The sequence below is a fragment of the Rissa tridactyla genome, chromosome 2, assembly GCF_028500815.1.
Source record: "Rissa tridactyla isolate bRisTri1 chromosome 2, bRisTri1.patW.cur.20221130, whole genome shotgun sequence".
In the NCBI taxonomy this organism is placed as follows: domain Eukaryota; kingdom Metazoa; phylum Chordata; class Aves; order Charadriiformes; family Laridae; genus Rissa; species Rissa tridactyla.
In genome coordinates this window covers 110,237,238-110,380,051 of record NC_071467.1, presented here as the reverse complement: position 1 = coordinate 110,380,051, position 142,814 = coordinate 110,237,238, and the positions used below count along the sequence as shown (strand labels likewise).

Genomic DNA, 142,814 nt, shown 5'->3' with positions numbered 1-142,814 from the left:
TTGGTCAATCTGGCGGTAACCTCTCTGCGTGTGTCAGGGAACACCAGAGGGCTGTCAGTTGCACTGTGTGGAAAATTCAATTCTGGCAGAAATTACACGGGTATAGCCAGCAACACTAGTGAGACTGGACACTGACCAAACTCTTAGAAAAACAAGGGACCACAAAGACAGAGAATTCTCAGGCCCACGGCACACCAAAAAGTGCTCCAAAGCAGAACTGATTAAAGCCGTACACTCTTGGATAGGAAAGTGCCCAACTCTTTTGAAGGCCCTTGAGTACATCTAGCGTTTGCCAGAGCATCAGGCCAAGCAAGCCCACATTGGGCTTGCCCAAACGCATCCTGATGGTGTAGCCTCTTCTCTCCCTGCGATATCACTGAGTGGTTTGGCAAATGCACCAAATGAAGGGAGCAGAGAGGCTCCACAGAAGTCAGTAAGGTCTGGAGCAGCAGGAGAGGCGATAAGTGGGAAAGGATGCTCTGGTGCTACCCTGATTTTTCCTTCCTTGTTAAGAGCCTGATTCTGCGATTGGCTACGTGTTTTCTCTGGTGCTATGGGGGCATCTTCTCCTGCCTGCACTACCTTCCTGTGCCATCATCTGCTCCCAAAGCACCAGCTCCCCTCTACGTTTCCTGTGCCTTCATGTGCCCCATTTCAAGTCTGTCCCTTCAAATTGGAGGGAGGGAGAAGAGCTGTAACTCTTTTGTAAGAAACTTTCAGTTCATGAGATCTCCCTCAAGTGCCTTCCTGCTTAAAGGTATCATCACCTCATGTTACTGCCTTGTTTGTCTTCCCCTGCTTTACAAGGGAGTGAAGGATTGTAAGGTTTATGTTTCTGAATGATGTTTCTGAAAGATGCTGGTTTGCCTAACTTCAGAGAGCTGAAGCAAGCAGGGTCCTTGGAGAGGCCATAGCAATGAAAGCCCGGCCTGCTGTAAGAAGAGGAGCTTCCGAGTGCAAATTTCTATCACCGAGAGCACAGTAGATTTGGCACATTGGTTCAAGCCTAATCTTTTCCACGTCTCCCTGCTTCTGTTTTCTGGGGATGTGGCTTGGGTTTAGCCGAGCACTCTTTTGTGCATCTTTTCAGCCCTTCAGAATGGGGTCCAGCAGTGGGAAGCCTTTGGTGCCGAAATAGTCTAGCCGCTGCAGTGATTGAGTGCCTGGAGATCAGGAACGGTTTTTAGAACTGCCTGCTTGACATTGAATGCCCACATCTGTGGGCATTTGAAGAACCCAGCCCAAATAACTGAAGCCAATGTTTTCATAAAGCAGCTACAACCCCTCGGAGCGAGAGCATCTAACAGCACTGAGCTCAGCATTCCTACAGGAACGGGTTGTTGATTGGGGGTTCTAGAGGAGCTGTGCACAGGTGGGCAGATTTGTACCGAGGCTGAAGCTGTTCCAGCCACATGCAAGCTGAAGGGATATGAACGTTTTGGCAGCGATAACGTGGGTCTCCTTTATCATTTGCTGTGTCTGGGTGTAAAGTTCTGTTGAGTAAAGCAGTCACAAGTAGAGGGAGAGATCTGTTGTTGGGTTTTTTAAATGAACTGGTGAAGCAGAGAACAGAAGTGTGAGGACTGGGAAAGACTGTTTTTAGGAGCTGTGTGAAGGAAAAGCTTGTCGGACCTCACGAGCTCCCGTGGTCCCCACAGCTGAGCACCACTCACTACCCAGCGTGTTCAGCCGGGCTTGAAATGCTGCTGGCCAAGCCTGCCGTGCAGCTGGCCGTCGTGTTGCCTTGTCTGCGTGGCATTGAGGGGAAGCTTGGTGTATTGGGTTTACGTGGGAAGGTTTTGGTTACCAGGGGGGAGTGCAGGGGTGGCTTCTGTGAGAAGATGCCAGAAGGTGCCAGAGGTGGCTTCTATAAGAAGTTCCAGCCAGCTCCAAGACGGAGCTGCTGCTTTCAGAACTCATCTGTGACTCTAACCATGCTGAGAGTCATTTGCCTACCTCACTTTGTGGGAAGATGTTCAAATCTTATCTTAAACCCTAGAAAATGTCTTTTGCCTTTAGGATTGGGTATTTTGAGTATGGAAAGAGTAAGGAAGGTACTATTCTTGCCCCCATTTTATACGTTAGTGCCAAAATTCACCTGTACTTTCAGCCTCTGTAAATAAGGGCATTTTTACCATATACGTTTCTTTTGTTGTGCTGATGCCAGAGGTGAAAGAAAGGGGCTTGGTTTCTTCTGCACAAACTTTGCAGAGGTGTCGAGGGCGTGCAGGATTTCCTCACCATTCCTTAGCAATGCACCAAGCGACATTTGCTGCTCGACTCTTTATGGTGAGGTCGTCTCCTTGGAAAGAAGACCTGAATGGTTTTGTGTTCGTGACCACATTTTCCCTTGCACTTCAATAGCTCTTTTCCTCCTCTCGCCTTCATCCTCCATACCTTTCTTGAAAGTGATGGCAGCCCTCTCAGCCTTAGTCTTGCTCCTTCCAGGCATTGTCTCCTTCTGTACGCCCTCCATGTGTTTCCAAACGGGAGCAGAAACTCATGACACTCCACCTGACGCTGTGCTACCTATTCTTACCTGCAATTCTTCATATACGGTTTCTTGATGTAGGGGTTGTCTCTTGTGTCAGAGCTTCAGCTGGTAGGGATTATGGGGGCCGTAAACTATACCATGAGATAGAGCTTTTTTTCTGTCTCATGAATGCCATGAAATGCAGAATATGATGTGGAGTAGGAAGCCTAGATGTCTTGAAGGATGCTTTTCTGCAATCGGGATTCAAAAGACCTGACCGTGAACTTCACTCTTTCATGGATTTGATGGCAGCAAAGCGTGAGGGGTGGAGCCTGATAGATGTGCTCAGGGGGCTTTCACCCCCCAGTAGCATGTCCCATGCTTGGCATTGGCTCTCTCACCCTGTGGGGTGGAGGCACGTACCTTCTCATGTGGGTGAGAGCTGTGCATCACCTTGAGATAATTGGGTCATGTGAACAAATTTGAAAGGAGCGTGTGTGAAGTGTGGTTTTCAGGTCTTCTGTGTTTATCCAGTCTAGTTGGGTTTGCACAGGGTGGCAAAACCCCCACACCTCTGACCCTAGCGAGGCTCAAAGCCCTCACTCTGAAGCAGGACGTGCTCCTCAACTGAGTGGTTGCCAGTCTTTTGGAGGTGAGCAATACCTGTTCATCTCCCCGTGGATTTTGCTTTTCTCCTTGTACTCATTTTCAGAAATGCCCGAGCTGTTTCCTTTGGAAAAAGATACTGAAACACAAGAGCCTGAGACCATCGGTGCTCCCTCAGAACGAAGGTCCACGTGGCCCAATACTCTTGTCTCCCAAGTGGTCAGCCATCAAAGCCCCCAGGAGGGCGTATGAGCAGCGCAAGCCTCCTTCTGCCAGGGTGCTGGGGGTGCTCAGAGGCCTCCCCTGGGACCCCCACCCCCAGCGTCTGCTGCCAAGGGCCCAGGGGCCGTGTCTCAGCTCCGCCCGGGGCCGTCAGTCCCTGCCCGGGGGATGCTGTAGGTGTGCCCGTCTCTGCCCCTGTCTCCTGGGTGGGCCTGGGACCTGCCCTGCGGAGAGCTGCTCTCCTGGATGGAGCCCTCAGGCCTAGGTCAGGGCTCCTCGTGCACAACTCCAGGCGTAATAGAGCGTAATTGCTCTGTTCCGTTCCGTTCCTTTCCATTCCATTCCCTGCGCTCACCAGGAGTCGAATAACGACGAGACTGTTCTTTGCCCGAAATGCCAGGGGTTTTTCAACTCCAAAAACATTTTGAAGGACACACAACACAAAGGTTACAAGTGGAAACAGGTCTTTATTTTGTTCTGTTTTGTTTTAATTTGTTTTATTTCTTTTACTTTGCTTTATTTTTTCTTTTCTTTTCTTTTTTATTTTGCTTGTCAATTTTTGGGTTGTTTTGGGGAGCATTATTTGTTTGGTTTCGTTTCTTTTTTTATTTTGGATCTGATGTATTTTTGCAGGTCTTCTTGGTACTTTTCTTTTACTTTTTGTTTTATTTTGAGGGTACTGTTTTATTTTTTTGTTTTATTATTGGTTTTATTTGTGTTTTTTTGTTTTACTTTCTTTAATTGATTTTATTTTTTAATTTTTTTTGTTTTAATAGGTTTTTTTAGCTTTTGTATGTTTATTTTATTTTATTTTGTATTTTAATTTTATTTGGGGGGTTTATTGGGGGTTTTATTTTTTCTAAGTTTGCTTTCTTTTATCTTGGGGGGTTGGTTTTTTTTTTATTTTTAGGATTTTTTTTGATTGTGTTTTGTTTTATTTTTTCTTTTATTTTTTTGGGGGGGATTATTTTATGTTTTATTTCAAGTTTTGTTTTATTTTTTGTTTTATAGTTTCTCTCTTTGGAGTTTTTGGCTTTGTTTTTTATTTTATTCTATTTTATTTTTTATTTTATTCTGTTTTATTTTATTACGTTTCATTTTGTTTTGTTTTACTTTTTTGAGATTTAGTTTTTGTCTTCTTTTGGGAGTTTTCTGTTGTTTTTTTGTTTGTTTTAATTTTAGCATTTTTTGGTTTGGTTTGTTTTTAATTCTTTCTTTTTTTGTTTAGCTTTTTGTTTAGTTTTTTTGTTTATTTTTAAGGTTTTGCATGTATTGTTCTTTTTGTTTGTTTTAGTTCTTCATTTCTCTGTCTCCGTGTCAGAGCCAATGCTTGCAAGCATGAAGACAATGCGCAGGTGTAGCCAGGAGCAGGCTGAGGTACTCTTGAGTTGAGCTTGAAGAAACATCCCTTGCAGCCTGGCAAAGGGCAGCCCCAGGGGCACGGAAAGAAGCAGCAGGAATACAGGCCCAGCACTCCCTGTTTCCTGGAGAGTAAGAGCTTGGAAGAATGAGCATCGGTACCAGCCACACACAAAAAAAAGGAGAAGAAGAAGAAGATATGGAGGAGGTGTGTGGTACCGTGGGGTATTTTCCAAAGTTCAACCGTGTCAATGACAAGTCTAATTTTGCCTTCCAAAACTCGCTGCGTCGCTGTGCTTCTTGTCCAGTGATGCCCGAAAAGCGCTCCCGTGCCTGCCTTGCGCTTGTATTGCCCGCGGGGAGAGCTGAGAAGTGGCAGCTCCGGATGGTGCATCAAGCCGTGAGCCCTTCCAAGCAGCGTCTGTTTTGCCCAAGCAAGAACCCCATGGAGCCAAGGGAAGAGCGGAGCTCGCTCCCGCTCCAAGCTTGCCGTGGGCAAGAGAGCCCGAGAGAGCCAGGGCACGAGTGGTGCCTTGGAGGTGCAAGAGCAGCAGGCAAGAACCGAGCCGAAAGGGCCGCAAGGAGCCCTGACAAGGGGCTGTGCTCAATGCCACAGAGGACAAGAAGCAGCTCCCGGGGGCACCCTGGGGGCCCCCTGGGAGTGTAGGAAGCTTCCTCCCCCCGGATGCGGGGCACGAGGGCCACCTTCGTGGAGCAGGAGCAGCAGGCTCCTGGCCAAAAGGGCCCAAAGGAGCCCTGGCAAGGGGCCCTGCTCAATGCTGCAGAGGAAGGCAAAAAAAACCCCCGGGGAGCAGTGCCAATGTGCCCCGGGGGAAAATTCCTTCCTGACCCCAGCGCTGGCGATCGGCTATTCCCTGAGCATGTGAGCAAGACCTGCCTCCTCGTCCCGCAGGCTGGTCACGCCTCCCAGGAGATGCCCAAGCCCTGTTCTCCCTCCACCTGGAGCCATCTCAGGGGCTTCCGAGAGTGGCCACATTCCCCCAGCCTGATCGACCTTGTGGGCAAGAATCCTTCCTGTGCCTGGCAGGACACCAGTGGGTGCTCCAAAGCCCTGGGAGCCCTGGCAACAGCTCTGCATCCCATTTCTTACGGCTACTGCCTGTGGCTCCATGGGGGATGAGGACAGCGAGCTCTGCAGTGCTCCTCCAGAAGGCGGTCCCTTGTACTCGCCACTGCTATCCAGCTGAACAGGATTTCTGTCCCTCAGATGAGCTTGGAAGGTGGCTACTCCAGGAGTTGGTCTTGCAGCCCAGCCTCTGGTCTTGCTCCCTCAGTTCCTCCAAGTAATTCCACCAGCTTCTGAAGGACGTCCTCTCAGATGTCTTCAGGCTGCCCCCAGGCCGTCTATGGCAGCGGGACACAGGAGGATGCTCCCTTTTATCCTGCCCCGGGGCACTGTGACTGCTGCGTTGCCGGGGGCACTGTGACTGCTGCGTTGCCGGGTGGTGTCACTGTGACATGGGGGTAACGGGGCCACACCTTAGGAAACATGGACTGTCAAAAAGGAGGACGTGATAACATTTGGTTCCTGTTGGAAGGACTGAGCTAATGTTATTCTGCCCCTGACTTGAAAGCACGAAGACGCACAAGTTGGTCAATCTGGCGGTAACCTCTCTGCGTGTGTCAGGGAACACCAGAGGGCTGTCAGTTGCACTGTGTGGAAAATTCAATTCTGGCAGAAATTACACGGGTATAGCCAGCAACACTAGTGAGACTGGACACTGACCAAACTCTTAGAAAAACAAGGGACCACAAAGACAGAGAATTCTCAGGCCCACGGCACACCAAAAAGTGCTCCAAAGCAGAACTGATTAAAGCCGTACACTCTTGGATAGGAAAGTGCCCAACTCTTTTGAAGGCCCTTGAGTACATCTAGCGTTTGCCAGAGCATCAGGCCAAGCAAGCCCACATTGGGCTTGCCCAAACGCATCCTGATGGTGTAGCCTCTTCTCTCCCTGCGATATCACTGAGTGCTTTGGCAAATGCACCAAATGAAGGGAGCAGAGAGGCTCCACAGAAGTCAGTAAGGTCTGGAGCAGCAGGAGAGGCGATAAGTGGGAAAGGATGCTCTGGTGCTACCCTGATTTTTCCTTCCTTGTTAAGAGCCTGATTCTGCGATTGGCTACGTGTTTTCTCTGGTGCTATGGGGGCATCTTCTCCTGCCTGCACTACCTTCCTGTGCCATCATCTGCTCCCAAAGCACCAGCTCCCCTCTACGTTTCCTGTGCCTTCATGTGCCCCATTTCAAGTCTGTCCCTTCAAATTGGAGGGAGGGAGAAGAGCTGTAACTCTTTTGTAAGAAACTTTCAGTTCATGAGATCTCCCTCAAGTGCCTTCCTGCTTAAAGGTATCATCACCTCATGTTACTGCCTTGTTTGTCTTCCCCTGCTTTACAAGGGAGTGAAGGATTGTAAGGTTTATGTTTCTGAATGATGTTTCTGAAAGATGCTGGTTTGCCTAACTTCAGAGAGCTGAAGCAAGCAGGGTCCTTGGAGAGGCCATAGCAATGAAAGCCCGGCCTGCTGTAAGAAGAGGAGCTTCCGAGTGCAAATTTCTATCACCGAGAGCACAGTAGATTTGGCACATTGGTTCAAGCCTAATCTTTTCCACGTCTCCCTGCTTCTGTTTTCTGGGGATGTGGCTTGGGTTTAGCCGAGCACTCTTTTGTGCATTTTTTCAGCCCTTCAGAATGGGGTCCAGCAGTGGGAAGCCTTTGGTGCCGAAATAGTCTAGCCGCTGCAGTGATTGAGTGCCTGGAGATCAGGAACGGTTTTTAGAACTGCCTGCTTGACATTGAATGCCCACATCTGTGGGCATTTGAAGAACCCAGCCCAAATAACTGAAGCCAATGTTTTCATAAAGCAGCTACAACCCCTCGGAGCGAGAGCATCTAACAGCACTGAGCTCAGCATTCCTACAGGAACGGGTTGTTGATTGGGGGTTCTAGAGGAGCTGTGCACAGGTGGGCAGATTTGTACCGAGGCTGAAGTTGTTCCAGCCACATGCAAGCTGAAGGGATATGAACGTTTTGGCAGCGATAACGTGGGTCTCCTTTATCATTTGCTGTGTCTGGGTGTAAAGTTCTGTTGAGTAAAGCAGTCACAAGTAGAGGGAGAGATCTGTTGTTGGGTTTTTTAAATGAACTGGTGAAGCAGAGAACACAAGTGTGAGGACTGGGAAAGACTGTTTTTAGGAGTTGTGTGAAGGAAAAGCTTGTCGGACCTCACGAGCTCCCGTGGTCCCCACAGCTGAGCACCACTCACTACCCAGCGTGTTCAGCCGGGCTTGAAATGCTGCTGGCCAAGCCTGCCGTGCAGCTGGCCGTCGTGTTGCCTTGTCTGCGTGGCATTGAGGGGAAGCTTGGTGTATTGGGTTTACGTGGGAAGGTTTTGGTTACCAGGGGGGAGTGCAGGGGTGGCTTCTGTGAGAAGATGCCAGAAGGTGCCAGAGGTGGCTTCTATAAGAAGTTCCAGCCAGCTCCAAGACGGAGCTGCTGCTTTCACAACTCATCTGTGACTCTAACCATGCTGAGAGTCATTTGCCTACCTCACTTTGTGGGAAGATGTTCAAATCTTATCTTAAACCCTAGAAAATGTCTTTTGCCTTTAGGATTGGGTATTTTGAGTATGGAAAGAGTAAGGAAGGTACTATTCTTGCCCCCATTTTATACGTTAGTGCCAAAATTCACCTGTACTTTCAGCCTCTGTAAATAAGGGCATTTTTACCATATACGTTTCTTTTGTTGTGCTGATGCCAGAGGTGAAAGAAAGGGGCTTGGTTTCCTCTGCACAAACTTTGCAGAGGTGTCGAGGGCGTGCAGGATTTCCTCACCATTCCTTAGCAATGCACCAAGCGACATTTGCTGCTCGACTCTTTATGGTGAGGTCGTCTCCTTGGAAAGAAGACCTGAATGGTTTTGTGTTCGTGACCACATTTTCCCTTGCACTTCAATAGCTCTTTTCCTCCTCTCGCCTTCATCCTCCATACCTTTCTTGAAAGTGATGGCAGCCCTCTCAGCCTTAGTCTTGCTCCTTCCAGGCATTGTCTCCTTCTGTACGCCCTCCATGTGTTTCCAAACGGGAGCAGAAACTCATGACACTCCACCTGACGCTGTGCTACCTATTCTTACCTGCAATTCTTCATATACGGTTTCTTGATGTAGGGGTTGTCTCTTGTGTCAGAGCTTCAGCTGGTAGGGATTATGGGGGCCGTAAACTATACCATGAGATAGAGCTTTTTTTCTGTCTCATGAATGCCATGAAATGCAGAATATGATGTGGAGTAGGAAGCCTAGATGTCTTGAAGGATGCTTTTCTGCAATCGGGATTCAAAAGACCTGACCGTGAACTTCACTCTTTCATGGATTTGATGGCAGCAAAGCGTGAGGGGTGGAGCCTGATAGATGTGCTCAGGGGGCTTTCACCCCCCAGTAGCATGTCCCATGCTTGGCATTGGCTCTCTCACCCTGTGGGGTGGAGGCACGTACCTTCTCATGTGGGTGAGAGCTGTGCATCACCTTGAGATAATTGGGTCATGTGAACAAATTTGAAAGGAGCGTGTGTGAAGTGTGGTTTTCAGGTCTTCTGTGTTTATCCAGTCTAGTTGGGTTTGCACAGGGTGGCAAAACCCCCACACCTCTGACCCTAGCGAGGCTCAAAGCCCTCACTCTGAAGCAGGACGTGCTCCTCAACTGAGTGGTTGCCAGTCTTTTGGAGGTGAGCAATACCTGTTCATCTCCCCGTGGATTTTGCTTTTCTCCTTGTACTCATTTTCAGAAATGCCCGAGCTGTTTCCTTTGGAAAAAGATACTGAAACACAAGAGCCTGAGACCCTCGGTGCTCCCTCAGAACGAAGGTCCACGTGGCCCAATACTCTTGTCTCCCAAGTGGTCACCCATCAAAGCCCCCAGGAGGGCGTATGAGCAGCGCAAGCCTCCTTCTGCCAGGGTGCTGGGGGTGCTCAGAGGCCTCCCCTGGGACCCCCACCCCCAGCGTCTGCTGCCAAGGGCCCAGGGGCCGTGTCTCAGCTCCGCCCGGGGCCGTCAGTCCCTGCCTGGGGGATGCTGTAGGTGTGCCCGTCTCTGCCCCTGTCTCCTGGGTGGGCCTGGGACCTGCCCTGCGGAGAGCTGCTCTCCTGGATGGAGCCCTCAGGCCTAGGTCAGGGCTCCTCGTGCACAACTCCAGGCGTAATAGAGCGTAATTGCTCTGTTCCGTTCCGTTCCTTTCCATTCCATTCCCTGCGCTCACCAGGAGTCGAATAACGACGAGACTGTTCTTTGCCCGAAATGCCAGGGGTTTTTCAACTCCAAAAACATTTTGAAGGACACACAACACAAAGGTTACAAGTGGAAACAGGTCTTTATTTTGTTCTGTTTTGTTTTAATTTGTTTTATTTCTTTTACTTTGCTTTATTTTTTCTTTTCTTTTCTTTTTTATTTTGCTTGTCAATTTTTGGGTTGTTTTGGGGAGCATTATTTGTTTGGTTTCGTTTCTTTTTTTATTTTGGATCTGATGTATTTTTGCAGGTCTTCTTGGTACTTTTCTTTTACTTTTTGTTTTATTTTGAGGGTACTGTTTTATTTTTTTGTTTTATTATTGGTTTTATTTGTGTTTTTTTGTTTGACTTTCTTTAATTGATTTTATTTTTTAATTTTTTTTGTTTTAATAGGTTTTTTTAGCTTTTGTAGGTTTATTTTATTTTATTTTGTATTTTAATTTTATTTGGGGGGTTTATTGGGGGTTTTATTTTTTCTAATTTTGCTTTCTTTTATCTTGGGGGGTTGGTTTTTTTTTTATTTTTAGGATTTTTTTTGATTGTGTTTTGTTTTATTTTTTCTTTTATTTTTTTGGGGGGGATTATTTTATGTTTTATTTCAAGTTTTGTTTTATTTTTTGTTTTATAGTTTCTCTCTTTGGAGTTTTTGGCTTTGTTTTTTATTTTATTCTATTTTATTTTTTATTTTATTCTGTTTTATTTTATTACGTTTCATTTTGTTTTGTTTTACTTTTTTGAGATTTAGTTTTTGTCTTCTTTTGGGAGTTTTCTGTTGTTTTTTTGTTTGTTTTAATTTTAGCATTTTTTGGTTTGGTTTGTTTTTAATTCTTTCTTTTTTTGTTTAGCTTTTTGTTTAGTTTTTTTGTTTATTTTTAAGGTTTTGCATGTATTGTTCTTTTTGTTTGTTTTAGTTCTTCATTTCTCTGTCTCCGTGTCAGAGCCAATGCTTGCAAGCATGAAGACAATGCGCAGGTGTAGCCAGGAGCAGGCTGAGGTACTCTTGAGTTGAGCTTGAAGAAACATCCCTTGCAGCCTGGCAAAGGGCAGCCCCAGGGGCACGGAAAGAAGCAGCAGGAATACAGGCCCAGCACTCCCTGTTTCCTGGAGAGTAAGAGCTTGGAAGAATGAGCATCGGTACCAGCCACACACAAAAAAAAGGAGAAGAAGAAGAAGATATGGAGGAGGTGTGTGGTACCGTGGGGTATTTTCCAAAGTTCAACCGTGTCAATGACAAGTCTAATTTTGCCTTCCAAAACTCGCTGCGTCGCTGTGCTTCTTGTCCAGTGATGCCCGAAAAGCGCTCCCGTGCCTGCCTTGCGCTTGTATTGCCCGTGGGGAGAGCTGAGAAGTGGCAGCTCCGGATGGTGCATCAAGCCGTGAGCCCTTCCAAGCAGCGTCTGTTTTGCCCAAGCAAGAACCCCATGGAGCCAAGGGAAGAGCGGAGCTCGCTCCTGCTCCAAGCTTGCCGTGGGCAAGAGAGCCCGAGAGAGCCAGGGCACGAGTGGTGCCTTGGAGGTGCAAGAGCAGCAGGCAAGAACCGAGCCGAAAGGGCCGCGAGGAGCCCTGACAAGGGGCTGTGCTCAATGCCACAGAGGACAAGAAGCAGCTCCCGGGGGCACCCTGGGGGCCCCCTGGGAGTGTAGGAAGCTTCCTCCCCCCGGATGCGGGGCACGAGGGCCACCTTCGTGGAGCAGGAGCAGCAGGCTCCTGGCCAAAAGGGCCCAAAGGAGCCCTGGCAAGGGGCCCTGCTCAATGCTGCAGAGGAAGGCAAAAAAACCCCCGGGGACATTTGCTAGCCCACCCTGGGGGAAAAAGAAAATCCTTCCTCCCCCCAGGTGCAGGGCACGAGAGGCCATCTTCGTGGTGCATGAGCAGCAGGCAGTGACCTGGCCACTATGGAGCAGAGGGGCCTGACAAGTGGCCATGCTCAATGCTGCAGAGGAAGGCAAAAAACCCCCGGGGAGCAGTGCCAATGTGCCCCGGGGGAAAATTCCTTCCTGACCCCAGCACTGGCGATCGGCTGTTCCCTGAGCATGTGAGCAAGACCTGCCTCCTCGTCCCGCAGGCTGGTCATGCCTCCCAGGAGATGCCCAAGCCCTATTCTCCCTCCACCTGGAGCGATCTCAGGGGCTTTCGAGAGTGGCCATGTTCCCCTGGCCTGATCGACCTTGTGGGCAAGAATCCTTCCTGTGCCTGGCAGGACACCAGTGGGTGCTCCAAAGCCCTGGGAGCCCTGGCAACAGCTCTGCATCCCATTTCTTACGGCTACTGCCTGTGGCTCCATGGGGGATGAGGACAGCGAGCTCTGCAGTGCTCCTCCAGAAGGCGGTCCCTTGTACTCGCCACTGCTATCCAGCTGAACAGGATTTCTGTCCCTCAGGTGAGCTTGGAAGGTGGCTCCTCCAGGAGCTGGTCTTGCAGCCCAACCTCTGGCCTTCTCCCTCAGTTCCTCCAAGTAATTCCACCAGCTTCTGAAGGACGTCCTCTCAGATGTCTTCAGGCTGCCCCCAGGCCGTCTATGGCAGCGGGACACAGGAGGATGCTCCCTTTTATCCTGCCCCGGGGCACTGTGACTGCTGCGTTGCCGGGGGCACTGTGACTGCTGCGTTGCTGGGTGGTGTCACTGTGACATGGGGGTAACGGGGCCACACCTTAGGAAACATGGACTGTCAAAAAGGAGGACGTGATAACATTTGGTTCCTGTTGGGAAGACTAAAGCACTCTAAAGCACTTTTACAGGACTTGGAAGGGACTGAGCTAATGTTATTCTGCCCCTGACTTGAAAGCACGAAGACGCACAAGTTGGTCAATCTGGCGGTAACCTCTCTGCGTGTGTCAGGGAACACCAGAGGGCTGTCAGTTGCACTGTGTGGAAAATTCAGTTTTAGCAGAAATTACACGGGTGTAGCCAGCAACACTAGTGAGACTGGACACTGACCAAACTATTAGAAAAACAAGGGAGCACAAAGCACAGAGAATTCTCAGGCCCACGGCACACCAAAAAGTGCTCCAAAGCAGAACTGATTAAAGCTGTACACTCTTGGATAGGAAAGTGCCCAACTCTTTTGAAGGCCCTTGAGTACATCTAGCGTTTGCCAGAGCATCAGGCCAAGCAAGCCCACATTGGGCTTGCCCAAACGCATCCTGATGGTGTAGCCTCTTCTCTCCCTGCGATATCACTGAGTGCTTTGGCAAATGCACCAAATGAAGGGAGCAGAGAGGCTCCGCACAAGTCAGTAAGGTCTGGAGCAGCAGGAGAGGCGATAAGTGGGAAAGGATGCTCTGGTGCTACCCTGATTTTTCCTTCCTTGTTAAGAGCCTGATTCTGCGATTGGCTACGTGTTTTCTCTGGTGCTATGGGGGCATCTTCTCCTGCCTGCACTACCTTCCTGTGCCATCATCTGCTCCCAAAGCACCAGCTCCCCTCTACGTTTCCTGTGCCTTCATGTGCCCCATTTCAAGTCTGTCCCTTCAAATTGGAGGGAGGGAGAAGAGCTGTAACTCTTTTGTAAGAAACTTTCAGTTCATGAGATCTCCCTCAAGTGCCTTCCTCCTTAAAGGTATCATCACCTCATGTTACTGCCTTGTTTGTCTTCCCCTGCTTTACAAGGGAGTGAAGGATTGTAAAGTTTATGTTTCTGAATGATGTTTCTGAAAGATGCTGGTTTGCCTAACTTCAGAGAGCTGAAGCAAGCAGGGTCCTTGGAGAGGCCATAGCAATGAAAGCCCGGCCTGCTGTAAGAAGAGGAGCTTCCGAGTGCAAATTTCTATCACCGAGAGCACAGTAGATTTGGCACATTGGTTCAAGCCTAATCTTTTCCACGTCTCCCTGCTTCTGTTTTCTGGGGATGTGGCTTGGGTTTAGCCGAGCACTCTTTTGTGCATCTTTTCAGCCCTTCAGAATGGGGTCCAGCAGTGGGAAGCCTTTGGTGCCGAAATAGTCTAGCCGCTGCAGTGATTGAGTGCCTGGAGATCAGAACGGTTTTTAGAACTGCCTGCTTGACATTGAATGCCCACATCTGTGGGCATTTAAAAAACCCAGCCCAGATAACTGAAGCCAATGTTTTCATAAAGCAGCTACAACCCCTCGGAGCGAGAGCATCTAACAGCACTGAGCTCAGCATTCCTACAGGAACGGGTTGTTGATTGGGGGTTCTAGAGGAGCTGTGCACAGGTGGGCAGATTTGTACCGAGGCTGAAGCTGTTCCAGCCACATGCAAGCTGAAGGGATATGAACGTTTTGGCAGCGATAACGTGGGTCTCCTTTATCATTTGCTGTGTCTGGGTGTAAAGTTCTGTTGAGTAAAGCAGTCACAAGTAGAGGGAGAGATCTGTTGTTGGGTTTTTTAAATGAACCGGTGAAGCAGAGAACACAAGTGTGAGGATTAGGAAAGACTGTTTTTAGGAGTTGTGAAGGAAGAGCTTCTCAGACCTCACGAGCTCCCGTGGTCCCCACAGCTGAGCACCACTCACTACCCAGCGTGTTCAGCCGGGCTTGAAATGCTGCTGGCCAAGCCTGCCGTGCAGCTGGCCGTCGTGTTGCCTCGTCTGCGTGGCATTGAGGGGAAGCTCGGTGTATTGGTTTTACGTGGGAAGGTTTTGGTTACCAGGGGGGAGTGCAGGGGTGGCTTCTGTGAGAAGATGCCAGAAGGTGCCAGAGGTGGCTTCTATAAGAAGTTCCAGCCAGCTCCAAGACGGAGCTGCTGCTTTCAGAACTCATCTGTGACTTTAACCATGCTGAGAGTCATTTGCCTACCTCACCTTGTGGGAAGATGTTCAAATCTTATCTTAAACCCTAGAAAATGTCTTTTGCCTTTAGGATTGGGTATTTTGAGTATGGAAAGAGTAAGGAAGTACTATTCTTGCCCCCATTTTATACGTTAGTGCCAAAATTCACCTGTACGTTCAGCCTCTGTAAATAAGGGCATTTTTACCATATACGTTTCTTTTGTTGTGCTGATGCCAGAGGTGAAAGAAAGGGGCTTGGTTTCCTCTGCACAAACTTTGCAGAGGTGTCGAGGGCGTGCAGGATTTCCTCACCATTCCTTAGCAATGCACCAAGCGACATTTGCTGCTCGACTCTTTATGGTGAGGTCGTCTCCTTGGAAAGAAGACCTGAATGGTTTTGTGTTCGTGACCACATTTTCCCTTGCACTTCAATAGCTCTTTTCCTCCTCTCGCCTTCATCCTCCATACCTTTCTTGAAAGTGATGGCAGCCCTCTCAGCCTTAGTCTTGCTCCTTCCAGGCATTGTCTCCTTCTGTACGCCCTCCATGTGTTTCCAAACGGGAGCAGAAACTCATGACACTCCACCTGACGCTGTGTTACCTATTCTTACCTGCAATTCTTCATATACGGTTTATTGATGTAGGGGTTGTCTCTTGCGTCGGAGCTTCAGCTGGTAGGGATTATGGGGGCCGTAAACTATACCATGAGATAGAGCTTTTTTTCTGGCTCATGAATGCCATGAAATGCAAAATATGATGTGGAGAAGGAAGCCTAGATGTCTTGAAGGATGCTTTTCTGCAATCGGGATTCAAAAGACCTGACCGTGAACTTCACTCTTTCATGGATTTGATGGCAGCAAAGCGTGAGGGGTGGAGCCTGAGAGATGTGCTCAGGGGGCTTTCACCCCCCAGTAGCCTGCTGGCGTCCAGCTCCACGCAGTCACGGCCAACAGACCCCGCCCTCCACCAGCCAGCTGAGCAATGGACAGGCTGGTGGAAGGCTCTGAAGAGGAAGCTGGTGCTGTCAGTCCAGCCACTTCCAAAATAAATATCTGTCTCCGAGGGAAGAAAATATTCACCCCTGGCACTAACTGAACTTCCCTTTTGGAAGTTTTGTTGGAGAAAGTGCCAAATCAGCCCAGGCGCTGAAGAAGCTCCAAGAGAGGAGACAGCGTTGGGTCAGTGCGATGCAGCGTGTGGCACTGCAGTCTGTGGGGATATGCTTCACTCTCCCGCAGTGGGACTGAAGGTTGCTGATGGTTTTTTAACTGACTTCTGCAGGCATTTAGTGAAGAGGCAGGTTGTTGCTGGTGATGCTGGCATGGATAAGGAGGTGGCCGGCCAGGTGGCCATCCAACCCTGAGAGGCAAGCGCCTCTCTTGAAGAGGCCTTATGCGCCTGTGAGATAGCTGCAAAAAAGGACGGAAGATCTTGCTTGTTCTATGCCCACCTGAAACCATCCGAGAATGTTGGTGTGACGAAATTTCTGATGACGTCATTCAGATACAAAGGAACTTTTTTATTTTTAATTAATATAAGAAATTATGAAAATCATTTTTCTAATGCACATGGTGATTAGTTTTCAAAACTGGTGCAACGAGCGCAGAAAGCTGCCACGCTATGTCTGTTCAGTTAAAGAATCTGAAACTTGTGATGTGAGCTCAGTGTGATGGGACAGGCCCTTGCGTGAGTCCAAACGTGGATCTGACGGATCAGCAGGCAGAGAGAGGCTTGCCATCTCCCTCGCCAGGAGCGTCCCCTGTCCAGAGGGCTTTGAGGAAAAAGCCAGTCTTGAAGTAGGAAGGATTTCAAATGACAGGGGATTTATGAGCTAAGACCTGTGCTTCGAGGTACGCTTGAATATGACCTGGTATTGAACATGAAGTGCATTTCCAGACCAGGCTTTCCTCTTCGCAAAGGGCCACGCAAGGCAAATGAAGGCTGAAATAGCACCTCCTGAAATCATCAGTTAGAGCTGTACTAATTGCATTCCCGTACTGCGGGGGATCAAGCTCCGCAATTTAAAAAGGATGTCAAGGTCCTTGAGCGCGTCCCAAGGAAGGCAGCAAAGCTGGTGAAGGGGCTGGAAAGCATGTCCTCTGCGGAGCGTCTGAGGTCTCTGGGTTTGTGTAGTTTGGAGAGGAGGAGGCTGAGGAGCGACCTCACTGCTCTCTGCAGCTTCCTGAGGAGGGGAAGGGGAGATGCTGAGGCTGATCTCTTCTGCCTGGTACCCAGTGCCAGGACGCCTGGGAACGGCTCAGGGCTGCATGCGTCAGGGGAGGCTGGGACGAGGAAACATTTGTTTACGGAGAGGGTGGTCGAAGCCTGGAACTGGAGAGGTTTCCTGGAGAGGTGGTCGGTGCCCGATGCCTGTCAGTGTTTAAGAGGCGTTTGGGCAATGCCCTTAATTCCATGCTGTAACTTTTGCTCAGCCCTGAAGTGGTCAGGCAGGTGGACTAGATGATCTCATCTTGAGATAAACGCGTCATGTGAACAAATTTGAAAGGAGCGTGTGTGAAGTGTGGTTTTCACGTCTTCTGTGTTTATCCAGTCTAGTTGGGTTTCCACAGGGTGGCAAAAACCCCACACCTCTGACCCTAGCGAGGCTCAAAGCCCTCACTCTGAAGCAGGACGTGCTGCTCAACTGAGTGGTTGCCAATCTTTTGGAGGTGAGCAATACCTGTTCATCTCCCCGTGGATATTGTTTTTCTCCTTGTACTCATTTTTAGAAATGCCCGAGCTGTTTCCTTTGGAAAAAGATACTGAAACACAAGAGCCTGAGACCCTCGGTGCTCCCTGAGAACAAAGGTCCACGTGGCCCAATACTCTTGTCTCCCAAGTGGTCAGCCATCAAAGCCCCCAGGAGGGCGTATGAGCAGCGCAAGCCTCCTTCTGCCAGGGTGCTGGGGGTGCTCAGAGGCCTCCCCTGGGACCCCCACCCCCAGCGTCTGCTGCCAAGGGCCCAGGGGCCGTGTCTCAGCTCCGCCCGGGGCCGTCAGTCCCTGCCTGGGGGATGCTGTAGGTGTGCCCGTCTCTGCCCCTGTCTCCTGGGTGGGCCTGGGACCTGCCCTGCAGAGAGCTGCTCTCCTGGATGGAGCCCTCAGGCCTAGGTCAGGGCTCCTCATGCACAACTCCAGGCGTAATAGAGTGTAATTGCTCTGTTCTGTTCCGTTCCTTTCTATTCCATTCTATTCCATTCTATTCCGTTCCATTCCGTTCCATTCCATTCCATTCCATTCCATTCCATTCCATTCCCTGCGCTCACCAGGAGTCGTATAACGACGAGACTGTTCTTTGCCAGAAACACCAGGGGTTTTTCAGCCCCAAAAGCACTTTGAAGGACACACAACACAAAGGTTAGAAGTGGAAAGAGGTTTTTATTTTGTTCTGTTTTGTTTTAATTTGTTTTATTTCTTTTACTTTGCTTTATTTTTTCTTTTCTTTTCTTTTTTATTTTGTGTGTAAGTTTTTGGGTTGTTTTGGGGAGCATTATTTGTTTGGTTTGGTTTCTTTTTTCATTTTAGATCTGATGTATTTTTGCAGGTCTTCTTGGTATTTATGTTTTACTTTTTCTTTTATTTTGAGGGTACTGTTTTATTTATTTGTTTTATTTTTGGTTTTTTTGTGTTCTCTTTTTTGTTTTTCTTTATTTTATTCATTTTATTTTTTAATTTTTTTTTTTTGTTTTATTTGGGTTTCTTTAGCTCTTGTGAGTTTATTTTATTTTTTTTTATTTTACTTTTATTTGTTTGGTGGGTTTATTTTGGGGGCCTTTTTTTTTCTAATTTTGCTTTCTTTTATTTATGGGAGGTGTTTTTTGTTTCTTTTATTTTTAACATTTTTTTGTTTTGTTTTATTTTTTCTTTATTGTTTGTTTTGTTTTGGGGGGTTATTTTATATTTTATTTCAGGTTTTGTTTTATTTTTTGTTTTATAGTTTCTCTCTTTGGAGTTTTTGGCTTTGTTTTTTATTTTATTCTATTTTATTCTTTGTTTTATTCTATTTTATTTAATTATGTTTCATTTTGTTTTGTTTTACTTTTTTGAAATTTACTTTTTGTCTTATTTTGGAGGTTTTCTGTTGGTTTTTTTTTGTGTTTTAATTTTAGCATTTTTTGCGTTGCTTTGGTTTTTGTTCTTTCTTTGTTTTCTTTGTTTAGCTTTTTTGTTTAGTTTTTTTGTTTAGTTTTTGAGTTTTGCATGTATTGGTTTTTTTGTTTGTTTTAGTTCTTCATTTCTCTGACTCCGTGTCAGAGCCAATGCTTGCAAGCATGAAGACAATGCGCAGGTGTAGCCAGGAGCAGGCTGAGGTACTCTTGAGTTGAGCTTGAAGAAACATCCCTTGCAGCCTGGCAAAGGGCAGCCCCAGGGGCACGGAAAGAAGCAGCAGGAATACAGGCCCAGCACTCCCTGTTTCCTGGAGAGTAAGAGCTTGGAAGAATGAGCATCGGTACCAGCCACACACAAAAAAAAGGAGAAGAAGAAGAAGATATGGAGGAGGTGTGTGGTACTGTGGGGTATTTTCCAAAGTTCAACCGTGTCAATGACAAGTCTAATTTTGCCTTCCAAAACCTGCTCCCCCGCTGTGCTTCTTGTCCAGTGATGCCCGAAAAGCGCTCCCGTGCCTGCCCTGCGCTTGTATTGCCCGCGGGGAGAGCTGAGAAGTGGCAGCTCCGGATGGTGCATCAAGCCTGGAGCCCTTCCAAGCAGCGTCTGTTTTGCCCAAGCAAGAACCCCATGGAGCCAAGGGAAGAGCGGAGCTCGCTCCCGCTCCAAGCTTGCCGTGGGCAAGAGAGCCCGAGAGAGCCAGGGCACGAGTGGTGCCTTGGAGGTGCAAGAGCAGCAGGCAAGAACCGAGCCGAAAGGGCCGCGAGGAGCCCTGACAAGGGGCTGTGCTCAATGCCACAGAGGACAAGAAGCAGCTCCCGGGGGCACCCTGGGGGCCCCCTGGGAGTGTAGGAAGCTTCCTCCCCCCGGATGCGGGGCACGAGGGCCACCTTCGTGGAGCAGGAGCAGCAGGCTCCTGGCCAAAAGGGCCCAAGGGAGCCCTGGCAAGGGGCGCTGCTCAATGCTGCAGAGGAAGGCAAAAAACCCCCCGGGGACATTTGCTAGCCCACCCTGGGGGAAAAAAAAAATCCTTCCTCCCCCCAGGTGCAGGGCACGAGAGGCCATCTTCGTGGTGCATGAGCAGCAGGCAGTGACCTGGCCACTATGGAGCAGAGGGGCCTGACAAGTGGCCATGCTCAATGCTGCAGAGGAAGGCAAAAAACCCCCGGGGAGCAGTGCCAATGTGCCCCGGGGGAAAATTCCTTCCTGACCCCAGCGCTGGCGATCGGCTGTTCCCTGAGCATGTGAGCAAGACCTGCCTCCTCGTCCCGCAGGCTGGTCACGCCTCCCAGGAGATGCCCAAGCCCTATTCTCCCTCCACCTGGAGCCATCTCAGGGGCTTCCGAGAGTGGCCACGTTCCCCCGGCCTGATCGACCTTGGGGACAAGAATCCTTCCTGTGCCTGGCAGGACACCAGTGGGTGCTCCAAAGCCCTGGCAACAGCTCTGCATCCCATTTCTTACGGCTACTGCCTGTGGCTCCATGGGGGATGAGGACAGCGAGCTCTGCAGTGCTCCTCAAGAAGGCGGTCCCTTGTACTCGCCACTGCTATCCAGCTGAACAGGATTTCTGTCCCTCAGGTGAGCTTGGAAGGTGGCTCCTCCAGGAGCTGGTCTTGCAGCCCAACCTCTGGCCTTCTCCCTCAGTTCCTCCAAGAAATTCCAACAGCTTCTGAAGGACATCCTCCCAGATGTCTTCAGGCTGCCCCCAGGCCGTCTATGGCAGTGGGACACAGGAGGATGCTCCCTTTTATCCTGCCCCGGGGCACTGTGACTGCTGCGTTGCCGGGGGCACTGTGACTGCTGCGTTGCCGGGTGGTGTCACTGTGACATGGGGGTAACGGGGCCACACCTTAGGAAACATGGACTGTCAAAAAGGAGGACGTGATAACATTTTGTTCCTGTTGGGAAGACTAAAGCACTCTAAAGCACTTTTACAGGACTTGGAAGGGACTGAGCTAATGTTATTCTGCCCCTGACTTGAAAGCACGAAGACGCACGAGTTGGTCAATCTGGCGGTAACCTCTCTGCGTGTGTCAGGGAACACCAGAGGGCTGTCAGTTGCACTGTGTGGAAAATTCAGTTTTAGCAGAAATTACACGGGTGTAGCCAGCAACACTAGTGAGACTGGACACTGACCAAAATGTTAGAAAAACAAGGGAGCACAAAGCACAGAGAATTCTCAGGCCCACGGCACACCAAAAAGTGCCCCAAAGCAGAACTGATTAAAGCCGTACACTCTTGGATAGGAAAGTGCCCAACTCTTTTGAAGGCCCTTGAGTACATCTCGCGTTTGCCAGAGCATCAGGCCAAGCAAGCCCACATTGGGCTTGCCCAAACGCATCCTGATGATGTAGACTCTTCTCTCCCTGCGATATCACTGAGTGCTTTGGCAAATGCACCAAATGAAGGGAGCAGAGAGGCTCCACACAAGTCAGTCAGGTCTGGAGCAGCAGGAGAGGCGATAAGTGGGAAAGGATGCTCTGGTGCTACCCTGATTTTTCCTTCCTTGTTAAGAGCCTGATTCTGCGATTAGCTACGTGTTTTCTCTGGTGCTATGGGGGCATCTTCTCCTGCCTGCACTACCTTCCTGTGCCATCATCTGCTCCCAAAGCACCAGCTCCCCTCTACGTTTCCTGTGCCTTCATGTGCCCCATTTCAAGTCTGTCCCTTGAAATTGGAGGGAGGGAGAAGGGCTGTAACTCTTTTGTAAGAAACTTTCAGTTCATGAGATCTCCCTCAAGTGCCTTCCTCCTTAAAGGTATCATCACCTCATGTTACTGCCTTGTTTGTCTTCCCCTGCTTTACAAGGGAGTGAAGGATTGTAAGGTTTATGTTTCTGAATGATGTTTCTGAAAGATGCTGGTTTGCCTAACTTCAGAGAGCTGAAGCAAGCAGGGTCCTTGGAGAGGCCATAGCAATGAAAGCCCGGCCTGCTGTAAGAAGAGGAGCTTCCGAGTGCAAATTTCTATCACCGAGAGCACAGTAGATTTGGCACATTGGTTCAAGCCTAATCTTTTCCACGTCTCCCTGCTTCTGTTTTCTGGGGATGTGGCTTGGGTTTAACTGAGCATTTTTTTGTGCATCTTTTCAGCCCTTCAGAATGGGGTCCAGCACTGGGAAGCCTTTGGTGCCGAAATAGTCTAGCCGCTGCAGTGATTGAGTGCCTGGAGATCAGGAACGGTTTTTAGAACTGCCTGCTTGACATTGAATGCCCACATCTGTGGGCATTTAAAAAACCCAGCCCAAATAACTGAAGCCAATGTTTTCATAAAGCAGCTACAACCCCTCGGAGCGAGAGCATCTAACAGCACTGAGCTCAGCATTCCTACAGGAACGGTTTGTTGATTGGGGGTTCTAGAGGAGCTGTGCACAGGTGGGCAGATTTGTACCGAGGCTGAAGCTGTTCCAGCCACATGCAAGCTGAAGGGGTATGAACGTTTTGGCAGCGATAACGTGGGTCTCCTTTATCATTTGCTGTGTCTGGGTGTAAAGTTCTGTTGAGTAAAGCAGTCACAAGGAGAGGGAGAGATCTGTTGTTGGGTTTTTTAAATGAACTGGTGAAGCAGAGAACACAAGTGTGAGGATTAGGAAAGACTGTTTTTAGGAGTTGTGAAGGAAGAGCTTCTTGGACCTCATGAGCTCCCACGGTCCCCACAGCTGAGCACCACTCACTACCCAGCGTGTTCAGCCGGGCTTGAAATGCTGCTGGCCAAGCCTGCCGTGCAGCTGGCCGTCGTGTTGCCTCGTCTGCGTGGCATTGAGGGGAAGCTCGGTGTATTGGGTTTACGTGGGAAGGTTTTGGTTACCAGGGGGGAGTGCAGGGGTGGCTTCTGTGAGAAGATGCCAGAAGGTGCCAGAGGTGGCTTCTATAAGAAGTTCCATCCAGCTCCAAGACGGAGCTGCTGCTTTCAGAACTCATCTGTGACTTTAACCATGCTGAGAGTCATTTGCCTACCTCACCTTGTGGGAAGATGTTCAAATCTTATCTTAAACCCTAGAAAATGTCTTTTGCCTTTAGGATTGGGTATTTTGAGTATGGAAAGAGTAAGGAAGGTACTATTCTTGCCCCCATTTTATACGTTAGTGCCAAAATTCACCTGTACTTTCAGCCTCTGTAAATAAGGGCATTTTTACCATATACGTTTCTTTTGTTGTGCTGATGCCAGAGGTGAAAGAAAGGGGCTTGGTTTCCTCTGCACAAACTTTGCAGAGGTGTCGAGGGCGTGCGGGATTTCCTCACCATTCCTTAGCAATGCACCAAGCGACATTTGCTGCTCGACTCTTTATGGTGAGGTCGTCTCCTTGGAAAGAAGACCTGAATGGTTTTGTGTTCGTGATCTCATTTTCTCTTGCACTTCAATAGCTCTTTTCCTCCTCTCGCCTTCATCCTCCATACCTTTCTTGAAAGTGATGGCAGCCCTCTCAGCCTTAGTCTTGCTCCTTCCAGTCATTGTCTCCTTCTGTACGCCCTCCATGTGTTTCCAAACGGGAGCAGAAACTCATGACACTCCACCTGACGCTGTGTTACCTATTCTTACCTGCAATTCTTCATATACGGTTTCTTGATGTAGGGGTTGTCTCTTGTGTCAGAGCTTCAGCTGGTAGGGATTATGGGGGCCGTAAACTATACCATGAGATAGAGCTTTTTTTCTGTCTCATGAATGCCATGAAATGCAGAATATGATGTGGAGAAGGAAGCCTAGATGTCTTGAAGGATGCTTTTCTGCAATCGGGATTCAAAAGACCTGACCGTGAACTTCACTCTTTCATGGATTTGATGGCAGCAAAGCGTGAGGGGTGGAGCCTGAGAGATGTGCTCAGGGGGCTTTCACCCCCCAGTAGCCTGCTGGCGTCCAGCTCCACGCAGTCACGGCCAACAGATCCCGCCCTCCACCAGCCAGCTGAGCAATGGACAGGCTGGTGGAAGGCTCCGAAGAGGAAGCTGGTGCTGTTAGTCCAGCCACTTCCAAAATAAATATCTGTCTCCGAGGGAAGAAAATATTCACCCCTGGCACTAACTGAACTTCCCTTTTGGAAGTTTTGTTGGAGAAAGTGCCAAATCAGCCCAGGCGCTGAAGAAGCTCCAAGAGAGGAGACAGCGTTGGGTCAGTGCGATGCAGCGTGTGGCACTGCAGTCTGTGGGGATATGCTTCACTCTCCCGCAGTGGGACTGAAGGTTGCTGATGGTTTTTTAACTGACTTCTGCAGGCATTTAGTGAAGAGGCAGGTTGTTGCTGGTGATGCTGGCATGGATAAGGAGGTGGCCGGCCAGGTGGCCATCCAACCCTGAGAGGCAACCGCCTCTCTTGAAGAGGCCTTATGCGCCTGTGAGATAGCTGCAAAAAAGGACGGAAGATTTTGCTTGTTCTATGCCCACCTGAAACCATCCGAGAATGTTGGTGTGACAAAATTTCTGATGACGTCATTCAGATACAAAGGAACTTTTTTATTTTTAATTAATATAAGAAATTATGAAAATCATTTTTCTAATGCACATGGTGATTAGTTTTCAAAACTGGTGCAACGAGCGCAGAAAGCTGCCACGCTATGTCTGTTCAGTTAAAGAATCTGAAACTTGTGATGTGAGCTCAGTGTGATGGGACAGGCCCTTGCGTGAGTCCAAACGTGGATCTGATGGATCAGCAGGCAGAGAGAGGCTTGCCATCTCCCTCGCCAGGAGCGTCCCCTGTCCAGAGGGCTTTGAGGAAAAAGCCAGTCTTGAAGTAGGAAGGATTTCAAATGACAGGGGATTTATGAGCTAAGACCTGTGCTTCGAGGTACGCTTGAATATGACCTGGTATTGAACATGAAGTGCATTTCCAGACCAGGCTTTCCTCTTCGCAAAGGGCCACGCAAGGCAAATGAAGGCTGAAATAGCACCTCCTGAAATCATCAGTTAGAGCTGTACTAATTGCATTCCCGTACTGCGGGGGATTGATCTCCACAATTTAAAAAGGACTTTAAGGTCCTTGAGCACGTCCCAAGGAAGGCAGCAAAGCTGGTGAAGGGGCTGGAAAGCATGTCCTCTGCGGAGCGTCTGAGGTCTCTGGGTTTGTGTAGTTTGGAGAGGAGGAGGCTGAGGAGCGACCTCACTGCTCTCTGCAGCTTCCTGAGGAGGGGAAGGGGAGATGCTGAGGCTGATCTCTTCTGCCTGGTACCCAGTGCCAGGACGCCTGGGAACGGCTCAGGGCTGCATGCGTCAGGGGAGGCTGGGACGAGGAAACATTTGTTTACGGAGAGGGTGGTCGAAGCCTGGAACTGGAGAGGTTTCCTGGAGAGGTGGTCGGTGCCCCATGCCTGTCAGTGTTTAAGAGGCGTTTGGGCAATGCCCTTAATTCCATGCTGTAACTTTTGCTCAGCCCTGAAGTGGTCAGGCAGTTGGACTAGATGGTCGTTGTAGATCCCATCCAACTGAACCGCTCTCGTCTAGTGTATTCTTCCTACCTCCTCCTTTCCCTACCAGTACCGGCTGAGGCAATCTCTGGTGACATTTCTGCCCAGTCCTGCACTGGCAGGAGGGATGGAATGGGCAGCCATGTCCCATGCTTGGCATTGGCTCTCTCACCCTGTGGGGTGGAGGCACGTACCTTCTCATGTGGGTGAGAGCTGTGCATCACCTTGAGATAATTGGGTCATGTGAACAAATTTGAAAGGAGCGTGTGTGAAGTGTGGTTTTCACGTCTTCTGTGTTTATCCAGTCTAGTTGGGTTTCCACAGGGTGGCAAAAACCCCACACCTCTGACCCTAGCGAGGCTCAAAGCCCTCACTCTGAAGCAGGACGTGCTCCTCAACTGAGTGGTTGCCAATCTTTTGGAGGTGAGCAATACCTGTTCATCTCCCCGTGGATTTTGTTTTTCTCCTTGTACTCATTTTTAGAAATGCCCGAGCTGTTTCCTTTGGAAAAAGATACTGAAACACAAGAGCCTGAGACCCTCGGTGCTCCCTCAGAACGAAGGTCCACGTGGCCCAATACTCTTGTCTCCCAAGTGGTCAGCCATCAAAGCCCCCAGGAGGGCGTATGAGCAGCGCAAGCCTCCTTCTGCCAGGGTGCTGGGGGTGCTCAGAGGCCTCCCCTGGGACCCCCACCCCCAGCGTCTGCTGCCAAGGGCCCAGGGGCCGTGTCTCAGCTCCGCCCGGGGCCGTCAGTCCCTGCCTGGGGGATGCTGTAGGTGTGCCCGTCTCTGCCCCTGTCTCCTGGGTGGGCCTGGGACCTGCCCTGCAGAGAGCTGCTCTCCTGGATGGAGCCCTCAGGCCTAGGTCAGGGCTCCTCATGCACAACTCCAGGCGTAATAGAGCGTAATTGCTCTGTTCCGTTCCGTTCCTTTCCATTCTATTCTATTCCATTCTATTCCATTCTATTCTATTCTATTCCGTTCCATTCCATTCCATTCCATTCCATTCCCTGCGCTCACCAGGAGTCGAATAACGACGAGACTGTTCTTTGCCAGAAACGCCAGGGGTTTTTCAGCTCCAAAACCACTTTGAAGGACACACAACACAAAGGTTACAAGTGGAAAGAGGTCTTTATTTTGTTCTGTTTTGTTTTAATTTGCTTTATTTCTTTTACTTTGCTTTATTTTTTCTTTTATTTTCTGTTTTATTTTGTGTGTAAGTATTTGGGTTGTTTTGGGGAGGATTATTTGTTTGGTTTGGTTTCTTTTTTTATTTTAGATCTGGTGTATTTTTGCAGGTCTTCTTGGTATTTTTTTTTTGTTTTATTTTGAAGGTACTGTTTTATTTTTTTTATTTTTTTTTATTTTGTGTTCTCTTTTTTCTTTTTCTTTCTTTTAATCATTTTATTTTTTTATTAGTTTTTTTTTTGTTTTATTTGGTTTTTTTAGCTCTTGTAGGTTTATTTTATTTTATTTTTTTTTATTTTGGGATTTTTTTGGGGGGGCTTTATTTTTTGTTATATTGCTTTCTTATTTTGGGGGGTTGTTTTGTGGTTTTTTTATTTTTAACTTTTTTTTTTGTTGTTTTATTTTTTTTATTTTTTACTTTGTTTTGGGGGGTTATTTTATGTTTTATTTCAGCTTTTGTTTTATTTTTTTTATAGTTTCTCTCTTTGGAGTTTTTGGCTTTGTTTTTTATTTTATTCTATTTTAATTTTTATTTTATTCTGTTTTATTTTATTACGTTTCATTTGGTTTTGTTTTACTTTTTTGAGATTTATTTTTTGTCTTATTTTGGGGGGGTTTCTGTTAGTTTTTTGTTTGTTTTAATTTTAGCATTTTTTAGTTTGGTTTGATTTTAGTTCTTTGGTTTTTTGTTTATTTTTTTGTTTAATTTTTGGGTTTTGCAAGTATTGCTTTTTTTGTTTGTTTTAGTTCTTCATTTCTCTGACTCCGTGTCAGAGCCAATGCTTGCAAGCATGAAGACAATGCGCAGGTGTAGCCAGGAGCAGGCTGAGGTACTCTTGAGTTGAGCTTGAAGAAACATCCCTTGCAGCCTGGCAAAGGGCAGCCCCAGGGGCACGGAAAGAAGCAGCAGGAATACAGGCCCAGCACTCCCTGTTTCCTGGAGAGTAAGAGCTTGGAAGAATGAGCATCGGTACCAGCCACACACAAAAAAAAAGGAGGAGAAGAAGAAGATATGGAGGAGGTGTGTGGTACCGTGGGGTATTTTCCAAAGTTCAACCGTATCAATGACAAGTCTAATTTTGCCTTCCAAAACTCGCTGCGTCGCTGTGCTTCTTGTCCAGTGATGCCCGAAAAGCGCTCCCGTGCCTGCCCTGCGCTTGTATTGCCCGCGGGGAGAGCTGAGAAGTGGCAGCTCCGGATGGTGCATCAAGCCTGGAGCCCTTCCAAGCAGCGTCTGTTTTGCCCAAGCAAGAACCCCATGGAGCCAAGGGAAGAGCGGAGCTCGCTCCCGCTCCAAGCTTGCCGTGGGCAAGAGAGCCCGAGAGAGCCAGGGCACGAGTGGTGCCTTGGAGGTGCAAGAGCAGCAGGCAAGAACCGAGCCGAAAGGGCCGCGAGGAGCCCTGACAAGGGGCTGTGCTCAATGCCACAGAGGACAAGAAGCAGCTCCCGGGGGCACCCTGGGGGCCCCCTGGGAGTGTAGAAAGCTTCCTCCCCCCGGATGCGGGGCACGAGGGCCACCTTCGTGGAGCAGGAGCAGCAGGCTCCTGGCCAAAAGGGCCCAAAGGAGCCCTGGCAAGGGGCGCTGCTCAATGCTGCAGAGGAAGGCAAAAAAACCCCCGGGGACACTTGCTAGCCCACCCTGGGGGAAAAAAAATCCTTCCTCCCCCCAGGTGCAGGGCACGAGAGGCCATCTTCGTGGTGCATGAGCAGCAGGCAGTGACCTGGCCACTATGGAGCAGAGGGGCCTGACAAGTGGCCATGCTCAATGCTGCAGAGGAAGGCAAAAAACCCCCGGGGAGCAGTGCCAATGTGCCCTGGGGGAAAATTCCTTCCTGACCCCAGCACTGGCGATCGGCTATTCCCTGAGCATGTGAGCAAGACCTGCCTCCTCGTCCCGCAGGCTGGTCACGCCTCCCAGGAGATGCCCAAGCCCTATTCTCCCTCCACCTGGAGCCATCTCAGGGGCTTCCGAGAGTGGCCACGTTCCCCTGGCCTGATCGACCTTGTGGGCAAGAATCCTTCCTGTGCCTGGCAGGACACCAGTGGGTGCTCCAAAGCCCTGGGAGCCCTGGCAACAGCTCTGCATCCCATTTCTTACGGCTACTGCCTGTGGCTCCATGGGGGATGAGGACAGCGAGCTCTGCAGTGCTCCTCAAGAAGGCGGTCCCTTGTAGTCGCCACTGCTATCCAGCTGAACAGGATTTCTGACCCTCAGGTGAGCTTTGAAGGTGGCTCCTCCAGGAGCTGGTCTTGCAGCCCAGCCTCTGTTCTTCTCCCTCAGTTCCTCCAAGTAATTCCACCAGCTTCTGAAGGACGTCCTCTCAGATGTCTTCAGGCTGCCCCCAAGCCCTCTACGGCGGCAGGACACAGGAGGATGCTTATCCTGCCCTTCTTATCCTGCCCTGGGACATTGTGACTGCTGCGTTGCTGGGTGGTGGCACTGTGACATCGAGGTGATGGGCCCCTCCAGGCACAGCCCCTTCCACCGCCTGTCTGCATAGTAGAGATCACCAGTATTTGGAAAAATAAGATTATAGATATTATCCTCTTAGTAGCATGGGTTGTGTGCAAGAGATGGAAAGTATTGCAGAGGAAGTACCGCCAGTAGGGTGTGTTTCACTGCTGATTGGAAAGACAGTGGCTGAGTTAGGCAGTACTAGTACCTGATTTCCCATGAGCTAGAATGGGCTTACAGTCCGCCCTGTTGTGTGCAACAAGAAGCCTATCCAAGCCACCAGCAGCAGAGTTTTAAAAAATTATCAAGTTTTTATAGAAATTGTACACTGACTTCTGCTCTGATTTATTGGGGTTTTTTGGTGTATGTGTTCCCCCTGTTCCCGCAAATGTCCTCAAATTCTTCTTGTCAGGACCATCAAGAGTTTGCCTTCAATATTTGTGGCTCCTGGGGCCACTGCTTGCTTGACATGGTTTTGTCTCATAGTTTAAAAGTCCAAATTCTATTTTTAATACTTATGCTTCACTGAGCTCTGTTTTCTCTCATGTTTTTAATAAATATCCCCCAGTATTTTCAAACCACCCTATTTGGAAATGTGATTTGTAGTGATAAATTTAGTCAGAGAACTGTTTTCTGGTACTTAAGCACTTGCTCTGTCACAGTTTTAGGAAGCTGTAACAAACTTGTAAACAGCAAAATAGTATTTTTATAACATGTTTTGGACAGTACCAATGGTGCAGGGAATAAAGTGGTGAGGAACTGATTTGTTACTGTAGCGAGTGATGTGTCTGGTCTGTATTTGAAATGTGTTGGTTTCCAGCTATGCAAAAAGACGGAAAACTCTTCAGAAGAGTCTGTTTGGGCATAGCTTGAACTCTGAATTTTGACCCCGCCATGTTGTTCCCTGTGTCCCTGAACCCCATAGCAAGGTATTGGGGTTTGATAAATTTGGATATTTCCACTGCCTCCAGAGGAAAAGCTGTAAAGCTTGCTGTAGAGCACGCTGACAGCCAACGCATGGAAATACTTGTTTGGAAAAACTGAGCGCTTCCCTGCAGCGTGGCACACAAGAAGGGCACCATCACAGCTGAAACATAACTTTCTTCTATCCCCTTCTAACCACCATTGACACTTAATCCAAGATCCCTTCAGTATCATAAGGACGTCTTCTTGATGCAAAGCAGAATTAGGACCATTAATTTGGTCCTGGTGAGGTTAATATAGCTGGCTTTAACTACAGTCGTGGTCCAGGTTTACGCAGCGGGAAAGCTTAGAGATTAAGTGAAGGGTTTAATTTTGTAGAGTTTAGACAGGGAAACCCAGCCTGCTTTTTTGGTAAGATTTGCTGTCCTTAAAGTATGACGACCTCTTTGTTGTTCACCTGAGGGTGGAGAGGAGGAGTCAGGCAGTGAGTGTGGGCAGGATGCAGGGAAGGCACAGGCTCTTAGAAGACATCACCTCTTTCTGACTCTGGTGGTAAGCAAGAGAAATGGAAGCTAGAATTTGGCAGAGGGAAGGGACATAAAAATGGTTCCTGCCTGTGTCACCCAGGCCAAGCAAAAGCAGAAAGCAGCGGGACCGTTTGTCTTGTTTTGGAAATTGGGATTACATGATTTTAAATATATACATGCCCTATGTATTTATTCATGACTAAAGATATATTTCCTCTTAACAATACGTTTCCACTCTGTAAAGTGACTGTGGCATCAAGGATTTCTAAGTTTCTGGCCTTTCTGTGTCTCCGAGATCAAATGTGCTCCTTTTATTCAGGCTTCTGCCTCTTTTCATACCACCCACCAGGTGCTTCCCTCCAGCCTGTCACTGACAGACATCACCCTGGGGCTTGTGTTCGGCTGTGCCCCCTGCCCGTGGCTAACAAGGGCCAGCTGTGCCAGAGACCCCTTTTCCTCCAAAGGCCCAGCAGCCAGGAGAAGGCTTGAGAGATGAAGGAAAGCTTTGTCACCTCTTCAGTCAATCAAGCCCAGCCCACGCAATGCTCGGTTGCTTTTCTCTGAGCCCTTGTTGGGTGAAGGAGTGTTTCTTGTGCTGAAGCTGCACTGAAGGGAAAAGCAGTGGGTCACTGAGCCGCCTCAGTGTCCTTGTTTACCAACAACCCTTCCTCCAAACCCTGAGAAAGCCAATCTATGAGGTGAGGACATGAGGCAGAGGCGTAACGAGGCATGGGTGATCTTTTTTTTTTTGTTGGTTTTGGTTTTTTCTCTCTCTTATTTTTTTTTTTTTAGCAACGCCAGCTTGATTTGTAGACGAGGATTGTAACTGATGCAGACTTAGCACAGAAAGCAAGTCCTCTGGGGCCCGTGAGAAAAAAAAGTCCTGTGTAGACTTGGGCTGGCTGGAGCTATGCAATACCTTCCAGATGTTTTGTAAGGAGATGTGTTGGATGGAGGAGTGGTGCTGGCTTACCTGTATTTCCTCATACTTGTGGTTTTGCGTTGGGTTAAAAAAAGAAGCCTCAGCTGTAATTAGTTTGTGTGGGAGGAGTCCCCAGTTTTGAAGCAAGACTCAGCACAGAGACTCACAATTAGGATCTTCGGGATGTTCATTTATGAGCACAGTTTTCCTGAGAAGGGGTTGTGGAGGAACAAGGAAAGCTGGAGGATCACCTAAGTGGAAGAAAGAAAAAAAAAAAAAAAAAAAAAAAGAAAAAAAAAAGGGGGGGGGGAAGAATGACAGCTATAAACTCCCTTTGCAACAGCAACTTGGATATAATTTTTCTCCAAAGAGATATTGTTGACTTTAAACACTTCTAATTGTTAGCTCTGCCACTGAGGTAGGTTTCTGTGGAAAAGCTGGTTCTGAAAATAGAAGTCCAAAAAGATGTTATATTTCTTCCTAAATCTCAGGGTTGTTTTATTTCTTCTTACACCCCGCCCCTCCCAACACACAAAAAAATCCCATAGGAGAATTAACGTTTACAGTATTGCTTGAAACACAAGTCTGCCATTGATTTCACTCATTGAGAGGCAGCAGTCTGCTATGTTTTGCAAGAAGATTCAGCTAGGACAAGGATTAATTGGTTGTCTTTATTTATTAATGCTTATTTTCTGACATGCCCCTTCCTCACGTGGGAAAAAGAAGGACATCTGAAATTTAGCTCTGTTTCCAAACTGGGAGCTGGCTCTTTTCCCCAGGGAGATATTCCTCCATCTGCATTAGTACTTTGAATCAGCAGAGTTTCAGAGAAACTCAAAGAGCTCCTGGCTGTGGAGAGATAAGAGCAAGGAGCACCATGATGGGGACTCAGGGAATCAAGTACTCACAGAATGGTAGGGGTTGGAAGGGACCTTTGGAGATCATCTAGTCCCACCCCCCTGCCAGAGCAGGGTCACCTAGAGCAGGTTGCACAGGAACACATCCAGGTGGGTTTTGAATATCTCTACAGGAGGAGACTCCACAGCCTCTCTGAGACAGTGCTCTGTGACACTCAAAGTAAAGAACTTTTTCCTCATGTTGAGATGGAATTTCCAGTTTGTGCTTGCTGACCTTTGTCCTGTGGCTGGGCACCACTGAAAAGAGTCCGACCCCATCCTCTTGACACCCACCCTTGAGATATTTATAAGCATTGATGAGATCCCCTCTCAGTATTCTCTTGTCCAGGCTAAACAGACCCAGGTCCCTCAGCCTTTCCTCATAAGAGGGATGCTACAGTCCCTTGATCACCTTTGTAGCCCTCCGCTGGGCTCTCTCCAGTAGGATGATTCAGCCTCCAGCAGCAGAGACCAGAAGAGAATTAATTTCCACTTGAAACAAGGTTCTTGTGACTGATATCACCAGCCTGTGAACAGAAATCATCAGCAACAGGAGCACTGTCCAAAGCTAGGTAAACTGAGATGGTGCTAAGTTATTTTTCTTAGGAAAAGACATATATCCAGTGTTACTGGTTCCTCCTCGCCTCCTTAGCTGCATTATTGTGGCCTTAGGCAATGTCAGAATTGAGGTCTGGTAGCCCTGTTTCCTGCCCACTGCCTTAATTTAAGTTTACTGTATTGACCTTATTGGAAATGCAGCCCCACAGACTGATTTTCCATCCTCAGAGACACAGCCATGGTTCATCTTGACCCTGGCTGGCTGTAAAAACGGCATCTCAAAGCTCCCTGCAAAATGAGGACGTCGTGGATTGGCAAATTCAATTTGTCGTACTTGTTGCATGAAAAGAAAATTTTTCTTGCAGTCCAGCAAGCTTCCCTTGCAGTATGTAAGTCTGAAATTATTGATCCTATTTCAGCTTGTAGGCAAATCCAGTAATCATCCTGGGTTTTGACTCGTAATTGCTGGTGTTAAGTGCTGCGGGCACCAGATTCGGCTCCATCACTTCGAAGAGTGAATACCTGTACTTGTACACACACAGAGCACAACTGGATTAAACCTCTTGGTTGAATAGAAGAAACATGAATTCTATTAGATCAGTATAAAGAGGTAGTCTGTTTTAATTCGCTGGATTAGGACTCTTTTTACCAGATTTTTTTTTTTTTTTTTGAGTTGTGAATCCATTTTCTTTTGAACGTAGACAGCGAGTCCTCCAAACATCCTTCATAGCTTATATTGGCATACTGCCTCCTCTTGCTGGTGTGTTTTGCTTGTTGACTTTGTCTTACCATAAAATTCAGTGTCTGTTCACTCAATTTGTGCAAGAGCTTTTGTAAGTGCTGTGGCAATATCTAAGTTTAAGCAGAATAGGCTTTTAGTAACCCACTTAATGTGGTTTGTTGGAACACAGTCTACAGTTTGGCTGGAGGTGAATCAAGGCAAACAAAACACAGGAAACATCCAAAGCTATCAGAATACGTGGGGTTTCTAAACCAAAGGAAAAAGGGCCGAAAAATTCTGTATTGAGCTGATATTACCATCATAATACCTTCTTTGTCTGCTGGTTGTGCCTTGCTGCTCACTGCTGGTGTCACTGGAGCAAATCCCCTGGTATGGTTGCTTGTTTGTTAAATGAGCTGTCCTAGAGTAGGTAGGGATAAAATAGTGGCAGAGAAACAGTGACTCACTTATCCTGTGAGAAGCCTTTGTCAACATCCTTTTGATATTGATGAAGTGGATGCTTCTTAATGTGAGCTACTAAATGTCCTGGCTGGCCTTGCACCAGCAAAAGGCTTGAAAAGAACTGCGCATGAGTGAGGAAGGGCTCAGTGAGCAGAAGCAAGATGAGATTTGCATGTGGAATAAGGGTTTTGGCATTGAGAAAAATGGCTGGGAGAAAAGGTGGTGAGAGGCTTTGGAGGAGATCTCAGAGGAGAGGAGAAAGGGACCTGTAGGGAGGAGAATCAGGGGCTAGGTTGGGAAAAGGAGAGGGGAAACTGAGGGAGGGGAAATATGGGTGAGATGGTTGGGTAGGAGAGTGAAGTATTCAGGAAATTGAAGAAGACAGCCAGTAATTTTAAAACAGGAGAATTGAAGCTGGAGTGGTTTGCATAAAAGTAGCAGTCATGTAAAAATGGGAAAGAGTATGTCTCTTGGTAAACAGAAAGGGTTGGGGAGAAGCATATTTGCGGTCATCAAAAGAAGACCTTATTGTAGAGAGAGACTTGTGTAAAGAATGGGAAATGTAATGGGCTTGAAAGTGCTGATGAGAGAAGGAATTTTAGGGAATGAAAATAATACAGGGAAAGGAGGAAGGATCTTACAGCTCAGAAGCTAGACGGGTTTGCAGAATAGCAGGACAGAATAGGAGGGTTGCAGCACAGACAGGATCATCCAGGGAGCAGAATGGGAGAAACAAAGACTGAGGGGTAATAAACCAGCCATAAAAGGAAGAGCAAGGTAGCAGAGTTCAGAGGAAGATGAGTTTTTAAGGGGGAGGACAGGATGCACTCCTCCTCACTAGCACTTTGTTCTCTTCCACCTTCCTATACATACCTGTTTTTCCTGTTATCTTCCATGTCTGTTTCTTCTTTGGCATTTTCTCCATCCATCCATCCATCCTCACTCATCTGGAAGAAGTTCAGAAGGCAACCTTCCCTGACCTCAGGTTGAATTCAGCAGGTATTTTAGGCAGAGGGTTAGTTGCAGGATTGACTTCTGGTAAACTGTAGATGAAGTGTTCTGCTTTCCTATTGCCCATACTGTATTGCCTATGGTTTATTTCTTGGAAAAAGTCTAATGAGTCTAACTTGAGACAGGTGTTTCTCTTCCAAACAATGCCGGATTTTGGAATTCTTTTTGTTAGTGGCTCTTTACAACATTTGCAAACACCTGGAAATCATCCTCTGTTGGGAGAGACTTCATAGGTCACTGGAAAATGCAATAGAGACTATTTGTGTACAAGGATCAATAAATCTGAATGCAATCGTAGCAAGCGAGAGGAAATCATGTATCCTGAAAAAAGGGGAAAAGATTAAATGGGACCACTGAGTGAGAATGCTGCTTTAACTGGAGAACTCTACTAATATCTTTTGCTAGAAAAGCCTGTGCAAAGTAATCATAACTGAACAAAACCAATGAGACCTACAGTGACAATGCAAAAGTTAAAAGGAAAATTAGAAGTTAGTACTGTAGATGTAGGAAGGGATTTTGGGAAAGTTTATAAAGACCAAGATTCAAGGAGGTCAAGAAGCTGATGATCCCAGAGGGACAAATACAGTGCTATTTGCAGCCTCTTTGCAGACTGGGCTTTTACTGGTCTTGAAAACTTAAATTAGAGTTACTGGGAGCAATAGGTAAGAGATATCGCATACTAAGTGTTCTGGGAAGATGCATAGGTAAGTATTTGGCAGCATCTGGCCTCCAGTCCCTCAAAAATGTTGTTCTACAAATGAGTCAATACAAAGGTATTTGAAACAGGTGCTGGAAATCCCTAAATCTTGTGTGTGTGTGTTTCGTGTTTGGTTTTTTGGTTGTTTTGTTGTGTTTTTTTTAACAACAGAATATTGACAAGAATAGAGCACAGCTGCAGTTGTTCAGTGTTTGACAGATACCAACTACATCTATAGCAAAGCTAAATGAGGCCTTGAAAGAGGATGTGAAATGTTCAACGTACAGATAAAGAGAGAGGTGAAAGTGAAAATCAGAAACTCGAGCAGAAGATCACAGAACTGAAAGCTGACGCATGCTACAGCTTCTGATACCCTGGTAGAAAAAGCTGAGAAATGCTGTGATGTATCAAAGCAGCAGGTGGGTAATTTGGTAGTTACTGGAGACTATGTGGAGGAAGGAGAGTTCATAGAGGCTGCTACAAGATAGAAGTGCTAGAAGGTAAAGTGCCAGAAGGCGTTCACCTGGCAAATGGATGTTTGTCAAGAGATACCTCCTTAGGTAGTGAGCCAGAACTCACACCATTATTCTCCTGCTCACTTGGTAAAATCAGAGAGGGAGAAAAGGGACTATATAGAGGAGGAATGGGTACTGTCACTGGGACAAGGCCATGGAGCATGTCCTGGAGTGTAGTGCAAAGTGCAAAGCACAAACTGTATTTCTAACTTCATTAAAGGGGTAGGTTTCAAGTTGGACAATCCTGACTTGAAAATAATTTATCCATAGCCACTCTTGCGTTCAGAATCCAGTAACACATGAATGAGTTTGTAACACACCCCTATGGACATCCTGCAGACACTCCGAAATAGTGGCAGCTCCTGAGAAATGATGGAGAAAACTGTAAGAGGGCTCCCCTCAGTAATGCCAAAGAAACATGGGATGCTGCTGAACTTGGTGGAGAATGAAAATCTGTGGGAAGACAATGTACATGATTCTGCCTGACGTCACTCCAGAAACAGAGACGAATACACTGGTTTTAAACCTTCTCATGAACTTTCATACCAGGATGTCCCAGTGGGATCAAATATGAAATATAGTGGCTAAAACTGTTCAGAGAATGCAGAGCAAATGTAATTTTTCATCCAAGAAAGCAATAAACCAGAAGTTACTCTGCAAATAGAGGGGGAAAAGCAAGTCGATGTTTTACTTAATTAAATTATTTATTAAGCAATTTGTTATTTTAATTCTTGACAACCGATTCATTAATTATTAATTTATTAATCTAGGTTTTGTACAGTAAAAAAAAGTTTCTTGGGAGTAAGGAAAATGGTAATTTAAAAATGAAAAATCAGTCAATGGATTATACCTGATTAAACCTACCGGATTTCCACAGGGAAAAGCCTTGGAAGTCTTTGTATTCTTTCTTAGAGCAAGATTTTTTTGTAAGATGAAGTAGTTCCAGTAATGTCTGAAGCCTATGAAGAAGAAAATCAGGTAACAGATGGAAAAATACTTGCACGTACTTACACTTAAAGTTAAGATCAGAAAGGAAATAAAATGTTCTCCCCACACCTAAGCTTCATTGCCTAATAAAAAAGAAGGAGAATCCGTCTGCCATGAACCAGAGGCTGAGCCAGACTCAGAATAGGTGTTTGTAAGTCAAACTAAATGGGAAATGAAATTAGTGAATGAAATGCCTTTACAGCAGCACAGATGTATATGAAATGTCTGGCTCTGCTGGGCTCACATAGCACTTCTATGGGCTCCAAGCAGCAGTGTGCAAGGTTGTTAGTACCTACCAGAATTTCAGCACAATGTTATGGATTATCTAAGTCTCGATTTATCAGCGTACATGTATTTGATGCTAGTAGACCAAAATGTGAGTGTTAATATGGAATGTGCTCAAAAAGGGATGACAACAACTGTTGCATCAGGTTTTCAGGGCTCAGTAGATGCACGCAGAAGTAAACATGTTCCCTAGCAGCCCATCCTACTGCAGCTCTTAAGTCCATCCACAAACTGAGCCAGAAAAGTATTAGGGACTTTGATCTGCTCTAGTTCTGCTCCAGGCATGACAGAGCAGCACCCTCCCTCCTCAATGCCCTGAAGCGACGGCAACTTAATCTGGAAGTTTTCTTCAGGGCGACAAACGTTGACTGAATATAGTAGTGGAATCTGGCAATGGAATAATTTGTAAGTAATTGGGAGAATCAGAACATGTTTAATAATATGCAGTTTTGCAGATTATGCATAATGCGAAAACCTGACAAACTTCAAGTTGCCATGACAGCTTTGTCACAAAAACGCTGTACACTTTTATATGGAAATGGTGACAGAAGCGATGCACGATTTTTAAGCAATCAGTAGATGAGATGGTATTGGGGGCAGGGAGGGAATTTGGCATCCCAAAAGGGAAAATGTTACAAAGGGGAGGGAAAGAGAGATTTGAGATGCTGGGGAGGATGTCAGCCCGGGGCCTCTGTGAGCTGGAGGGACTGGTGGGAGGAGAAGCGGCCTGTGAGGGTCCAGGGGCAGAGGTTGTTGGTAGACATTAATAGTTCTCAGCAGGAGGACATAGAAAAAGACTTAAAAGCAGTTCAGAATGCAAGTGGCAAGGCATCCAGTTAAGGAGGATAAAAATAGCTGTTAGAGCATTGTGTGCCAGGCCATTACATGAAAAACAAGTTCCTGCATATTATACAGCCCCTTAATTAGTACCAAGGTTACAAGCAGGATGTAGGGAAGCCTGGGATGGGGATGGGGAGGGAGGAAAGTATTCGGGTTCATAAACAGCAAGATGCTGGAACAAGGTGAAATAGTACGTGTGAACTGATGGAGGAAAAAGGAGTCCTCAGGGCTCTGCTCTGCTCAGGAGGAGGGTGGGCTCAAGAGGACAGGACTCCTCTCTGTGCCCATGGCAGTGCTGGAGAGGCTGCCCATTTGCAGTCACTGTGGAGATGTTTTCCAGGCTGTGTCATACAGGTCTATGCCCTCCACAGATGCGGGCAGGAATGCACGACGGAGTTTGGGAAGCCCTGGGTGCCTTGTGTTTGTAGAGAGGTGGGGCCTGGAGGTGCTGCTTTAAGGCGCTGGAGGGTGCATTTCTGGCAAGGGAGTTTCCCTGGGGGAAGAGTCCCTGGACTGCGCATTGCAGCCAAGGCAACTGGTGGAGGCAGGGTGATGCCTGGGCTGCGAAGGTTGAAGAAAGCAAGAACGAGGTAAACTGTGGTATAGAGCATGGCCAGTGTGTGGCACAAGCCAGCTGACGTGACTGTTGGGGGCTTTATTTAGCAATCGAACAAGTAAGACAAGCAGGAGACGCTGAGTCCTTGGTCACAAGTGCCACAACATTCAGCTGTTGACCTTTTGCTATTGCTACTCTGGAAGCTGCGGGTCAGCAGAACTGAGTCCTCCTTCCTCTCCGGTCAGAAGTGACAAGTTAATGAGAAGACAGCTAGAGGAGTTGATAGCCTAAGGAGTCCATGTCTCCACAGGGACATGGATTTGCGAGGAAATTCTACTTGGTTAGAGCTACCCCATACACGATCAGAGTATCTACTGTGCACAGGAATTTAGTTAGCTTTTTCTAATAAAATGACATACATAAATAAATGACATAAAAATAAAATACTGCTGGTCATTCTCATGCATAAAGCTGAAGGGCTCAGAAAGAAACTTGAAAAAATGTATGGAAAGCACAGATCTTGAATCCCTGGAAGGGATTTGGAAGCTCCAAAATACTGAGAATTTTTATGAGAGCTTGTTGGACAGTTAAGAAGAAACACGAATGAATGTTAGCAAATTTTCGGGAGGCTGATGTATAGAGAAAGTGGACCATGGAGGTGAGGATGCAGAAAAGTTAGAAAACTCAGGAGGAAAAGGGACACTCTGAAAATCAGCTGAAACTGCTATGAACTAGCAAGGATTTTTATTAACAAAAAAAGAGTGGAAAAAATACAGAAATTAAGGATTTAAAGAAAGTAGGTATTGTTAATATAACAAAAGGCTGGGATGTCGAGGAGGTATGGATCCCCGAGGGATTCGCTGGGACTGATCCCAGAGGACTGTGCTCCTGCTGTCAGCTTGTACTTTTGGGTTACTTTACATAATCAATAAAACGTTACCCATAACTCGTTTATGCGGTGAACTTTATTCCACAAACTGTCCCTTCCTGCTCTTGAAATAGCAACCTACAGCCTTGCCAAAGCATAGTTTACTCTCTAAGGCCAAGTTCACCCAAGCTTATCCTTCAGTTGCAGCTGGCCATTTCACTTCCAAAGAAGTCCAGTGCGCTGGTATCTGCTTATTATCCCTCATCACCCTCCCATCCTGTAACTGCAATGTCTACACCTAACCGTGCAAAACCCTAGAGCATCAGGACAGTGCTAGAGAACACATAGCTGGGAGAGTGTTTGGAGAGAAATTTCCCTAGAGAGGCTTTATCAGCCTTGGGTCTCATCCATGCTGTCTGTCTCGCAAGTTCTTAACCACGTTCCAGGGGGAGAGCGTGCCTCAAGATAACCTCTTTGCTCCTCTGGGATGAATGGAAACTGCCTGGTGGTTCCTCGGTGGTTCATCCATTAATGGAAAAAACATGACCCGGTCAGTAAAAAAATCTGACCGATGCTCAGAAAGGTCTGTTTGTACACTAGCAGCTACCAACGAAGGAACCTAGGCAAATGTAGCTGTTCAGGGTACATTTTTCACCCTGGCAGCACAGACTTAGCTGTTCTTCCTGGTTTTGTGGTTCTGAGCAAGCAATGAAGAGCAGCCTGAAATTTTTTATTTAGTGTTATTTGTGTGAAGACTCTCTCTGGAGTCTTGTAGTGGCTTAACAGATGGAGCCAGGGCAGAGATTCATATTGTGATGCTTATTTATTAATGCAGCTTTTCCTGAGACAGGGGAAAAAATATGTTTTTGTAGGAAACCTTTTCCCCTTCCCCGGAATGGAAAAAGAATGACATCTGGACATCTCCTATTCAGCTGTGCTTGGGATGGATATTTTCCCCATACATGCATTTCTGAATGTCATGATGATCTGATTGTTTAGAAGTAGCTCCGGTAGCCAGTTTCTTTTTCCCACAGAAAGAAGTTGTAATGAAACAGCAGTTATATTGTATGCCAGTGCCCTGTTTCTTGATCTCAAGAAACTTCTGCTCTCATTTATCTACCCCCAAAAATATAGAAAAACACAGAAGAGTAAAAATTTACCGGGGCAGCTCATGTTCAATGGGTGCAATAATAGGCTGTTGTTGACTCTGTTGTTTGTAAGACTGGGTTATGACGTATTGGGAAGATTTAGATAGGCAAGGGATCCAAATTATGATGTTTATTTCTTCATGCCTATTTTACTAAGAGGCAGAAAAAAGGACCATTGCTGGAGGAGCCCCTCTGAACTCTCTCTTCCACGCATCAGTCTCTGTGAAAAAGATGGAAATGTCTTCTTTGGCTCTTTTTCCCAGGCAAATATCCCTCCTTCGGACTGATACTCTGCATCAGTGAGATTTAAAATAAGCCAGAGGGGCAAAGGCCCGGAGTCAGGGGAGACTGGAAGAGTAGGGAATAGGAATGAAGGACTTGACAGAGAGGCTGGATTTATGGGAAAGATCAGATGAAAGGCAAACCTGGAGAATGTTGATATTTCACTCCCCTTGGGGCCTAATTTACCAGCTTGGTACCCCTGTAGAAAGAAAATGATTAATCGGGAGCATGGTATCTAGCAGTTCCCACAGAGCACAAATCCTGGACTAATGGCAGGACCAGTGGCTTGACTTCTCTTTGCAAAGATAAGCAACAATCAGTTTACCAGCCCCCACAATTTCTGGCCTGTGGAATGGTATCATTTTGGTATCCAATGCCAAGAGAACTGGCAGGGCTTAGGGAACGTAGAAATGCTCATTAGTCATGATTTCTTCCTACTGTTTTGTGCTGTGCATCCTCAGTTGAGACTATGGGCCAGCATGGCCCTGAAAAGAGAAGTTTACCACACCCCAAAAGTGTGGTAAACTGCCTTGAAACCAGCAATGGTCCAGGAAAGCGGGGGAGGCTAATACTGCGCTGATGAGAGAACTGTCTCTGTGTTAGCCCCAGCCACAGAATTATCCTCAGATTTCCCCTTCCTTCAGTCCCTGTAGCCAGGGTGACACGAAGCCGTTGTGTTTCCCACTGCGTGCAGAGAGGCAGTTGTGGCCGATTCTGCCGGATCAAGATTGAGCTATGCTGATCGTTGCTTCTTCGACACCCAGGCTGAATTTCTCCACTTTTTTTTTCTCTCTCTCTCTTTTTTTTTTTTTTTTTTTTTTTTTTTGTTTGTGGCCAGGAATCCTCACAGTTAGTTCAGGGAAGGATGACTGCTGAACTAGGGTCTCACCCTAGTCTCACCACCTTGTCCTCTGGCGTCTCCGTTTCCTCTACTGTTCCTGCAACCGACGTCTCTTCCATTGTCCCTCTTGTACCCCTTTTCTCTCCGCTGCGTATTGCCACTTCCTGGTGCGGTCAGGCTAGAGAGAAGCAGCATGTTTGGGAGAAGAGAAGGTGCCTTTGCTTTCCCAGCCCGGCTTGCCATGCCTGCAGGTCAGTCGTAGTCTCTGGAAGGAGGGATGAGAGGAAGGATAGCACTACTGAGACATCCTAGCAAAGAACAAAATCAGTCTTCAATCTCATCGGCACGTGGCAATGCAGGAAATGACTAATTAGAGAAAAACAAGTCTTTCAACTTGTTTTACATATGTAGTCTATGGCAAACTCTTGATGGCAGAATCAAAAAATTGCGTTTTCATATTACAGTTTATTTGTTTTCTGGGGCTTGGTTTTGCGGATTGCTGAATAGGGTTTGCATTTGTGCATTTGCGTTTAAATGACTGAAATGAGCATGTCTCCTAATTCTCATCAATTATAGTTTCTTGGCTCTGAGGGTAACCTGTAGCCTTCAGAGATACCCACAGTAACGTGGCTTGATTCTGGCATATGGATTACCTTGCGTGCTCCTCCAAAGCAGTGAAAGGGTGATCAGAAGTGACAGGAACAGCAGAGACAGTTTTGCAGGGTCTGAAAAATGGATTTAACTGAAGATAGTAAAATCACTCAAACAAATCAAGTCCCTATTTGTCCTAATTTTGCACACACATGCAGGCCTGTCCCCCTGTGTCCCACTGATCCAGAACACCAGCCCGAATGCTCAGAAACCACATAAATGGTCCATAGCCCTCTGCGCACTTCCAAAGGGGCCAGGCAGGGTAGGGCTGATCTCAGTGGCCTTCTCTGTGTTCCTCTGTGAGAAAGCCGAAGCCCAAGACTTCAAGTCTCAGCTGAGCGTTAAAGGAGAAGCTGCTGCCTGAGCATCTGCACACCATTCATGGTGTCGACAAACGCGTGCGCACACACACACACACTTACTCCCAGGCGTGCTTCCTCCTTCTTCAGGCTCGACCCTAGGTTTCCTGCAGCAGCGTCTCAGGCATCAGATGGCATAAAGCAATTAATTTAATTGGAAGGTACAGCAGCAAGAACAGCCTGGGCTGGGCACCTCCAAAGACAAGGTCCCTGAACAAAGAAATCCCTGGGCAATTATACCCTCGTGATCTCTACACCCTCCCCTCACCCACTCTTCATGTGCTGTCCACGTGTCTTTTAGTCCAATGGTGATTTTTGGTCTGGGGTCTTCTAATATCTGATTGGATTCTTTTTCTGTGTCCAGGCAGGCAGGCTCTTATCTTGTTGATTTGCAGTTTCAGCTGAGGGTTGGAGCCTCCTTATCTTCTGGTTTACACTCCTTGTGCACCTGCGCTCGCTGGCAGAACATGGAGAACCAAAGACTCCCAGACTTGGGAGAAACACTACCGAAACATCAGTGTGATATCAAAACACTTTTCCATACTAAAAGACTAAACACAACACTGTGCCAGCTGCTGGGAAAATTACTAAGAAGAATAACTCTCTCACGGCTTAAAGGCTTCAGCAAATCTAGCTACTCATGCTAAGTAAAGCTAAGCAAACAGCACAAATCACACCATATTATAATCCTGAGTAATTTATGCTAATTAAAACTCACTTATTTACGCTAAACAATTACTATCCCTCAACACCAAGTAAGGTGTTATTTGGACAATTTCGTATCAGGATGTAAAGCCTTCACTTTCCTGTGCAGCTGGGGATTTGCTTCTGTCTGTCTCAGCTTCTACCCATCCCTGGTATAAATGAAGGAGGTCCTGGACATTTTACAGTGGTGAGGTGTGTATTTTTGCAGGTTTTAAATGAAATAGACTTGACCCTATCAGCAGGATAGCACTAACTCAGTTATTCAGGGATCTGCAGGCACACAGCATAACTCAGAGGAGGGAAAGACATGCATAATGCAAATCATAAAAGATTTAGGCCAAAAGAACAGATCTGGTGTGTTAATCTTTGAAGAACACATAAGGAGATCTCTGTTGAGACCAAGGGAAGGCTGAGAGAGCACTGGATTTGCTGAGGCCCGACCCAGCTCTGCATCAGGCGTCTCAGGGACACTGTGCCACAGGTGCAGGCAGTCAGGGAGAACTGGTGATGCACCAGCCAGAAAAACCACCCGATGGTCCAGAACAGACCGTGAGGACAAAGGCCATTGCTAAGGCATATAATGAGAAAAGGCCAATAGTGTACTGATCGTTCTTCTCCTCCCATGCCCTGCAGCATCTCACTGTAAATCTCACTGTAATTGCTTATCCTACAGGTAAATATTATACGATTGGGTCTGCAGCATCCTGAAACCTAAGGGTATTGATGACAAACAGCATCCATGTAGAAATAAGTGGCTTTGCAAAGAGGAACAATACCTGTCTTGTGCCTATGCTCAGCAATGCAGATTTTGTCTGAAAGCCTGGCGTTCTTCCATGCTCAGCAGCCTGTAATTCTTTTGGAATAATTTTCTCCTCCTTTCTAGGATATGAATATAAACGACATTTCTTGCTTTGGGGCATTTGGACAGGCTCCATATAGATTCAACACACAAATTCATTGTAAACAATACGTTTGCCAAAGCTCATTCATGGATGTTCCTCTTGATTGTACCTGGCCTTTCTCTGTTTCATGTTAGGAGCGTTCACAGAGGAGCGTGTGCCCCGTAGCAAGCTGAGGACCAAGCTGCAGAACAGCCTGGCAATTCCTGTGGTAGCACTCTTACAAAGTTCCAGCAAACTCTAACAAGCACCACAAAAGAAACTCAGAACTTTCCCTAGTTTTTTTTATCATATTCTTTGAAATAACCAATGCCTTTCTTAGCTTTATCAGTTTTTCTTACTATCAATCAGCACAAGCCTAAGGATGAAACCAGCCAAAAGCAACAGAAGTCTTTTAAGGGCCTCCTTAATTATTTCCATCAAATTTAAAAACAAGCAAACAAAATAGTGTTGAGGCCTAAAAATAGGAAAGCTGTGAGAATTAGAACATGCTTTAGGGCATATTCTGTGAGCATTCTTGACAGGGAAAATAAAGGAGAAAATAAAATACTAACTCATCTAGTCAATACAAGCTGTTTAAACTACAGTACTTTTCTCTTTCAGCTGCTTTGGAAGACAATTATTTTCCTCACTTTCACAGTTGATCTTTTTACCTAAGCTATCTCTTGGATACTTTTGTGTAACAGCAAAAAAAAAAAATATCCCAATACACTAAATTGTTGTTAGAGCATGATTATACGTGTAGGACAGCATGTAACTGAACAGCCTCTATGCCTCCCCTGTCTTCATCTAAGACTTTATTCTGAGTCGACGATGTCATTATTGGCCAGATAATTGCCCAGAATCAAATACAAGTTGTTCTGTGAGCAGCAGAGCTAATGAAGCCTGGTTTGCCACATTCTTTGTGCCTTATGTCCCTTAATTCCCTTTTCCGCATGGAAAGCTGGTTGTAAAATGCCTTCCACGGGAGATACCAAGTGTGCTGTGATCTGTAGCGTCTCTCTCTCTAGCTACCTGTTTTCCACAGAACCTGCAGGACTCCAGATAGGTCTGAGATTATTTCCTCTCCTTTTCAATGGGATTGAAATGTGTCAATCCCCTCCAAAAGTGTTAGGGTTACCAGGAACCACTAAGTAGCAGCTCATCCCCAGATGAGCACATTCCTCGTCAAATTAGGGCTACTGGTGGTGAAAAGTGCTAGCCTGGCACCATCTCAGAAGAAATGTGGTTAGGCAGAGAGCTGGGTGTGCCCTGACGGAGGAGCAGTGAGAAAAGAAGCTTCCTCAGCTTTCATTGTGGTGGAAAGCTAGGAAAACATGTGGGCTCCTCGAAGGAAGTTGCCAACTGGAGAAGAATAGCAACTAAATGGGAGAAACATTTGTGCTTGTGTGAGAACAACATGATAAGAGATGGATTGGGACTCTAGCTGGCAGATGGTAATGGACTGTGCTTATTATTACCGCAGCAGGCATCCAACCCAAAGGTCTTCTGCCCAACGGGGCTGAGCTGAAGAAGCAACAAATGATTGCCTGTGTCTCAGCGTAGCTACCAGCATGGCGGTGCCTGTGCTACTTCACGTGAAAAACTACCCCTACGCTTAGATGGTTTGTTGGGTCCAAATCTTGGAAGCCAGTTAAAGGAGCCACCAGAAGGGAATAAGGCCCTGGGGTGCAAAAGCCCCAGCATCGTGGTCCTTGGATTGTTGTCACTAGCTTGTTGTCACTTTGCTGCTGTGTTGCAAAGAACAAGACTGGTTATTTATGTCCCAAATAACTGTGTGGGTTTTCATTCATAACAGCAAGGATGGCATACTCCGTGGCTCAGATTTATTTTTTTTTTAACACTGAATTAAAACTATGTGCAGGGTGAAAGCTCTCATAATTTCTAGCAGATGTGAAATTTCAGTAGTAAGAAGATTAAGAGATTCAAATTAATCTAAAAACATGAGCAATAAATTAATCTGGGAAAAAAATACCAACTGGCTGGAAATAACAAAAATCAGAGGGAAAATAAACCTACTGGTTAATTTAGGGTTTGGGTTTTTTTTTTTAAGCGAGAGAGAATTAACTTGTTGTGAATTTATTTTTCTGGGTTGTAATGCTTTTAGGAAGACACACCAGCAGAGCTTAGTGTGGGGAAGCGTAAACAGTTGCCCGCTCATTTCTTCTTTTTGTGAGTATTAAAGGGTTACTTGGAGACACGGTGCAGCTGTCAACACCACAGCCAGCGATAGGGCTGCTGGCTCCTTTCTGAGGCCTCAGGCATGAGTAACACCTGCAGATTTTGGAGCAGGAGAAAGTGGCTGTGGGGACACATCGGTAGTATAATGTTCTACTTCCAGCGCAAGCGTTAGTGAGAAAATGAAGGACGCAGAAGAGAGGAAGATAAAGAGGCTGTCCTAGGGTTTCACCAATCTGTAAGGAAATAAATGCATCTGGCTTATTTAATATAAAAAAGCACAAAACAATACAAGACAAGAGAAGGGAATTATGATCAGGGCAGGACATGGGGGTAACAAGGGGGTGCTTTCATGGGGATGGGGAAGTCCTTGTCTCTCTCAGGGTTACTGCAGTGATGCTTGGCTTCTTCAGGTTGGGTTTTAGGATCTAGCTGTGAAGTAGGTGGCTGAGGTTTAAAATAGCAGTCTGGCTTCTCCAGAAGTCTGGCACCTGGCTACAGCAAAGGGGAAGGGAATCTGGCCACATCAGCTATATGTCACTGATATCAAGTGAGCTCATTTAAAGCCAGAAGAGTAATTCAGCTTAAGGGGCTGAGACAGAAGGTTGCAGCCTTCATATGACTTGACTGAAGCAGAAAACACTTTTTAAAAATGACAGCACTTTTTATAAGCAAGAATGCTTTAAAATCCCCATGGACTTTGAGAATCAATCTCTGCAATCCTCTCTATTAGAAGCCACCTGAGAAGTCTGAGGTGCGTTGACCAGGTGGTAAACACAGGGCAGGCAGAGATCCAATGGAGGTAGAAATGATCAATTTACAGGATTCAGAAATCCATAAATTTCTTTTAAAGTTAGAATAAAAGGAAATAATTAATTTTCCAGTCACTACACGGGTTTTCCTGTCTGGGAATAAATCCCAGGTCTTCCCGGCAGCCAGGAGCCGGCTATGCAGCTGTGCCGCTGCCAGGGGCAAAGAGGATGCGGGGGAGGAGATGAAAGCACGGACACTGAGCTTTGCTAGTGGTGGAAGGGGTGGGCAATGTAAAATGTTCATAAAAGGAAAAACAGCGGGTTGGGTCTGATTTTGTCAGGCATCAAAGCCCAGTGGTAGGAGAGATCTTTGCTAAACCTCTCCCTCGGGGAAGTTAATGCTGAGTCACATATGTAACAGATAAACCATGGGATTATATACCATGTAAGCATGCCAGGTAAATCCTTAACGCCACCCTGGAACAAAGAACTCCGAAGACAGCAATAAAGAAAGGAGCAATAGGTGCAGTAATTGGTATCCTGAAGACCTAAGCCCGTATGAAAGATTTGCAGAAATCAGTACAGTATTTTGGGTGTATTGTGTCGGTGAGGCGCGGTCATGTTTACAAACAAATCGAAGCTTTTTTGTTGTTGAAATTACTTCCCACTGAGATTTTTTCACATGTGGGCTATCCAAAGCTTCTATTAGCTTGAATAACAGGAGACTCAGTAAAAAAGCTAAATATCTCATTTATTATCTCTTCACACACCAGACAGTTCCTTAAAATCCTTAAAGGTAAGTTTAGGATCTTGTGGCTAAACTCTGAGAATCCAGGTCACAAGGGCAAGTGGCATTTCAGCATTTCGAAATACGTACGCTGAAATCCACTTGGCCTTCTGGTGTCCTTAAAGATAGCTGGGGAAGTACTTCTAGACCTCAAGTTGCCTTTTTTTATCTTTTATCAAAAAGTGTGACATTTTTAATGCATTTATGAACAAGAAATCCTGAGCACTCTTCTCCTGGAAGTGTAAAGTAATCATTTAGATTAAGTTTCCTCCTCACACAGGAAAAATAATCCTGGGGAAAATGTATCTTATTTATTTAGTTGAAAGGCAGTGCAAAAACTCTTTGGCACCTGCAGAGCCTTTGGTAAAGTACTGAAATCTCCAAATCAAGGACCTTTAGTTATTTTCTCTTGGTGTTTATTTACACGGTTCTTATAAATCACCACAGTAAGAAAAGCCGCAATGCCACGAAATGATGTGTTCTCACCCCGTGGGCCAGTTGCCGTATATTGCTTACCTCGACTTCAATATAAAGGACACATTTAGGATGCTTATTGTTGTGGAGCCTTATTTTTGATCTCCCATGTATGCTACCTAGCTATTACATCAATCAGAGTTTTCTCCTGAAAAATAATCCTCTTTAAAGATTTTATTCAAACCTTGAAAATAACAGGCTAGACTTAAGTTACATCCGTGCTGGAGAGGTGGGCTCTACCGATGCTTTGGCGTCGGCAACCTGTTTGACCACGAGCCTGTGTGCAACCACGCTCAAGCCGGTGAGAGCGTGCATCAGTAATGGCAGAGGGAACCTCACGAGTGGGAATAAGACGTGGGAAATGATACAGGATGCACAAATCCTGTATCAGCTTACATGTGCTAAGCTGGCACTTATAAACAAATCAGGCTCCTTGCTTGTGGTATTAAGACCCTAACAGAAACGATCATGTTCCTGTTTTACAATGGAACTACAACTGAATCGCGGTTGTGAGTTGAACGTATTTATATACTAAAAACATATGAATGCTTTTTTTTTTTTTTAAAGGGTATTGACCCTCCACTCCGCTTCCTTCTCTGTCTTATCCATTTTCTTTGACTCTTGCTCTATTTTTGCCTCTCCATAGTTTGCAGGTGCTTTCTTTCTAGTGTGTTATCTATCACAAACTCCAGAACAGATTTCATCAGTGTCCTTCCTCCCATTCTCTATTTCAGATGATAAAAAAAATTAATCCTATTTCCCTTAGTGTTCCCATTTGAGACCTGCAGTGGAAAGCAGAAATGACAAGCTACTCAAGCCACAGGGAAAGCACTGTTCAGAGCACATCGCCGTCCTGTGTTACTGTGCTGGAGAGGCATGCCATGTTTTCTGAAGAGGTTTTATTTTGTATATCATTCTTACTTGCTTGCAGCATGCTATTTTGCAGTCATCTGGGGCTCTTCCTTGCTGATATGAACAATGTATAACAGCAGCAAAAATATTTTTCAAGCACTTAGATACTACCAAAGATTATAAATGACAGGGGATCTCTGCCCCAAAATGTAAATCCAGATGTTGACCCTTCTAATGCTTTGGTTCAGCTCATTAAAAATAGATACTCATCATAGTAGCCTGGAATTTATCAAAGAAAGATTTTCCTTTTCCTGCATATGTTTTAATTCAAGTTGTGGATTTAAATATACTTTTTCATTAATTACCAAAGTTCTGTAAGATTTTTTTCCCCTGCCTTATGCTCTACTTAGTATACCATAGCTAATTAACAGCCAATTGCAGGAAGAAAGTAAGCTCCCTCATGCTCAAGTTCATCTGGAAGCAGAGTCTGATCTGCTAAATTTTTGTTCTGTTGACATGAGAATTACCAAAAGCCAGCTTTGCTCCTGTATCACAGACTGCGTTTGTTATGCTGGCAGCCAAAGGAAACATTTTAGGTGTAAATGGAGTTGTTTAACTGAGAAGCTGCTAACATAATAAATATGGAACTTTGTGTCACCATTTATGCAATTATTTATCAAAGTTGTTTGCTCCTTATGGCTCCTAAAAGACAGTACAACATTTTGTATTAAACAGTTTAGCTAGAAATCCTATAGAAAGATCTTCCAAGTGTTAAGATTGATTGGTATCAGTCCTTTCGAAGTTAAAGCTGGCAGGCTGGGGAAGCGGAGTTAGGCTGCCGCTGAGACCTTTTTGAAAAGTTCATCCTATATCACATGTTGTCTTCAACAACACGGCCAGTTCCTGTTAAGAAACTTTTTGCATCAGGTAATGCCTAAACCTGGATCCTCCAGCTTTTTCTCCTTGATAATGAGCTGATAAAAGCAGAGCCTGCTCTCTCATGGGCAGCTGTAGGGCTTCTTTGGCCAAAGGAGCCTCAGTGTTTGCACCTGAGTTTTGCCGGGAATTAATATGGCCTTGAACAACACAGCAAGAGCAACCTGCAGAGCAGCTAGAAAAGCAAGTATATACTATTTGCAATTGCAAAAAAAAGAAAAATACTGTGGTGGATATAGTTTTGAATTCTTCAGGTGTGATCTGTGTTGTTTTGTTTAGTTTCATTGAGGAGGTCGTGCCTGTTTCTGCTGGAACAAGAGCATTGTGCCTGGTGGTGGGGTCCGCAGAGCTTCCTGCTTGGCACAGGACTTTGTCTTGCCATCAGGGTGGTAATGGTTTCAGAATCCTGCTTTGTCCTGTTTGCCATCAAATCTATGGATGAGTGGGTAGGAACTGGGCCTACAGCAAACTTCTTAAAGGTGGTTGTGTATTTGCATGGAAAAGATGGAAGAAAAGAGTGGATACCTCACTACGGGACCTGGACTTCAGTCTCTTCTGATCAGGGCTTGGGGGACACACTCACTGCCATAATCTGCAAATAAAATGTAGCCTAGGTGAGGGAAAGCTCAGGCAAACTTTTCCTTCCATGTGCAGTGCTGTCAGTCTGGAAACTGAGGGCTTTACTCCACCTGTTTTTATCGAGTAAAACAAGATAATTTTTAAAAAAAGGAAAGGATTGCTTAAAAGGTTGAAACACTTCTATGATTATCCCACTAGGCATAATGTAATAATAATATTGCTTACCAGAAATACTTTCGCTTTTAATGCAAGCAAAACACCTGTCAAATTCTGCGTAGCACCTTATACAAACACTTATGAAATTGTCAATAAGACAAGGAGTGTGAGGAGAATAAGAAAATGCACGTGTAAGGTAGGTAGGGCTTGTATTGCAGCAGGAGAAGCTGGAAGGATGGGAGGGGAGGTGGGAACGCTAGAAATCTAGGGTTACAGAGAGGCAGACAGCGATTGATTGAATATGGTGTGATTGTGGCTGATTGATTAAATGCTGTGAGAGCGGAGCTGGCATGCAAATGGGAGAAACCCCTGCTATGGAAGGTACAGCCAAAGAAAGAGCTGCCAGCTGTACGTGGACTGGAAAAAGAAGGTTTCTCAAGCTAAAGACATGCCTTTCTCAACAACAGTGAGTTTGGAGGGGAATGAAATAAAGATGTACTACTAAAGCTACGGCTTTTAACAGAGGAACTTAAGATTAGTGTCACAAACAACTTGAAATGGGAATTAGTTCTGACAAGCTTACCAAACCGCCTGCTAGTAGCCTGGTGATTTTTTGATTTATTTTTTTTTTAAGGAAGATAACATTTGGGTTTCAGGCTAAAATGCTTGGAATTAAGAGAGAATTAAGTGTCCTATGTGGAAAAAAGGAGCTGTCACTAGCGGGACGTGAGGAGATAGCTCTGGCTGAAGCTACCCATGGAAGGCCCAACACTGGAATATCCCTGTCTTCACAAAGGCCTTGGCAAAAGGCTTCAAAAAGAAAAAGGCGGGGGGGGGCAATCTGGCTCGGGATATTCTATGGACTCCAGAAAAAAATGTGTGAAGTCACATTATTTATCAGTTAGATCTTAGCGCTTAGGAGTTTTGGCAGCACTTCTAGGAAAAGCTGCAGTGTAGAGCAGCTGGCCCAGGGTTGGGGTGGCCCTGTTTGACACCCAGCCGAGATGCAAAAATAGAGATGCTTGACAGAAAAGCGTTTCTCAGATAAAAAGGTGTGTCAGTGCTCCCTGGGACCATATGTGTATAAAGAGGTACGGTATCCCTATATGTCACTAACGTGAGGATTCACAGTATGCTACTGAAAATGGAAGGAGATGTAGCAGCAGCAAAGCTCTTGACTTCCAAGGGTCCAGGAGGCAGCGGACAATGAAAATGCCCTACGTCAAGCTTAATGTAAATGAGCATGATTTTATAACATGGCGGCAAAAAGCAAAGCTGAAGCAGCCTTCTTTTTAGGGTAACTTGTCCAAAGGTATTTAGAGGTAATGGTAATTAGGTGGAAATTGGATCCAAACATGCTGGATGCAAGGAATATTTAAAAGAAAAATGCTGAGCTGTATTTAGTACAGTCACACACTGACGAACTCATTTTTGAATTCCTCAAATCTGTGTGTGTGGTATATGCGCTGCGAAAGCCTGGCAAAAAAGCACTTGGATAAATTGTAAAAACAGAGCATAATTTCATCTGTGAAATTTATGAAAAGGGCTGCACCGATTGCAGGTACTCCAAAGAGTGATGGCAGCTTAAGGAGCTGTGGGTGCAATAAAGCCACCATAAATCCCAGCTGAAATGAATCAATGTCTTGTTCCTAAATATATTCATTTGCAAAACTTGGAGGTTGGGTAGAGCTTACTAAACTATGCTCACTTTGTCTGTCTTGGGAGTGGGTACTGGAACTAGAGCTGAATACATTTCTAACAATGAATGTAAGCGAAAGACTATTTCGGTGTGAGCAATTACCCTACAGCATAGTCGGTGCATTTGCTGTATGTCTAAGAATAATGGATTAATGACTTCCAGGATAAATGTTGCTGCCTGGTGTTTTATGGCATAGGAGTAAAGAGTAAGAAGAAAAAAAAAAAAAAAAAGGTGGAGCGCTTATAGAACTGAGATAGAAGGCCTGCATTCTGCCTCATCTCGGGAAAATATAAAGTAGGTGTGGAAAGAAAAAGAAAATAGGATTTTTGAAGTAGCAGTGCTGTTGTAGGGAAGAATAAGCAGTTGTACCAGGTGGCGGTTGTTGGATATTCTTTCTGGCCAGAAATGGTACGTACTACAAAGCAACTTCTCCTGTAAAATTAGCTGAAGCAGTATGAGTTTTGGATTGCCAGCACACCTGCTTTTGGATGAAGTTCTACAACATACCTTTGAAGTGTGACAGATACTTGTATGGCAGGAGATATTTAAATTGGCCTCACGTCAGATGACAGAGTACACTGCATGGGCTCTGAGAAGGGCATTATGCAAAAGTGATAGGGAATCCATCAGTCCCAGAGGCTATTCCAGCAAAGAGATGCTTATACAGTGGGAAAGAGTTTGACTTAGTGAAGGACTCGAGGTGAAAATGGCAAATAGCACACAAAAAACCCACAAAAAACCAACCAAACAAAAAAAACAAAACAAAACAAAAAAAAAGCTCCATAGTCTGGATCTCCCCTAGTTTTGCTGCACAGAGCAGATAGTGCTGATACATGACTGAAAGGAAGGAGAGAGGCAGTAAGCCAGTATGGTAGAGCAGATATTGGGATGGGTGACATATTTAGCAGTGGAGGAAAGGGGAGATAAGAAAGAGGCGGTTTAATAATTGCCTGCAGATAAAACCAAAGGATAGAATAAGCGCCCTGACATTAATGAAAAACGATTGCAAGCTTTCATAAGCTGTGAGAGGGAACCAGGAGGTGGTACTGGGAAGTAATAAGCATGAAGAGATGAGGAGCCACGCTTGTAATGATCGCAGGAGCCAGAAAGCAGGCTCATGCTTATCGCATCCCCCAGCTCAGCTCCACAGATTTCTACACTCGGCACAGGCACACTGGGCGGGCAGGGCTCTGGTTGCCAATAAGTCCCCTCTGCCTTCCTAGGGAAGGCATGTGGAAGCGCAGGTGGGATGCAGATGAGTAGCTTGGACAGGGAAATATGGCCAGCCCACCTGCCGGGTAGTGCTATGCAGGAAGATATAGGCTTGGGTCCTTCCTAAAGGTGGCTGTGGGACCTGGCATTCCCCAAAAGCTGCAGCTGTGTTCATGTAATGGGGATGCAAGGAGGGTTTGAACACATGCACGGAGCCTACCTTTCACTTCAGATGCAGAACTAGATGAAGACAAAGATACTTGTGAGTAATGGGCTTGATAAAGAAGCAACAATAACCGGTGGAGAGCAGTTTCTCTTCTGACCAGGTGCCCCACAGTCCTTCCATAAGGCTAACCTGTGGGTTTTTGCGTGCAGGAATGGTTTCTTGAGAGAGGATCAGCAGCAAATGCCGTGTTAAACCCAGGACTGCTTGTTCTGCCCTTGTGCTTGGGCAGCAGCCCTTCTGCTAGATGAATGATTTGCAGAGCTACTTTGTGGATGGGATTTGTAAGGATGATCTGCTTTTAAGAAAAAAAAAAATAGCTGAGGGGGAAAAAGAAAGTTATTTTTAACCCAGGTCGGTTCATTATTCATGCTTAGCAGGAGAGCCTTACAGTCAGAAAGGCACAAGTGGGAGGGAAGCACGCTGCAGGGCAGGGTACGGTCTCAGCTGCCTCAAGCCAGGCTGCGGGGCCTCGGTTTTAGCCTCTGCTGTGAGCCCAGCTTCTGGAAACATGGCAGGTCTCACTCTGCTCTGGGGTTTTTATTTTTACAAGTTGCTGTTCTGGATTTGAACTGAAAAAGATAACCGGTAAGGGCTGCTGCTTATCCAGGAAGAGTATCCCTACTTTTATTTTTAAGTCTCCCAGGTTGGGTAAAGGTAGAAAATTATTTTATTTTTTTTCTTCCCCTCCCCACCCCAAAGCTGTGTTTTAACTCACAGATTCTCTGAGCTCAGCTTAGAAGTTACAGGGAGAGCACCCTGCCATGGGGGTAGTGGAGGAGGCCAGCTTAGAAGGAGAAGATGATGGTCACTTCTGGCCTTCTGCACTCTGACCCTCTGGCCAGTCATCTGGGAAAGGCTGGGCTTGAGGCTTATAGGCTGGACAACAGAAAGAAAACAGAGGCAAAAGTAAAAGCCTGGCTTTTAAATCAATAACAGTCCTGTCTCTTTCCAATTGTTGGTGCCACAGCTGTGCTAAACCCATCCCTTTGTAGCAGAGGGGTGGCCAAGCACAACTAAGAGACAGTGCCCAGGTGGGAATGGAAGAGAGAAAACTAAGGGTGTGCTATCACAGAGGCACTAACCAAGGCAGGCTGAGGTGCATCTTGACGAAGGCTAGCCATCCTCCTCCCCATGGAAGCCTTTTGTGGTAGCTGTGAAAGCAGCCCACGTTTCTCGAGCCTCGGCGCATAAATGACTTTCTGCTCTTCTTTCCTTGTTTTCTTTTATCTGGGGAGATTACTGAACTGAGAGCCTGCCTTCTCGTAATGAGGCCAGAGTACATTGGAATTATCTGCGGGCATCAGTTAATAAATAGCAGAACAAAAGGCGAAGAGCTGGCTGAGGGTTACGCGTGTCAGATCTTCGCAGAGCGGCGGCCCCTTTCTGCATGGGGTGGGAGCTGGGGAAGAGGGGACCCGGGGCAGGAGGGTCCAGCACGGCTGCGCGCCTCATGCAATTAAACTAAATTGCCTGGCTCTCTTACCTTCCCCCACGCCTCAGACAGCAAGGGTCTAAATTGCCCGTCAGGCTACAGCTGCTAATGAGTCTTGAGCTATGCGGTGGCATGTTTAGTGTACCCTCTGCTGCGGAGGAGAGCGAAGGAAGAGACGGTGGGCTGCATCAGTGGGGACCAACAACATCCCACAACCTACTCCGAGAGAAAGCCATCGATTCGGATTTATTTCTTGAGTGGCTATAGTAAGTCATTAAGTGGTTACGACTCATCATCTCAGCAGGAAACGGGACCATTTTAAACGAAAGCGTTATGTACTTGGTATTCTTTTTTTACTATTATTTCACGCAGAACTTGTTGCACCGCCTATCAGTAAGGTTGCCCAACACTTTCTTTCAGGAAAAGCTGTTTTCAATTGCTTCTAACAATTCTTAACCGTTTGGACTGTAATTTTCCACACTAGATACTTGACACAGACCAAGTAGTTTTGGAAAATTTCCAAGCCATTGTGGTTTGAGGGGCTTTTTTGAAGCGTTACCTGGGGAATATACGTTATTTTGTCCGTGCAAAAATTTAACATTTTTTTAAAATACTTTAAAGTGGGAAGGTGGTATTTTCTGGCCCTGTGGTGATCGTCCAAGATTTGGCAATATTATAAACCTATGGCGGGGGGGGATGGGGGAGGGAGAATCGGAACTGAGCATCGCCCTTCCCTTGCCAGCTCAAGGGTAACGGGATGTTGTGCTCTGAGAGTAACTGAGCAAATACTTATGTGCTGTTTGTTTGCTGAGTCTGCGTTTCTGTTTTCAGTAGGAAGCTGGCAGATTTCTGTGTTCCTACGTGTGTTTGTGTGGCGAAAGTGAGGCCAGCTTATTAGTCTCAGCTCCTAAAGCAGTACGGAGATGTTTTTCTTTGAACAAAGACTGCGGGATTTGGCCCTCCGTGTGTAACTCAGACCTCTGTCCTTAATACAGGATTGTATTTATTTTTGACAGACCTGGGGGATGAAATAAAAAATGGGAAGTGCCTTTCTCTCCTCCAGGAAAACACAGCAATTAGTCAAATATAATGATTTCTATAGAACATCACGTGTCCAGGTATTCTTCTAGTTGCGATCTTTTGACATTAGCAATGCAGATAAAATCTCATGTTTTCATCTGTTTGGATCAAGGAACCTAGGAACAGTGACAGTCTGTTTATTTTTATGGTTGCTGAACCTCTATTAAGAGGTATTATGCATGGTGTTTGATTTTTCTGCCTGTACATCTTTGCATCCCCATGGTTACTGTTTGATTAAACTTTGATCAAAGAAAAGACAAATTACGTTGTTAGTTATTTAACCCTGTGTGGAAAGAGCTGTGTGGGTAAGAAAGGCAGTTCTAATTCATACAAGCACAAAATCTGAAATCCTTTTTCAAGTAGAATTCCCACTTATAGGGGGGAAAAAAATTTGAGTTTTTAGCAGCATATGCGTGATATGGTCTTTTATTTTGTTCCTGATATAAGCTTGTCATTCCTGGTTTTTTTCATCTGTGGACTGCCTGCTCCAAAAAGAAGGAACGCTTTGAGTTTGAAAAAATGTTAGTGACATTAGGCAATCGATGCTTGATTAGAAAATCAAACCCACTTCCTTTTCATTCTTTGAAAATGTTTGCTTATTCATGTCTGTTCAGGCTGAACGTCAAAGGTAGGATAGATCGGTTACACCCTTGCGATGCTGAACAGCTTCAGAGTATTGCTAGAAGAGAGAGAAGTGACCCACCCAGAACAAAAGAGGATGTGAGGAGCCCTGCGCTCTTTATATATCCATATATGTAGACCATATGGGGACCAAGTAATAAATGCTCAGCTGGATTTGAGCATCAGCAGCATATTCTTTCCTGATCCATGAGGAGCCAGCTCAGGTTTAAGGAATGCTTCTTGCAATGCTTCATTGAGCAGCAGCGCGTATGCCCAGCAGTGCCAAGCACATGGTCAAGGAGAAACAGCTGGGGAGCTTGTCCTCTGATGGGACTTTTTGGATGTTTGACCGTGATTTTAGCATTACGTGTTCCAGTGCTACGTGGCCCGCTCCCCTCTGCGCAGGGATGAATGGGTCAGGATCAGGCCAGTCTCCCTGGTCTATTGGACCAGGGAGTGACAGAGGGATTGCAGCATAGTTTACCAGGCAAACGTAGCTGGAGGCAGGCTGTACGGGCTCAGCGTGGGAGTCTTGACAAGTCTGGTTTTAGGAGCCTGGGATATTCATCACAGTGCTTGCACTGGCAAGAGAAGAGGAAACTCCCACGAAAGCAAGGAGTATGGGACCCCCTCCCAGTCAATGCTGTAAGCACGGGACTGTGCCAAGCTGGGTGGAAGAGAAGGATTTTCTTCTGTTTCATGGCACTTCAAGCTGTTGGAAAGAAGTGTTAAATTTGGTCTAAACCAGGAAGCTGGCAGTCAGAAAAAGAAAAGAGAAGCAATTGAAGAAATACTACTACAGTGACAAAATTAGTCACAGTCAGGAGTGTTGTTTGAAATATAAAATAATCCTGGGACAAGCATCACAAGCACTTAGGGAAAAGTCCTTCAAAAATAATGTGGAAAACGGGACAGAGAGGCAGAAAGTAGGGTTTTGCTTCAGCTGAGGCAGCTAACAAACTTGAAAGCAACCTGACCAGCCCTTGAAACTGTGGAAAGTGCATGAGTTTTCGACCATTACTAATATGCATAGATTAATGTGATAATACTAAGAGACATAGAAATGAACTACCTATTCGTCTGCAAGGGAAAAGAGTGACTGGGGATTTTGCGTTTGCTTAAAAAGGAGGAAATTGCATTAGAACTGCAGACCTGTGGCAAGTGAGCAAGAACATTTGATAGACAAACAGTTGATCTGGACTTTATTAAAAGTGAAAAATGTGCAAGATAGGAATGCGCTTGAGAACCACACAGTTTGTGTCAGGTTACAATAGCTCCCTTCCTCCTTACACAAATCAGGAAACAAATGCCTTATTCACTTTTACATAACAAGCAGAGGTTCATTAATCATCTGCTCTGACAACAATAGCAGACAAAAACATCTTGGAGGTGTCTCAGATGAATTATAGTTGAAATCTGCCATGAATTTAAACACAAGTGCTTAAGAAAGTTGTTAAGATATGATTTCTATGCGGATAGATGACCCTCGGTCTTTCTCCTTTGCTCTGCTCAGCTATGGATTACCACCCAGGGATGACGGACAATGACATTAACTGCTTAAGGACTAACTTGTGGCGTGACTCAAAAAAAACCAAATCAGGCAGGGGTCAGGCCCTCTAGCACTTTCAAACCACTAGTTTTTACACCATCTGGGAAATGACATCCATTTGTCCTCATAACGATTTCCTGTCTTCATGCAACCAGATGTAGGGCACTAGGAGGAAGAATAATATTGCAGCCTTTAAAAGGCGGAAAGCCCCCATCGAGAGGCAGTTTTAGGCTAACTCCAAAATACAAACTGAAGTGAATGAAACTTCATAATGGTCCAGTAAAGGACAGAAATGCGTCATACCAGCTCCCTCACTGAGGCATCAACAGAAATATGCAGAACTCAGAACTGAGAACTGTTCAGAAATGGCCACAGTAGCTCTTTTTATGCACCCCAGCACAGAGCATACCAGTATATACCATTACAGTCAATATTGAAGACTCTGGAGTTGCTGAACCCTTAAAATTCTCTTTCTCCTCTCCCTAAAGCTGAGGGTACAAACATGATGAATCAACAAAAATGCTGCTCAGTCAGAAGTGTGGCAGACAGATGCCTAGATGATCTATGTAGCTACTCACCGCTTCTTCTGTTCATCAGGAACTGAAAGAGAAAGAATAGGATTTAATTTTAGAGACTTCTTTACTGATGTTAGTACTTCTTGAAATATATCTAACCGCAAAGCACTTTATTAAGCCTCTACACTTTCCACCCAGGTGTCATGCATTTCAGTTTTGGACTGTTACCAGATGCTGTTGCATACATATGCATATTTCTTGTTGGTTAGCCAAAGGAAAATGACTGAAAAAGTCAGTTTTTAAAATGCCTTAGGCTAGTTGTGCCCTTCCTTTCACAGCATTGCTGGACGAATGTGGGAGAGAGAATAAATGCCTGACAACTGAGAAGCAGACAGTAAATGATTGTCAAATAAGAAGTTGAAATAAAGGCAATGAGAATTCTTGGCACTTATTATTCTCTACTACAATGGTTTGATGGTTATACACATCAGGGACAGTACAATACGCACATTCAAAATGCACTTACAAGGGCTACTCTTGGCTTTCTGGAACATGGCCGCCTCCTGCTTGACTGCTCATGCACCTTTCTGCATTTTCCAAGGAAACTTCTGCAAGTTCCTCCAGTTCTCTGCCATCTCCAGATTTGCCCATGCTTTGGCACTTCACATGGGTCACTTCTTCCTTCCAGCACCCAGAAAAGTTTTTGGTTCTTCCTCTAAGATCCAAGCTCAACCCTTGGAAGGGGCTTCTAAAAACACGAGAATGGTTCTTAACAGGACATTGCCAATAGCCCCACAGCAGAACCAAAAATCTTTCCTACCTATCCTAGCACATGCTACAGCTGGGATTAGGAAGATATATATTTACAAATTGTGAAAAAAGTAAAGGTGTTCTTCTGAAAATGAAATCAGAGGTGTGAGAGTCGTGACAGTAAAAGTTGCCTATCGCATACAGTCAGTAAAGAGGTAATTTGCACCAGCGGGAAGAAACACAAAACTGCACAAACTGGGCCAACTCCCCAGATACTCACAGCAAATACACCCAGGGCTCAGATCTTATCGCAGGAGCTTTACCAATATTGCAAAACCATTGTGGCGGTTTATGAAAAAGGAGAACCCAGAATTTACCGGAGTGCAAAGAACCCTCTTGAGACCGTTTCCATTTCAGGTTGCCCACATTTCCAACCCCTGGGGGAAGATTTTAGAATAAAAAAAAAAAAAAAAAGTACTTAAACTGCGAGAAGTCTTGATGCAAGAGCACAAGACCTGGGAAGGAAAACCTCCTGCAGGTTCAGCCTCCTGCAACTGAAAACTGATAATGCAACTGAAAACCGATAATGCAGGGATGGCAACTCAAGTTGGAAGGGGTCATGAGAATAATGAATTCTTTCACTGAACCCCAAAAGAACCCACAAAAATAGTGGATGTGTATGAGGAACCCTAGAAAGGCACCTCGTTTCAGCTGTCTGAGCAAGGTTACGTGCAACTGCTGTACTACTGTAGGATACTGGGTAGTGCTAATGCAGGCACATGCTGGACTGTGAACTACGGCCCGTTAATCCTCACCTTGGCTGAAATGCAGGCTGGCAAAATGGCAAAAAAAAAAGTTGCAGGATATTCGATTTGAAAGCTAATTTAGGTTCGAGATGACTTTCCTAACAGACAAACATTGAGTAATGAGTTTGTACAGGGCTTTTAAATTACTGACTTTTCTTTGGTTTTCAACAGAATTTGATTAGTGGAAAGGTGAAAGGTGTCTTTTGGTAAATTTATGGTTGAATTGAGTGAGATTCTTGAGATAGCAAGAAACTTGGCTTGATGACTCAGGAGAACCCTTTTAGGTTAATGGATATAGCCCATATATATTGATAAGCCATGGCATATAAATAGATAAATGACACGTGGCTGATGTGTGAAGCCATGATAAACCTGACAGTGAGTTGTCTTGAAAGCTCCTTCACTTGGGTGGATGATGCTCCATGAAGACCTGTAAGGAGTGCCAGTGGGGCTGCAGATGGCAGTGTGGGAGCTGCCGCTTTATTCGCTTCCTTTGGGGTTAATAATGGGAGACTTTTGGTCCAGAGGCCAAACTCTTTCACGTCAAACAAGCCCCTTTATGCCATAAAAACAGCAGGGGCTGGGAGAACGTAGGCATTAGGCTAAAAGCAGACTAAACCAAACAGAAGCTGCTCGGGCCTGAGGACGACTGGCTGCAGGTGAGTGTGTTGGAGCATGAAGCGTGAGGAAGGCATGACCTCGAGAGGGAACAGAGAGAGTTTCTTTGTGTTGCTGGAGCGATAATCAGCTGTGACTCTGAGCACGCTACAGGAGGCAATTTCTTCTGCTTTGCTCAGGAAAGCAATCTTTGTGTACAGCACTGTAACAAGACAAGACTAGATTGAGAATTCATCTGCTCGGTGTCATGTAGAAATCTTATCCTTCAGGAACATCCCCGTGAGACCCTACTTACCCAATGGCTAACCACATCCAGGTGAAATGAGGCAACAGTGTTTTCCACATGTACCTAGATTGTAAAACTGTCTTTTTTTTGATGACTTTGTTTCCTTGTTAGAGTGTGTGTGACTGCCAGGACAGGGAGGAATTTTCCCTGGGGTGTGTTCATGGGGTTTCTACATCGTTTCTCTGAAGAATCTGTGTCCCTCGCAAAGACAGTACTGTTGCAGGAAACGAATTGGCTTATGAAGGCTCACCAGAGCACCAAACACCTTTCTAATCTCTTCACTGCATGTGGAATAATTACAGAAAAAGAAGGATGAAAGCCCAAATGAAATACATAGGCCCTTGAAAAATGCCACCAGGTCAAACACTGCTGCCATCTCCTCCTCCTTTCCTATTGACCTGTCCTTTCATCTCAGCACTAAGTGTCCACTTCCTTTAAATAGCTTTTTATCCTAACCAACTCTCCTAATTCACAAAGCTGCTTGAACTTGCTTATTTTTGTTGACTGCCTGCAACAGAAGGCTTTAATGCTTCATTCCTTGTAACTGCATAAGCTTTCTGGACTTTGCTTGCATTGCTTCAAGCAGCCAGGCAATGGTCATCTGCCCTGACAATGCTAACTTGGCTTCTTCAGCCAGAAACAAAATAGACTCCATGAGTTTTGGGAGTATAGAGAGGATGAAGGAGAATAGTCACTGTAGGCAAGACGTGATCTATAAGGGAGCGTGCCTATCTTCTATCAGTAAACACAAACAGGGAGAATTCTGCTTCATTTATCTGCAGACTGAGAAAGCTGCTAGATATTCTTCCTCCTTGGCAGAAAATGACAGCACACAAAGCGATCACATTATTAATTCAGATGAATAGTAGCACACATCCCGGCGTTATATAATTATTTCATTAAAGTGAAGGATCATTTTAAAACTTCATTAAAATCTAACCAGCAGAAAATAATATGATTCCACTGACATTTGATTTAATTAAAATCTGTACGTTAGGAATATAAAAATGTGTATTAGCTCTAGAAAGTCTTTGAAAGCAGTATCACCCGGTACCTTACCCCTCTACGCGCCGTGCTTCTCAGAGTGGGGGGTAGTAGGTGGACACAAGGAGTTCTTGGGGTTCCGACTCAGTAAAGCTCAGCGACGCCAGCAATAAAGGTGGCCTGCACAAAGGTGTTCAAAACATCCTCGAATTAGTCAAGCAGGGTTTCCACATTATCAAAAATAAGTATTACTCGTTCAATTCAGTCTCGAGAGTCGAAAAACCAAATTGATTCTCTGAACTGCGAGAAACAATGGCTCCAAGCCAAAGCCCACTGAAACCAAGACAAAGATCCCCCGCTGACTTCAATAGCTTGCTGGATCTCACCCAATGTGAGTAAATGACGTTTTTTTTTCTAAAGTGAGTCTCTCTTTCCTGTGGCAGCTTCACACAATATTTTCCATTGTGGCTACCTTCATTCATATGCTGCTATTCTCCTACATGCAATTTCAGACTTGTATTGTTTCCAATACTTTATAATTTCACGTTGTCAGGATAGTTTTCTCTATGGTTTCACAGAGTGAATTGACCTAGTTAAAATTAAAGGTTGCCAGCACAAATTAGATTAGGTTGGTCTAGTGATCTGAAAAAGCACTGTAACATGCTGTGTTTGTCTTTATTTCCATCAGTAAGAATGGCTGGGTGAAAAGACAGCTATTAGAGCCACTCGGTTTACACTGTTGTAATTACAGGTCTGATGGTATCGTTATTAGGACTCAACAAGACCAAGTGATCAGTTATTTCAACTAGAAATATAATAATTCCACTGTTTTACTTCTAGCTATGAGATTTCACATTCCATTTGAAATGCACATGAATCTACTTAGTAATAAAGTAACACCATTTACTGACAGCGAGGATATTTCTACCTTCTTAAGACCATCTGTATTGTGAACTCTCAAGCCTCAGATAAAAAGAATATCTTATCCCAAGCTTTAGAGATGGCAAGAAGTGGATATCTTGCTCTCCATATCTTAGCACAGGCCCAGGGTCTCTTGTTCACGAGGTATGAATACTGCTGACACAGGAAGGGCGATGTATGTTACCAGCCTCATCTACCAACAGACATCTTCAGCCTGACTCCTTCTAGGCTGTAAATACAGTGTAAATACTTTGAGGCTGAGCTACTGCTGGAATAAAGCCTGGCTCAGTCTTTTTATGCTTGCCCTTAAACATGTTTTTCTTTTTTGTACAGTGAAAAGCAGACTCATGCCTCCTTAAGAAGGACATTTTCTCCTGTCAGTCCTATTGTTCCTGTAAAAACCTCTCACCACCACTAAAAAATGACAATAGGGTAATGGATATTCATCCTGAATGGAGTCCAGAAGCATTTCACCTTGGGAAATGCATCACTCTTTGCAGGCAGAATCCCTGCAAATGTCAAAGGGAGTTCTATTAATAATAATACATAGATAATAATTAGTAAATAATTGATGTTGACATTGCCATTTGCTGCCGTGTATAGCTCTGCTGTGTGCATGGTAAGCTGACTGTTTGGCTCCACTGGCAAAAGCTGTATTGTTTTTTGGCTTGTTGATATCCACCTGTCCATCACTCCACTATCTAATGTATGGGTGTGTAAAGATCGTTATGCTGAGCTGTAGGATACCAACACTACTCCTATGTGTGGGAGCAATTCCCCACAACTCTCTATCAGACCGTAGCTCTTCCTCCTCAAGCCGATTTTTAACACAGCTGCAGCCCAAAGAGACTTTCTTTTGGATCCATTTTTCAATGTGGAAACCGTTATTGTTTTAAACCTATTTTCTGCTCTTTTGTGTGCTTTGCTGCTTGTTACTAAGAATTCAATCTATCTGTCAAAAAATGCACCTGGGAGTGGGTTTTGCATTGATTGTAGAATGGTTTTGTTATTTTTTGGGCTATGGCTGCATTATGGCTGTCATCTTAAAGGTATTGGGACACTTAAAACCTGCTCTTTTCTTCCTTCATTGTGCATAGTCAGTTGCTATTTTGAGAAGAGCAAAAGGAGAAAGGAATGGGATGACTGAGGATGGAAAGACTTGGGCCAATGAACAGGGAAACATTTTTTTTCTCAGTTTTTCTGTTGGAGGAACCCATCTTGTGTTTGTACCATTTCTGAGAGGCTGCAGCAAAAAGTTTCTGCTTCTCCATGGGGTTTGCATCATCTTAGGTTTCTACCTCAAAGGTTTCACCAGTTTATGCTCCTGGGATATCTCTATCTCAATGCCATGTAGCCTTTACAGAGAGAAGCGCTAATGAGATACCTGCCCCTCATAGCATCCAGCATCGTGTAGCAGTGGTTGTTCAAGAGTGCCATGTAAGATTATTAGCTTCCCTTGGCTATTGGTAGGACTGTTTTGTTTCCATCCCTGTATCCCAATGGTGTTATTTACCCCCACCATATCCTGGACCCTGTGCTCGAGAAACAGCTTTATTTCTACAGTTGGGCACGCATTGCCTCTTCTTCAATATCAGCAAGCCTAGAAAATCCAAGTCTTTTTTCCTAAACCATAAGGACGCCCTGGAGCTTGCTCATAGTGTGGTTTCTCAAGGCTGGGCTAGTTGGAAGACGGAGCGTTACAAGAAATGGGCATGGTAGCACAAATACAGATTTTAATGATCAGACTTGAAATTGACTGAGGGCCAGGAAAATATGTGCTAACATAAGGCAAGTTGTGCAGGTAAAAAATCTAGCATAGTTGAAAATAGAGCTGCTTGAAAGTTATTTAACAATGCACGGCACACTGCAGTGGTTCAGAACAGCTGGGAAGGAGCATCTCAGATAATAAAGGCTGTAGTGGAGTTTAGGTAGGTTTGTCCACAGCGAATAGCATTAGCGGCTTGTTAAGGCCAAGCGAATAATAAATCACTGACTTCAACAGACTTTACTGTTCGCTAAGTCCTTACATTTAGATTTACACAGTGAACCGGACTGCCACAATGCATCTTGAGTTAGTGAACTGTTACTCCTCAGCTGAAGGAGTTAGCTTGATTTATGTGATAAGCAGTATGCATACTTAAAGAAAATCAAGGTAGTTTCCTCATGCAGGGTCTTACATGCTTCAGTGCCTGCCTGCATGATCCCTTTTGCACTATTGGCTCCTCATGTTCAGTCCTCTAGTTTCCTGAAGAAGGTATAGCAGATGGTTGGAGACATTCCTTTTAAGGGTGAAAAAACCCACCACCTAGCATCTTCACGGAAGAGGTCTTACCTATTGAATCTACAACCCATTTGGCTTCTTTCTTCACTCCTGACATAGAAAACACCTCACTGTTCATATTCCAGCAAACCTAAAGCTTTCTTGTCCACAGCCTCTCAGGATCCATTTAGACAGCAAAAGCTATCCAGATGCCAGCACTCATATCAGTGCTGCATTTTGTGCTTGAATGGCTTGCCGCTATGAAACTTAACTCTGAGACAAGTGCTTGAAAACCCTGCCCAAGGGACAAAACCTACATTCAACCTGCTGTACTCCCCATTTGCCTCCCTTGACTCATCATCTCTCCTGAAAGTTTCCTTGCCTGATAGTTCATTACCTCACATGAGTGCATGGTGGACAACCCTGTCCAGAGCTTAAACAACACCAGTTATGACTCTGCTATACCTCATGCTGTCTAGGCCAGCCAGCTTTGCAGATCTACCTGCCCCAAATTTTTTATCTAAGCTGTGTATCCATGCCATCAAGATTGCTTCACGACCTTGGTCGGTAGGTAGACTTTGTATTATTGAAGGGCTTAGGGTCACCCACTGGGCACACTTGCAGACCATCACTCAAGTGAGAAGGAAAGGTTACTCATTTACCACCACTGACCTTCTGTTCTCTGTTTTAGTGCCTGTTGAATTTTCAGGAAGCCAGGAGATATGCTTGATCCCCTTTTGGTTTCGTATGCAACCCTGGTAGTGGTGGAGTAGCAGTAGTAAAACATGGGACAATAGGTGGATGGAGATGCCACTGGGGGTACCATTAAGGCAAACAATCACTGATTAACAGTGTTGCATTTGTGTGAGTGTAGATGGAGACAGCACATCTCAAAGAAGGTTTATTAAAGGTTAAATAATCTTCCTTTTCATAATGGACCCCATGAGGCCCTCTAAGGTTGCTACAACAGACTGAGCGAACAGCATTGTTGCACAGATCTTTTAACAGCCCTACATATTTTCCATTCTTGAAAATGCTTTGTTTTACAGATCAGATGCCCCATTAGTATTGTTATGATTTCTTGTCATTCTGACATCAGTTGCATTTTATCCCTTGTGGTTTCTAGTGTTGATTTTTTTTTTCAGTTCAGCAACAGCTTAATCCTCTTCCCATCTCATTACAGTATGAGAAAATTGAGATTGCTGGGGGGACATTAGCTAATAAACACATTGCCTGTAGTTCCCAGACAACTGATGCATTTTTCCATCTTTATTTAATGGGATGTTTATTCTCACGTTGAAATATCCAGGCTATAGCAGTGAAGAAATTCTCAACATGCCACAGATAAATTCACACTGAAGGAAAGAAACTCCACGAAATGGTTACCACTTTAAATGAAGAAGGAAAACCCCCATTAGGCGACTTACTTAATCTTTTTTGTTTGACTTAAAGTTGAAATGTAAAACCTGATTCTCCACTTGCACTGGTTTTATATTTGTCCCACTGACTTCAGTGGAATTAATCCTAATTTACATTGGTATGAGAAGAATTGGATCACCGAGGTCTCATTATTCCAGACTGTAACCAATGACCTGGTAGAGCTCTTTATTCTCTGGCTAAGGGTTGAGAGATTGTTCACGGCACAGACGGGAAGATAAGACAAAGCAAAAATTAAGTGCTTCAGACTATTTCATTCCACGGGGCTTGTCCTCACAGGCCACAGGGGATGGCTTTGCATTTCCATTATGCCACAGTGTGCTTGGAATTGCATTCCCCAGGCACTTTCTCCAGAGTGCTAAGAGAGCTCACTGACAGTGGCTGGATACACAGCACACTCCTGACAATGATCAGTTCTAGTACTTAGTCTCTGCCAATATCCCTTTCCTCTCCTCATCCTTTTTCTTTTAACACTTAGGGAGAATAACCATGTTTTCAAATCAAGTGGCTGCTCTGTAGAAGAAATTAGCGGTAAGCAAAACAGAGGGCAAGCAAGCGCTGACAGGGGGGCACAGACATTCAGCCAGAGCATCTTTTTTTCCATGTGCAGTTTACTGTACCGCCTAATAAAGACTCTGAAACAAAAAGTGGTTTGGTGTATTACATATTTATCTATAAAATACAGCTGGGTTACTCAACCTCAGCAACAGCAGGCAGCAGCTGTTGGTTCTGTGCCTGGCCATTAGGGGAGAAGCACCATCACCTCTTCTTCCCCCACCTTGCCTCCACACCACAGGCTCTCACTTCCCCGGGGGAGGACTCAGACTGCATTTATCTGCCCCACACCACTGACATTCCACAGCTTGCAGGCCATCAGCGTTACGCGTATCACCACTAGGAATCTCTGTTTCAGTTCATTTCCACCCTTGTGCACCACACTGCTTATGTTTACCATGCTCTGTTGCGCCGTGCCTGTCTCTTCAGAGTCCCACCCTGCTCCATCTCCTCATCCTCTCGTGGCTTACAGACTCTCCTAACAAAATCTTACTCATTTTCTAACCCTGATTCTGTCTGGACAAAGTTAGGCCATTTCATCTGATCCCCCTATCTCCTACTGATGCAATTCAGCCCTGTCCTCCTCCCCTGGCAGATGTGATCACCTGCCCAGAAGACCTTTTCCTTCTGTCTCCTTACAAACCATTTGAACGCAGCTGGGAAAGTTACCGCGTTAATTTGACAGTGTTTCATACTTATCATGCTCAGGTCTGAGGCAGCGCAGACTACGTTTAGCTCCAACAGGATGTGTTTAGACTTCTAACTATCCACTGAAATCAATAATAAGAGCCCAAATAGGAATTCAAAGCCTAAATGTTTCATTGACGCTGAGCTTTGGCGCTATAACAATACTCTGAATGAACTTAACCTTCCTTAATCCTTCCATCGAGCCGACATTTGTCCTTTCACCGTGGACCGCAAACAAAGAGTTTGCATTTACAAATGATCCATCTTTCAGGAAAAAAAAAATAATCCTTCTGAGCTCCTGAGTTCCCTAACACAAAGCATTAGTATCTTTGCTAAGGGGATAAAACTTCACTCTTGATTGAGAAAAACGAACAAAAAAGCATTTGATCTGATTGACACAGCTATTCTGGTTGCATTGGATAGTATGTTTAATCAATAAGCTTTGTCCTTTGGAATACTAATGCTTATCTTGTACTTGCTGCTTCTCAAAATACTGTTTGCTATAGAATTATTTGTTTAATATGCTGGACAAATACCTGACTCCACCAAGAAAGCCTGAAAGTCACAGAGTGTGAACAGCAGGGCTGTTCTTTGGCAGCCCAGGTAGGGTGGCTTATAGATAATCCCTCCACCCTTCATTTCTTAGCGTATCTGTTCAATATGTTATATTTGCTTGGAAATGGTGTCTGAAGTGGCCACCGATATATAGTGACTACGACTACCACGGACTCTGATTTGGAGGTCTCTGAGTACAATCCAGTAAGAAGTCATTCTGTTTTAGTTCAGTGACTTTTATTTAATATCAGTTGTTATGGAAAACTGACCTCTTCATGTGCTTGCAGATATTAATGAAGATTAAAAAAAATAGCATCTAGATGTCTTGTAATACTTAAATATAAATCAGGTACATTTTTTTTGACTAGTGCTGCTCAGCTCAATAATATCCTTCCATACAAAAATTAAGTTGTAGGAGGTATAAATATTTACATTATTATTGGAAGATGGGCTACTATGTCTGGTTCATCTCTCTAAACCTCCACAGACTCCTACTGAAGAAATAATTATTGAAGATGGAGGCACTGGGGGTACTATGCTACTGAATTTGGAGTAGGTTGTTAAAACTTAAGGAAGTCCTGACTCAGATTTCCTTTAAAGTTTCATTTAAAGTCAGTCACAATAAGTGGTTATCAGTGCAAGTGATGAAAAAAATTAGTCTTTATTCTGGGAAATTGGATTATAACTTAACTATTATTCTGACAAGAGACTAGACCTTTGTGTAAACTGCTAGACGGTTAGAAAAAATGGTCATGGTTTTTCATAAAATGTACCACACTTCTTAAAAGAGGCATAGGATCTTTAAAAAACACACTATAGATAAACAAAGTGCTTTGAACAAGATACGGAAGCTGCAGAAATATGACATTATGTTTGTCTTGGCTGGTTATTGCTGCATTCATGAATATTTTTTTCTACCTGTTTTTAAATGAATAATGCTTATGTAGTTTCTCAACAGATATCAGTGATGATTTTGGAAGGCTGAGACATTTACTGAATATTTTATGTAATTTAAAAGGACTTTCTTTTACTTACTGACAAAGGCTATTGCCATTGACATAACTATAAAAAACAGAATCTCAAAATATATTTGAAGTGATCCTACACTTAAAATACAAAGTTTGGAAAACAAACACGAATTTTACTAATTTTTAATAGCACCTGTGAAGGCGGTAGTGGCATACTTTAACAAATACAAAATTGTAGATGTACATAATTATTTACAGTCCATGCAGAGAAGCACATGAGAATATTGTATTTGTTTGTTCATAATAAAGTTGTTACCTGCTTCACACGTAGCCCTTGTGGAATTGAGTATTTCTCAATAGCATTAGAAACAACTGTTTCAATATAAACAAGAAAACACTCAATAAAAAGCAGTTCATAAGCACTATATTCTTTAAAATTATTCACCAATCTGGGTTCAAAATAAATAAGGTCTACAGCATACACGCATGTATATGTACTGTGAGTCACCCCTAGGAATTTTTGTACCTGTTAATCAATTTCAGAAAAAAAAAAAAATTGGTAGAGGAGTGGCAGTCTCAAAAATAATGTATGCTTTTATGTTTCAGGAAAGAGAGATGGCCGAGTAAAAGAAATATATTAATATTGGCACCTCCACTGAGAGAATGATGGCAATATTATTGCAGAACACCTAAGAATCCACAAAGAAGAGAGATATTGTGAATATTCCAGCAGCAGTGCAAGTCTCAATCGGGTAAAATAAAACTTCATTAATGCTCCTGGAATTATTTTGTTTTTAAAAAAATATGTATTTGTTTCTATGCACAGATTCTGGGCGCTCCGGAGTATTAAGCTCTTTGTATCTGAAGAAAGACTGGAAACAGGACGTGAAGGAAGGGGCTGGTTTTTTACCTAGGGACCTCGCCTCTGACAAAAGCCTTATCTCATTTCACTGTTGTGTCAAACCAGCACAGTGCGTGCGCCCTGCCTGCCTCGCCGACGAGCTGCAGCGCGGTGGATAGAAAGTGTTCATTTATCGCCTAGACAAGCTCTAAGGGGCTCTGCTGCAACTTGCACTTTTGCCGAGAAAATGCCACATGCTGGGCTAAGTTCATTTGTACTCGAACTCCATTAAAGCTAATGGGCTTTCCCTGGGGATGAAGATGGTTCCTTGAAGCTAGGCGGAAATGAAAGAAGACATCACTTAAGGGAGCCGAGATATGACTGAAATGAAATCCAAAACCGTTTATTCCTGGGTCAGGGGCAGGTTTTCCTTTCTCAGCTTATCTCTTGGCCTGGAAAGAATTTTATAGCATAGGGTATCCATACCCTTATCTAGGCTGGATAATAAACCATGCACTGGGAAGCATTGCCTCCAGACTGTGCGGCTTCCTCTTGCTCCAGCCCACTGCTTCTATCTCGCTCTTCCTAAAGTGCCTATTGGATAAAAACAGCGTTAACTTTTTATTTTTTCCCTTTCTTGCCCCAGCTGAAGCGCCTTTTTTTGAGGGAAAAAAAAAATCTAATGCTTTCTTGGTTCTCAACCTAAATTCAGTACTGATGTATGTGTTAATTAACTGAAATGTATTTGATAGCTGGCTCTTGCCTAGGCATATTTGATAGGGGGCCATCAGCTGAATGTGCAGGCAGTGCTGGCCTTCAAGCGTGGTAGTGTCTAGGTTGCAAGACTCCAAATTCCTCTCCTACCTTTTCTTTATGCCTTAGTGTTCTTTCAGTCCTCCCAGAATTTGTGCTATCAGGGTTTCTGCCTGTCTCCAGGCCGCCAGAGCACCCCTGTTGGGAAATACAGCAGCGGCGTGGAGCACCTGCGCTCAGCACTGAGACTGATTCATTTGGTGTCCCTAAACAGGTCAGGCTGTTTGGCACCTCCATGAAGAGTCAACCTGTCCCAGTGTGTCTCCAAAATGCCAGCTTCTGTGAATTGGAGCCTTTTTGAAGTGATGCCTGACTTTGTACTTGTATGTTGAGACAACATGAGCTGATCCATCTTAGATGATACCCAGTGTAGAATGTGTCTTTCTCTTTACCCCAGATGTAAGAAAGAGTGACTTTCAGCTCAGACTATATAGACAGACTTGTGTGTATAGTTGTCTCATTCGATCTTCACTGTTGGACAAAGTGATGGTCGTGACATATCCTTAGACATCTTCTAGCAAATTCAGTCAGGGATGTGAGTGTTCATCTGAAAAACGCACCTCACAGCTTCAGACCGGCTGACATCAAATAGAGACAAAGAGGTATCAAAATCAGTGGTCATTCAGGAAGGACTTGTACAGCCTGCCTCTGAGTACACAATGTCACACAGTGCGTGGGACTTTGTTAAAGTTTACAGTCACTTCTTAAATGGAGCATATGACCTGGGCTTGAGAGGACATATGATTAACGTTGCCAGCTGGAAGCCACTCCTAAACTACCCCAAAGGTCATTGTATGGAAGTAATAACCACCTGATGACATTTTGCTGGGCAACTTGGCAGCAGGAGGTGGCAAGTTTCTTCCTTGAAGACTATGACAACGAGGAAGCAAGGAGCTGTGTGTTGCATGGCTTGATGTACTAATTGTGCACGATGTGCTAATCGTTTTTAATTAGCCCACCCAAAAAGGATGGTGGGAGGGTACACCTCCTCTAGAAATGCTGCTGGGAAAGGTCTGTCATTCAGAGAGAAGCAGGAGAAGGTAAAAGAGTTCCCCCCTTACCTATTTTTATATTCTGCTGAGGACTAAGTAGCTAGATCTCCTAAAAAGCAAGGGCAGGAGACCTTGATAAACTCTGATCCCTCCTAAAGAACAGCTGTGCCTCCTTCCCACTAAACACAGTGTCTAGCTGTGCTAAGGGTGGGAAAGGGCTTGGAAAAGGAGGCTCAAAGCACCAGGAAAAGGTGGCGATGAAGGAAGCACCGAGGGCATAACTACACCAGCCCCCTGTCACTGCTGGAGTTGGAGAGCACCTCCACTCTGGTCTAAGACCAGCGAGGTCTCTGAGGTCCTGAGGCTTTTATAAGCTCTAAGGTCTCAAGACCTTTATAACAAGATGACCCAGGGCTGTTATTAAGCACGCTGAGGAAATGAAGGACCAGGGCGGGGGCACAGCCTTTCCTCTGAAGTGCCCAAGGTGCACCCTGTGGGCAGGGGGGTTAAGCCTGTCCACGTAGCTCCTGTTCCCACGCACGAGGCTGACAGAGGCAGACAGAATGCTTTGTGTTGGAAGGGACCTTCAAAGATCACCCTGTTCAACCCCCCCTGCTGGGGGCAGAGACATCTTTCACTAGGTCGGGTTCCCCAAAGTCCTGTTCATCCTGACCTTGAACATGTCCGGGGATGGGGCATCCACAGCTTCTCTGGGCAACCTGTTCCAGTGTCTCATCACCCTCACTGTGAAAAATTTCTTCCTAATGTCCAATCTAAATCAACCTGCTTTCAGTTTAAAACCATTGCCCCTTGTCTTGTCACTACAGGTAGAAAGTCCCAGCTTTCTTATAAGTCCCCATTAAGTACTGAAAGGCTGCAATAAGGAGCCTTCTCTTCTGAGGCGCCTGCTCTTCTCCAGGCTGAACAACCCCAACTCTCTCAGCCTGTCCTCACAGGAGAGGTGCTCCAGCCCTCGGATCATCTTCATAGTCCTCCTCTGGACCTGCTCCAACAGTTCTTGTGCTGTGGACCCCACAGCTGGACGCAGTGTTCCACGTGGGGCCTCAGGAGTTGGGCAGAGGGAGGATCATTCCGCTCCACCTGCACTTGGCCTCGTTGAACCTCAGGCAGCTCACACGGGCCCGCTCCTCCTCCTCAGGGCCGGCACCCGGGACACCCCGACCGCCTGGTCACCCCGCCCTGCGGACCCCGCACAACCCCTCCCGGGGCGGGCCCGCTCGCCTGTGGAACCAGAGCAGGACGGTGCGGGGGGGGGGAAGGTCGACACCACGGGCGCCGTGCGGGCGGTGCGGGGCCGACGGGGTGGCCGTTACCCGCCCTCACGGCCGCGGTTAATCCCGCTCCCCCCGCCCCCCCCCCCGCTCTCCACCGCCCCCTCCCGGGGCGGGCCGACTCTTCTCCCCGCCTTCAGCCGCGGCGGCGCCCTGCCTCTTTGTGCCCGAGCACCGCGCTGCCCCTCTGCCCCGCCTTGCCTCGCCGTGGCGCTGCCCGCTCGGCTCCGGCCGCCGCCGCTGCTGCTGAGGGGATCGGCGGGTCAACCCGCCCTCGCCCTGCTGCCGGGGGGGGGCTTCCCCGCCCCCGCCCCGCCGCTTTACCCGCTCCTCGTCCCCCTGCTCCCGACGCGGGTTTCTTGCCGCCCCTTCCCCCGCGCTGTCTGTCAGCCCTCCCTGCGCGCTGCCCCTCCGCGCCTGTGTCCCCCCCCCGTCTCCCCCGAGCTCCCCCGCTGCCGGGGATGGCGCCGCTGACAGCGCCCGTCCGCGCCTGAGCCGGGAGGAGGAGGAGAAGGAGAGATGAACCGCTTCCAGCCCGGGGTCGCGCTGCTGCTCTCGCTGCTGTGGGAGGTGAGGTGGGGGGAGCGCGGTTCTGCCCGCCTGCGGCGGCTCCGGCAGCGCCGGGGCGGCTGGTTCCCCCCCGAGAGGGCTGGGGGTGGTCGGCCATCAGTCGCGACCTGGAGCCCCGCGGGCGACGGGGGAACAGCCTTACCCAGCCGGGTTGGGGGGTGGGGGGTGGTGTTACAGTATTAAGTTTTGGGGTTAATGTCCTTGCCGGGCCGGGCTGGGCTCCGCAAGCCGCGGGGCAGTTGGGCGGTCGGGAGCGCGGGGGAGCGGCGGGGCCGGGCCGGGCGAAACCCGGCCGTGTTGCCTCGGGAGGCTGCCGGGGTGCAGGAGTTACGGGTGTTGGCAGCGACCTGGCTTACTTTCTCCTTCATGTTTTATTGCGGGAGCGGCAGAAAAAAGATTGTCCGTGGTGTGCTGGAGCCTCAGAGTAACGCGGGACCTGTAGGCAGGGGCACAAGCTGTCGGGAGCTGTCTCTCCCTAATGAACTGGGTAGCCCTCCCAGGGGCACGGAACCTGCGCCTTTCAGTAAGGGTTAAATGGAAGGTGTGTGTGGTTTTTTTTATTTTTTTATTTTCATTTTAAGTATCCTTCCGTGGACAGAATGTACATTGTGAGGTAGATGTGCGGCGGCATCAGCTCAGGAGGAGCCAGCACCGAGCAGCGTGGTTAAACTTCTCGGAAAGGCTCAGTAGCGCAGCTTTAATAGTTACAGCAAACAAGCAAACAAACAAAAAAAAAATTAGCAGCTGACGTTAATTGGAGGGGGGATTTGTGCCACGCAGTTATGTCATGGGGCTGGGAAACCAGCTCCTTTTTTAGCAGGCAGGATCCATAGATATTTTCTTGGTCTCTCGGTCTTTGGTTCAGCCTTGGGGTTGGGTTGGGGCCAAGCTGGGGGGCATGGGTAACCCCCCCCGGGACAAGTCCATGGCGGGCACGCTGCCATGTGCAGCTCCCGGCGGCAGGTTTGCCACCACGCTCCAGTCATCAGCAGGACACGTGTGGTGGCAGCGTGCCGGGGTGACTTCGGGAACGCTGGTGAGCTTGTCTAAGGTACGTCTTTACATTCACAAAGCCCAGAGGCAGTCTAGCTGAAGGTGTCAGAGGGGTGCAGAGCTGTGTTGCCTCTGTGGTGGAGCAGTTTAGACAGAAAATGAGTATCACTTTTAAAAAAAACAAAACCCAACATACCATCAAACCCATATACGGAAACCAGAGTGCTGGCTGTGTAATTATTGTTTTCAGTAATGGATATAATTCACGAAAATGATGTTTACTACGAGTTTATGCCACCTACATAGATGAACGATTTCTGGTATGTCACCCACTATGTCATCCAGCATCATCCCATTAAAACACTTAGATCAAAATCACCATTTAATGTAAATAAGTATAACTCTTTTCAAGTTAATTGGGCAGCGTCTCATTACCCCAGCTGTAAATCTGGCCCAGAGCTGGGCCCGCGATTGCTCCTTGACTCTGCAGAAGCTGTTCAGAAAGCACGAATGGCAAAATGTCGATTAAGTGAAATGGGCACCAGCATTTCCCAGAGGGAGTTTGTTCATCTGAGAGTGTGAAAGGCTTTGCCCCTTCAGGATCTGTTTGATTAGATGTATCTGCTCTCTAACGCATATTCCGCTGAGAAAGATCCTGTGTGCCTGAAAAAAGTAATTTGCATAAATCCTCTTTGGATGTAGTCCATGTTGCTGTTATTTAAGCTTTTATACTGGTTTTAATGGTGGGATTTTTTTTTTCCTTTTTATTTTAATCTAGAATGTTGGTTTTGCCATCTGTTTTTGTGGATTTTTTTTTTTCCTTTTTGGAAGTACTTAGGATAGCTTTTTAAATGAGATGCTATGTAAATAGGAAGTATTACAAATTGTTTTAAGTTGTACTCTATGGGGAAAAAAAGGCACAGGAACAAAACGCTGGGGGTTTAAATTACTGAATCGGAGACAGCTGGTTGTTCAGAAGGTTTTTGGTATTTGAAACTTTTGCCATCTTCTGCACGAACTTCCATATTGGCTATTATATGAAATAGCATTGTTACAATTGTTTTAAGTCTATTTGCAGCTTTGACGTGATCTTAGTTAATATTTAACACAGCATGAGCTGAGGAATATAATTTTCATTCAGCGTTTTGCAAAAGGCTTTGACTGTTATCCAAAAAAGGGGGGGGGGGCATTTAGCTCTAAAGAGAAATTTGCAGTAGTTTATTGATGTTTAAAGTTCTCTGCTTAAATTACCCAAAATACTTGTTGCAAGACCTTCATGTATTTTCTGTCTGTGTGCATTTGAAAACACAGTTTCTGGTTATGTTGACAAAAGGAATAAACTCCTTCACAAGTAAAAACAGACATCAAATTCTAGGTGGGTGTGAGTTTGGATGTGGGGAGTGTTTCTTTGTGGCTTTTGGGTTAGTCCTAGTCAGTCACTGACTGTGCCACGCTCCCGTGGGGAAGTGATGCAAAAGAGGGACTGAGGGGCAGGAGAAGGCTCTTGTGTGTGCTGATGGGTGATTTCACAAAGGGGACTGAAGCTATTGCTATCAAAACAGGATTTACACGTAAGAAATTGCTGGCTTTCGATACCAGGATGCTGGTCCTTTTTCTAGAAGAGCTTGAGATACACTAGTTACAGAAGGGCCCAGAGCACTGTGGTGATAGGAAAGAGGGATTAATTCTGAGTTTTCTTGTTTGACGAGGGTGTTCCACCATAACCACAAAGACTTCCCATAATGGAAGAAAAATCTTCAACCCCAGGAGCCAGGAAACTCTGCTCTGAGAAGACCTTGTTGTTAGGGGAGAAAAGCCAAAGGTGCTGTGAGTTTTGCTCACAACTTAGTCACAGTTGGACAGTTTAACATGTAAGCTAAAATGAGGAGCTTCTAAGGTGGATAACTTGACAGGTAATTTTGGTTCTTGCAGGAAGAAATGAACACCGTTGAACCTTCATCCATCTGTCTTTTTGAAATTAATTTGGCTACTTGAAGGTAGCAGTGTGTTATTAATGGCAGTTGCCTGAAATGCCCTTTTTCACCAGGAGCCTGGATGTCTCGTAGACCCGTAGTACTGGGGTATGGGATTTCAACGTTCACGAACAGCCAGCGGTCTGGCTCGCTAGCATAGCTCGTGGTTCCACTGACAGGATTGTGTTTTGTCTCCGTTTTGTATGAATAGATAGCTCACAATTTTATGGAAGGCTTTGAGGAGGGTCCTTAAAGTGATGTCTCTTTGGGGTATATATCAAGTTTTTCTGCTTTTATTTTATCAGACAGCCTAAGGGCTTTGACTGTCTGAGCTTAAATGTGACTTTAATGAATAGCGTTGTCTTTGGGATGGGGAAAAAAATAAAACCAAACAAGCAGCATCCCCGTCCCCTTGATGATGAAGAGAGCTTATTTTCAGCCTGAAGGAGGGTACCAGAGTACCTCTGGGTGGCTTACTTCTCAGAGTTAGTGCTTGCTTTTCCTCCCACAAGCTGTAGAAGTGCTGGTTGGAAGAGGGCTGGATGGGGGAGGCTCAGCTCAAGGATGGGGGAGGCTCAGCTCAAGGATGGGGGAGGCTCAGCTCAAGGATGGGGGAGGCTCAGCTCAAGGATGGGGGAGGCTCAGCTCAAGGATGGGGGAGGCTGAACAGAGCTGTTTAAGCCCAGTAGAGGACCCTGCCTGTGCTGCAGTGGTAATAAAGAAGGTGTTTTATTGTTACTGCCGCTGAGTAGCTTGCTGGGTGGCCTCAACTTTCAAAACTGTTGAATAATTTTAGGTGCCTAAGCTTCTGGTTGGCCCATATGGTGTGTCCAGAGGAACCTAGGAGCTAATGCAACTGCCTGAATATTTAAGTCAAGCTTTTTAGGGCTTTGTATTAAGATAAGCTGAGGCCTGTGGTAGTCGCTGTAGGTGGTGTGAGGTGTGGGTGAGAATCCCACCACGAAGGTTTCCACATAGCTATACAAAATTCATTTCATTGCTTTTGGAAATACTAGCATTGATATTTCTACATGCTCAGTTTCTCATTACTAAGAATTATAATGTGGAAGCCAATAGAAATACTGATAATTGGATGGTTGGAAAAAAGCGATCAATATAGTCCTCTTCTTGTTAATTTGTCTGATGAAAGATACTACAAAAGAGTCAAGTGTCAGTGTTGTTTTTTTTTTAAATGAACGAAAGAATGGACACGTTGGATGAACAGCAAAATGTGTTATCTTGAAATAAAATTCAAACACTTTGGACAGTCTGTCATACAAGATTTGTTTAAATAAAAGCAAACTTGGCTAGTGCCTCTTAGTTGGGTAACTGCTGTGTGGATCTTTTTAGTATTATTTTTGTAAGTGAACTTCAACAGGACAGATTTTTAGGTTTCTCTTATTTGCTAAATTTCTGTCCTTCCTGAAGAGGTTTTATTGTGTTGGGTTTCTGATTTTTTTTTTTTTTAAATCCTTGTAGAAACAATCACATTAAGACTGGTGGGTTTACCCATCTTAAAGAAAAAACACCACATTTTGATCATAGTAGGCACAGGCAGAGTTCAAGAAGTTTTGAGGACTATGGGGACCCTCCTCCCCGGTTTCTGGTATTTTTTTCTATCCATTAGCTGTCAGGTTTTCCTTTATATATATGTATTATAGGAATGTGCGTACCCTTGAATGTATGAATGTGCATGCACATCAGGGTTGTTGTCTCTATGGTGTCCCGCTCTGTGGAATCCCACTGATACTGTCCTATTGATGTTATAACTCCTGTGGGTGTTGCATCAATGGGTGGTGGTGGGAATAATCTTGTCGAAACCGACGGGGGAAAGTCTATGACAAAAATTCTGCAAGGGGGTTGTTAGTGTAGATGTGTCCACTAACCCTCTCCTGCTTGTTAGCTTTAATTACGTAAGGGCTTAGCAGCTGAAACAATTTTTGGTGGTGTCTTTTTTTTCCTTACCCTCTTGAAGCCAGTTGGAAAGCAGTTATTGCATTGCTGAGTGAAGGCAGTAAAGAGCTTACTTATGATTTATAGTTTGGGGATCCAACTGGTGCTGGCAAGTCTTCCCTGCCTCTTGACAGCAGCGAGATGGGCTGTGATTTCCAGGCAGGAGGACTGAGCTTGCACACTTTTCTCACTTTGCTCCTGCTGAGGAGGAGACGGATTCGAGTTCTCTGTGGGAAGTGAACGGTGGCCGAGTGCCATTTGCGTCCTCTAAGGGGAGGTGCGAATAGCTATGTGCCGGTTCTTTTTTCATCAGAAAAAGCAGCTATAAAACCTGATCATATTTTTTACAGCAGTCAGAAATGTTTAGCACCTTCCGTTATGCTTTCTCTTCCCCCTTTTATAAAGGGAAGTCTCTGACTCTCTTTTCTCTCAATACGTTCCACTCAGCTAATGCAGGTGTCATGGAAAGATGTGTTAAACTTGACTAAAGCAAGCCTTGAGACTTCAACTGCTCTTTGAAAAGGGATTTAGCTAAAATCAGTGATAAAAGGCTCAGTGGAAAGTCTCTTTGGTTTAATGCAAATTTATTTTGGTTTACTCCACTATGAAAGAAGCTTTGGAAAACTGGAATGAGCGTGCCCACATAGAGGTTTGCTCTGCTCATCTGTGTAGGCTGAGCTTACAGGCAAGAACAGATTAAAGCCTGAGTTTATGCTACAGAATTTAAAATTAAGATTTCTTATTTCTTGCTGAGACAAGGCGGCTACTGATGTACTTTAGGTCTGTTGTGATATAAAGTAAAATCCATATAAATAAAAAAAAAAATGACAGGTAGCATTTTTGAATTTTTGAAAATGCTGCATTGCTTTGTATCCTCAGCAACTCAGCTCTTTTCCACAGTTTTTGTGTTTTGATGGATGCTTTGTTGAAATCCTGTTGGGGTTTATTATGGCAAATACAAACTTTCTTCTAACTAACAAGAGGCAAAGCCTTTCTAAAACAATCATTTTTTTCTTTGCTCAAATAGTGCCTCTCGAGCAACAAATGTTAGGTCTGTCTGAAGGCTGGGGACACAGCCTGGGATCATAGGTGTTAAACAGCACTTCCAAGACAAGGGAAAGATAAAGTCTTAAATAGTGGATATTATCGCTTTCCTGACATCAGTAAGTTAATACATGAGATAAAGTTCCATGCCTGGTATTTTGAGGCAGCATGAGAGGGGAGTCTGGGTTTGTTGAATGCTTCTTTTTTCTTTTCTTTTTATTTTCTTTTTTTTTTATTTCTTTTTGAGAACAATGTATCTTGACAGGTTTCTCACATATTAAGTGGAAAATTTTTCACTGCTGAGTTAAAAATGTCTTTCTTCTCAAGTGTGTCTTCAGCTTTGCACTAAATAGGTGTTAACCCGTGTTTTAAATAACTTGACTAAAAATGTCTTCCTCTTTCTCGATGACTCAGCTTTCAGTCTTGTAGATTTTTAGAAGGAAAGGATTTAGCAAGAAGTGGTTTCTAATCTGGGTCTGATCCAATGCAGAGGTGGGCTGTTGCTAGCAAGGGTGGTCCCTAACCCCTTGTTCTGCTGGCTGTGTGCTGCCGCAGGTCTAGTGACTATGTGGCTGTGGAGGAATCAGATCAACCCACTGATGCTATGGAAGACTAAGCCACCAAGAAGAGGATGGGGAAAAAATTGAGAGGGAATAGTTTTCCATTGGTTCAGCAGAAGTCTGTGCAGTGATAGTGTCATGAAACTTGCTGCAAGGGAGGAGAAGGGAATGTATGGTTTGGAGTGGGACTGCCCATTTTGGTAGCATGCTTGCTTTAGTACGTTAAAATGTCACCTAATGGGAGTTACAGGACAGACAATACTTCATTGGCAACAAAGAAGATCCTACAGACCTTCTCCATGCAATGCTAGAAGGAAAAACTAGCTGAGTCTGTTTCTTCTTTTCCCCTGAAAGATGCTGTTGGTTAAGACTAACTTCTCTAGATGGTGTCCTGCTGTTTTCCCACATCATTTGCCAGGTGTCCATTGGAGCAGGAGTTCTCAACCTGGAGCTAATGACCTTTTTTGTCTTTGTCCCAGCCTTTTTTGTCTGTGGGGCAGGAGAGGGTTATGGCTGGAGACCACACCCCCAGGGAAGGTCTACCATCAGCTGCAGAGCAGCAAGGACCATTGTCCTCTAGTCCAGCTGGTGCGTACCTGTGAACCCAGCTGTCCTCCAGCACGCCATTGCCTCTGTCTCTTTTGTCTGGAGGGCTGGGGAAAAAAAAAACCAACCCATTTTGGCTGTATTTCTTTCATTGTAAGTAACCATGAAGTGATCTGCGCCTTAGGTTCAAAGTTAGATGACAGTAGAAAGCAGCTGTTTTAGGAGGGTGCTGAAGCAGGGTGGTGGGAGAGTGCCCTGACTTCAGCCCCGGCTGCACTTGAGCCTTCTGTGTGCAGCCTGTTCCTTTCCTGCCAGAGTAGGAACGATGGTAGTCTTCCGCCTCTGATGTTGGTGGGCATCATGCCGGCAGTACTTTTGAGGGTGGATCCTTCCTTCTCAGGTCTTGAGCTGGTAGAATTAGAGGTGAGGAACATGGACCCCAAGTATGCAGCCCACACCTGAACAAATCTGTCTTTCCACTACACTAAGTTAAGGCAAGTACATTTAATGTATTTTTATGCCTTTCTAGTTACATGCATTACAATCTATTTGGATCCTTCCTCAGAGGAGGAGGAACTGGAGAACTCTGAAATGAAATTATTATGAGAGGAAGGTGAGCATGTGGAAGGGTGGCAGGGGTCTCATTGACGGCGGACTGAAGACCACGGGCAGCACGTGTTTCAAGAGCCTTACACTTGATGTGAGAGGAGTATTTTGTTGCACATGTTCGTCTTTTTGGGGCTCAATGGCACTGACATCTAAGGGAGGGTAATGCTTTTGTATACCTACTCTGCTTAGCTCCGTGTTGGCAGCAGGGACAGACTTTGTGCTACCGTGGGGTTAAGAGCCGGTAGCGTGCCTGTGATCTAGAAGGTTTAAGTCTTCAAGAAACTAGGAGCTCTGTCAGTGAATGTATATTAGCAATGAAAAAAAAAAAGCCAATGGCTGTTGTAGCAAAGGCAGGCTTGTTTTTAAGTTACTGTGAACTTGGGTTTTTTGCTGGCACGTTTGTGTCTGCACCTGATGAATGTAGATAGGTCAAGGACATTCGCTTGTGTGTCCTGGCCTGAGTAGTCTGTATTTCTCCCTTTCTGGACAGGAGGCACGCCTTAGCTGACCAGAGAAGTCTAGTTGTTTATACCACACTGGTTTTAGTATAGTCCCTTTAGCGTAGATGCAACAGATTGAAATTAAAGTGCTTGTACCGCACAGTAACTCCTATTTAGGCTTGATGGTATGATAACAGGCAGTGTAGCAGTCTCGACCTGGAGAATTGCCCAGGTGTAACTCAGTGATTTGTTTCTCCCAATTTTATTAAATCTCTTCACTGAAGTGGATAGAAAACCTGTTAACGTGGCAGATTCCTTTTAGCTTTCCCCGCAATATCTCTGTAAATGCAGAAAGTCGGTGCAGGTGCTTCTCACTGTGGCGGGTGTCTGTGAGCGTGCTTCAGCTCTTGGTGCGAGAACCAGGCAAGGTTCAGGATGAGTCAAGCGAGTGTTTTCTTTCATTTCTGCTTCTCGGAGGAAAAATGTATTGCTCATCGCTACAGATAATTATCTCAATGCTGGTGTAAGTGAGATCCAGGAATTCGCTGGCTGGCTCTCTTACAGTGCAAGTTTCCAGCTCAGGGCTCTACTTCCCCACCACATTTGGAGCAGTGGGTTCAGCCCGGTACAGGAAGGGCAATGGGTGTAAAAGCCCTCTTTCATTTATTCAAATGCCATTAAGTTTGGCAGGATTTCACATAGACTTTTACATTGTTCGCTTTTCTTTTTAAGGCTGACGTGAGCTGCTCCTATGCCCAGCGAGAATCATGGTTTTCAATCGTTTGAGCAGCAATAGCGCTGAGGATGCCTGCCGTTCCCGAGCTATCAGCAGTGCTGTTGTGATGGGCGCTACCACATGCAACGGGGTTTTGCGTGATGGACCCTGATTCCACTCTGATCTGCTTTGCAACTGAGGCAACTTGCATCTCCGTGCTGTCATACAGAAGTAATAATAGCTTACGGGATTGGGTTAAACCTCTTCAGATCTGGGTCATCCTGTAGTTTGAGATAGTGCAAGATAACATTAAGCTGCTTCATTATTTTTTTTTCTATAGCTGAAATGATAGCAGTCTTTATTCCCAAACTTGTGCATGTGTCTCCCTGCATAAAGCATATCGTGCCACGCTAAGGCTTGGGGTTTGCCTGCATATTGCTTGGGATGACTTGTATTTCTAGGGACACTAGATAGCAGAGGAGGCAGTAAGTGCCAAATAATGGCCAAATGCTACCAGTTGTGTAACCCTGAGAAAAAGCTAAGGCACATGCCTTTGGAATGTCATTTGGAAGAGGTGAATTGAGATCAGTGTCATTACTTTGTTCTGTCTTCTGTTCCTTTGGTATTTACAAAACTAGGACTTGGCTTTTTAGCAGTGTTAATGCCTTGGTGTTGAGGGGCTTCACTGTTTTGGATTTTTCCCTTAATGGCAACAGTGTGCAGCTAGCTGAGCTTAATGCTGAACTCATAGTGTGGTAATGGAAAAGCGTCCCAGGATTTGCAGGTGATCTGCAGATCTCAGAGGTTGTATTTTCTGAAATTCAGGACTTAAATTGTGCTTCTCACTTACTGCAGGTGGCACTTTTGATGCTGGCGTATTAAAGCACTAGGTGAACATTAGTAAATTGGGTCTTGTTACACCCTGTAGCTGGCAATTGTCAGTGTAGATGTCTGCAGTGTTCCTAGAAGGCATTGGATGACATCCTGAAAATGCTCTAGGAAATGCACTGGGGTATGCCCAAAATCTTCCAGTGGGTGAAACTTCCTGGGGTGACTGTGCTGACCCATGCTGCCAGCTCCCCATGTGTGTGCCGATCATGCCCTGCGGGAACCCATTTTGGTTGCAGCTTCACCTGGCTTTCCCATGCATGGGAAACTGCGGGCATGGCCATGGCGCAAAGCCAGGAGCATTTGGATTAAGCTTGTTTTAATTCTGTAGTAATCTTGACCTCGTATTTTTATTAAAGCACTAATCCTGGGCCCCTTCCAAAGCCCATTAAAAGTCAATGGAGACATCCCACTTGCTTCTAGTGAGTGCTGGGTCAGGCTGCCTGGAGGGTGCTGGACACCTTTGACTTTGGCATCTCAACCAGGGTGATCTCCGCTCCGTGCATCTTCTGGAACAGTGCGCACAGGGCTGCTTGTGCCTCCCCCAGGCTGAAAGTACATGTTTATACACTGCTGCTTCTGAAAAGCTCGGTCACTTTGAGTCGGCTCTTGCTGTCGCTCATCCGTGTACCTGTGGTAGCCAGCCCGCCTGCCCACGGTGCTGCTGATGCAGCTTTGCTTGGGGAAGGAGCTACTTCAGCCGGCCATGGTTGCCCTCCGTGTTGCATAAGGAGAAGAGCATCGTAGTGATTATATAAAAGAGATTATGTAACTGGGTAATTTGGTAATCGCCTCTCCGGTGAACGCTAAGAATAGCTTGCAAATATGCATTTATTTCTGTGATAGCCATCCACAGTGATTAAGCACTGGAAACTGCGGGTGCCGGGCAGCTGCGTGTTTGCACTGAGACTCCCCAGCTCCGTCACCCCTATGCCTCTCTGGCGAGACATATCAGCTCCTATTCCCCTTGCCCCGTAGCGTGTTGCGACCTGCTACGCAGGTATGGTGAAGGTATAAAACTGCTCTGTCTGTAAGTTGTCTTGGCTCTTGATGAACCTGTGCTAGCGGTTGGTGGCATCCTTATGATGGCATGCAATTTGTAGGCAGAGCAGGTGATGGAGGGAGGGAACACTTGTTGCTTCTCCATTAATTCAGGCTGTTTTTGCTTTCTCTTGCTTCCCAGAGTATCTTTTTTCATGCTGAAGCTGCCAGTACCACCCCGTGAGGTGTCTGGGGGGCGCTGGACAACTTCCAGGATTCTGGTGAGGAGCAAGGAGCCTCCTGGCCTGGTTTGAGATGACTGAGAAGGCCACGTGTGCATCAGCCCGGCTCCTACCTGCATCTCTGCTTATGGGTTTATCCCTCACTTGCAGAGGGGAAGGTGGCTCACAAAAAGATCAGGTGCAGCCAAAGCCAGCAAGAGCTCCCGTAGTGCTAATTGAAGTCTTTGGGTAGAAACTGGGGAGGAGATTGGTGCAGTTCCTTGCAGTCTCTTAGCCCCAGGAAGGTTGTGTGGGGATGACCTAAGGATAGCTTGGGAGAAGCAGACAAGAGGCTGCAGTGGGGAGAGGAAGCGAGCAAAAGGAGCTCACTGGTGATTCATCTGGGAACATCAATCCTGGCTCTGAAAATGTGTCTGCAGTTCTCAGTTTGACTACTGGAGTCTGGGCGACTGCTGGTTTGTTGGGTTTTTTTGGGCTTTTTTTTTTGTTTTTTGTTTTTTTTTTTTCTGGCTTCCCCTATTCTTGCTTTTGTGAGTTTTTAATTTTCCCTCCTGTACACTGTCTTGAAGGTATAGTTGCCACCTTTTCTCATTGCTTCAGCCACATCATCTTCTCTACCTTAAATTGTTTTATTGGCTCCTCACCTCTTGCTGCCTGAAGCTCAAGCTGTTTAACCTTATCTTCAAGCTGCCGCATAATCCTCTCTCCACCTACAGCTCTCACCTGGTTTCCTCCTCCTGGCCTTGCTCTGGACCATCGTCCCTCCCTTCTTGGCTTAGGATGGCTTTCTTCTTTCTTTTGCACATCATTGAATTCATGATTTGCAATAGTTTCCACTTCCTTGGCTGTTGAGTTCCCGTTCTCTTTAAAATGCTTTAACTTTTTCTGTACTTTCCTTGTCTCTTTCTTTTCTAGGCTTTCTTTAGTCCCATCTATGATTCAGCCCTGGCACATCCACTTCCCGCATGGACTTTGCCTCTCCCATCACTTCTTTACTTTCCCCTCTTTGCAAAGGGAAAGATCATACCATCTGCACTTAAAAGTGCCCTGTAAATCCATTTCTTGTGTGTTGCAATTAAGTGTTAAAAAAGAATAAAAAAATCCTTTCTACTAGGAAGAAATACAGGTTTCCATCCTGTCTCTTTTGCCTGAATTTCTGTTTCCTTGCATGCTTTTTCTCCTTTTTCTATGTTAGGCTAGAGAGTTGAGGGTTCAGCTTGCTGCTCCTTCCTGGAATTCCCCGTGCAGCATGGGAGACCCCTCATTACAGCAGGCTGTCCTGTGTACAGACCCTTTCTCCTTTGTATTTATGCCACCTCTTTTTAGTAGGGTATCAACCCTGGAATAGGCTTCTGGTGTTGTTAGGTCAGAGGAGTATTAGGGGAATGTTTTTAATAAACGTATGGTTGTTGCATAATGTAGATGGAAAGCAGGCAGAGGAGATTGCATGTGCAGCTGGTAAGCTTTCTATGAACTGTAGAGAACATGGGCAGGCAAAGGCCACGGGTAATATAAAATTATTATGATACTATGTAAATTCTCAGGTGTTTAATGGAGTTAATTTTTCAGTGTCAAACTAAACATCTGGAAAAAGATGTGAGTTAAGTTGAGAGTTTCTGTGCGAGGGCATGTAAGGATGCATGAGAGTTGTTGTGGGAGCTTCTGTAACGTGAGAACTGTTTAATTTGCAACTGTGCAGATACACTGAGAATAATCCTAACAGGACTGATAAGCAAGTGTGAAGTAGTGAAAAGAGGAGGAAGACCACACTTGTGTACTATATTCGCTTGTTAAAACCAGTGAAACTGAAATGATATCTCTTTGTCATTAATGAGAGGTATGTCTGTAAATTCCTGCCAAGGATCAAAGAAAAAGATTATTTCATAGCTTCAGATGAATAAGAGGACTGAAGATGTATCAATACAGTATAAACAGGTATGAGGGCAACTTTCAGATCTGGAGCAGAGACACAGTACAAGACTGCTTTATTTTTGTCTACCTTGCCAATGTCACATACAGCATGTATAATCTGATTAATTTTAGCAGGAGTGTATATTCTTCTATGTGCTGGGACCTCCAGATGCGGGCTTTGACAATGTGGGTTGCTGGTTCTTGGCAGAAATCTCGGTGTTCAGCTGAACGTACAAGTTGTACTGGATTTGGTGGCAGCGCTCTCACTGGTGGGGAGGAGGATAACGGGTTACATGTTTTGGAGTTTTAACTTAGATCCTAATCGTTGATCTGCTCCCTTCCAAGAAAATAGACTGTAAAGATATTAAATTTCTTATGAAGGTTGAAGTTCAGTTAAACAGATTTCCAAAAGCAAATCTGACGGAGAAAAAAATGAACAGTGTCTGCAAATATCCCACTGTCTGGAAGTGCCTCATGGAGCCAAATTAATAACTTGTAAAAAGTTTCCTTTTGAAATGTTCCTGCAGCAAGCCTTTAAAAAAAAAAAAAAATCTAGAGAGGCTTGGAAACAGACCCTTTGCAAAAAGGCTTTCCTTCAAGCAAGAACATTTAAAAACGATGTGAAGGCAAGGTTATGAAGGGACAATTAATACTGGGTTTCCTGATACCGCCTAGAGAAATCTTGGCAGCCTTATTCACAACAGTAGGAATGGCACTTGTAATTTCATTGTCAGCATTTGCAAGTGTTATTCTAGCACTGCTAATGACTCCCTGGATGTCTCCTCGAAGGGGACTGCCTCGCTCGTAAGGATTGTAAACACATGGGTCTCAAGGAAGGACTGAGACCTAACTGTGAAGCTGTCCGCACGGACAAATGACACTTCCAAGGTGTTTGATCTCCCTGCCTACGCAGCCTTGCCAGATTTGTCTGGACTTGGCCCTCCCTCAGCCTGGGGGGGCTTTTGCAGCCGGTCAATGGCAGGGACATGCCACCTTTGTGCCTGGGAGCTGCATGTGTGTCAGCCTGGCACAGAAGTGCCTGTGGAGCCAGAGTGATGGTTAGAGCCAGTGGGGCTGGCCTCCTGCTGCTGTGCCGTGTACAGCTTCTGCCTGTGAGGTCTACCTGGACCTGCAGGGGTAGAGGTAGTGCTCACGCCCAGATGCCTGTTGCTAGAACACACACCAAAAGTGGCAAAATTAAATCATGTACCTGACTTTAATACCTGGCTCTTCAACTGCAAAAAAAACCCAACCCAAAACCCATCATTCCTTTCTCTTTCAGTGCTGTATGTTTTTCTGGAGGAGCAACTCTTTCTTAATGGTGTCCTAGACTTTGATATCTGTTGTATTCACGGTAACGTCTTCTTCAAATATCCATCTTCCGAATTAGATTAAACCTGTTTGTACATTTATGGTATTTCTTCATGCTTTATTCAAACGCGAATAATCAAACAAAGAACAAATCAGGCTGTTATGCTTCAGAAGTCTCTGACAGTTAGTACTTAGATTTTTATGGGAAACCAGAATTTTGCAATTATTTGTAATGACAATAAGTGTGCTTGTCTACCACCTTTCACAGAAGGATTTCATAGTACTTAAGAGATATTAAGTATGCCGTAGCATGTTCCTGTCGCATCCAAGCCACTGTACAGATGGATAAGTGGGCAGAAAGTGTCATGCACAGTGTCAACAGCAGAATTAGAAGCTCAGTATTTCTGACTCTTGGTTTCCCAGTCCAGTGCAGTACAAGAAAACTGCTTTGACTTTATTTGCTTTGGCTTAGGTAAGCACATGCTTTGCAACAAGACCTTCCTCTTCATGGACTTCTAAACATGGGGGCTTTTGGAAGTCCCATCCTGGGCATCTTGTAGATTTGATTAATCCATCCAGGCACACGAATGGTCTGAAGGAAAATTTATTGGATTGGGACTCCTCTCCTTGTGGAATTACCAAATTGTCACCCTAATGTTTGTTCAGTGCTTCCTATTAGTATTGACTCTAAGACCAGTAGATACATCCAAACTTTTACCCCATGCATTTTTATCCTAGTATTTTGATTTGCCCCGTTGGACGTTTACCACTGAGCTATACTTGTATTGAGATTGTATACTGGACTTAATGACTTCTTGTTGATCTAATTAGACTCAGACTGTTAGTGGTAGCAATATTTATTTGGGTAGAGCAAGAACTGACAAAAGTTTTCACCTGCACCCCACCTCTTTTGATAGCTATTTAACTTATTGGGTTTGGTTTTTTTTAAGTGCTGTGTTCACATACATTGAAATGCCACAAGATCTAATGCTTGAGTTAGAGGTTTTTTTGTTTTCATTTTTTTGCTTTTAATTCATCATTCACTGAAAAATGCAGTCCTAGGACAGTAAAGTTTTGCAAAATTCGGTCAATGCCACAGAGTAGTTTTAGTCAAAACACAAATAACAGCACTCTGAAACAGTTTCAGCACTTCAAAAGGCTGGTTTTGTTTAAATACTTCGAAAAGCTAAGGAACTGAAAGTATAGATTTGCAGTATGTGGTCAGAGGAGAGTGGAACTTTTTTTCTGAAAAGCTTGGCATTCACCCAGAGTGTTGGGAGGCTGGTTTTATCTCCTTTATGTCCTCAGGATGATTTGGGTGTGTATCACTCCTCTCCTGGAAGAGTTCCTAGCCTACAGGAGATAGATTAATTCCAGTATACCCTATGTCAATTGTTGACATTATCCGCCTTCTCCACTGTGTAAAACACAAAGGAAATATGTGCTAAGCTAGGTGCAAAGCTAAGCCATAGCTCAGTGGTTTAGATGCTCTTTGAAGAGGGAGAACTGTGTTGGCAGTGCTTGTTCCAATTATACCCTTTCAGAGGCAGAAGAACATAGAAATTAAAGAGAAAAAAGGATGAGACAGTAGGTCTTTTGGTTGCTATTAAACAGCATGACCTTGACTTGGGAAGTGCTGACGTGGGTGATTTGGGGAGTCTGCTTGGGCCTGTTGGAGAAGGAGGTAATTCTGTCCTTGCTGTTTTTTCATGCAATGTCTCAGAATTTTTGGTACTGTCTCCTGGTAGAAATAGGATGCTGATGGAGATGGGCATTTGCTCCTATATTTATGCATTTCATGCAATTTGAAACACTGCCAGCACAAAAATCTGAGGTGTTGTCTCCTCCGATCATCTGCAGCTTGGTGTTTGTTCACTTCCAGGAGAGCAAGACAGGTTCTAGTCTTTCTGGGTGGGAGAGAGACCTGAACACAGATTTGCCATGTCCTGGCCGAACATGTTAACTGGTTTGGGTGGGTTTTGACAGCAAGGTGACAATTGCTACTGCTGCCTTTCCCTTACCTCTCTTTTGTGCGGATGTGTTCTTTGGAACACTTAACAGATGCCAAGAAAACAAAGTTTTTTGTTGTTTTTTTTTTTTTGTTATTGTTGTTTTAGGAATGCAAGAAACAATTAGTTTCGGAACCCCAAAAGATAGTTATGTGCCCAACTCCCTAATATGAGTGTGTTTCTCAGAAGATTTCTGTTTAAAGTTTCAAATTAAGCTGGCACCATCTGGAGTTTACCTGCCACTACATAATTAATTCATATGCTGATATGAAACATTTATATTTAATAAATAGCTCATAAAAATCTCTCTCCCTCTTCTCCTTTTACATTGAGAGGGTCTAATAGCAATGAATGTTGTTGCACTTCCAGGCAAGGAGTGTGGCAATACTGGAGAGATTTATATCAAATAATCACTGTTCCTCTTCAATAACGAGAGGGATGGTGAAGGTGGTACAGTGAAGACTGCGGAGAAGGCAATGCCTAGTATGTCTTTCCCAACCTTAAAGACTGTTGTAAAACAGATCTGTGTAACATTTGGGTTTAGGGCATTGGTGGTGTCTTTTCTAAGCCCCAGATTTTTGCGGGCTGTGGTGTTGCTGACCTTGCTGTGCCAGTTCACAGTACCTTCCTTTGCTTCTGCCTGTCCGATAGGGGCTAGGGTTGGAGATTAATGCTGAGGCTGTTTTTTTGGGCTGCTCTTTTCCTTTAATGAAAATCATTAGGCAATCTTAGATACTTTTTAAAAATTTTATTTCTATGAACTGATTAAACATCCCTGGAACTGCATGTTTAATACATGAAGTGGTGAGTTTAAACATTCCCGTGTAAGTCTCTTCTATGTCTGCTGCTGTAATTGGTTTGGGGGTTTTGTGTGGTTGGGTTTTTTTTTCCCCTAATGTTTTGAAATAATCCAATGATTTAGACTTTTTCTGGACTAGTCCACAGTTTTTCAATCTTATGTTTCTGTGGCCGGTGACAGTGATAGTAAATTGGGACTGATTTAGCACTGGCAGCTCTTTGTCAAGAGAGACCATCCGTGCAGTGAAATTAAAAGAGATAAACAGTTTTTAAATAAAAGTATGCACATTAGCAGCATCAATCCTAAAGAGTTCCTTGTATTGACGTGTAGAATTGGCATTTCAGGTTTCTTGTTGCACACTGGATTTAGGCTCGGAGGAGGCCCTGCATTTTTGTTATCTTCAGTCTGTGATCACAATTTTATGCGCATAAATAGTGCTAGATTGTACAATGTCCCCAAAGAGTTCTCTCTTCTACCATCAGGCAGACACAGCGCAGGCAGTGTCGAAGCAAGCTGCCTACACGTATGCCTTGCAAATACGCCTCAAACCTGACCTGGAGGGAATATGTCTGTGGGTGGATGCACAGCCCAAGCTTCCTACCTCCTCAGTACTCTGTCCCTCAGCTGAGGCTGTTGGCAAAGTCGATAATGAATCCTGGTGATGAGGATGACTTTTATTATATTTTTTTTTTTGGGTGCAGAAGGGCCAGTATGGTGATATGACAGTTAAAAACCCTGTGTTATTTCTTCAGAGCTCAGCTTATGTTACAAATAATCAGTTACCTCATTCATTTCTTCATATATTTGAAGATATTTTTCCAGCCGGCATTTTATGTGTGACCTACTGTACTTCACAGGGAGGAATATGAAAGTATGACTCCATAGCCAGGGCAACGGTGTGGCACTTAGGAAAGTGGGATTCAGCTGTCAGCTCTGCCAACAGACCTGAACACATTTCTTTGTGATCTCTGTCCCATATTCTTCTTTTACCGCTTAAGAAATGAGCAATTTCTATGCATAGGTAGTCTTGGAAGATGTGGATTAAAAGCTGTATGAAAGACAGATATAAGTTTGACTGAACTGGTTTAATTAAAAGCTGGTTTAAATAAAATCGAGCAGATTCTACTGTTAGCAGAGGTGAGGAAGGGGGATTTCTGATAGCCTTTTACCGAATAATGAGGAGGAGGACCAAGGACCACAGAATTATCACTTGCCATGTTGCTGGTTCTCACATAAAGCAATGCTCACCCTGACTGTGGGACAGGGATCCTTTCTCAGTAGGTCCTCCTTTTTTCATAATTTGTATTTTTTTTTTTTTTGCTAATGAATTTTAAATGAATTTAAATTTAAATGAAACTTAAGAAAAAGGTGGGGGGGCAAATATTCTAGATATCAGTTTCATTCCCTCTGAGAGAGTGTCTTTTCAGGGGTTCTCTCCCCCCCACCCCCGCCCCCCACTTTGTTTCATGGCCTTGCTCACATCGACTTTCCTCTTTGCTAGGAAAGCCTTAGGCAGTGCTGGACTTCTGATACAGTTAGGGTTCTTCCTGAAGGAGCCAGAGACATTGCCACTGAGTAGTCTTCAACTCTCCTCCATCATTTGTTAGAGCAGGGCTGTCCTGTTTCTGTTGCATCTTGATTCTGGAACTTAGATATATCATTCTGCAAGAAAACAAGCAAACTCTTCCTCTTTACATCCATGCAGCTTTAATTGGAGACTTGTCTTCAAATCAATTCCAACTCCAAGCAAAGTTCAGTCATAATGTCATCTCAAAATTATGAATTCCCCATGGTTTTCCAGATGCTTGCACAAGTTTGTCAGAAAATCTTTTAAATGAGAAAGGTCTTCCAGAGGTTTTGATTTGTCTTGATAGCAGAAATACCTTTTGTGGCTTTATCATGATGCTTTCGTGAAAAGCAACCTCAGTAAGTGACCACACAGGTGCATCCGTATGCTATGTTGCTGTTTAGGAGGTGTTGGTCAGAATTGGACGCCTTTCTAAATCCTCATCTAGCCAGTTCTCAGGCCGTGAAGTTCAATGGGACTTTTGAATGGGCGAGAGGAGATGCTGCTCCTACTTGGAGAGCTGTTGTGTTAAATTGGATGGTCTCTGTCTTACAAGTGTAAGTTCATCGTTGTGGTTGTTTATGGAATATTTAAATCTGCATAATCATGGGGTTTGTGTTCTTTGACTGCAACTATATCAGGAAAGCCTGAATATTTAATGGAGTATTGATTAGTGCATAACTTTTCCATGTATGAACTTGCAGAAGGTGTTTTGATAGATTGGTTGGTTTGCTTATCAAATTCCCTGTAGGGTCAGAGATCATGTGTCTGAAATATTTTATATGTGTTGTATGGGTTTTAGGTAATTAATACTTTATGCTTGCCCCTGAGATATGTGGTAGTGGTTAAAACTCAATTAAGTGGTGATTATGCAGTGATTATACTGAATGATGAATATTTCATTTATTTGGTTTGAAATAGAAAATAAAATATATTATTGCCACGCTGGTTTTATTTCAAAAGACTTTCTGAAGATTAGCACATTCAAAATCTGTTCAGTGTCCTAAATTTATTCTGCTGGAAGAATGCAAATATTTCTTTGAGGACTTTTTGAAAAGAATTTTGTTGTTTTACTTTATCGGGATGCTTCCGGCACCTTCTTATAAAGGCTTTTTGCCTTCTCACCTTTAGATACAGACCAAAGTCGTTTTCTGTTCACACTGTTTATTAATTCAGCTCTTGCTAATTGCACATCGAGAAATATATGTGACTACAAGACTGAAATAAATATGATGGGTGAGACAAGAGTCTATCTGCACCTGTGCTCTGTCTCGGACGGTGGCAGGTACTGTGTCAGGAAAGGCCATGAGCCTGCCTGCTGTCTGAAGTCCCTTCCCTTCATACTTCTCTAACATATGGATCACTCGGATCAGAGATATTAGGGTGTAGCTTCCTTTTTATTTCCTTTAGTTACTGTTTTGGATCTGTCTTCCATCCATTTGTCTAGCCCCTTTTGAATCTGTCTGCTTCTGCAATCTCTTGCAGCAGCCGATTTCAGATTTTGTCTGCCTGCTGCGTAAAGAAGTGCTTCTTAAACTAATTTCCTGCTAGGACAGGGGGCATTCATTGAAACTAATGTTACAGGGCTTGGAGAATAATAGTTCTGTATTCAGCCTCATTCAGCTGTGCATTCAACCTTGTTCTTGCCCATCACCCAGGCATCTGTTTTCCAAATTGAAGGCTCCCAAACCTTTTAGACCCTTCTTGAAAGGCAGCTGCTCCACCTCATTACTCATTGTGGTTGCCCTTCTCTATACTTCTGACTCCTAGCTACAAGCACTTCTTGGAAAGCAGGAACAAGGACTGGAGGTGCATTTTAAATTCCTAAGGGAGAAATGGGTCAGTAGTGTCTGCTTAAAATTTGGGATTGCCCTCCTATGTGGAAACAGAGCTTAAATTGATCTTTAAATAAAGCTAATTTTAATTTCTAGGCTTTTAAGGAACTGTAATAAAATAACTCTGTTTTGAGTTGGGTTCCAGTAGTGTTACTGACTTTTAGTTGTAACTTACTCTGCATGGGGTTATTAGCGGAGTAAAGGACTTTTCAACAGACAGAGCTAAAGACCATGAAACCTACCTTGAAAAGTACGTATTGTCTCATGCCTCGTGAAGCTTCATTGCTTTTGATAGGGCTGGCTGGGAGGTAAATTAGTGTGTGCTCACCTCCTATGCTGACACTGCGAAAGAGAGAAACTAGTCTAGCATAATTTTCAAAACTCAGTGCTGAGAGGCTTACTTGAGCATGCCATTGGAAGAGATGGACAGATTTTAGCCTGAAGGACTGTGGATGAGCGCAGCTGTCAGAAGACGGTCGGAATACACGTACTGCTTCTGCAGCAAGTGCTCAGCTCCCTTCTGTGGCATTAGCATCAGAAATAAGGCTGTTTATCATCATGACTGACTCAGAAGAGCTATACTGCATAAGTGGAAATTTTATCATGGGATTTCTAGCTCACACTATTGCTTAGGAGTAAGTTTTGGGTTACATGGCTGTGCCACACTTATGACTGTACTGCCCCAGTGTCTTCCAGTGGTGTACCAAGTGACATGGCTAACATCTGTCTTACGGTGTTTGTGCCTCCCAGGAGAGAAGGCTGTACAATGGAGCTCTTGGTTTGGTTGGGTGTGGTGTTTTTTTAATATACATATTGCTGTGCACTTTTATTAGAAAAGGCAAAGTCGGAGAGATGCATTGTGCATTTGGAAGGAAAAACAGTTCGTGAAGGTTTCTGTCTGTCACGTTTCAGTTATATCAGAGATATTACAGAGTTTAGACTTGGGCTGCTCTGAGAGAGGAAGCTTGTCCACCCCTGCTTTCTGAAAGATGAGCTAAAATGATCTGCTAGAGAGCCTTGTGCCAGCTGAGTGAAGATACTGACCTAGGGTCAGCTGGATGAAGATCACCCAGCTAGGTAATCTTCCAGATAAGAGGCCCAGACCATGGAAAGTTTCTTGAGTTCAGTTTTGTATTGTATGAAACTCTGTTGTAGGGAGTGGAGAGAAAGTGTGGAGTTCTTTGGTTTGTGGACTGTGGTTTGGTTTTGGGTGGTGTTGTGTTTGTTTTTTTTCATAGCCTGTGTTATTGGGGGGGATGCAATGCGATACTCAGTGCCTGTTGGATTTTCTGAGGCACTGATGCCCTTATGGTCTATCACATGTCTCTGTTAGTGCTGTAGTTGAACTGAGAGATGGCAAAGGCACCCATGCCAAGACATAGTCTGCAGGATGAAGGAGGACCTCGAAGCTGTTGGGGTCTCTTAACTGTGCTCTGCTCTTGAAACTGCAGGCAATTTAACCACTTGTGGATGTGTGTGGAGAATCAGACGACTAGAAAAGCCTCAAAACACATTTTGCTGCCCATTTTGCCTTCCTTATCTAACCCTGTCACCACAGAGTTACCACTGTGGTCACAGTGGTGAGATGCAGGTGGAACTGAAAATCATCTACAGATTCTTAGCATTCACATCTGTGTCACTTTTACCCATTTCAGTATTGCTATAAATAAATAAAATTGATCCTTTTGAGCCTTAATTTGGTTATCCGGACACAAACTGCTGGAGAAAGAATGGATTATATGCTTTGATCTGTGTTGTATCAAACAGTCAGATTACATAGTTGGGCTCAATGAGTGTATCTTCTATGCTTCTGTGAGTGTGTCTTACGTTAAATATTTTAAATCGGAGCTCAGCTGCTAGAGATCTTACGCGGTGGGTTGTTTTCTCAGATGAGCTCTAGCTGTGGGTCTATAGTAAGTTTTTTTTCACCAATATAGAGATTTTTTTCATAAATCATACGCCCATGATTTTAATGTTCCTTGTGGAAAAACACATGAAGCTGGGTGCTGTTTGCTCAGAGACATACTGCTTCTCCTTTTTCCCCGTTCTTTTAAATTTGGATGCATTCAGCCTTGTTTCACTGCAGGCCTCTGTAGACTTTGTTTACCTATATTTTGCTGATGTGTGGCTAGGCATGTTTTTTTGAGAAGGGCTGTTTTAAACACATCTGATATTTACTTAAAAGTCAGAAACCTGTGGTTTCTGTGTCATGTAAATGAAAAATAGTTTATTACCATGCTTTAGACCTGAACTAGTTGAATGAACGACATGTGAAATTCAAGCACAGAAATCTTGGTTTGATCCCAGTTTTAAATTCGTCTGAGACTTTGGACACTTACTCTTTTTCTCTGTGATGAATTGGGAAAAGTACTGTACCACCAATCCTCTACTTAGTTCCAAGGTCTTTTCAAAATTCAAGAATGTCACTTCATAGGGCTTTAAAAAAAAAAAAAAAAAGATTAATTTGCCTAATGCCAAAATAGTCTTGTCTGTTTACCTGGGGCCAGAAGATTGGGTTGCAAACTTGTTGGTGCAGATGAGACTGGGGGGTTGGAGGGGACCCAAACAACGAAACAATCACTTTTTCTGTAAGAATGTCAATAGTGGTGATGTGTGGAGAGCTAGATCCCAAATAAAAATATTTGTAGGCTTGCGAGGCTGATGCCCTCACTGTGGGTACGTGGTGTTTGTTGATGCTACACTTCAAGGAAGACTTACATAAACACAGGGATGTGAACAGTAGTGTTCAGTTTGAATGTAATATCAGAAAAAAAACTGGTGTGACATTAATTGATGTGATGATTCCTTGATGTTCCTGATACTGCAAGATGTTCTTGCTTTGCCACTGCTTGGAGGAATAAGTAAATAGAGTAGACTTTTTGGATAGGCCCTGTCTTGTTGTCCTGGTACTAGTTCTTTGTTCCTAAATCCACTTTAATCTTCAAATAAATCTGTGAAGTTCTCAATAAGCCTCCTTGATGCTGCCTTTTCCTCTAACCATTGGGAAGGGCTTTCAGTAAATACGTGTGATTTCCTCCCTTGCTTTTCTGCAGGTCCCACCACGGACTCTGTGCCATGAATGCAAAACGTGACAGCATTTGAGCAGATGTATCAAGACCATTTGCTGTCATAATAGGGAATACTGCTTTGTTGTTTGCTTTTTACCCCCTATTTGTATCGTGCTTTCTGTTGCTTCTTTTGTTTTATACTTTGATAGTCCCTGCTCCCTTTTTGTGTAGTGATTGTGCAGTAATGTCCTGGTTCCATACTAAAGTTTCTAGGTGCAATCAATGATAAATGCAAAATAGTAGTAATCCTGACATACTTACTATCAAACTCTACTTCTGGTGAATTTATTTCCCCTTTATTCCTTCCTGTGGTGCTAAGCACAGCAAACAGCTGCTTCTACCAGCAGAAACTCAGGAGAACTGACTTTCCCACTGTTCGTTTTCCCTTCAGTCCATATGGATTTCTCCTTAGACCTAGGGGCAGATGCACTGTGCCTGCGCAGTTATATGAGACACCGTTGCTTGCTTTTCTGCCCTGAACTCATAACAAAATATCCTAAATGATTATAAAAGCTTTAGCACCAGCTTCAATTCATTTTAATAGACCAATAAAAGCAACCAGTGTGCGAGCTGCTGGCTCCAGCACTCCTGCATAAGCCATTAGCAAAACAACATTACTGGCTCTTGACAAAGAAAAACAGCAGGGACAAATCCAAGATTTTGCTCTGAAAAGAAGTCAACCAACTGCCAGTGAATCCAGAGACCCACTCTTATGCGTGCTGGCTGCTGTGAGCTCTTTGTTTGAGGTTGAGAAGTCAGCACTTTCTCATAATTTGTTTTATATTCTGGCTTTTTCTTTGTCTTCTGTAAATATCCTTTGCAGTGTTTCCACCAACGCTGGCAACTGCCAAAGTGCTCGAGGAGCTTTTCCAGTTAACTTGCGTGCATGGAGACCTGACAGGTTTTGCATTTTATGCATGAGACTGGCTCATCTGGCTGCCTCTTATGGTCTACTCCTGCAATACTAGCAGCTAATGTATTTGCAATGTTATACCCCCTGCACCCCAGGTATTGCTGACTTTGAAGAGCAGGAGTCTCCCCATAAGACCCAAAGGAACCCCGAGGTGTTCCTGCTACAAGGCCCCTGGTTACCTCGCTAGTTGTGGGGAGGTGGGAGAGGAAGCGTGGCCATCTCATGGGACCCAGCATGTGGCGCCTTCCGTACTGAGCAACAAAAAAAAAATATCCTGGGAGCCTTCTATTTACCTAAGGTTTGTTAAGTGTGCCTTGAAGGGTGTCTATACAATTGGTATATGTGCATTTCAAAGTATACAGAAACTGTAAAACTACCTCATTGAATATAAACTAGTACCATCTGCTTATATATTATCCTCTTGTGTTCTGATGTGGTTGAGAAACAAAAGCACTGCTTGAGTTTTGGTACCTGCATGGACAGTCAGTGATCTGGGTTTGCACCCTGGTAAAACTCCTAGCTTGGGCAGGTCAGAAGACCTTGGCTCTTCTGACACCCTTTTTTTTGGATTGTTTGTGGGTAGGCTTTGCAAAGGCAATACATGGTTCTGAGAGATTTGGTATCCTCTTCCCTGTTCCTTCATTTTCCTTCTTTCGAGATGAAAAAAATCCACCTTTTTAATTTCACTTACTGAATTTAAAGTTGTCATCATCAGTCTTTTCCAGGAAAAGCTTTCAGCATTTCAAATTGTCTTAAGACGTTCACTGAGTACAGGCATTCCCAAAAATGGCTGGTCAGCTGGAGCAATTTAAAAATGCGGTATCAGCTAGAACAAGACAGATGCTGGAAAAAAGATGTAGATGACCTCAGGGGAGTGAGAGGATGAAATTATCCCAAAACAGAGCTTGGGAAAAGAATGTGCTGCGTGTTGTGGTCTCATTTAGATAGTTGTGCATTAGGTACAAATAAGGGAACTGAAACTTTTTTCTGTGGCCCTATAACCTGGAAGAGCACTTAAGTTCACATGGACTCTTCCCTTCCATCTCTTTGTTTTGCAGAACTGGGTGAAGAGCACAGCTTCATCGCTTTTGCCTCTTGTCCAGATCTTCCTTCTCTGTTATTGTTCCGCTGCCCCTATGGAACACCTGCCAATCATCTGGTGGATGTTGTTGCACGTATATGTTTTTTTAATTCGTATTATTCTGTGATACGTTTGTGTTCAGCAGTGTCATTGGCAACAATCTCAGAGGTCACGATCTGGTGTCCTGGTCCCATGTGCTTTCTCCTTCGTTCTTTTGACTGACCTTTGACTTGTGGTGTTTTGATGAGTGTTCATCCTGTTGTTTCCAGTCTTTTGATGTCGGTTCTGGTTTAAAGGTGATGTTTCTAAGCTATTAAGAATGCCATTACTATGGTAGCTAGGCTTTTAAAGTTTCATTTTTTTCTAGAGATGATCTGAAATAGGAAAAGAATTTCCAAATTATCATCCTTAGACTCTCAGTGCCTTGTGAGGTTGTTATTTTTGGTATCTTTGCCATTTAGTTCTAAGTCTCAGGTTGGTGATCTTCTTTTCCCACTCTGCCAAGATCAGCAGCTAAAATCAAGGGGTTATGATTACTTTCATAGCAAATGAACAGGGAGCTTTGTAGCCTGACGGTTGCAGACAGAAAAGTTTGACGTTTCATTCTCTTCGAATAGAGTTATAAAAAGTCAACACAAAAACATACTGTGTAAAGAACTCCAATGGCGTCCCACTGCAAAGCCCTACTAATTTCCATTTCAAAGTGAAGACTTTCTCCTGATTATGTTTCCTTTCTTCTTATTTAACTGAACATTGTACTATCCAAGAGTGGTCCACATGGATGTGCCTGGAAGAAGTCATCAAGTCACCTCACAGATGTAGTCGTTTTAGATGTAGGGTTTTTTTTTGGTTTTTTCTCCCTGCAAAACACTTTGTGAACATGAGGCCGTGGTAAAACAGCTTTGTGGTGTGGGTTTTTTCTTTTTCTCTCCCCTCCTCTCCCTAATACTGAAAGGAAAACATAGTCAGTCCTTTAGTTGCGTTACCTGGTAGTATAGTTGCAAGCCCTGAAGTCTCACTGAAAGCTGCTAGCTGGACTAGGCTTGAATTGTGAAGAACATCCTCTAGTGTAAAGGTTTCCAAACTGTCATGCAAGTGCCACTGATGGGACATAAGCTAGTCCAGATGGATGCAGATACTGCCTGCTAGTGTGTGTGTAAGGTCTGTTTGTATCGGTGTAATACCAGCTAAGTTCTCCGTACGAAACCTCTGTATTAACTGGGTTGTAGGAGCTCAGTGATGACGAGGGTCTCATTTCACCCCTTCCATGCATCACCTTCATGTTGCAGTGCATGCAGGAGCGTTGCTGTGATGCCAGGTGTGCGATTCGCCTTTTGTAGAGATCTTTTCTCTCTTTTTCTTGTTTGTCTCATTTTACCTAGTTCTGTAATTGCACTTGTGGCACAAGCGTGTGCGTACATTACTGGTAGCTCTAATACTAAATATAAAAGCTGAATAAAATCACTTCTATGGTCTGGTTTCTTTCTTTGGAGAGAAAATGAAATATTTCAGCTAGCCAGTATCTTCTCGGAGAAATAAGCACTGAATGGATCCTGTCTAAGAGTGCTGAGTAGCAGCCACATCTGCTTCAAATCGTGAAGGCCTAGTCTTTTAGCACTGGGGACTATATATAGCCCATAGGTCTTTACCTGGCTGGATAGGTGCCTGCATGCCTTGATATATGTATTGTCCCATGATGTGACCTAGTTGCACAAGCATTTTCTGTCATGGGAACAGACATGCATGTGGGGAGCAAGCTACACACAGCCAGAAGAATTAATTTAACACGAATAACGAGTTCATCTGTATTACTGCTGTCTCCGTAGACACCACTGGGATATGGCTTTGCCCTGCTAAACAGCAGGAGGAAGGGAGCAGGAAGGACCCAAGACACCCTCTATGAGCAGGATGAGGTCAGGGAGAGCCCAAAAGCCTGAGGAACAGCTGGAGACTGAGCTGCCTCCAGCAGGCTCTCCATGGCTTTCGCCATTGCTTTGTCCTTTTGCAGAAGATTCACCCAGATCCGCTTGGCTGCTCTTCTCCACCCCAGGCTGAGGGCAGGAGCATAGTGGTGGTGGTGCTGTTGGTGCTGCCTGCCACCTAAGGTGCTCAGAAGAGGCACGCTTTCCCACATCTGTGCCATTGCCCACCCTTGATTTAAACTCATCCTGTGCTTTACCCGCAGGAAGGCACGGGGCCGTGTGTGAAACTGTTCTTTACGGCTGGTTTTCAACCCAACCAACCCATCTTCTTCCCCACCTCAATCATGTTCACCAGGCAGTTTGTTTGATGTTGTAGAGAGATCCGAACCAGAGTCTCTGATCTGTTGAGTGTTGGATTGAGACTTTGCTTTCATAAGGAGGGGCAGTGCCGCTTGCCTTGGCCAGCAGCGGGGAAGTGAAATCTTACCAAAGGCTGGGTTGTTAGGGCCTTAAGGCCTTTTTTTTTTTTCTCTCTTTCTTTTTTGTTTTTTCCTTTCTTTCTCCCTGGAGTAGATTAAAACTGTATCTGAGCATAACAGAGGAATCTTGGCAATGTTGCAAACTTAGATTTTATTATTTATTTTTTTTAAAATTTCTTCCCTTCCCACCCACCCCCTTTAAAACTGTTACTTGTGTTTTAAATTTTGCTCTGCCAGTGGGCCCTTAAGAAGAGAACAGAACTTTTTTCACTAAATATTACCTGCTGAATGCTCCAGCTTTATGACCTCTAGCTGTGCCTTTATGCATGTGAATGAGAAAAATGCAGCACAACAGAGGTAGAACCTCTGTATTTCCAATTATAATCAACAGTTTCCTAATTTCCCTGTCACTTCTGAGCCTTTGAATTTTACTCCTGTACCTAAGCCTTAATTTTTCTTTTGTACTTCATTGCTACTCATGGATGTTGCGTGTGAATTTACAAGCATTGTCTCTCTACTAATTCTGCTCAGTCTAGTTTGTGTGCGGGTAAGCACGAGAATATACTGAAGGCAGAGCTGCAAGAGATGTAACTAAATAAGCATTTCTTCTGCATCTGACTTTAGTGCTTCAAAAGCATTTTTAGTTTTTAGATGTGTTTTTAGATTCTCCTTGCCAGACTTGAGGCATGTTTTGTTTCACTTCTGTTCCCTACAAATACCAAGTGCTTTATTATTTTGTTCTGTATTAAACTAGAGAAATACAAACTATAGACAAGTTGGTTAAAGACTTTATTCGGGAGAAAAGCAAGTGGAACCTCCCTGTGTAATGCATTTCACACCAGAAACACTCAATACTTAAAATAGAAAGAAAAACCAGCTCTTCAGCTGTAAAAATGTTTTCCACTTCATGAATTTTTATTAAGCACGCTTTTTTCCTGCTGTACGTGTTAGTAAGTCTGCAAGCCTGATATAATCAGCTGGTGAGTTGACTAACGACTTTAAATGAGAAAGAAAAGGCAGGAGGAAATGTTTGGTGTGGATGTCCAGCGGTCTACATCATGTTGTCCTCCTGCCCTTTCTGTGCTTGCTGTAGTCGTTGACTTGCCTTTGGCATTTGCATGAACTAAAATATCTGCCTCCCGCTCAGATAGCCTTGTGCCAGGACTGAAACTGGAGCATATTGTTCCATCGTTAAATGGGCAATGTTGAATACTTGGGAAATTAACAACAGCTGCAAGTTCTTCAGCTATTTTTATTTGTACTGTGGCTATAATTTTTCTAGTGTGTTTGTGCTGAAGTCAGAAGAGGAAAGGAAAATAGATCCCCCAAGAGACTGACTTTTTGTTTTTAATTAAAAAAAGACCCCGCTGAACAAAAGCATCCATAAAACAAATAGTACCAAGAGCAACCTAGCAGTTTATTCAGTATTACATGGGCCCCTTAGTCTGGTTGCTGGTATGACTTTCTGGGGGTTTTAGTGGCACCTCGGCACATGGTGAGGTAACCAGCACCTTCCATGGTCAGCCCTCTCCTTTAAAAGTCCTACTTTTAGTAGCATCTGTTTTAACCTTTCATAAAGGTTGGTGGCAGCAAAGCAATTTTCTATTATATTTATGTTTTATGTTACTAGCCATAGATATAAGCCAAAATCCATGGCAGCCACTCCATTTAGCGGTCTTTGGATGAGGCCCTAAAATCAAGCTTTGAAAGCTTAAGAGGATGATTGTAAAACAGGATTTCTTAAGTATCCAGTAATAGTCCAGTGACTCGAATTTCTTCCCAGAAGTTGCATGATCATGCGTCAGGAATGATGAGGCAGAGCCCATGCTTTAAAGCAAAAGGTCAGTGTGGATCTGTGAATTAGCATCTTGCCCTGGTACCAAAGGAGTTCAGGCTCCTGCTCTGCTCCTTTCCCTGCAGCGCCAGGCAGCTCTGCGGGTGCCGAGGGGAGATGGGGAGGTGATGCTAGGGGAGAACGGATATCACAGCATTAGTTGGTGGTGCTTTTTGAAGCACCTGGAATTAATATCATTCATAAGGAGTTAGGATGTTGCCTTGACGTTTGGAACATAGCAAGAAACAGCAGCTGAAAGGGTCGCTGAGGGGGAAAATGAGGTTTTCGCTTAATCTGTGGCCTTTTTAATATTCTGACTAAATGCTTGATGAATGCAGGAGTGAATGAGAGGAAGTCCACCCTGAAGCATTACCCTTTCTGAAAGTAGAAGAAGATGCTCCTTAGAAGCCTTGCCGTTGAGCAACTGTAGGAACCAGACATAAGTGCATTGTTTGTTTATTTGAAAAGAAATTTAGCAAGAAGGATTTTTTTTCTTTAACTGAGGAGATAAGTGGTCCAATTTTTTTGTCTTTTTATGTGACCCAACTCACGGCAAGACATCCATTCCTTAGGCTGGATGTTGTTTTAGAAAAATGCGTACCACTGGGAGAATTCATAGCCATTCCTTTGAAATGTTGAAAATGCGTTGGTATATTTCTGGATTTGAGTGGAAATGAATAAGGGAGGTGGTTTGCTGTTCTTACTCAGTAACCTAAAACTTTACAGGCAAAGCCAAACCCATTCCCCCTAACACTTGTGCACGTGCCTAACTTCACTACTGTGAATAGTAACATAGGGTCCTCTTTGTATATGGAGTCCTATTCACATATTTGAAGGACTGAGGCTGTATTTGGTACCTTATGTCTGATTTGGAAGTCTGCAAACTGGCTTAAAAATTGCTGCTGCTACAGAGAAACATTGCTTCATTGACATGAGTTGGCACCACTGCATTTGAACTATTAGAAGTTTTCATCATCTCATTGAAAAAAAACCACGTCATGGCAAGCGTGAGCCAAGGGTGAGCAGCTTCTCAATGGTGAGGTGCCAGGCTTTTCCTTTCCCAGATTAGAGGCTAAGCACACTACAAAACAAAGGGTTTGGTGTTTGGGTGGGGTTCATGGTGTCATGCTTCTGTGTCAGAAAGGCCTCTGGGGTTGAACTTAGTTGTAGGTGGAAAATGGGAGCTGCTGCCTTGCATGAAGGAGAGGTGCACCAGCCATCCGTTTGCAGTATAAAAATGACAAAGCCAATGGAGTTGGGCCCTCACCAATACCCTTCCTCTATGGTGGCCTGTCGTTCAGTCTGCCTCTGTGATTTCTTTGGCTTGCACCCTGTTGGTTTGTGATCTCTGAAGCCTGTTTGGAAAAGTGCTGTGAAGAAGCCTTGACTGTGGCTCAGAGTTAGTGCCATTTATTCCAGTTAGCTGCTTCTGCTGCCTGATGGTTTTGTTTCTGAGGAGCACAAGGGAGGAGGGGAGGTGACCTTACAGAGGCCTGATGTCCTTCTGGATAATCCATATCCTGTGGGGTCATGGGAGATGACTCCAGCATGATGGAGTTTACTGCTTTACTACTTACCCACTAGCTCCAGCTAGCGTACACCCTGGTGAAAGAAGAATTAGCCTCAAATTTTATTCCACTTCTCATCTTGCCAGTTGTCTTTGACACATTGTTCTCTTGCTACTCCTATTCCACTTCATTCTCCCAACCCTGAGTTGATGTTTGTGGTTGCAGTCTAAAGGGTCCTTTGGCTGCACAGAACTGCCCCGGAAAAATGTAGGAACTGTGATGCTGCTTTAGTTGCCTTTGTTCTGGGGTGCTGTCTTCCCTCTGGAATGAACCCTATAGTGCTTGAAAGAGCATCTGGCACACCTGTGAAGAGAGGGGCAGCAAGCCAAGCAGTGTCCTGTGGAAGCAGAAGCAGTGCCCTTGATAACTCTGCAGTTGCCCACTGCTTGCATTGCATTTGAATTTTCTCTGAAAGTTTGATTTAAGCGATGTTGTCAATGCTGACCAAATATGTGAGTGCATCTGTGCTTGTTTCTGAGCTATCGGTGCTATTTCCATCTGTTAATGTAGGCAGGCACTATTAAAATCCTCAGCGCTTTCAGTCTAGTTGAGTGATTTTTCTAGCTGCTAGGTTTATAAATTAAACATTTATGGCTATATCTCATGTTATTATCCATCCATAGCAATAAATCCAGGCAGGGTTCTTGAGCTTTTTTGGAGTGTAGACCACGTGTTAATGGAGAGCAAATGTTTCATTTATACCTCATCGCACTCTTGCAGTTCTCAGTTGCAGAATGTCCCTGAGGTAACCTCAGATATTCTTTGGGAGGAAATAACCTTAGTGAATAGATTTGTGATGCCTGTGTAGTCTGTGTCAAAGCGAAGAGCAGAGTTCATTGCAGCATCCTGACTCTTTTGTGTGTCTTCTCAAGTAACTTCTATATACTTGAATATGATCTATCATCTGCAGGCAAGAATGAAGCAGATGTAACATGATGAACCACAGACCACAAGAGCAGTAACTAGAGGTCCAGCAGTGATGGCTAGGAAACTTGCATTGTAATTCTTAATAGAGAAAGCTAAAGGCTTGGCGGGGTCCCAGGAAAATTCACATACATGGACGGATGCTTGGGCAAGGAGCAGGCACCGATTGAGGAAGCTGTCTTGTAAAGAGAGGCATGTAAAAAGCTATCCACATTCAGCATGTCCTTCATCAAGTTGTGAAGTGGGTGGTTTGAGGGGTAAAAAGGAGTAGGAGCCAAGAAATGGCTGCTATACCAAGAGATTATTTGAATTTGTCTGGTTATATGTATCCAGTATCTCCATCTAGACAGTAATCTTTGGAACCAGCAGAAGATCCTTCTTTCTCTTTTACTTGTTCTTTTCTTCTCCTTCCAGGAAGGTATTTTAAATATGGAAAAACTCAGGTGATCACTCAAACCGAGGAAAAGATCCTTTTAGAAAAATGCCAGTATGCTTTTGATTTAAATGAAGGGATTTGTCAACGCTTTTAGTGGATTATGTTGAAATTTGACAAACTGGGGCACTGGAGATTATTGTTTAGGTACATTCAAGCTCCTAATAGAAGAAAAACAAATGTTATGGTCTTATGTAGGAAGTTACTTCATTTGGAAAAATGCTTTGCCATTAGTAGGCATCATTACTTGCCAGAAAGGGTTGACTATATATTTGCTATTCTAGTCCTTTCATGGGAAATAATCCAAGGACAAATGCTTACTATTTCTTCCTGCTCAAATGAGTAGTTGTGAGGTGCAGCTGTTGGATTCATCTCACTGGAATTTAGTAATCATATGCTATTACTCTGGCAGGCTATTGGAGTGTCCCAGTAGGAATGAGTTTAGGTTTTTAGTTTATTTTAAAAGGCATCGATGTCTACCTGGTGAGTGTCAGCCCAAAAGCCACATCAGAGCATCTCCCTGAAAGCTTGAATTGACTTGTTAAACAAATACAAATTACACTTGGTCAAACTCTTCTGCTGTTTCTTTGTTTGAGGAGAGTTTTGGCCTGAGAAAGATATGTGTTTGCTGCCAGTCAGTAGAAACTTTAATAGACTGTGTGCAAGAACAGAAAAACCTGATTATTAGCCTGGATGAACCCAAACACATAAACTCCTTACAGTGTTCCAGGAACTGAGTCCCAAAGCAAGGGGTTTTCTGGACTGCAACATGGAGGTGATTGTATTTTGGCGTTCTAATATTCACAGTAACGCGAGCCTGTTCAATGAGCTAGCCTTGCAGACCAGACCACATTCACCTTTGCTGTGTTACTGTGTGAGTTTCGGTGTTTACTTCAAGGTAGTTAGTCTAATGTAGCTGGACCAAATGAACTGAAGTTTTCTTTAGAACTGTTTCTCCAGTCCCAGTGTGGTCATTAAACCAGATTGGACCTGTACCATAAATTATACATCTATGCTTTTCCCTTGAGAGATTGAGATGCCTTGTGAGGATGTGAATGACATAGTAATGATGGCTGTTAACGGAAGTATCCGTAGGTAAGCATCTGACAATTAATTCGCTGTTAAGCAGATGGAAGTTGACCAAGAACAAAGCTTCCCCCAGCAAAGTGTTGAAGTAGATACTTCTTTGAGAAGTATCTGGATTCTGATTTGCCGGGGTTTTTTTAGAAACTGCTTTTCAAATATCAGAATGTTTCCAAGGTAACCTCTTTAATCTCCACTATATTCAGATGCTCACTTGTTTAATACACACGTGATGTGTGTAGTCTGATTTAGAATGAACAGATGCTCCTAACAACAATCTAACACTAACCATGATGGGTTTCTAGAATAAGCTCTTGAAGGTGAGAACTTGCCTTGGCCCTGCATACCTTACAGGGCAACAGCACTTAGATGATATTTCATGATTATCGATTTCTTTTGTTCCCTGCACTGGGTGTGTGATTGGTCAAGGACTCTGCATCTTGTTTCTTGTGACTGAGGAGTTGCTGCCTTTGGTGTTACAGATGTTTTCAGGACTTCAAAACACAAAAGATTTTTGCAGTTCTGGAATAAATATCTCAGAAAACTGAGAAGGAAAATGTCGTAGTTGAATAAACAAATATTTGGTATTCCAATGACTCCTCATAAAAAGAATCCAAGGAAGGTGTGCATCATTGGATTAAATGTCAAGAATGAAAAATAAGGGTAGTAGGGAGGGGAGCAAGAGTTGCTGTGATTATGCAGCTGCGCTCAGTCCTGTCAGCTTTTTCGCGCTCTCTCTGTGGAACAAATGAGCGCGTGGGGGATGCATAACATCAACAGAACAAAGCCCGGGAACTCCCAAAGCAACTGCCCTGAGTCCTGGCGACCATCAAAGAAATCTGTCCTCCTGCAGGCTTTGATGGACTGTCATAGCCTGACTAACTTATATCTGTAGCACAATGCTGTTACTGGCTCTATCTTGTCCGCGTTGCGAATGACTGAGAAAATTGAGTTCTGAATCCATCTTCCTTTGCTCAGTCTTTCTTTGCTTTGGTTTCATTATTATGGGAGATGAAAGGCAGCCCCTGAGGATTTAAGTACTAGGTAATTTAAAGACTGTTTTCATTCTTGGGATGGTAAAGTGGAAGAATGAAATGTACATAGGAAAGGGGGAAATCTGCCAGTTCAGCGTGAACTAGAGAAAGTGAATGCTGTCACAGCTTTAGCTAAAAATAGGGGATACCCAAATCTAGTCTTTGCTCTTAATAGTACTCTAGATAGTATCGGTTCCTGTGAGGAGTAAGTGCCTACCTAGGGTTAGGACTGGAGATGAACCAAGCTTCCAGTTCTTAGTCACAGGAAAGCAAGCTTGGTATCTGTCTTGATGGTGACACTGAAAGTGTTACCTATGTTCATCAGAGGCTTAAAAGTAAAACCTTTGTATTACCAAATCCTTTTATCTGTAAAAACTGGTATTTGTTTTGTTTCAATTTTGAAAAGACTGAGCGTGAAAGTAGTGAATATCCTCACTCTTGGCATGGTCTTCCTTTCAATTTCTGACGAATGATTCCTTCCCCCCACACACCTTACTTTATGGGTTGTTTCATAAGGTGACTTACGACTTACTCTGTAGTAAAGAATGCAAATAATAACCTTGCTTTTATTTCTCATACACATATAAAAGGAAGCAGAATAATTGCAGAAGCTAAGTTCAATTTTGGAGCTGTGGAACCTGCCCAGTACCATTTGGAATAGATCAACCGCTTCTAGCAGAGTTGGGGAAAACATGACATCTGTTTCCTTCCAGTTGAAACAAAAAAGACTACTGCTACCCCCTTGAAGCTGCGTAGACTCCAGTGGAATGTTGAATCTTTTCTGCTTTTCTTGGGTGAAAATGCTTTCAATATGTGGCATGCCGCATGCTTTCTTGCAGATCTGCCATTAGAACTTTCAGTGTAAGGTCAGTTCCCCCAGGAAGGTTTAAAAGCCCCCAGCTTTTATGTTTGTACAAATGTTGTTGAGTTCACGAGTGTAGAAATAAGAATGTAAAGCAAGTCGTAATCTTCTCTGGTGTTGAGGATCTCTTGGCGCTTTCATAAGCATCTGGCTTGACATTCTGACATAGATCCAAGTTGTATATTTCACTTAACAATAACTGTCATAACTATGGCTTCCCAAACATTTTGAAGATTGAATACGGTTGTGCCATCCAAGGTAGCCAATCATTGTTATTAATTTCTCATATCAGCGCTCACGTATGCCGCGAGCTACTTAGTAGGTGCGACTGCTGCGCGCACAGGGGAGCTGAGCGAGGTGACGTATATGGGTGAGGTCTTATATAGGCGATTTATGGCACGGAAGCTCTTTACATCGCGGCAGGCGGACGGAGAGCGCGGGCAGCGGCTGCGCACACCGAGCGCGGTGGGAGGGCGCTGTCCGCGGTGCTGAGGCCGCCCCGAGTCTTCCTTAGTGTGGGCTCCGAAAAATGAGGGTCTCTTGCTTTCCCTTTTATTCTTCCTTCCCCACCCCCCCTTCGCAACGAAGACTGATGAAAGGGTTGTATTCAATTGAAATTGTATCGTTCTAGGACTGAAGTGCATTTGCAATTTGCTGCATAACGAGAAAAAAAAAAAAAATTAGTTCAAGCTCCTGAAATGAAGTTGCGTGGAAGGGATATTTGTATTTCTTTTGTGGGAAAGGTTAATAGTTCTAAATGTAAAGTAATGCTTTGTGATGGGAGGCTATCTAATGCTAAACCCACATTAATTCTAAATAAAAATATCATGATTAATGCATGTGCTCTGAGTACTAGAAGAACTAATAAGAATTAGCTGCTTTTGTTGAAATTTTTTACTGCTGCAAAACACAGACTGATTAATTCAAGGTGGAAAAGTTGCTGCTTTTAAGAATCCTATATGGGAGATATTTCCTTTTTTTTCTTAGAGAACAGCCAGAAAGACTGGCCAGAAGCAACTCCTTCTGAAATATATGAAAATCATTCTTTATACTCTGAGTTATATGACTTTGATCTTGGCCTTGATGAAACAATTCTATATCTGGAATAGTATTCTGTTTACTGTTACAGGGGAAGATCAGTACACAAGAGTTTCCTGCTGTTTCCTCATTACCATGGGAAATGAAAATATCTTAACATAATTCTGGTTTTTAGTAAGAGTTGCTCCTCTCTTTAGTGACAAGACTATTTGTTGAAATCACTGGTAACATGGCTTGCAAGCTCAGTTTCTTAGAACAGTTTGGAGATGGGCCACTTTTACCCTCAGCTGTTAGCATCACCAGGGAAGAAATCGGGACGAATTTTGATGGATTCAGGCAAGAATAAAGCAAAATGTATTTTCTGTAGTAAACTCTTTTCACCCTTAGGCTCCAATTTTCAGTTTCAGTATATGTTGTCTCTTAACTCTAATGGATGATATTTTGCCCTTTTCTTTGCTATGGAAGAGCAGTATGCTCATATTCTTGTCTCTGCAAATCCAATCTTTCAAACTTGCAGCATGCAGAAGTCCCGATTTCAGCGCACCATATCTAATGAGAAGCTTGTATATCATAATGCTTTCAGCTCTTGTCTAGGCACTGAAATGGATAGTGTTCTGAAAACTGATACAATTTTAAAGGTCAGATCCTATAAAACATTGTGATACCTAGCCAATGATGTGCCTTCTGGAACTGATTACTTAATCTGGAGTTGCACTGTAGACTGTCCCATCCTTTTGTCTGGGCTGCATCAAGTGCTTGCCGGGTACCATTAAAACTGGAAGAGGTTTGAGCATGTGAGTTTTGCAAGAGGCCTTCTGTAACAAAGGCAGCAGGCGTAGCCAGTTGTTTTTCTCATGCTGTGGAGCAATATGGTCAGAAAGGTGTTGTCCTTCCAATTTCCTCAGTTACTAGTTTGATCTAGCTGTGTGGAATACAGAGTTCTTGGTGTATGTTGGAATAGGATTGTGTGATGCTCAGAAATTGCAGAATCACAGAATGGTAGGGGTTGGAAAGGACCTTCACCCATCATCTAGTCCACCCCCCTGCCAAAGCAGGTTCACCTAGAGCAGCCTGGAGAGGAACGCATCCAGGTAGGTTTTGAATAACTCCAGAGAAGGAGATTCCACAACCTCTCTGGGCAGCATGTTCCAGTGCTCTGTGACACTCAAAGTAAAGAAGGTTTTTTTCCTTATGTTCAGGCGGAATTTCCTGTGTTCTAGCTTGTGCTCATTGTCCCTTGTCCTGTCGCTGAAAAGAGTCTGGCCCCATGCTCTTGACACCTGCCCTTGAGATATTTATAAGCATTGATGAGATCCCCACTCAGTTTTCTCCAGGCTAAACAGACCCAGGTCTCTCAGCCTTTCCTCATAAGAGAGATGCTCCAGTCCCTTGATTATCATAGTAGCCCTCTGCTGGACTGAAGTCATGATTAGGTCTTGTTCCTTTAGGTCTTTGATACTTCTAACTCTTTCTTCCTGTTCATCTATGAATTAATCCTAGCATAGCCTATGAGGCTGTAGCCACAAGAATGACATTTGGATCAACTTGCACCATACTAACATATAGCATATACCCAGCCGAATGGGAGGTAACGGCTACTAAGTGGGTCATCCCAGAATACTACGAGCCATTTCTGTCGTATCAGTATGGCAGGTCACACTGTTAAATACCTGCTTTTTTCTTTCTGAATCTACCCATTTGTATCCTTATAACTGTAATACATAATGGAAAATGTGTGTAGCATCTCGCTTTTTGTCTGGTTAAAAAGAGCGAGCCTCACCCTCAGTTGCTGATAACTGATAGGGTTTCATTGACTTTGTGATCGATAGCAGACCTGTGCCTCCTACAGAATCTAGCTTTGAGCAGATGTCACAAACTCGTTCTGAATGTCCCTTCAGCACACAGATAACAATTGTCCTCCCCCTGCCCTCCACAAACACGTCCATCCACAGCAGGCTGCCTTTTTCATTGGTACTTGTAACAAAAATGGGCTGTACTCATACTAGAAAGTATTTACTATCTGCAGATGGGGCTATAATTGTTTTTTACTTTTTTATTATTAATTTCCAAACCTCCAAAAAAAGGACTGGGCATGAATCCACCACTCCCTTGATTGCAAAGAGTAATTAATTGATCATATCTGTTTTCTTTTTCTTATCCTGTGGACTGAAAGATAATGATGTGCAATGTGGAGGATATTCCTGTATTTCTGTGTTTTCTGCGAATCCTGCGAAGCATAACTAATGATCTGTAGAGTACCATTCGACATTCAGTGAGCAGGCTGCCTGCTCTGTCTTCCCCCACACCGTGTGCATACATATGTACTCGTATTCTCTATTTTATGGTGTGATCAAAAGCAGTCTTTGGTTAATGTTTTAGTAACTTCTCTTTCTCATCGTTCTTACTAGCAGCAGTAACGTTTGCAAGTTCAATCTGTGGCAGGAAGCACGTTTCCTTTTTTAAAGGAAATCTGAATGAATTTAGAGGCCACAAAAGGATGGCTTGCAGTTCACATTGCAGTCTATCAAAGAAAACAGGCTACAAGACAGATGCTGATTTATTTAAAAACAAACAAAAAAACAAATCTTGTGTTTTTTCTCTTTCTCAATACTCAATCTTAAGGAACGTGTTCAAGCATCTGGCTAATTCACGTACCATTAATTCTCTAAAGATTACATATGCACACCCAATTAGACCTGCATCATTTCAAAAACGAGTGTATTCCTGTATTTATATTTTATAGCTGTGGCAAATTGTTAAAGGAGGAATTTTATAAGCAAGATGTGCAAAGTCCTTCTAGAAAAGTTGAAAGTATCAGCAGGGCCATACCTAACCTTGATTCAAAAACCGTAAACATGCTTTTTCTGCTATTAGTGAATATGTAAGTGGCTTTTTAAAGACATGAACAAATGCTTGTTAGAAACTCTGAGATACAGCTTGTCTTTGTATAGGAGCTAGCAGAGCAGGCACTAACCCTGATGTCTGAGGTTCTTTTGTATTGCAGTAATATGAGTAATCTTCCTTTTTGTGTCTGTTTTGCGGACTACAATGAGTTGCTGCCAGCTGCAGTTTCTTGAGGGTTTAATAGTCTCAAAAAACTACAAGGACATCATCCTCCAAAGGCTCTGTGAGGATGAGAGCCTCATGCTGGTGGTGTATGTCCCCTCTCGCGCTTGTATGGCTCTCCACCAGCTTAACAAAGAAGCCAGTACCACTTGGAGGAATAATTTGGATCTTGGCAAGAGACAGCTGATCATAGCCTGCTTCAGAGGATGTGCGTGGGATGGGAAGAACTAATCTGTGCCTTGACTACCCTGTTCACCTCTCTGATACCTGGGTGCTAAAGTGGCTTAGAGGCAATGACATTTTCATCTTATTCTTAGCAGTGAATTCCTGCGAGGTCTGCTAACCATCAGTAGAGGTGGTGGTTAGTAGCCACCTGCTTTATGTCAGGATTTACTGGCGTAAAGTTGCCATGGAGATTGGTAGGAGTTTTAACTGAGCAGGAACTGTGGTGGTTCACCCTGTGTGTGTAAATTAGTTTGACATATCATGTGTATTGGATTCAGCTGTGCTGCTCACGTTTGAGGTCTGCTTGCTTGTTTGCCTGATGCCCGTGCAGGAGAGCTGAACAACTTTCCTATGCAGTATTCGTAGTGCTGTGATGGTAAAAAAAAAAGGCAGAACTGGGACTGTTACCTGCTGTTTCAGGGCCCATATAAAAGCAAAGTCTGGGCATCGAAGGATTTTTTAATGCGGGTATCTAAGCCCCGTAAACTAGTTACTTGCAAAACTTTCCCAGGCTGGAGCCTTTTTTTGTGACTGCAGTAAGCATATTGGCTGTCTAAAACAGAGATTTGTTAAAAGGCAGAAACAGAAATCTTACAGCTTGGGAGATGTGGGAAGGAGGAATCTTCCCAACTCATTTCAGAACTTGTAAAGCGGATTAAAATACTGGGAGGAGGGTGAACAGAATGAGTGCTGAATATAAACGCCTCCTTTACAGTTGTAAAGGGTATGCAGGCTCCACGTGCTCAGAAGCATTGCTGGGAAAACATCAATTAAAATGCTTGAGTCTGACGAAGGCTTTAAGGCTATTGAGGTAAACAGTGACTCATGTTGGTTGAGAAGCAGGAAGGAAAAACATTTAACGGCGTACACACCCCAAGCTGCACTCTGAAATGAGGCTTCCCAAGGGATCGACCTGCAGGCAGCGGGATTTTAGCCAGGGCCTGCTGATCTGCAGCCTTCAAAGGCAAAGAGCCAGTGTTTTTTACTGGCTTGGCGGCAGACCTGCTGGGTCTACAACGCATATATGTTTGCAGAGTGTTATGAAGAGAAACTTGTCATATTTCAAATTTTAGAATAAGAGGAAATGGCAAGCTCATGGAAAAGATTCAGAAGGAAGGGTTACAAAGTTGAAAGCTTTGAAGAAGGTGTAGGGGGGAAGGGGATAATAGGGTGAATATGGAGATAGATCTTTGAACACCACTTGCTCCAGCAGCAGCTACGAGTCCTCCTGCATATACTGCCTTGACCGTGGCATCGATTTGAGAGGGGATTGAGGCTTCCATTGTATTTATCCCAAGGAAAAAGCTCTGGTCCTTTCAACAGAAGCTAAAGCTTGTGCATCTTGAAGACTGGTGTGAGCCTGTTGTATTAGTGGAAAGGCCTGATCACACGCATCAAAAGCGTCTTCTCCTCCTGCCCCCCATCTCCTGTATCACTCTTAACAATTTAATCCATAGCAGTTTGTCTTCATGGGCTGTAATTGATCTGTCTGTGATTTAGCTCATCAGATGCTCATTAAAGAGCTTGCAGCCTTTCTTATTCATGAGGAGTGAGAGCCGGGGATCTAAAAACACTTTGTCTTTGTCTTAACTGGATTCATTTAGTATTCTGGGATTCGGGGAGGCTAATAAACTTATACGAGCTATTATTTAAAGGTGAGCTGCCAAGTGAACATGAAGGATGATGCAAGCACCACCGGTGTGCCAAGGGCTCTCTGGCATTGGGTGTCAGGTGTGAGCAGAAGAGGGAATCGTTGCTAAAACCCCAGCAAGATATTCCTCGCTGCTCTGTGGAGGATGTCCCACAACGCCCTGGCTGTGTGCGATCGGATAATGCAGCTTGTGGTGGAGCTGCTGGAGCTATGTCTGCAGTGAAGACGGCATTTTATGCTAGCGATGTCAGCGGGATACGCAGAAATATTTTATGTGTTGTATATAGAGTTTGGGCTTGACATCTGGTTTTCTTTTTTAAGCACCGCTATTGTTCTGAGCCGCTGTCTGTACTCTGGCAGTGCTTGTAACGATGTGCGCTTCCCACGTTGCCTGCACACACACGCTGAGAAACGGCCTGTCACCATCCCTTAACAAGGATACACTGGCAATCTGCAAAAGAGAACAATACCCCTGGGCTGCAGAAAGCAGTTTCCTTTCCCCGGTACTTTAATGAACACTTGAAATATTTCCAAGCTGTAGGAAGAGGAGATGGGATGGATTGGTTCACCGTTCTGCTCCTTTCTGAGCCTGGCTCTGCATGCCAGAGACTTCCAGAAAGATGAATAATTCCCTGCAATTATTGAATTTACTGGTAGTCGTATGCACAGTGTCATCAAACTGGTTATGCCTTGGAGGTCTTTTAAGAGCCCATCGTGGTTGTAGTCACTTAAGTTCTCTGTTGTTTTTTTATAAACAGCAGTTCTGCCAGGGAACACGTGCAGTTGGACGCTGTGCCTGCATCGAATGTACTGGCTTTGCTCGTGAATCGTGGGGAGCTGTGGGGCCCCACAGACCAAGTCCTGGTGAGGGATATGAACCCTGGCAGGGCACACCGCCATTCACATGAACTGACTTCCCAGTTGCTGTGTGTATCAAGAGTGGGAAATCTTTGGGAATACAAAACTTTACTAATTGCTCAATGTCACAGTATTTATAAATACTTTATGCTTGTGTTTATAATTGTACGTTGTCCTACGTAAATATTAATACCATACTTTTCTTTCTTTTGTAGTGTACAGAAGCCAAAAAGCATTGCTGGTACTTTGAAGGATTATATCCTACATATTACATGTAAGTAGTCATCACTTTCCTTTTTTGCATTTTCTAGTGCTCAGGAGAGAATTAGATTCTGTAGGCTCTTAGAGTTTTGTTCTTTTGCTAATTATACTTTTTCCATAACTTCTCTGAGACTTTTTCTAATTTAAAAATGAAGATTTCCTTTCCCTTCTTCCCCGTGTCACATCTCTTTCCCTTTCTCCTTATTTAAAAAAGCGTACAGACTTGTTTCGCCGCTCAATCCAGGCGACCTTTCCGATTGAAAACAAAATGCAAGATCTTAAACAGCTCTTATTTCAGAACACTGAAAGGAAACATAAGTAGAGCCACGCAAGGACAGTTCTCCCTTTGTTTTGAACGAGGGCAGGCAATCAGGCAGAATATCAAGAATGCTTTGAAAGTAAGTTTTCCCTGTGCTGATACTGTTGTTTAATTTAGGGAGTTGGGATGATTTTTATCCATGGTGTAACTGTCCTTTCGATGGATGGCATCTGCATTCACATCAGGCTTGGGTGTGAACCACACGTCAATGACCTGTAGGTGCATGATTGAGGATCTCTCTGAATTGCAGTTTTCTGCTTGAAATTGCCCACAGCAACAACAAGAAGGTGGAGGAAATGTGTGGGTGGGAGGTATCTTCCCTGTGGATTTGGGGGCAGAAAGGAGATAAATGTAGCAAACGGTGTCCCTGGGTTGTATAATTTTATAATTGTAAACACTTGTAAAGGTAAGTTCTTAAAAAAAAAAAAAAATAATAAAAAAGAAATAAAGTGGGGTGGAAGAGTAGGTAGCAGCATTAGGTCATGAGTTCGCTGAGCAAGCTCTTCCTTGCTGAAGGATTGGAAATTACTGTAATCCTTATGCTACCCAAGAACTTTCCTCCCTTCTCTTCTCCACCTCCACTTCATCTGCCAGAAATGGGAGAGAAATGCGAGAGACAAAAAGCAGCCAGGAAGCCAGGCGAGAAACAAAGCTCACTGAAAGAATGAAACACTGTATGGTTTAATCATCTGTGATCCTGAATATTAACTGCTTCAGAAGTCTTTGTGCCTAGAACTCACTGTCTTTTTTTTCAGGTGACTGAAATGTTGAGAATTACTCATAAATGGTTGGCCAGAACAGATGGGTGAATTTAAATGAGTTCATTTTCTTTGCTTGCTAATCAAAACAGGACTTTGGTTCCACCTACATTTTGTTTTGTTTTGCTGCAACGTGGGAAAGAAGCTGGGATGTTATGAAATGATGAAAACCCCACTATACCTTGACATTCAGGAGTGCGTTATTCATTGGCGTTCTGCTTACGTATCTGCCCACGTGTTTTTGCAGCCAGTGTTTGTTTCCCTTGGGAGACAAAGGGGTAGCTACTTAGATATTGAGTGTTAGCTCAGACTCTTCGTACCACAGGTGAATACCTACAAAGTCCTGTGAAAGCAAGGGGTACAAAGAGGAAACTTGCTATCTGCAGTAGATCTGATGCACGCATGGTTGCTTTCTAATTGGTTTCTTTTTGGTGACTAGTTACTGTCATCTTTGTGTGCTGAAATAGATTATCTTCTAGAAAAGCAGTGTGTTTATTTTCCAGTCCGTCAAAGAGGTTAATTGGAATTGCACTTCACTGAAAGGAAGAGGGCCTATGGTGTTGGTGGGTTGTTGGTTGGTTTGGGAGATCTTTTAATGTGGAGGGAAAACTGTTGTATATTGACTATGTCAGGTCAATCAGACGACTATTACTAGTAGTTGTGTGTGTTTGTGGTAATTACTGCATCACCCTGTTATCCAAGTAACTGCATAAACATGTTGCGATTGCCAGTCTCCCGGCCAGTGTAAGGAAATGGAAAAAGGAAGGGGAAAGGGGTGGGATGTGTGTGCTCAGCAATTATTGCAATTGTGATGAGTGTCATGTTCATGCTATTGTTGTTATTGTGATTGTGATTGAGTTTTAAGTGGGGAAGAAGAAACGCTAAGGAAAGACAATAAGAATTTGGGGATGGTAAAACTTAGAGGACAGATGATGTGAGACAAGTGAAGAAATGTGGAAGGGAGGAGAGAGAGGGTATTCGAGTGCATTGGAGCCCAGTAAGTTTAAAGGGGACACACATCAAAACAATAGGAAGGTCATTGATGTCTACAGTGCCTGGGGTTTCCTACTTTGTTACTTCGGTAATTTCCATTTCTGTTGTCTAGGATCCCCAGCTGCTTTCTACCTGGATGGTCTTTTCACAGCTGTATGGCAGAGGAGAGACACACCACCAATCTCAGTATCTTAGGGTGAAGTCTCATCGCTTCAGCACTTGTTTGACCCTTCACTGAGTTAATTCAGTTTGCTAATCCCACAGAAAGTTGTTCATTTTAGCACATTTGAGTCAGTGTTGAATCAGCTCGGTGTGGTTTTTGGCAAACACTGGTGAAATGGGAGGAAGGGAGTATACTGCATGTTGTGAGGGAGGAGGCATGAATAGGATCTTCTCCATTAGCATATGGTTAGATGTTAAATCATCTAAAGGCATAATATGTAACTTCATCCTGAGAGTGTCTCCTCTGTGCAAATCTAGGTCTGGGATGTGCTGTAGTGAAATGGGTTTTATTTTATCATACCATTTCTGGAGCAACAGTCTCTAAGAAGCAGATATATTTAGTCGAATGAGTTTGCAATAGCTACCATTCTTTTCTATGATTTGTTTTCTGGCAGAAAATTTTTTTCTACCCGGTTAACATATGTAGTCTGTCCTTTGGTCTTGAGACTATGTTTGGAGACTTATGAAACCCAACAATGCAATCCTTTTTAATGATTTCCCTGTGATTTCAGTCCCGTGCTGACAGTATGTCACATCTCTTTTGGAGACACTTTGTATTGTAATGAAAAGGTTGGCTCGTCATCTCAGAAATACCAAGCTCTGTGTCTATTCACACATCTAGCATGGCATGCTTGGACCAAGGCATCCCTGGACTGGCGTGTCCATATGTTTTATTTCTTCTGGGTAGGCACGTCCTCCTCAAAAGTGCCTGCTTTTCTTTCAGTTGCCCAGAGTAATAGGAGTCCAAGGTGGACTGTCACATAAAATGGTTGTTTGCTTTTATCGGAAGTTTAAAGGCAAGATAGCTGAGTTAATCTTTCCTGTAAAGGCTCTACTTCAGCTATCCAAAGACAGAGATAAAACTGTCTGCTAAGCAAGAGGAACATGGGATAAGAAATCAGTGTGCCAAAATAAGTGTACTGGAAATTCAGTTAGGCTGAAGGGGGGGAGGGTATGTGTGGGTTTAAACTTGCGGTGATATGACTTTTCTTTTGGAGCTTAAGATTTTTAGTTTTTTATTCAATCTGTCTTCCAGTGTAATTATTCAGAACAGAAAAAGTTGTTAGAAATGTTACTCAAAGCTTTCTTAAAATGTGTTGGTTATGCTTTCTGTATTAACATCTAAGGCAAAGGTTGGAGGTCTCTGTTACAGAACTAATGATACATCTCTCTGTCCAAGTAGTTTATGGTATTAGTACCTCTTAAAACTTATTTTTCCTGTGGACATAATTGTTCTAGCCTTCATAGATCAGCAGTAAGCTTTAGTTTATTTCAAGCATGTTTCTTCCAAATAGAATTCATTTTCTTAAGGTTGGACTGACTACCTCTGCTATGTGAATCTCTTAACTTAAGATAAAGTTTTTCAGACCAGAAGCCATCATGGAAAGCCTCCCAGGAATTTGAGAGACATACACAGGTCTTCTACTGTTGATAAAGAGAATTTCCAAGACTGCTCTTAACTTACTTCACTAACCAAACCAACCATTTCTGTGTCCTAGTTGCCTGAGTGACAAGATGTTATCATTTAGATACTTTTTTCCTGCTTCAGCAAAATGTTTATTTATGTGGCCTGGAAAAATAAGTAAACAAATACAAAGTGGGGAAAGGAATTAGTCATTGGAGTCTGATTCTTATACTTATCCCTGACTTAGCTTAAAGAATTAGATCATACATCTATGTGGACGCACAGAAAGCAATTCAGAATTAAAGCTGTCTCAACAGGCTTGACTCTGAACCTCTACAAGGATCCTTATCCTACTCTCACTTAAATAAACCAGCTCAGTCTTATTCTAGATAGATGTACCTGAAGTGCCGATGGTTGGCGGAAGAGACAGTCAAGATGCTTTTCTTGGCAATAATGTGAATAATGACAGAGTGAATGCATTAGATTGCGAAACCACCTCCTCTGTATGCAGATACCAGCAGCACTTAAGATACACCAGTGTGTTTTTTCCAGTTCTGAATTGGGAATGAATACTAGATGGAAAGCTTCCTTACATTTTGCTGATGAGGAATAGTTTGCTTACAATGATTGTGAATGTCCCCCTCACTGCAGGATGAAGTATCTTCCCTGGTATGACTGCCAACCCCATAGGTCTTTTCTGTTTATTTTTCCTCCTGTTGTTAGCTACCATCACACTGGAGCTTTTAATGAGGTGATAAATTCCAGATGCTAGAACCTGCATGTTTCTAAAACTCTCCTTTTCAGGCTCTGTGGCGTGTTTGTAATACAGCACAAATGTTTTGAGTATGAGTGGTAAGCACGTGGCTGATGTCACTGGGTCAGTGACGTAGTCACCCACAGGGAGGGGGCTGGCTGACTTGGAGAAAAGAGTTTTGATGCTATCCAGTATTGAGTTAACATTATTTCAGCTCAACCTTGTTGGATTATTGTGTGTCGAATTTTTTGATAATGTGATATTCTAAGAGAAGTAGTGAGAAAAAGAGAGTAACTGACTAGAGAATCAGAGAATAACTCGGGTGGGAAGGGTTTTCAGGAGACCTCCAGTCCAACCTCCTGCTTGGAGCAGTGTCAGCCGTGAGGTGAGACCAGTTTGCTTAGTGCTTTAACCGGTTAGGTCTTGGGAGAACTCTAAGGAAGAAGACAGCACAACCTCCCTGGGCCACATGCTCCACTACTTGGCTGTCCTCATGGTGAATAAGCTTTTCCACATACCTCTTTTTGTTTTGGTTTACACCCATTGTTGTCCTCCCACCTTTCACCACTGGGAAGATCCTGGCTCCATCTTCTTAGTAACCTTCTCCTGGGTACTGTCAGGCTGCTCTTGGGTCCCTCTGAAGCTATTCCTTTCCTAGGCTGAACAAACCCAAGTCCCTCAACCTCTCCTCATAGGGCAAGTACCCCAGCCCCTGAATATCTTGGTGGCCCTTTGCTGAGCTCAGTGCAGTTTATCGATTTCATTCTTTTTACTGGGGATGCCAAAACCAAATGTAGTATTTTAGATGTGGTCCAAGTGTGCAGTGAAAGGTGGTAGTTACTTCCCTTGTTCCACTGGCTAGGCTTCTGTTGACACAGTCCAGGATGCTGTTGGCCTTCATTGCTGTCACAGCACACTGCTGGCTCATGTTCAGCTTGCTGTCTTCCATGACATCTAGGGCCTTTTTAACAGAGCTTCTCCACAGACGGCAGGATGTTCATCCTTCCCACAGGCAAGGCTTTGCATTTGTTTTTGTTTAATTTTGTGAGGTTCCTGTCAGGCCATTTCTCCAACCAGGCTAGATCTTTGAGTGGCAGCCCTGCCCTTGAGCTCACTGGCTGATCCCCAGTTTGGTGCCATCTCCAAACTTGGTGAGAGTACTCTATCACCAGTTCCAGCAACATGCTTGTCAACAGGACAGGTCCAGACCTCTGTGGTACTACCAGCAATTACTTCATACTCTCTAGGGAGAGCATGACCCATTCACGGACCACTGTCCTCTGAGCCCCACCATCCAGACAGCATGTTTTTTTTACCTAACTATCTGTCCGCCTGTCCAGGCTGTAACGTCTGAACTTGGGTACAAGAATATTGTGGAAGACGGTGTGGAAAGCCTTGCTGAAGTTGAGGTAAATGACATCTGCTGCTTTCTGGCTTGTCCACAGATACCATCCACTGCCAGTGTAGTGATTGAAGCTCTTCTTGCTGCACTTGATCTCCCTTGCAAGTATCAGTTGTAGGTGAGGTTTGGCTTTCCTAACATCACACCTACTTGTGTATGTGATGACTTCTAAACTCCTCCTTGGTAGCCTGTACCTGCTTCCACGTCCTGAATACTGACTTTTTGCATTGGAACTCAGCCATGGGTTCCCTATACAAGTATGTTTTGACTGGTCACCGTTGTGCTACTAGGTGAAAGACCTCCATAAAGAAAAATGGAAACTATCTGGAAGAAAATGTTACCGTTGCTGCTGACAAATATGTGAAGAATGGAAGAGACACACAGGAGTGCCATCTTGGAACCTCTTCTAATTCTTATCTGAAGCAAGACCTGAATTAATGTTAAAAGCATGTGCAGATGGAAGTGCTGTATTTTTAGGCTAATATGTTTCTGCTGTAGAAAATAGTTTATACTGCAGACAGCTGCACATATATACACTTATGTTGATTAAAGCTGTTTAATTTTTCATTCAGAATTAGTATAAGAACGTCAATGTAAACCTAAAAAAAAAAAAAAGCCATGTTTGCTAATATTCTTCATATTTAAAATATGTTCCTGCCCTACATGGGAACGGTCAATTCTTTTTCTTATTTTGGAGGAGAATGCTGATTGTATTCTGTTTGTGGTGGGTTTTTTTCATGGTTTTTGACATAAACTTCTTACGCATTTCCACACACCTCTTCCTTTGCAGCTTAAATTTTATTGTATTTATCACACAGTTGTATTCATCTGGGGTTTGAATGTAAGCCCTTACGTGCTTGGTCGTCCGCCCATAATAATGATTTTGTGCATTCTCAAGAACGTGAAAAATGTTCGAGATGAAAACAATAAAAAGGTGATTTATTTTTTTTCTCTTGCTGTTATTCAGGTAGCTTAGAGAGCACTTCTTCCATCAGCGTGTGTACAAGAGGCTGGGAAAAACCCCCAGTCTAGACACCGGGCTCATTGCATGATGGGAGCTACTTTCCGTGCTCCACATCCTGTTATGTTTACTGCTTTTAATTAAGTTGGCTTTGCTGATGATACACTTAGCTTTCCCATTGCAATTACAGCCACATGAAGTGTCAGCAGGTGTGTGCTTAGGGCAATAATCTAGCTGTTGATTTATTCTTCCATTTGATTTGAAGCCAGCATGGAGGAGGGAGAGGGGAGGCAGCGTAATAGTTTTGCATGCTTCCAGGCGCCTTGAATGGCTGGCACCATACAGAAACGGAGACCTGGATTCAGGCCAGGGCCACCAATTTAGCAGTGAGCAGCCACAGGAAGGGCCTGCTTGCATATGTACTTCAACACAAGAACGTAAGTGCACAGTTTAGATTGTGAAGGAAGACAGCAGTAATTATCAGACCATCTGTATATAAAGGCAACAAAACCCCACCACCATTGCTCAGTCCTGTGTGGCCTTAATAAGGAAGGGTACGAAACATCACAACTAGCTTCAGTTGCCTGTGCCCTTATGGTGGTATATTCTTGCTTCAAATAAGGGCCTAGATTCCCTAGATGTTGATGGATCTGTTGAGGCTGTAGTCCTGACTGCTGTAATCACCCAGCCACTCCATGCCTCGCCCAGCACTTGAATTTGCTTCAATGGATGGTAGTCTGATGCACAACCTGGGGAGAATTAGGTTACCAAATTAACAACCCATTCAACTTGCTAGGAGTGAGTCTTGAGAAGGGGAGAGGGATTTAATATCTCAGCTTTCACTGGCAATCAGGCAGGTGACTGACCTAATTTGAGATTTGAAGCTCTAAACGATTTTGGAGTTGGAGGCTGATCAGGCGTAGGCAGCCTATTCTGAGAAAGGGGAGGAAGGAGGAAAGGGAAGCAGTCTCTGTCTTCCAGTGGAGTCTGAAACCAGACTCTGTTCTGTCTGAGGTGGAGCAGGGACCCCAGTCCCACCCCCTCTCATTTCCAGAGGATGCACTAACCACAATTGTGGCTTATCATGAGTTTTTCCTGTTAGGGCTGTTTGACTTTGAAACATTCATCGGAGCATTAACTCCTCCATGTCCTGGGCAAGAACCCTAATGGGAGGCTGAGAATCAATTTCTTCTGGCGGCTTCTCAGTGGGACAGGTAGGCTTGTACCTGGTTTGAGCTCCAGTGGACAGTGTCACTTGACCCCAAAGTTGTCATGAAGCTTCTAACCTTTTCTGGATAGGGAGATCCAGAGTTAACATTTTGAAAGACGTGGTGGTACCTCACTGTTGTCCATTAGTACCTATGTCCTTCTCTGTGTATGATCCTGCACTGGCTTCAAGAAGAAGAAGGGTTTGCTGTGCATTAGTATGTTAAATTCAGGCAGATAGCAAATTCATGGACACCCATCGCCCCCTGTCAGCAGATTGCTTATAATCTCCCAAAGCAGCGATGAGGTGCAGTAGGACTGCGCGCCCACTGGGAGCAGCTTGAGAGACAAAGAGCTAATCATGTGTTTAATAAGGGGCCTGATGATTAACTAGAAGTCCTCATTCCTGTTGGTATGAGAAATTTACAATTCCACCTCCAGAACATTAAAACTTGTCGTACAGATTATCTGTGTCTTACTTTTGTCAGATCCTTAAGCTATACTGTTTCTCTAATTTGTTCTGCGATAGAAAGGCCTGCAGCCTATGTTGAAAAATGGCTATTTAAGGTACCATATACTGCCACCGGACAAAGCCCCAGACCACATCAATTCTCACTATGTTTTGGTGCAAGAGGAGCGGGAAAATTTCTAGATGGATATGTGCTGGCCAGAAAGCCACGTGGTGAGACTTGCTGCCTTTACAGACAACAAGGAGAGTCCCTCTGTAGGGTGGCTTTCCTCTTGGGATCTGAGAAGAGAGGGCTGGGGTTAAGGCCGGCCATTGGATAGCAGAAGGTTTGTAAAAGGGTTGGTTTTATAGGAGCAGCTGAGCAAATATTTCTCATCCCATCAGAAGGGGGAGGGGAGGATTTACCTTATTCTGCTAAATTCTTGCACAGAGAGGGTCTTTATAGGTTCTTCACCTGGAGAATAATTGAGAAATAATCCCTTTTTCAGCTGTTGTCTGCTCTTGTTTTTCATGTCTGTGTGAAGGACAGGAGCCAAGTACCTTGTCTCACTGTAGGACGTTTTAGTTGTGTCAAAGCGGACAGGAATCTAATCTGAGCAAATATTGTTTCTGTCTCTGTTGTTCTACTCTGTAGAAAAAATGACCTGACAGCCGCTTTCCTCCTTTCTGCCTTAGGTTTTCTTGTGTAGTTAAGGGCTGAGTGATTTATCAAGTACTCTCTAGTGCTCTCCTGGCTACCAGTGGCAGTGTTTTACTCTCAAGTGCAGATGTTCTACTGAGGTCATGGCTGCATTCATCTATGAAGCAGTTGTATCTGTTATATATATAATTATATATTTGCCAAAATCTGACCCATGTTTCACAACGCAGTGTTCTTGCACGTTCTGAGGGATCACCTTTGCTATATATAAGAAAAGAAGAGAAATGCTTTTGGATGCTGAGAACCAGTGACTGCAGGTAACTGTGCTGGAGTTGTGTCCCTGCTGAAAATTAGGCCGTGTACGCAGACATGCCAAGGAGTCGCAACCACCTCTAAGACTAAGGCTGGAAGGTAGATGTTGCCTATCACTCAGCTCCACCAGGCAAAGACCTTGGTGTGTTACTGCTCCTCAAGCGTTTAAGTGAATGCCGGTGGAGGGATGTGGCCTTTGTGTTGGAGTGTCTTTCTGGAAAGAGATTAAACCACTTCGAGACTCGGACATAGTTCCTTAGGTGGGACTCCTGAGTGCAGAGTTGGACTCTGTGTTTCAATTCGCGTGTTCAGTGGGCTGCTGTAGCAAAACAGATTCCTTAGAATAACCTCTCCACCATGCTTGTAGCATTAAGCTCCTCCACTTGTCTGGTGGTCCGCACCATGTATGCAGTCAATAACCTGGGTCTTTCCTTACATAGCAGTACAGGCAATGGCTTTGCTTTGAAAACCACTTTAAAAAGTGGTTGAAAGATAGAAATGCACATACAGAATGGTCTGAAATGAATTAATCAATGGTGAAATAAACTTGGTAGAAAAATAACTCCCTCAGTTACTTGATACACCTTTTATTGATCTCCTCATTCCTCATCCTTCAGATCTAATTCTGAGTCTTGTGGCAGTGTAGTCCCATTGAACTCAGTGGCATTACTCCTCATTCGTAGCACAGCCAAGACTCTGAGTGTCACCAGAATTGTTTCTGCTAGTCACTTTGTGGTGGTTGCCTGCTTTTTTTTTTTCTTTTTGTTTCACGGCTCGTTTGATTTTTCTCTGTTCAGCATCACTGTATCCTGGCAGCTGAGTTCCAAGCAGACTAAATCTTTTTTCTTTTATCTTAATTTTTTTGTCATAGAACAAGTAAATACATATGCATGCTTCAGCTGTCTGCCTTCATCTGTTCAATGAGCCTTCTGATTTTGAGGGCCCAGCATTCAGTCTGGCTGGAGGTGACCCAATCTTTGGTGGTCAGTCCCTTCCAGTTCTTGTGAGCACTTGTGGTTCTCCTTCTGGTCTTTTGCCTGTGCCAGTATTAGGACCATGAAATCACGGAATTTCAGAGTTGGCACTTCCTTAGCTTCATCTGATGCTATTAGCTATCTCCCCAAAATCTTTCTCTTCTGTTTTTAGTTTTGGTCTGTTGTTACATGCTCCTTTACTGAGCTTCCTGGCTCCCTTTTGTTACCCCCAATTTAAAAAACTGCCAGTGCTTCTTGTATTCCAGTGAATCCCAGTTTGCTTGATAGACCTTGCATACGTGCAGCAAGCATTTAACCTCTCGCTGGTATGCAGCCTTTTTTGGAATTAAAGTCCTGCTTGTCTACAGAACACTGGTTAGAAATGATGCAGTTTACTGTATCTGGTTGATGGGGGTAAGTTGTAGTTTTCTTTCACCCTCCCATCCTCCATCCCTCCGTCTGCAGTAGGGTTTCTGCCACTACATATGGGTTAACAATTTATGTTTTGTTTTACTCCTCCAAAAGACATTGCTAATCAAACATCTTAAATCAGTTTTTGGCACGTATGCAAACAGTTTAGAGAGAAAACCTAAGAACGCTACAGCCTGCATTTCAAAGGGGTGTCTTGATGGGGAATATCCGTGTGGGGTGAGGACAGGGGATGTTGTCAGATCACTGTGGCTATACAGTCTGCTGAAGACTCTAATCCTTGCTTTACCTCTTTAATTTCTCCAGTTTTCAGCAAGTGCCAATCAGGGAATTATTTGTAGATGCAGTTCTTTCCTGCGGAAGTTCTGCTAAGAAAGGGGCTTGTTCAGCTGTGTAGATGCAGGTATAAATGGAAAAGAGCTTCTGGATCATTTCATTGAGCAGTTATTATCGACAGAACACATGCAAGTATGGGGTTTGTTTGTGGGGTTTGGGTCATACCGTATACCCTTAAGTGAAACTTTGTGCTTTGCTTGTCCATTAAGGAACGAAGTTCAGTGTCATGGTTTAAGTGTGAACCCATACAAAAAACTTGTTGCTGTGATCTGACGTGCAGTCTAACTTTGATCTCTGACACAGCAGTTCCGTGGTGTGCTAGCAGTACAAGTCATTGGACATGCAGATGCATTCATTTCACTCTACTGAATTATAAATTAAAAGATGTACCTTCTAAATCATAAATCACATTGCAGACAGTTTTCAAAAGAGAGGCCGCATGCTTGGTGAAGTTGCAGATTAGCAAAATAACTAATGGATCATGTCTTATCCTGTGTAATGGGTTAAATTTTGATCTGTAAAACGAGTATTGCCCTAGGGAAATGCAGTTCTTGGGATCAGTGTTGATGTGTGAAAGAGGGAAATTGGCTTTAGAAATGTCTTCTGTAGGGGATGGCCTCAGTCCAGTTCAGATCAATAGTAAGGCTCGTTCTTCTTCAGCTGGCATTGGGCACAACCGGTTCTTCTCTGTTAAGCAGAGCTGAAGCACAAGTTTAATTTAAAGGATATGCATGTCAATTCAATAAATGCAAGTGTGTGTGCTTAATTGTTTGGTTTTTTTTCTGAACCAAGGCCTTAATTCTGCTGGGATTTGCTGTCAGGCAATAAGAAATACTACATCAAGACTGATTATACTTAAGCTTGTATGTTACTCCGTTAATAAGCTGATTGTATTGTTGCCTTTTGCCTGCTAATAAATATGGCTTTAGTAAGTAAGTTCGTTTTCTTGTCATTGAGATCGACGTTGGCAGAAGTCGTGTTGTTTTTTCGTAGTGCATTGAATCAAGGACAAGAGATCAGCGGAGCTCCTGCGGTACCCTGACAGCAGTATCAGCAAATGGGCCGTTTGTTCTTCCAGTCTTTTTTGACGCTGCTGGGGATACAAACAGCAAGTTGTTATTGTGGTATCATCCTTGGTTCCAGGCTTCTGTGTCTGTACTCGCAAGGCATGCAAAATCAAGCACCTGTTTGGTTTTACAGGTAAAAAGTGAAAGGGTTATGAGCGTCGGATCTCAAAGGGATTTCCCTCCAAGCCATGATACTGACTTAGCTTCACAGATCCACCCGGCAAATGCAGTGCTTAGCCTTGAATGAGTTGCCTGGGAAAGTTTGCTCGTTGCTGTAAAATGGAGCTTCTCTACACCCAGCCCTAGTGAGAGACTCCTCCAGCCTTTGCAACATCGTTTTCAGCCACTTGAAAGTGCAATCATCCGTGTAGGAGGCAGAACTTCTCTTTGATGGCCTGTTTGTTTGCCATTCAGTGGTCTCAGGAGCTTCATAAACATTCAGCAGTTGAGCCTTTCTGTCTTCCAGCTGGTACTTTAGTCCTCTTTTTCAGGAAGAAAAGCTAAGCCACTGAGGCTCAAAAAATTATGCTGACTTGTAGCCTAGACAATTTGGAGATTAAAAATAAAAAGTAAATTGAGGTACTATAGTCACTGTACAGAAGCTGTTTTAATTTTGGTGGTTTGAGTGACCATAATTATATATTTTAAAATAGCATTTTCCCATCTCTTCTGGCTCTGGAGAAAACAGATGCAAAATAAGTGAGGCAAGGGTGGGCACGAGGGAGGCGTACGTGCAGCCTCCCCGGGCTCTCTGTTAGAGTTTAACTTTTAATGCAAGTTCAGTTCGTGGGGCTTGATGTGGGGAGGGGCTTTGGGGTCAGAGGCCAGCCTGGTGCATCCACTCCCCATCCTGCCTGTAGTCAGGTGTAGGTGTCTGGGCTGGCAGAACCAGCCAGTGGAGGCAGAGATAGACTGCTCACATCCCTAAAATCCTTCTATAATTTGGCCTTCCTTGCCTCAAGAAAGGACTACAAGAGGGCAGTCCCCCGGTGACGTTGGGAATTCATTCCCTTTCTTTCATGGATATGAGTGTGGCTCTTTCTTTTAAAATGTGGAGCAGCAGGAATGGGTGGGAAGCTTTTTTTATTTGCTAGCAAAGGTTGCCCGCAAAGGAAGAGGTCAACGTTCAGTTACCACCTTCACCTCATTCCTTCTAGATTTACAGGCTCTGTTTCCAGTATCTAGATCTGCTTTTCTGTCCTGACAAACCTTAAGAAGTCCTTGCTGCGCAGCATCAGCAAAAGGAGCAAGTGCCCGTCAACGTGGATGAGGTACTCCAACCACAAGTGTGTTAAAGAGCAAAGTGGGCACCATGACCACTGTTTTAACAGAAGGCAGCAGCTGCCACCCCATTTTGGAAGAGGCCTGATTCTGTCCGTGCATTTAACATATGTCTTGAAAGCTCCCATTGGGCTGATCCACTTGGGTAGCATGGAGGAATGCTTAATTTCTTGGTCTCGATTGGACTGAAGCTAATGCTGATTTGCTGAGTCTTGTTGTAAGTTTTGTATAAGGTTTTTTTTGTATAAGCGTTTTACAAGTTTTGTATAAGTTTTGTGATATCTGGTGGCTTTGAGTTAGAGCAGTTGTTAGGATCCTGGCAAGCTTTAAAGAAGAAAGGTCAGAGACTGGGTCACTTTCAGGTTCAGGGATGGCCAAGTGGGTGTTTTCTCTTTCGGCATGAGCAACTTACTCTGCTTGAGTCTCGGACCGGGTGCCTGAGTGTATTGGTGCACCTTGCTGTGCTGATGCTGTCAGATCCTCCGGCTTGCTTAAATAAATCCTGCCTATTTGTCATCAGAAGAGCGTGTAACTGTTTTTACTTGCAAAACAACTGATTATGTATCCAGAGAGCTTCCTCCTCTGGCCCCAATTAAAGGCTGAAGCCTATGTGACTGGACGTATTTTGTGAGTGAAAGCTTGTTAATTGAGCATGTAAATGTTTAATTGTCTATACAGTTATCCAATTGATTTTTTTTTTAGCTTTGCGTACAAATATGGGAGCACAGTCATGCAGTTGGGCGAATTTTCCAAAACCAGATGCTTAATTAAATCTGTGCATTGAGCATACAAATGCGAACACTGTTAAAAAGATTGATCCAGTTGTGGTAACCTCCTCTTTTCTTTTGTTGTGTTGGTATGCTAATCTGAATATGTTCATCCGAGTCTGTCGTGTGCCACAGTTTCTGTATTACCTTTGTCCTCTTTCCTACTATATACGTAGAGTGTTTCATTGGTGTTGGAAATAGCAGTTACCATAGAAATTTTCAGAGGATGCTGAATGTATGTGCTGGCTTTTAGTGAAGTTGTAACTTGTGCTTACAGTGGTTGGTGCTATAATGCCTTTAAAAAGGTTCCATTCCACATGAAATATTAATCTGAATTGGGGGGCTGGAGGGTGTTAGGAGAAAGCCTACTTAAATAATGGGAGTTGTTGGCAGTTGCAGTCCAGTGCAACTTCTGAGAAGCAAAAAATGCCATTACATTTGCAAATAACAGTACGCTTGAAATTTGCTCTGCACTGGGTCATTTCTCTGTTTTGAAGCTGCTGATTTGCAAAGAATGAGTGATCTGGCAGTTTTAACCTTGCAATTCTTGTTTGATGCAGTGAATAAAACCCCAAATGGCTCATGTTTGAGGTCTGCAGCGTTTGCTTGGTGTGAAAGAAAACACAGTAATACTGCTTTTCTTTATAATGTGTCTGCTTTGTATAGAATTAAACGCTACATTCAGTATTTTTGAGGTGGCTCTAAAATAAGTCAATAAGAAAGTAGTTTCAATAACATGCAAAAAGTTCCTGAATACTGATAGAGCTCTGCCACGGATGCGTACATGTGATTGACAACTTTATCTGGCCAAGGGTAGTCTGTTCATATTCATAGACCCACAGAATGGTTTGGGTTGGAAGGAACCTCCAAAGATCATCTAGTCCAATCCCCCTGCCATGGGCAGGGACACCTTTCATTAGATCAGGTTGCTCAAAGCCCTGTCCAGCCTGACCTTGAACACTTCCAGGAGGCTTTTCCTCCCAAGCTCACGGCTTGGGACGGGGGGCGAGAGGGGCATCAGGGTCGGGGATGCGGTTTTACTCTGAGTGACAACCACTTCCCTGACACTCTTTTCTCTATTTCTCTGCAGATGTCGCTCCTATGAGGATTGCTGTGGTTCAAGATGCTGTGTAAGAGCTCTCTCTATCCAGCGACTATGGTATTTTTGGTAGGTCAGAGTCTTTGGCAGTTTTATGCTTGTCCTGTTCTTGTCTTGTTTGTAGGACTTGAATCAGGGCATTGCTATCCCTAATATGTTAAAGTGAATGCTTTATTCAGTAATGTGTATGTGTAAACATAAACGCAAGGACTTCGGTTTTTTGCTTATAAAATTCTCACAATGTAGTGAAAAAACACTGGAAAAGGAGGTTACTCATGTCAAGTTGACCTTTCCTGCTTCTGTATCATGCTTGTCTGTACAGGCAACGGTCCCACTTTTGTCCAAAATTGCTGAATTCCTTATGCTTGTCCCAGCTACTAGCAAGCGTCAGCGTTTGTCCAGTTTTGTTGGGCACTCAGTTTTAAAAGAGGATTGTATAAGGAGGATTGTCCATTTAGGCAGCTGACTTGAGGTTTCCGTTAAAAAGGAAGAGAAGTACATTTATGACTTTGAGGATTTCACTGGAGATGACAGCAAGGGACAAGAAGGCAGAAAGATTTGAGCTTGTGAAACCAGCAGCTCGGTAATCTGGATAAAGCTTGAACTAATCACTGTTATATGCATAATGAAAAAATAAGGTAACTTCTTTTTGGAGCAGAATTTAAGAAAGCACCTGAATAAAACCTTCTCATTACAGTAGAAAGAAAGCAGAAGCTCTCCTACAAAACCTGATTTCAAGCATTTTTATGTAGAATTTGAAGACAGCTTAAAAAAAAAGCCTTCAAAATTGAAACAAATAAACACTGAAAACCAGAAGCCTGATATGTACTATAATACGGAGATTTCCCGAAGCTGACTGTGGGATTTCAGTGTACAATCCTTACTGATATAACTGAAGAGCTCTGCATCTCAATCCCTGGGGTGACGTTGTAAATCTCTGTTTTTCTGTTCAGAACAAATCCTTTGCAGGAACACTGCCAAAAGGGAATGTATTAATATTGGCTCAGGGGAACAGGACCTCCTTCTGCTCTCATTTCCATCGTAGAAACGAGAACAGAATTTGACCCTTTGCATGAAATACCTCTCTCTGCCATGCAGTGTCACACTCTTCTTGGGCACCTGTGAATGCTTTAGAGGAGATGAGTAGGGTATGTAGGCTTGCCTCTGTGCCAACTTCCATCCCTTTCAAGAGAGCACAGTTGTCATTGTCTTCCAGTAAAGGGCCCTGAAATGAGTTGGCAATTAACGGCAGAAGAACCATTTGGGTTTACGGGAGCTTGCATCAGTCACTTGCATGTATGATAACTAATCAAGTTATAACAGTGAAATCCACTGTTTGAAGAACAAAATCTTCTGATGTGCTCTTCCTGCCTGTCCTGTTTCCACAGAAGCAGGGCAAGGGAATGATGGGCACAGATTAGTCAGGTCAGAAAAGGAGCTGAGAGTAGAAGAACTGAAGCAAAATTATGTCCTTTTCCTTGAGAATGTATATCCCATCTAGGAAGCACAAAGCAAAGCTTGTCATCTTCAGTGCTGAATGCTTCAGTCTTCTGGCTTGAGCTTAAATGCCAGCTACTAGATTTCCCATGGGAGACAAAATTGCTGGGTTGAGTCATTTAAGAACATCTAATAATCTTCTTTTAAGGGCAACTGCAGAATAGCATTCCTCTTTGTACGGCCAGTCCCCCACAAACCTCCTCGCCAGCCTCAATGCTGTAAAAGCGAGGCTTGTGTCCAGGAGATACAGTTTGAAACTGTAGGGACCTGGAATTTCAGTTCGGCATCCTGGTAGCAAAGGTCATGTATGAACCTGGACTTCCCAACGTTCAAGGGCATTTTAGTTTCAGATTTGTGTTTTCAGCATCGTCCAATAGAACGAGTTGCTACAGATGTCCGTATTATATCCATAAGTGCCCCAAGATACGGCTATCTTAAATGGCACGGGCCTGCTCTCAAGTGATAACCTATTTAAGAAACCACAATAAAACTCATAGGCTGATGATTGCTACATGATTCTCTGTTGCTGTCAACAAACAATATGAATGCGGGTGGGTTTTGACTTCACTCTTCTCTTTGCCTAGGTTCCTTTTGATGATGGGAGTTTTGTTTTGTTGTGGAGCTGGTTTCTTTATCCGAAGGCGGATGTACCCTCCTCCACTAGTAGAAGAACCTACTTTTAACGTGTCTTACACCAGACAACCAGTCAACACTGCATCAGGTCAGAGACTGCTCATTAAACAAGTTTCACTAATTTCTTAAATTTGCCAAGGCATTTAAAAAGAGTGGGTTTGGGGGTTTTTTTTGTTTGTTTTTTGGAAACTATGGGATTTGGACAAGGGATTGCACTGCACTAAACCATGCAGCCACCTCCTGTGATGAGCAAAGACTTCTGCCTTCCAAACTACATAATTCAGCCGCAGCAGTGTTTTTGAAACCCAGGGTGATGGGACTTTCAGTTCCTTTCTGTTGCGGTTCCTAATGCCTTTACAGCTGTGTGTCCATGCATGGAAGGAGGATAGCAAGTTCTCACCTTGCAGCATAGGCAAAAATGATAGGTATCCAAAAAAACCAATGACATGAAGGAAGAGTTTTAAATACAGTTGGTAACATTTGGCAGAGGTGAAGGAAAGCCTAAAATTTTTCTTCCATGCTCTAGCTATCTTCTAAGTCTTCTCTTTTTGATTTGCCTTTCATGCGCTGGGCTACTGTTTTTCTGCAGCAGTGGTCCTTCTCCCCTTCTCAGTCTGATTGCTCACTGGTCAGCAATGGCTGGGAGCATCAGGAGGATCTACCTAGTGATGGCTCTTCTGCCAATACTGCTTTCTGAGTTTCCTATATTTCTTCCCCTTTGGCTGTTATATAGACCCAGTTGGGAGAATCCAGCAAAATAAGAGTCACCTGTAAGCAGAAGACATTTGTGCCTTATGGGAGCGTTTTGAATCCAGCTGTCTGTAGTTGGAAGACCTTCCATAGTGCTCAGATTATATCTGAGTGCACGCTCAGGTGCTTGCCTTCTCCCGGCCTCAGCAAGGCCAAACTGAGACATTTTTAACCACTCTCCAGATTGTGTGAGCCAGTGCTAATTTGTGCCTGCGCAAGTACGCACATACACGCGTGCAGGTACGCTTGGTACGCTGACACTTCTCCTCCCAAACTGTCATTTTGCCGCATATTGTATTAGAGGGTGCTGAAGCCAGATGATCATTATCTTTTCTGACAACTTCCTGGGAATTGGCAATTTTTCTTTGCTTCCTACTGGCTTGGAAGTGGAAATACAACTGAATGTTTTATATTGAGAAGAGGGGATCTCTCTGAAAGTTTGCCGCTTCGAACCTCTATCAAAAATCATCTTCGGAACATCTGTGTAATATTGTGGCTGCATCAATACAGCCTCCTTAGAAAAGTGTCCTCAACCCCTTTCTAGCTATCTGTGACTACGAGCGTTGTGCAGGGAGGCGCCATTGAGGCTCTCTCCCCTCTCGTGCCAGCTATTGCACGCCCACGTGCCTCGCACAGACTTCGGAAATGCTCTCTCTTGCATCCTTAAGCACATCCCCATTTCCCCCCTCTCTCTCACAGGTCTAAAGGGATAAAAAGATGTTACAGGCACAAGCTAACGTTTCATTCGCCCTCTTTGTATAAAAATACTAAGAGGTTTTTCTAGGTCTTCCATTCTGCATCTGTTTTTCTGCTTGACTGAACAAACATTTCCACAGAGAGTATTTATCGGGAGGGAGCCAAACTAAACTGTATTTTTAAGCCTGAAAAATAACCTCAAGATTACGTGAACAGGGAGCGTCTTTGGTTGGATTGCTGAATACTGGATTTAATTTTAGAACACAGTTTTTCTTTGCAAACTTGGGCAAATATAAAATAGGGACAAGCCCTTTGGCGACCTGCTTATGCCACCTGCTTCCAGACTGTTGTTACTGTTTCTTAAAGCTTTGTACTCTGAGCTGACCCCACCAAATATTTTTTTTTCTACTTTTCCTACTGTTCTAGGAATATTCAACAGCAAAAGCAATGGAAATTAGCCAAGTTCTCATTTTTGTCTAGCTTTCCAGATTTGGTAGCAGTAGCCAGCTCACAGTTGAGGTGGAGCCATTGAAACGTGGCTCCTTGCCCATCTCCCTCCTTCCCTGCAGAGATAACGGCAGCATCTTCTGCCATCCCAGCAGCAGCCTGAAGGTGGGAGTGCTTTTTCTGTGGGCCTGACTGGGAAAATAGACTGCACACCTCACCTACAAGCAGCAGTTTGCAGACCTGGTGGTATCTTTCACTTTAGCTCTGGCCTACATAGCCCCAAACTGTCAGTTCAGGTGCTAGAAAAAGTCAGGTCCTTTTGTAGACACTTAAGAAATACTTACGGAGATGATCCCACGCAGAAGCTGATATTCAGATGGTGTTTTCTGCTGGCTTTAATGGACTGAAAAAATATCTCAAAAGATTGGTGTCCACACTCCCTCCACCGCCCCCACCCCCCCAAATTCAATAATAATACACACAAGTTTTAATGCAAACAGTTATTTTCCTAAAGAGCAAGCTGCAGTGAGCTGCCTCAATCTCTCCCATTTCCCCAGGTGGACGGAAACTGCAGAAATGCAGAGCTGGGCGGGATTTCACTTTAAAGCAAAAATGCTTAAGAAAAAGGCTACAGAAAAGGGTATTAGCTCAAACTTTGGAAAGGTAGGGCTTGGCTCCTGTTTCCAGCCTGGCTTGCCCTCAGCCACGTGCTGATGCTATAGATGGAAGCAGGACAAGGGCCTCTTGTCAGCGCAGCAAAGGAAGAGAGGTTGCAGAGCAGCCCTCTTCGCCCAGACGGGCAAAAGGAAAATTTATTGTGGTTGTGTGTTAAGAAGGAAATAGCTGCGTTCCCAATTTGCTTTGTGTCCGCTTTGCTTCCAAGTGTCCAAACAAAGCTCCTTAGGCAGACACCTCAGGCTCTGGGACAGTTTACGTTCCCCATGGCTTGACCCATCCGATTTAATATCGTAAGAGCACATTTTTGGGTTTGGTATGTAGCTCCTTCCTGAATGCTTGAAGAACTAAAGGATGCTTAAAGCTTCCTTCTGTGGCAATACTGAGTCCTAGGGTCACTAAGTCATTGAAAGGAGTAATTGAGTGGAGAATCCCTGAGAGGCAGTGTCATTATCGGAAAAAGAGTCTAGCACCAAAAGAAGAAAACCTGTTGCTCAGCCATGATTATTTTTTTTTCCAGTCTAGTCTTATTTAGAGACAGAGAGAAAGAGAAGAAAACTAATTTACATATTCCAATAGAGGCAGTCTGTGACTTTAATTGCTGGAATCGCATTAAGTCATCTTCCACCACCGGCTGTTATATCTGAGGAGGGTTAGATGCCACCTTTGTTATTCCTCATGGCAGCAGTCTCTGTTACTCCTCATGTGTCACAGCTAAGGAATTTTGCGTTTGATCATATGTTTCCTTTCCTTGTCCCTGCAGGCTCCAACATAATTTCCTAAATTTAATCAGTGCGAAGCAATCTTGTCCCATTGTGTTAGCCAGCCATAATTGGCTTCAACTTGGATTTTTGCTTCATATGTGTTTACTCCTTAGCCGTATCTTGCCTTCAAGGGAAATTATCTATTTGAGATGCACTCTGGTGTACAGACGGATCCAACACACCACCAAATACCTTGTGAAGTCCTCTCGTAAGACTTGACACTTGAGTCAGGGCTGTAGTGGAAACCCTTTTGTCCATCTGGGATCCCACACCCCTCCCTTCTGCAGGCAGCTTTTCTGTCCAGGGCACTGAGCAGGACTCGCTGTTTTCCCTTTCAGATGGTGCTTGGTTGGGGCACTGATGCCCTTTCTTTCACTAAATAATTTCCATCATCGCATGCAAAATTGAAACCTTTTGGTGAAATCTCAGGGTGAAGTCCTCACAAGCCTGGGTTTTCTCTGGAGTGGGAGAAGGGTGTCTCCTTGTCTTTGCTCTGACGAACACTTTGAGAAAACTTGTCTGAGTGTGCAGAGCACGGGCCCTGGTAAAGCACAACCGCTGCCTGATTCCGCTGCTGTTGTTGATACCTTTTCTCTCCTTTTCTTTCTTTCAGGGTCACAACAACCTGGAGTGCCGTATTACACAGATCCAGGTGGACCTGTGATGAATCCCATGGCTATGGCTTTCCACGTCCAGCCCAATTCCCCACAAGGAAACCCGGTTTACCCACCCCCACCTTCCTACTGCAACACACCACCTCCCCCTTACGAGCAGGTGGTGAAATCCTCCACGTGAGGACTCTCTGGCTCTCTGACCTGACTGTGTGAGATGAAGGTGCCATTGCAAAATGACCGAGATGGAGGGCATCTGCCCTTTTGAACACTTGCTAGTTCTCCAAGTCCTCTCTCCCTCCCTTCCCTGCACCTTTCCTCATTAAAGTTACTTGCAAAGGGGTGATTTTTAAAATTTTTTTCTTTTTTTTTTTTTTTTTAGTAGAAGTGGATTTTTTTCTTTGTCTTCGACATGAGAGAAGTTGTCTTTGTAATGCTTTTAATGGAAACCTCTATTTAAAAGCTGTATGTCTTTCTCTTTATTTATTGTTCGTTTCAATCGTGGGTTTAATTGCGTTGTGGCAGGCTACTGATAGCAGTTTTTTCATACAACCCCAGAGTGATGTGCACTGTCCTAAAGCCCCATAGCAGAAATGCCCTCAGCTAAGGGGAAATGACAGAGAAAGAGGGTGGAAGCAGCAAGGCAGTGCTTTTACCAGAAATGGTGGCTGCCATCTTTTCCATTTACGTTTTTCTTGTAAAACTTGGTTCTGATGCACAACAGAGAGATGCTGCGATAGAAGCCCGTGAGTGACTGAAGCACCGGTGTTGGTTGAGTCACGGCAGGGGCTTTGCCAAGTGCCCTAGAAAAGGGAGAGTCGTTGCTTTAAATGATGCATCTAAAAGCAAAGGACCAGGACTGGAGTGTTTCTTGGCCAGTACCTGGACTCTGCCTGTGTGATCGGCATGTTGTTTTGCCAGCAGTGAGATTGTATGAAACAGTGGTATGAAACCTAAATGTCTGTAGTGAGAGGGAGGTATTATAACCTCAGAGCTACTTGTGCGTGTTCCTCTTGACAGAACAGTTAGAAACACAGAAATATGGAGGTAAGATTTCTTCCCTAAATTGGAAAATAATTACAGTAAGAAGCAATGGGAACGCACTTCCAGGTTTGCTCCCTTGGACATTGATGGAAGTTTTGTCCCTGACAAATAGTAGTTTTGATTATGGTCTCACTGCTGCTCCAGAGAGTACCAAGTAGAGCTGTCGTCTCCAGGTGACAGATTGGTAAAACTGCTCTCCTCTCTAGGCCAGACAAATAAATAACTTTTTGGGACTGATGCTTAAGAGCGGGTCCTTGACCTGATATGCAGATGGCTTGGCTTTCAGTGACTCTTGGCTCTTCATGCATTTTGCTGTGAGCAGCCCCAGGATTCCCAATTCGCTGTCACATGCTTGTGGCTGACTCTCTTGAGTGACCACAAGTCAACACCTTCAAAGAAACACAGAGCCCCTTTCCCTGTGAGGCCTCTCACACCCACCTACGTCTAGCGAAAACGTGAAGCTACTCTGAGACATGACTACATACTGATGGGACCTTCTCCCTTCGAGCATATTCAGAGCCATGTCACTAAGGAGTGACAAAAAGAAGATGCCGTCGCCTTCTACTGCTGAAGGACCTGCAGAAAGAGCATAGCTAAGGGTTAGGAGTCTGATACAGTCCTTTGGGTGCTGGGGGAGTGCTTACTCACTACCAGTACTCCTGTGTCACTCCAGCCAGGGCACAGAGGTCACCGAGGTGGTTTGGAGTAACCTGAAGACCTGTGTTGCGCAAGGAGCCAAAGCTTTATTGTGCTGCTAATGCATGCCAGTGGCTTGTCACAACTTGTCCCTAGGCGGCGAGCTGGATTTGCAGAACTGGCAGAAAAGAGCATCCCTTTTACTATGAATATGAGTCTTTAACAGAAAACCCGCTAAGGGTCACTGTTTCTAAAAGCTGCTGGTGGAGTTAGTAGTCATCTGGAGCAGAGCTGGCTTATGAAGAGCTCATTCCCGCAGACCTGACTTGGGTGAAATTGTAACTAAGGCTTTCCCTTACTGGGCATCATAATAAGGGACAGCGCAAAGTAGTTCTCCGTGTGCGGTGTAGGCTCGGTGGACACTTAAGATAACAAAAAAGTACATTTTATGTATGATTACTAGGTCCATCTGCCTACCACAACTGTATATATATTCTAAATTAGTGTGCGCTTGAAGTTTAAGGCTGCGTATGTCACTGAATATGGTTGTGTATACACATTTTTTTAAAAGCAAATCCAACCTTTCTGTCAGTAGAAATGACGACAGACCTCATGTTAGTAGATGGATGTTGTTAAGTCCTTTTATATTATGAAATGTATCTACAACAGCTGGCATTTTCCTGGCCACGTTGAATAGAAGCCTTTTATAGTGAATTCTTACACTGGACATTGAAATTCAACTTCTGGTGAAGTTTTCCTGAAGTCTGGCTGGTTTATTTGCTAGTGTTGGTGGATGACTCTACCTCGTAAAACACACGGACTCCTCTGCTAGCAAACTTGCGTGGTCTTCTCTTGAAAACACAGCACCTGTGTGGGCATCTGTATGAATTACTTGCAAACTGTTTACATGCCTTTCCTCCTGTTGCCTCGCTTTTGGAAGTTTTTATGTTCTCTTTTAATTTTTTTTCCCCCTTTTTTTCCCCCTCTTAGTTTAAAAAAGTAGTGGGGAGAAAGAAGGGAGAAGCCCTGTAACTGTTGGTAGGGTGATATCAACAATATGAAGTTGCTCGGGAGTGTACGTTGCATGTTTTGCAAGGTTGGGCTGGAGGATGGCTGGAGCAGAAGTAGGTCTTTCTACAGTCTCGGGGGCTTCTATTGCTCATAAAACTTGTGCAGGCTTTCTTTTGAAATGCGTTTTATTAAAGTGAGATTGGATGTTGCTGTACCTCTAGCCTTCTTCATTGCTCTTTCGTGAGCTGTATGTTTAAAGTTCTTTATGTTACCGAGTAGAGTTAAGAGTGTGACCTCTTGTGTGAGAGGAGGAGAGAAGGCAGAGGAAGAAGACTTGTACTCGACAGCACTTTAGCAACCCAGTTGTGAAACACAGGCTGTAGGTGCACCGCTGGAAAGGACGGGGTTACTTCTCACCAGCGGGCAGTGATGACCGCTCAGGTGTGGGTGTCCCACAGGTGAAGGGAAACCATCTTCCACTAGGATTTTACTTGGCAGTAGTGATTTTCTAGGAGCTGCCAGCTGCTGCAGCTTTACCAGTGTGAACTTCCCCGTGGTGTGTTGATGCTTTATCTGCTGGGATTCCCCTGTCGGATCCTATGGGTGCCGCTACTGTGTCCACTCTAACACAACAGAGTTTTTGGTGCCTCACTGGCAAGTTTTTGAGTGTTTTGACTGCAAAATAAGGTTGGTGCGGGTGGCTGGGAACCCTGGGGATGTGTGGGGCGCTCCCCTGCCCCTTCCTGGGGGCACCACAGTGGGGTACGGGGCGGACTCCTCGCCTGCCTTTGAGATCTCACCATCTACATCAGGAAGTTGATTTAGTGTGTTGGGGGGATCAGTCTCCTGGTTCTCGCAGAGGTGTTTGATACGGGGAGGGGTGTGTGTGTGTGTGTGTGTTAAATGCCTTCTACTTGGGCAGAATGGAGATGCTTAAGCTGAGCGAATGAGCCCGCGGGGGAGCCAGGAACATAAATGATACCCCCTTGAGGTCCGTTCTTCAGTTGTGTGTCCACAAAACGTGTCTGATGTACCTGTGAGGTGGCAGCGATCGGGAGGAACTAGGTGGGTAAGGAAACCTTTGAGGTCTCTGCTGCTGTGACCCTGGCAGAAATGGG

General features: G+C 44.4%; 1 protein-coding gene and 1 long non-coding RNA gene across 4 annotated transcripts; one reads left to right on the top strand and one right to left on the bottom strand.

Moving 5' to 3' along the window:
* Nucleotides 1-42,019: 42,019 nt before the first annotated feature.
* Nucleotides 42,020-55,503, bottom strand: LOC128905867 (uncharacterized). 2 transcript variants are annotated; one of them, XR_008465003.1, is made up of 3 exons: nucleotides 55,413-55,503; nucleotides 42,519-42,590; nucleotides 42,020-42,130 (listed from the first exon to the last, which is right to left on the bottom strand). It is a non-coding gene; the product is annotated as an uncharacterized LOC128905867 (long non-coding RNA). The 2 variants fall into 2 exon arrangements; XR_008465004.1 differs by lacking the exon at nucleotides 55,413-55,503 and adding an exon at nucleotides 50,984-51,051.
* An 18,963-nt stretch (nucleotides 55,504-74,466) lies between these two features.
* Nucleotides 74,467-141,910, top strand: VOPP1 (VOPP1 WW domain binding protein). Of its 2 annotated transcripts, none has more exons than XM_054192464.1 (5): nucleotides 74,467-74,862; nucleotides 117,493-117,551; nucleotides 132,924-133,001; nucleotides 135,014-135,150; nucleotides 139,008-141,910. In XM_054192464.1, exons 1-5 carry the CDS (start codon nucleotides 74,812-74,814, stop codon nucleotides 139,187-139,189), a joined length of 507 nt encoding a protein of 168 aa, XP_054048439.1. In that variant the 5' UTR covers nucleotides 74,467-74,811; the 3' UTR covers nucleotides 139,190-141,910. The 2 variants fall into 2 exon arrangements, with proteins under 2 accessions (XP_054048439.1, XP_054048438.1); XM_054192463.1 differs by lacking the exon at nucleotides 74,467-74,862 and adding an exon at nucleotides 75,215-75,403.
* The last annotated feature ends 904 nt before the right edge of the window (nucleotides 141,911-142,814 follow it).

Excerpts from the sequence above, each read along its gene's own strand:
- VOPP1 (XM_054192463.1), top strand. The coding sequence starts at position 75,341 with ATGAACTGGGTAGCCCTCCCAGGGGCACGGAACCTGCGCCTTTCAGTA. Across the intron at positions 75,404-117,492 it reads CAGTAAGGGTTAAATGGAAG|TGTACAGAAGCCAAAAAGCA; the intron begins GTGTGTGTGGTT and ends TTTCTTTTGTAG. Across the intron at positions 135,151-139,007 it reads ACCAGTCAACACTGCATCAG|GGTCACAACAACCTGGAGTG; the intron begins GTCAGAGACTGC and ends TCTTTCTTTCAG.